The sequence below is a fragment of the Brachyhypopomus gauderio genome, chromosome 9 (assembly GCF_052324685.1).
Source record: "Brachyhypopomus gauderio isolate BG-103 chromosome 9, BGAUD_0.2, whole genome shotgun sequence".
NCBI classification, from domain to species: Eukaryota; Metazoa; Chordata; class Actinopteri; order Gymnotiformes; family Hypopomidae; genus Brachyhypopomus; species Brachyhypopomus gauderio.
Window position 1 is genome coordinate 14,791,193 of NC_135219.1, and position 144,179 is coordinate 14,935,371.

General features: G+C 41.9%; 8 protein-coding genes and 1 long non-coding RNA gene across 18 annotated transcripts in view; 2 read left to right on the plus strand and 7 right to left on the minus strand.

The window, feature by feature from the left end:
* The first annotated feature begins 16,029 nt into the window (after nucleotides 1-16,029).
* On the plus strand, nucleotides 16,030-33,956 carry adgrf3b (adhesion G protein-coupled receptor F3b). The gene is made up of 21 exons (XM_077017457.1): nucleotides 16,030-16,327; nucleotides 17,215-17,275; nucleotides 17,394-17,452; nucleotides 22,559-22,646; nucleotides 26,267-26,327; nucleotides 26,427-26,439; nucleotides 26,789-26,932; nucleotides 27,604-27,759; nucleotides 27,841-27,893; nucleotides 28,114-28,178; nucleotides 28,301-28,419; nucleotides 28,529-28,747; nucleotides 29,678-29,896; nucleotides 30,054-30,200; nucleotides 30,330-30,517; nucleotides 30,597-30,773; nucleotides 31,263-32,573; nucleotides 32,668-32,709; nucleotides 32,825-32,860; nucleotides 33,075-33,144; nucleotides 33,269-33,956. The coding sequence occupies exons 3-20, from the start codon at nucleotides 17,422-17,424 to the stop codon at nucleotides 33,129-33,131; spliced, it is 3,126 nt and encodes a 1,041-aa protein (XP_076873572.1). The 5' UTR covers nucleotides 16,030-16,327; nucleotides 17,215-17,275; nucleotides 17,394-17,421; the 3' UTR covers nucleotides 33,132-33,144; nucleotides 33,269-33,956.
* Nucleotide 33,957: 1 nt separating this feature from the next.
* Nucleotides 33,958-39,762, minus strand: mep1a.2 (meprin A, alpha (PABA peptide hydrolase), tandem duplicate 2). The gene is made up of 14 exons (XM_077017458.1): nucleotides 39,608-39,762; nucleotides 39,392-39,416; nucleotides 39,219-39,272; nucleotides 38,905-38,945; nucleotides 38,716-38,791; nucleotides 38,491-38,608; nucleotides 37,955-38,130; nucleotides 37,527-37,748; nucleotides 36,712-36,858; nucleotides 35,855-36,070; nucleotides 35,276-35,722; nucleotides 34,911-35,078; nucleotides 34,607-34,799; nucleotides 33,958-34,243 (listed from the first exon to the last, which is right to left on the minus strand). The coding sequence occupies exons 1-14, from the start codon at nucleotides 39,656-39,658 to the stop codon at nucleotides 34,093-34,095; spliced, it is 2,085 nt and encodes a 694-aa protein (XP_076873573.1). The 5' UTR covers nucleotides 39,659-39,762; the 3' UTR covers nucleotides 33,958-34,092.
* Nucleotides 39,763-40,039: 277 nt separating this feature from the next.
* mep1a.1 (meprin A, alpha (PABA peptide hydrolase), tandem duplicate 1) lies at nucleotides 40,040-49,010 on the minus strand. 2 transcript variants are annotated; one of them, XM_077017460.1, is made up of 15 exons: nucleotides 48,754-49,010; nucleotides 45,378-45,468; nucleotides 45,243-45,267; nucleotides 45,124-45,165; nucleotides 44,912-44,952; nucleotides 44,698-44,773; nucleotides 44,486-44,603; nucleotides 44,002-44,177; nucleotides 43,573-43,794; nucleotides 42,887-43,033; nucleotides 42,584-42,799; nucleotides 41,928-42,392; nucleotides 41,546-41,719; nucleotides 41,392-41,451; nucleotides 40,040-40,912 (listed from the first exon to the last, which is right to left on the minus strand). In XM_077017460.1, the coding sequence occupies exons 2-14, from the start codon at nucleotides 45,435-45,437 to the stop codon at nucleotides 41,402-41,404; spliced, it is 1,812 nt and encodes a 603-aa protein (XP_076873575.1). In that variant the 5' UTR covers nucleotides 45,438-45,468; nucleotides 48,754-49,010; the 3' UTR covers nucleotides 40,040-40,912; nucleotides 41,392-41,401. The 2 variants fall into 2 exon arrangements, with proteins under 2 accessions (XP_076873575.1, XP_076873574.1); XM_077017459.1 differs by lacking the exon at nucleotides 48,754-49,010 and adding an exon at nucleotides 48,442-48,559.
* On the plus strand, nucleotides 48,538-54,234 carry pla2g7 (phospholipase A2, group VII (platelet-activating factor acetylhydrolase, plasma)). Its single transcript, XM_077017461.1, has 11 exons — nucleotides 48,538-48,677; nucleotides 49,785-49,918; nucleotides 50,366-50,516; nucleotides 50,707-50,800; nucleotides 50,928-50,996; nucleotides 51,385-51,550; nucleotides 51,707-51,820; nucleotides 51,949-52,040; nucleotides 52,162-52,332; nucleotides 52,437-52,585; nucleotides 52,791-54,234. The coding sequence occupies exons 1-11, from the start codon at nucleotides 48,611-48,613 to the stop codon at nucleotides 52,889-52,891; spliced, it is 1,308 nt and encodes a 435-aa protein (XP_076873576.1). The 5' UTR covers nucleotides 48,538-48,610; the 3' UTR covers nucleotides 52,892-54,234.
* Nucleotides 54,235-54,376: 142 nt separating this feature from the next.
* tdrd6a (tudor domain containing 6a) lies at nucleotides 54,377-67,774 on the minus strand. Its single transcript, XM_077017463.1, has 19 exons — nucleotides 67,342-67,774; nucleotides 66,753-66,812; nucleotides 59,716-65,257; nucleotides 59,497-59,621; nucleotides 59,317-59,397; nucleotides 58,287-58,326; nucleotides 57,979-58,037; nucleotides 57,820-57,868; nucleotides 57,305-57,366; nucleotides 56,994-57,045; nucleotides 56,855-56,913; nucleotides 56,722-56,761; nucleotides 55,965-56,500; nucleotides 55,832-55,880; nucleotides 55,660-55,730; nucleotides 55,491-55,551; nucleotides 55,279-55,340; nucleotides 55,120-55,174; nucleotides 54,377-54,966 (listed from the first exon to the last, which is right to left on the minus strand). The coding sequence occupies exons 3-19, from the start codon at nucleotides 65,189-65,191 to the stop codon at nucleotides 54,851-54,853; spliced, it is 6,993 nt and encodes a 2,330-aa protein (XP_076873578.1). The 5' UTR covers nucleotides 65,192-65,257; nucleotides 66,753-66,812; nucleotides 67,342-67,774; the 3' UTR covers nucleotides 54,377-54,850.
* A 606-nt stretch (nucleotides 67,775-68,380) lies between these two features.
* sf3b6 (splicing factor 3b, subunit 6) lies at nucleotides 68,381-70,234 on the minus strand. Its single transcript, XM_077017462.1, has 4 exons — nucleotides 70,073-70,234; nucleotides 69,467-69,585; nucleotides 68,698-68,836; nucleotides 68,381-68,547 (listed from the first exon to the last, which is right to left on the minus strand). Exons 1-4 carry the CDS (start codon nucleotides 70,100-70,102, stop codon nucleotides 68,458-68,460), a joined length of 378 nt encoding a protein of 125 aa, XP_076873577.1. The 5' UTR covers nucleotides 70,103-70,234; the 3' UTR covers nucleotides 68,381-68,457.
* A 275-nt stretch (nucleotides 70,235-70,509) lies between these two features.
* Nucleotides 70,510-100,467, minus strand: vsnl1a (visinin-like 1a). 2 transcript variants are annotated; one of them, XM_077017466.1, is made up of 4 exons: nucleotides 99,848-100,467; nucleotides 90,544-90,712; nucleotides 76,499-76,714; nucleotides 70,510-72,487 (listed from the first exon to the last, which is right to left on the minus strand). In XM_077017466.1, exons 2-4 carry the CDS (start codon nucleotides 90,703-90,705, stop codon nucleotides 72,290-72,292), a joined length of 576 nt encoding a protein of 191 aa, XP_076873581.1. In that variant the 5' UTR covers nucleotides 90,706-90,712; nucleotides 99,848-100,467; the 3' UTR covers nucleotides 70,510-72,289. The 2 variants fall into 2 exon arrangements, with proteins under 2 accessions (XP_076873581.1, XP_076873580.1); XM_077017465.1 differs by having other exon boundaries at nucleotides 99,843-100,465.
* A 22,701-nt stretch (nucleotides 100,468-123,168) lies between these two features.
* Nucleotides 123,169-135,299, minus strand: LOC143522495 (uncharacterized). The gene is made up of 3 exons (XR_013133022.1): nucleotides 135,090-135,299; nucleotides 126,056-126,180; nucleotides 123,169-124,328 (listed from the first exon to the last, which is right to left on the minus strand). It is a non-coding gene; the product is annotated as an uncharacterized LOC143522495 (long non-coding RNA).
* Nucleotides 135,300-136,052: 753 nt separating this feature from the next.
* The window catches only part of fam49a (family with sequence similarity 49 member A), a 21,655-nt gene continuing 13,528 nt past the window's right edge, over nucleotides 136,053-144,179 (minus strand). For 3 of the 8 annotated variants that reach the window (XM_077017467.1, XM_077017468.1, XM_077017469.1), the window contains exons 3-12: nucleotides 142,158-142,237; nucleotides 140,868-140,989; nucleotides 140,556-140,661; nucleotides 140,328-140,464; nucleotides 140,131-140,208; nucleotides 137,781-137,897; nucleotides 137,578-137,657; nucleotides 137,226-137,352; nucleotides 136,966-137,036; nucleotides 136,053-136,737 (exon numbers count right to left, since the gene is read on the minus strand). In XM_077017467.1, the coding sequence (XP_076873582.1) occupies nucleotides 136,674-136,737; nucleotides 136,966-137,036; nucleotides 137,226-137,352; nucleotides 137,578-137,657; nucleotides 137,781-137,897; nucleotides 140,131-140,208; nucleotides 140,328-140,464; nucleotides 140,556-140,661; nucleotides 140,868-140,989; nucleotides 142,158-142,230 (975 nt within the window). In that variant the 5' untranslated portion in view covers nucleotides 142,231-142,237 and the 3' untranslated portion in view covers nucleotides 136,053-136,673. Of the gene's footprint in view, nucleotides 136,738-136,965; nucleotides 137,037-137,225; nucleotides 137,353-137,577; nucleotides 137,658-137,780; nucleotides 137,898-140,130; nucleotides 140,209-140,327; nucleotides 140,465-140,555; nucleotides 140,662-140,867; nucleotides 140,990-142,157; nucleotides 142,238-142,581; nucleotides 142,662-144,179 lie in introns of all 8 variants that reach the window. The other 5 variants (XM_077017470.1, XM_077017471.1, XM_077017472.1 and 2 more) reach the window with 2 other exon arrangements.

The window sequence follows — 144,179 nt, forward strand, 5'->3', positions numbered from 1 at the left end:
AATGTAACAAACTCAAAATTGAGTGCAAGCGCTAACAACCCTTGCCTTGGTAAGTCATTGCATGATATGCATACCATGTCCAGGTATACAGTATAATTCAGTTTAATGAACATACTAGTTCTCATAATAAAGGAAATATATGACTTTTCCAGACAAACAAACAACATCTCAACCACCTTTCATTTATCTCACAGATGTGGATGAATGTCTGTCTGTACCATCTGTATGTGGTACAAACTCCAACTGCACCAATACAAATGGAGGCTACAATTGCTCTTGCTGGAAGGGATTTAATGCATCAAACTCAAATTTGAGTGCAAGTGCTAACAACCCTTGCCTAGGTAAGTCATTACATGATGTGCATACCATGTCTAGGTATATAATTCAGTTTAATGAATGTTTTAGTTTTCATAATAAAGGAAATATATGACACTTCCAGACAAATAACACCTCAACCACCTTTCATTTATGTCACAGATGTGGATGAATGTCTGTCTGTACCATCTGTATGTGGTCCAAACTCCAACTGCTCCAATACAAATGGAGGCTACAGTTGCTCTTGCTGGAAGGGATTTAATGTATCAAACTCAAATTTGAGTGCAAGTGCAAACAACCCTTGCTTAGGTAAGTCATTGCATGATGCATGTACCATGTCTAGGTATATAATTCAGTTTAATGAATGTTCTAGTTTTCATAATAAAGGAAATAGATGACATTTCCAGACAAACAAAACATCTCAACCACCTTTCATTTATCTCACAGATGTGGATGAATGTCTGTCTGTACCATCTGTATGTGGTCCGAACTCCAACTGCACCAATACAAATGGAGGCTACAATTGCTCTTGCTGGAAGGGATTTAATGTAACAAACTCAAATTTGAGTGCAAGTGCTAACAACCCTTGCCTAGGTAAGTCATTACATGATGTGCATACCATGTCTAGGTATATAATTCAGTTTAATGAATGTTTTAGTTTTCATAATAATGGAAATATATGACACTTCCAGACAAATAACACCTCAACCACCTTTCATTTATGTCACAGATGTGGATGAATGTCTGTCTGTACCATCTGTATGTGGTCCAAACTCCAACTGTACAAACTCAAATGGAAGCTACAACTGCTCTTGCTGGAAGGGATTTAATGTAACAAACTCAAATATTAGTCCAAGTGCAAACAACCCTTGCTTAGGTAAGTCATTATATGATGTGCATACCATGTCCAGGTATATAATTCAGATTAATAAATGTTTGTTTTCATTATAAAGGAAATATATGACACTTCAGTTTACATTTACATTTATGGCATTTGGCATAATAAAGGAAATATATGACACTTCCAGACAAATAACACCTCAGCCTCCTTTCATTTATGTCATAGATGTGGTTGAATGTCTGTCTGTACCATCTGCATGTGGTCCGAACTCCAACTGCACCAATACAAATGGAGGCTACAATTGCTTTTGCTGGAAGGGATTTAATGCATCAAACTCAAATTTGAGTGCAAGTGCTAACAACCCTTGCCTTGGTAAGTCATTGCATGATATGCCTACCATGTCCAGGTATACAGTATAATTCAGTTTAATGAACGTACTAGTTTTCATAATAAAGGAAATGGATGACATTTCCAGACAAATAAGACCTCAACCACCTTTCATTTATCTCACAGATGTGGATGAATGTTTGTCTGAACCATCTGTATGTGGTCCAAACTCCAACTGCACCAATACAAATGGAGGCTACAATTGCTCTTGCTGGAAGGGATTTAATGTAACAAACTCAAAATTGAGTGCAAGCGCTAACAACCCTTGCCTTGGTAAGTCATTGCATGATATGCATACCATGTCCAGGTATACAGTATAATTCAGTTTAATGAACGTACTAGTTTTCATAATAAAGGAAATGGATGACATTTCCAAACAAACAACATCTCAACCACCTTTCATTTATCTCACAGATGTGGATGAATGTTTGTCTGAACCATCTGTATGTGGTCCAAACTCCAACTGCACCAATACAAATGGAGGCTACAATTGCTCTTGCTGGAAGGGATTTAATGTAACAAACTCAAAATTGAGTGCAAGCGCTAACAACCCTTGCCTTGGTAAGTCATTGCATGATATGCATACCATGTCCAGGTATACAGTATAATTCAGTTTAATGAACATACTAGTTCTCATAATAAAGGAAATATATGACTTTTCCAGACAAACAAACAACATCTCAACCACCTTTCATTTATCTCACAGATGTGGATGAATGTCTGTCTGTACCATCTGTATGTGGTACAAACTCCAACTGCACCAATACAAATGGAGGCTACAATTGCTCTTGCTGGAAGGGATTTAATGTAACAAACTCAAAATTGAGTGCAAGCGCTAACAACCCTTGCCTTGGTAAGTCATTGCATGATATGCCTACCATGTCCAGGTATACAGTATAATTCAGTTTAATGAACGTACTAGTTTTCATAATAAAGGAAATGGATGACATTTCCAGACAAACAAACATCTCAACCACCTTTCATTTATCTCACAGATGTGGATGAATGTTTGTCTGAACCATCTGTATGTGGTCCAAACTCCAACTGCACCAATACAAATGGAGGCTACAATTGCTCTTGCTGGAAGGGATTTAATGTAACAAACTCAAAATTGAGTGCAAGCGCTAACAACCCTTGCCTTGGTAAGTCATTGCATGATATGCATACCATGTCCAGGTATACAGTATAATTCAGTTTAATGAACATACTAGTTCTCATAATAAAGGAAATATATGACTTTTCCAGACAAACAAACAACATCTCAACCACCTTTCATTTATCTCACAGATGTGGATGAATGTCTGTCTGTACCATCTGTATGTGGTACAAACTCCAACTGCACCAATACAAATGGAGGCTACAATTGCTCTTGCTGGAAGGGATTTAATGCATCAAACTCAAATTTGAGTGCAAGTGCTAACAACCCTTGCCTAGGTAAGTCATTACATGATGTGCATACCATGTCTAGGTATATAATTCAGTTTAATGAATGTTTTAGTTTTCATAATAAAGGAAATATATGACACTTCCAGACAAATAACACCTCAACCACCTTTCATTTATGTCACAGATGTGGATGAATGTCTGTCTGTACCATCTGTATGTGGTCCAAACTCCAACTGCTCCAATACAAATGGAGGCTACAGTTGCTCTTGCTGGAAGGGATTTAATGTATCAAACTCAAATTTGAGTGCAAGTGCAAACAACCCTTGCTTAGGTAAGTCATTGCATGATGCACGTACCATGTCCAGGTACATAATTCAGTTTAATGAATGTTCTAGTTTTCATAATAAAGGAAATAGATGACATTTCCAGACAAACAAACAACATCTCAACCACCTTTCATTTATCTCACAGATGTGGATGAATGTCTGTCTGTACCATCTGTATGTGGTCCGAACTCCAACTGCACCAATACAAATGGAGGCTACAATTGCTCTTGCTGGAAGGGATTTAATGTAACAAACTCAAAATTGAGTGCAAGCGCTAACAACCCTTGCCTTGGTAAGTCATTGCATGATATGCATACCATGTCCAGGTATACAGTATAATTCAGTTTAATGAACATACTAGTTCTCATAATAAAGGAAATATATGACTTTTCCAGACAAACAAACAACATCTCAACCACCTTTCATTTATCTCACAGATGTGGATGAATGTCTGTCTGTACCATCTGTATGTGGTCCAAACTCCAACTGCACCAATACAAATGGAGGCTACAGTTGCTCTTGCTGGAAGGGATTTAATGTAACAAACTCAAAATTGAGTGCAAGCGCTAACAACCCTTGCCTTGGTAAGTCATTGCATGATATGCATACCATGTCCAGGTATACAGTATAATTCAGTTTAATGAATGTACTAGTTCTCATAATAAAGGAAATATATGAATTTTCCAGACAAACAAACAACATCTCAACCACCTTTCATTTATCTCACAGATGTGGATGAATGTCTGTCTGTACCATCTGTATGTGGTACAAACTCCAACTGCACCAATAGAAATGGAGGCTACAATTGCTCTTGCTGGAAGGGATTTAATGTATCAAACTCAAATTTGAGTGCAAGTGCTAACAACCCTTGCCTAGGTAAGTCATTACATGATGTGCATACCATGTCTAGGTATATAATTCAGTTTAATGAATGTTTTCGTTTTCATAATAATGGAAATATATGACACTTCCAGACAAATAACACCTCAACCACCTTTCATTTATGTCACAGATGTGGATGAATGTCTGTCTGTACCATCTGTATGTGGTCCAAACTCCAACTGTACAAACTCAAATGGAAGCTACAACTGCTCTTGCTGGAAGGGATTTAATGTAACAAACTCAAATTTTAGTCCAAGTGCAAACAACCCTTGCTTAGGTAAGTCATTATATGATGTGCATACCATGTCCAGGTATATAATTCAGATTAATAAATGTTTGTTTTCATTATAAAGGAAATATATGACACTTCAGTTTACATTTACATTTATGGCATTTGGCATAATAAAGGAAATATATGACACTTCCAGACAAATAACACCTCAGCCTCCTTTCATTTATGTCATAGATGTGGATGAATGTCTGTCTGTACCATCTGCATGTGGTCCAAACTCTAACTGTACCAACACAAATGGAAGCTACAGTTGCTCTTGCTGGAAGGGATTTCATTTATCAAACTCAAATTTGAGTGCAAAAGCTAACAACCCTTGCCTTGGTAAGTCATTGCATGATATGCATACCATGTCCACGTATATAATTCAGTTTAATGAACATACTAGTTCTCATAATAAAGGAAATATATTACTCTTCCAGACAAACAAACAACATCTCAACCACCTTTCATTTATCTCACAGATGTTTATGAATGTCTGTCTGTACCATCTGATTGTGGTCCAAACTCCAACTGCACCAATACAAATGGAGGCTACAATTGCTCTTGCTGGAAGGGATTTAATGTATCAAACTCAAATTTGAGTGCAAGTGCTAACAACCTTTGCCTAGGTAGGTCATTACATGATGTGCATACCATGTTTAGGTATATAATTCAGTTTAATGAATGTTATAGTTTCCATTATAAAGGAAATATATGACTCTTTTTTTTTATTTGAAATAATTTTCTACTTTAAACTTTGCTTTCGTCAAAGAATGCTCCCTTAGCAGCAATTACAGCATTGTAGACCTTTGGAATTCTAGCTGTTAATTTGCTGAGGTAATCTGGAGAAATTTCACCCCATGCTTCCAGAAGCCGCTCCCACAAGTTTGATTGGGTTAATGGGCACTTTTTTCGTACCATACGGCATGGGTTAAAGTTCTCCGTCACTACGACGGATTTCCGTCATTTGAATTTTTTGGGGAAAAAATCCGTCAAATCATAATAAACCACACAAGCTATCTGTTTTGTGTCCGAAATATGATCCTCTCACTGGATCGTCAGCGCTGGATGGATGACGGCGGTGTCATTTGATTGACTTGCGGGTCATCCCGCCTTCTGATTTTCGGACATTACGTAGAAAAGTTACCTTCCTCCTGCCTGGGTGATTATACTTTCGCGAGTGACCGTAGCGCGCGACTCCGCACACCTGCGCAAACGGCGGAGGCTACTTGGCGCGTCGCATTCTTTGCAGTGTTGTCCGAAACGATATGTGGTAGTATAAAGAAACAGCCCTTAAAAACAGGGGAGGGAACATTCACCTGACCAATTTTAATGTTGCTTTGTGTTTCAGGAAAAAAAGTGCTGGAATTTAGGCTAAATGAACATGCTTGAAATTGTATCTACTTCGTTTCACAACAAATAGCTATCTGACTGAACAATTCTCTTGTATTACGTTAACAAATACGAGCCTCTTGTAATTCCAGGACGAAACATGAGAGAAGACGTTAAGATCGGGCGTTTTGAAAATAAACAACCCCTAAATAATGTGAATAAAACGCGAATTATTTCGATTCGTTTCGAGTATATGTATAAATATTTAACTTTATTAAGTTTAACGTGCTGGGAAATATTGAAATGGACCTTGAAAGTGACGTACAAGTGTTTTAATTCCACCTTGTAAAGGTGTATGAACCCTGCAAACATGACTTTGTTCATTGCGCTGAAGCGCGGCACGGGCGAAGTGAAGTTACAAAATTCGAGAGGTGCACGACCTCGCGAATCGCCAGCGCGTGAGGCTCTCGCGCACGGGTGGAGCCACCGCGATTACGCCATAAAGGCTTTACTTTGCGTAGTGTGGGTGCTTGCTTTAACCAGGCTTTGTCGGAACAAAGGTACATACTGTACGCGAATAACGTACTGCACGCAGTTATATAAGAGTGTTTTTTTTGAGCCGGTACAGGTGGTCAGACCGTAAGGCGTAATACAAAATCACATAATTTATGTCCTAATAAACCAACACGAAATATTTATTAAATATTTTATATATTTAAACTAACTATAATCATAATAGTTGCAATACTTTTAAACTTTATTGACATAATTTCTTTGAGTTGTCTTGTATTAGATAATTTTAATAACAGTAATAAATAAATAAATAATGAATTAATCATGCCTACATGCCTGTTTTTTATCATATTGTGTCTTAATTGTGTTAACAGAATCTTTAGGTTACAGCGTTTTCTCAGAATATTAATAGAAATGTAGTTTTTTTTTATTTCACTATAATGATTACCTGACTTATTTATTAATTAATTTAAAGATTAATCATTAAATATTCATTTGTTCATTCATTTTGAATATTATACTGTCATGTCCATACTATAAAGTGACTACATTTCAAATTTTATTTGAATTTGTAGTGAAATATAGAAGTTATGGTTATTTATACTGAAGAATCTCTCGATCACAGACTTTTCTTCATTTAGCTTTAATAGTCGAAGAAAAAAGGCGCATTTCTTCCATTTGAAATGTCAACTTTTTTATTTCTAAGCCAGTTTAACATGGATGGTGTTGTTCTGTTTGTATTTAAAAGCTCCATCCAGTGGTGCGATTAAATTTGCCATTTTTGGACATTAAATTTTTTTGTAAGATAAACCAGGTAATCTTACTGCTTATGTTTTTGCGATAGTGAATCTGATAAAAACAAGAGAGCTTCATACCATTTTAAAACTCACCAGGATTCACTAAATTTGACTTGATCTTTAAACAATGTTCTGGAAGAGGACCCCCAGATAACTCCATTATAAAAACATTTATGTACATTTATAGCTCAGGTGTTGCATTTTGTCGCTTCATAGATTCTCTCTTCTCTCATTACACAGACTGTTTAGATAAATATACTTTATAAATGTGTTTATTGTGTAGAATTAGACAAAAGAGGCTACACCACATTTTCAGTAATTGCTGGCATTGTCTTGTGCCAGGAAAAATTTTCAGTCAAATGAAAATTTCTTGCTTTAACCCATGCCATACGGTCAAGCTGCTCCCACAACAGCTCAATGGGGTTGAGATCTGGTGACTGCGCTGGCCACTCCATTACCGATAAAACACCAGCTGCCTGCTTTTTCTCTAAATAGTTTGTGCATAATTGGAGGTGTGCTTTGGGACATTGTCCTGTTGCAGGATGAAATTGGCTCCAATCAAGCGCTGTCCACAAGGTATGGCATGGTGTTGCAAAATGGAGTGATAGCCTTCCTTATTCAAATTCCCTTTTACCTTGTACAAATCTCCCACTTTACCAGCACCAAAGCAACCCCAGACCAATTACATTACCTCCACCATGTTTGACAGATGGTGTCAGGCACTCATCCAGCATCTTTTCTTTAATGAAGCTGCTAGTTGAGGACCTGTGAAGTGCCGATTTCTCAAACTTGAGACTCTTAATGTACTTATCTTCTTGCTCAGTTGTGCAGCAGGGCCTTCCACTTCTCCTTCTACTCTGGTTAGAACCTGTCTGTGCTCTCCTCTAAAGGGAGTAGTACACACCATTGTAGGAAATCTTCAGTTTCTTGGCAATGTCTTGCATGGAATAGCCTTCATTTCTCAGAACAAGAATAGACTGTTGAGTTTCAATTGAAAGTTGTCTTTTTCTGGCCATTTTGTGAGTTTAATCGAACCAACAATTGTAATGCTCCAGATTCTCAACTAGCTCAAAGGAAGGTCAGCTTTATAGCTTCTCTAATCAGCAAAACTGTTTTCAGCTGTGCTAACCTACTTGCACAAGGGTTTTCTAAATATCCAATAGCCTCCTTACACAGTTAGCAAACACAATGTACCATTAGAACACTGGAGTGATGGTTGTTGGAAATGGGTCTCCATACATCTATGTAGATATTGCATTAAAAACCAGACGTTTACAGCTAGAATAGTCATTTACCACATTAATAATGTATAGAGTGTATTTTTGATGCATTTAATGTTAGCTAAATTGAAAAAAAAATGCTTTTCTTTCAAAAATAAGAACATTTCTAAGTGACCCCAAACTTTTGAACGGTAGTGTATATATATATATATAAAGCCCATGCTTTTACTTGGTGTGAAAAAACGGATGCTATCAAAACTCAAGGGTGTGCTTTGTGGCCTGTTCTGCTTGTTTAGATTGTTCAACCCTTTCTCTCAGCAGAAACACTTCCTGAAGGCACTTCCACCCCATCCCTGTCCTCTTCCACTACAGCAGGTGGGCGTACCAAGCAGATGTGTTTAGACTGAGCTCAGTAGTGGTGTGTTTGTGGACAGCAGGTGCTGTTCAGCTCATGTCTCATGACTACTCGTTGCATTGGTTGCTGGTTCCTTAGAGGCAATCAGTGGTTTGTCTACAGGACATGTCTGCAGAGGTTACACCTAGGCCTGTCACGATAACAAAATTTTCAGAACGATATATTGTCCCAGAAATTATTGCGATAAACGATAATATTGTCATTTTAAAGTGCCATTATAAAATTTTTTCTTGCTTCTGGGCTCCCCAAAGGAGCTTTAAGACAATGTGCCACAATAATAATATAGTAGCATAATAATACAATTACACCAGTTGGCAGTAATGTATTGTAAAGCTCATGTATGGGTTCATATTTGAGCTTGACCACATATCTGTAGTGGCAGAGTAAAATGAGATGTCTAATCTCCTTCAGAACACGTGACTTCATTATATAAGGTTGGAATGGCAGTTTGGGAGATAAAGGTTTTCTTTGGCAGTTCATACTGCATGTTAAATCTTTGCAGCATGTTTATAAATGTTTTCTGACTGTATTTAACGGCAGCATCTCTTTGGCTATATAGCGAGTTAAGTCTGGTTTAAGCCTGGTTTAAACTTGACGCATCGCGAGCCGAGCGAGGGTCTGCGCGGCGAAAATTACTTAATCGCGGTGGCCTCGCGCACTGTCGATTCGCGAGGTCGTGCACCTCTCGAATTTTGTAACTTTGCGCTCGCGCGCCGCAGCGCAATGAACAAACTCATGTTTGCGGAGTTCATATTCGGGCTATGCGGAGTTTAATTCATGGAATTAAAGCATTTGTACGTCACTTTAAAGGTCCATTTCAATATTTCCCAGCACGTTAAACTTAATTAAGTTAAATATTTATACATATACTCGAAATAATTCGCTTTTTATCACATCATTTAAGGGTTGTTTATTTTCAAAACGCCCAATCTTAGAACGTCTTCACGTTCTCTCATGTTTCATTCTGGAATTACAAGAGGCTCGTATTTGTTAACTGTTCAGTCAGTCAGATATTTATTGTGAAACGAAGTAGTTACAATTTCAAGTATTTTCAAGTACTTTAGCCTAAATTCCAGCACTTTTCAAACCTGAAACACAAAGCAACATTAAAATTCGTCAGGTAAATGTTCCTTCCACTGTTTTTGAGGGGATTTCCTTTATACTACCACATAGGCTATCGTTTCGAACAACAACGCTTTCACCGTTCGCGGAGGTGAGCGCGAGGTGAGCGGAGTCGCGCGCTACAGTCACTATAATAAACAACCATTAAATAATGTGATAAAAAGCGAATTATTTCGAGTCCTATTAGCCTCAAATACGTTCACGAGCTAACACATCTCCACCTGTGTGCGTGGAGGCACTGTTATTGACGTTATTGAAATCTAACGTAGTTGCGGTTTATTCTCATGTAAACAAATTTGAGCGGAAACCCAATGGTCAATTATCGACATCAGCAAAAATGATCGCGGTTAAAAAAATTATCGTACGATAAGTCGATAATGTAATTATCGCGACAGGCCTACACCACACACCACACTTTCAGCTGAAGATTAATTTATCAATAACCTCACTGTATTTCTGTCCTAGATGTTTCAGTAACTATGTCACTGACAATAGATGAGAAGTATGATCTCTCACTCACAAATCCATCCAGTCAGATGTACATCAACTACAAATCTGTACTTGAGGAAGTGGTAAGTATCTTATACATAAAATACAAAATAATACCATCCATGTGAATCAAAAAGCCAATTTATTGACTATTTGGACTAAGGTTAAATTCTATTTTACCTGGACATTAGACAAAGTAATTTTATGAGGCATAAACTAAGTATTCCAAGTCTACATGAAGCCTTTCCCATACCCAGCTTTAGGGAGAATATACTGATTGTCACACCCAGGAGGAAGCGGTGGGCAGTGACAGGATTATGTGTCTTTCCATTTTGTCCAGCCTGGAGCTTGGATACCTAATCCATCCCATGCAGTCATGACGAAAAGAAAGATGATCCTCCTTTTAATATATAGTCTTTTTTTCCCTAAAGGTCAACCAAGTTATAGAAACCAGGCAGGAAATTTCACGTCCTCCATATTTCTACAGTCACTAAGTGACTAATTAGCAGCCGGGTGTTACTAATCAAAGGCGTGTGACTTGTTAAGCTTCAGGATTTGTGATGACCTCTTAGAAAGCAGAAGCTCTGATAAGCTGCTGTCCAGCTCTCGGGTTTGTGCACATTATTAGAAGAGGAAAGACTCTAAAACCAGTGACCTCATAGGAACAGAATCCTGCTGCTCATCCGTCTGGGAGGAGGAGGTTTAATGACACAAGACCTGCTAGTTCTCTATAAACACATTCCATCTTCCTGTTCATGTTGGCACATGTAGAAATAAAGTTAAAAGTATAAAATGGTGGCTGGAAAATAAAAACAATTCTCTCCAAAAATCTCTGGACCTGAGCAAAATATAAAAGTTCTTTGATCCCAAGAAAAGATTTTTTTTTTTATAAAACCACAAGCTTGTTAATTGGAGCTCTAATAAAACAGAATGTAAGGGGATTGATATTTTTTCCCCATGACTATAACCAGTTCCAGTGTGGATCATATTTCCTGCAGCCACAAATCTCTCTCTTACAAAATTCAGCACAATCTTGTTTTTCAGATTAATGTTAATTACCAAATCATTGCTGGGTACAAAAATAACTCTGCAGTTGTCTTCAGATTCAGGTAAGCTCATTGTTTTCAAAAACACGAACAGGCTTAAATTAATGTTAAAGTATGATTTTATTCAGCTGTCCTGCGCTGTAATAGCTAATCCTCTCAATGTTGTGTTCACTGTGTATAATAGGCCTGGGAGTGTAATAGCAGACTACACAATTAAGACAACTACTGCATATGACCTTGATCTGGGCTCTGTGAATTCACAACTCTCTAGAATGCTGACTGCAAAAGGACACAAAGTAGATGGAAGTGCTTTTGCTCGAAGAGGTATGTGTCAGGCACATTTTTATTGTTTATAGTTTCAGCAGTTGGGTCTTCTAAAATAAATATAAATGAAACATTTAAAATATAGTCATATATACCCAGTACATATAAACCTAGAACAAAGTGTCGACTTTTTTGTAGGCTGGGCAGAAGTGCTAGTGACTGATGACAGTGACCGAATGAAAGTGATAATTTAAATACAATGTTACTTCAGACACATGAAACTCAGTGGCTTTTTAACTTCTTATTTCAGAGGAATATGGTTTGATCCAAAACCCAGGAAAAATATATCCTCTGCAAGAAATGCAGTTGAACTGTAATCCTCCAGATGGTGCCAAAGGAAACATAAACTGGAGGGTGCATGGGATTGAGCTGATGCCAAATGCTGATAAATATAACATCCTTAATAATAATCACACTCTGAAAGTAAAGACAGTGAGTGCCGATGACAACGGTAATTCACAGTATAGACATTTTTAATCAATGTCTATACCTCTAATTTAACAGCAGAAGGTGCTAAGATGGATTCATACGTTATGCTTGCCTGTGTAGGGTACGCAACCCCACTGTAGGTGTGGTCTTGAGGTGGGGGGGGCATCAACACTGGCTGTAGTGTAAAACATAAAGTAAACATTACGGTAATAATAAGGCATGTTTCCCAAAGCCTTACCTCCAAAGAAACCTTAACAGAAAAGATGAGATCTTCCACATCCCAAAAGGAACACATTTAACACCCACCCTCCTAAAATGACAATGGTTTACACATGGTTTAATATTCCTTTCTTTTCACAGGTATATATGAATGCATTATGCAATCGGATTCATTATCACTTATTCAGTGGCAAAGAATTCTCATTCAACCAGAGCCCAATATCCAAGTAGGCAGTGATAAACAGTACTTATGTGCAAATCAGACCATTCCTCTTCAGTGCTGTGCCCACAGCAGCTATACAATTGAGTGGCACCAAGAACCTCTCTCTGGCATACTCACACCTCCAGGTCATGCATACAGACAGCATGCATTACATCCATCACATCCTGTCAAGTGCATAGTAGTTACATTCCATCTGCATTATAATTACAATTTTTCTAGATTCATGAGATAAATGTTACAGTGCATTGACTGCTAAATGGTCAGATCTGTTACTTCAAATTCAAGGACCCTTTCAATGCATGACTCACAGGTCAAGGGTCAGGCTGCATCACGTATAACTACGCGCTGTGGCAGCCGGAGTGTGAGGATGGCGATAAGAACGTAACGTTCACATGTCAGGTTTCAAACACAAGCTTGAATACACTGCGTTACAGCCGGAGGAGCATCAACATAAACACAGTGAAGAACGGTGAGTCTGGTTTAAATACAGAACTACAACTGCATCATCACTAAATGTAAATGTCTTGTAATTACAGAACCTTTAAACTAGGCTAGCTAAATCAAAAATCAAGGGTAACAAAAAGCATATTTTCATTTATCTTCATTTGTTAAATATTCAGGAACTTGAAATGCTTAGATTATATTCACTGGAAAGTGTGTGTGAGTGGGAAAGGCAAATGGCTGCACAAACGAATGCATCCAGAATGCTGACGCATAACAGCGTAAACAGGTGCATGCAACAGCATCTTCATTACCCCACTGGCTTTGCATGTGAGTGGATTACTGACATGTAACGTGATCGAGCAGACTTTGAAAAAAGCTTGTGAAAGAAGGTGGGCTGGTTGAGTTTGGTCTGGGTCTTTTGAAGGTGAAAGTTTCAAAAGTGTGGAGTGAATGGACACAATACCCCCCCTCCCTCCCAAAAATTTCCCTTTGGTGGATAACTGTGCAAGTTTCATGTGGCTTGCCTGTTTTTTGTTCCGCCATAAGCAGGGAAGGTGTTAATAAACACAATAATGTCTTTCTGGTCTGATGAATACTGTTTTCTAAAGCTCCACCACTGTGATGGAATGGCGTGTGTGTGTGTGTGTACACACATGCTTGGATCCATCATTGTTGGTAATAGCTGCACAGGCTGGTGGGGCAGATTTAATGGTTTTCAAGATCGACCACAACCATGTGACACATCTTATCTGAGCCAAGGAGGTCCAGTGTACAATTTTATCAGCTAGTTATTTCATTATCTCACCTACCACTGTATTAAACACACCTCCTTTTGCTTAAAAAAAAATCATTAACATATTTCAGACAAAAGATGTTAGGCCAGTTTTGCCTACGAGAGGATGGGAGAAGCACTGTTTTACGTGTGTTATACCATGTCCAATTAGGGCTGATAATTTACAGCTTGAACATTAACAGCTTAAACATTTCTCCTCTTAGAGTTGTTCTGCTCAGATAACAAGTTTGGAGTTGGAGTTGTGAATCAGACAGCATTCAGTGTGTGTGAAGGGGACAACACTGGAATCCAGAGGGTGGTGTGTAGTTCAACGGGGGAGTGGAGACACACATCTAACACTTGCATCCTTCGTGTCATCCAAGATCTGGCAGAGAGAGCTGAAGTAATTTATTTTATGTGTAGAATTAATATTTATAAAGTTTCACATTGGCATGGCAACAAATGATATGCAGGTGTGTGTCACTTTTGGTCCTAGAGCTTGGAAGTGACTGATGTTCGACAGTTTGCTGCTAATCTCAGTCGTACTGCAGAGAAGTACTCAGAAAACATAACAAAGGTTTCTGTCACACTTCTAAAAGTTGTGGAATTACTCGGGACAATAGCATCTTTTTCACAACCATTCACAATTGATAAAGACCTGATGACGGTATGTATATGTTTTTTCCCTTTAACCTGTTCGGTGATGACTACTGAATGTATACATGCAGCATATGAAACACATGGGTCACATTCCTCATGATAAAATGTTAACTATGAACCTCCACATATTTCTGAATCTGTAGTGTCATGGACTTTTTATTTAGCATCTGATCTATATATTTTATGTCTGATTTGTATATTTAATTTCAAGGATTTCCTTAAAACGGTGGACGTCATTGCATCTGAGGAAGCTCGGGCAACCTGGAAGGTTCTGAATGCAGCCAGCACCAGCAGGAACGCTAGCTCAGCACTTCTGCAGCTAATCGAAAATACTGGAGGCAGTCTCTCAAATGAGCCCTTCTCAATAAAAACACCAAGAATCCAGCTCAACAGGACATTGTTAAACCGCTCATTTCAGGCATTTTCTACTGAAGTAGATATTCCACACACCAATGGATCAAACATGATCACCATAATAGTTCTTTCAGCTTTTCACAATGTCTTGCCTTTTAGAAATGCTTCCCACACCAATGGCAGTCAAACAGGTAGCAGAATCAATGGAAATGTCGTTGTAATCAAGGTGGACCCAAATATTCATAACATCTCCCTTTCCTTTAATATTATAAACAACAAACTGGGAAATCCTGAGTGTGTGTTTTGGAACTTTAGTCTTTTGGATGGGATTGGCGGATGGGACTCGACTGGATGTGAAGTAAAGGCATCAAGGAACCGAAGAAACACAGTGACGTGTGAATGCACCCACACCACGTCTTTTTCAATCCTGATGTCACCATTCTTTTCCAGCAGTTCTGTCCTAACTTACATGACTTGCATTGGAATTGCCATTTCCATAGGCAGCTTGGTTTTATGCCTCATTATTGAGACCATTGTTTGGAAGCCCCTCACAAGGAACAACACGTCCTACATGCGGCATGTCTCCATAGTCAACATCGCTCTGTCCCTCCTTATTGCGGACATATGCTTCATCATTGGAGCATCCATTGTGAATCCAGGAGAGGAGACACCATTTGGTCCCTGCAGTGCAGTGACGTTCTTCATCCACTTCTTTTATCTTGTCCTTTTCTTTTGGATGTTGCTGTCAGCACTCTTGCTCCTCTACCGCACCGTCATGGTCTTTTCTAGAATGTCCAGGACAAGAATGATGGCCATAGCGTTCACTGTGGGCTATGGGGCCCCGTTACTCATAGCTGTCATCACTGTGGCATCAACAGCTGGAAACAAAGGATATGTTGAAGAAATGAACGCATGTTGGCTGAACTGGTATCAAACAAAGGCCCTCCTGGCATTTGTGATTCCAGCTCTGACGATTGTATTTACAAATTTCTTGGTGCTCATCGTGGTCATACATAAGATGTTGAGGAGAGGAGTTACTGCCTCCAGACAGCCAGATGAGAAACATGCGTTAGTGGTCATTGCCAGATGTGTGGGGATTTTAACCCCTCTCTTTGGTCTGACCTGGGGATTCGGCATCGGGACCGTGGTATCCTCAGATTTTGCCATTCATGCTGTCTTTGCATTCCTCAATTCACTGCAGGTACTAATATTATTTTTTCATGTGTTTGTTGTATAGTGAAAGACACATGTCTAAACAGCAGTGTTCACTTTCTTTTCCTTAAAAGACTGACCTAGAAAGCAAATACTTTCCACTGATCAGTCAGGAGGTTTTGAGTTAAAGACGTGTAAATAACAACATTATAATTATTTAGCTATTTTAGATTTACACTGTAAAATATAAAAAAACAAACAAATGCTTAAATATGTAGTATTAATATAGAACACTGTATTAACTTTATCTCTAAAGAGCACAGTCTGAGGTAATACGTACAGATGCTTACCGTTATCTCTTTACAGGGCTTTTTTATTTTGGTATTCGGAATTCTACTGGATAATAAGGTGTGTGTTCCCATGTGCCTATGTCAATCCTTACCAATGATCACCGACACAGGTGAAAATGAGAACTTAATACTCTAAGACTCAAAAAGCTTAATGGTGTATAGGCACCTTAAGTAATCCTGTTCACATTATAGTCCAGACTACAAATAGCTATTCGGCTGGCCAAAAAGGGGTGCCCTCTTACATAAACACACAGACTACTTTTACATTTTTACTTTTAAAAAATGTCATTGAAAATCACAATGCTGTAGAGGTGGGTGAATGATGTGCTAGGAGTCTTGCCCAGGGGCCTCGTAATGGTACAGTGTGGTACACTTGTGTAGATGGGGGATTAAATTCCAGACCCACACAGGACACCAACTCAGCACTGTTACCACCACAATAAGCCACCCACACTGGGGCAGTGTAGTAATTCAGCAGGGAAACTCTAGAAACTGGGAAATCTTTGTGAATCAAAAATTTTAATGTTACCTAGAAGATTGAGATCATTATGATCATATCTATATATGGCATCTGATATATGACATTTGAGTGGTGTATCACAGAGAAAGCCCTGTCTGGGTCACCTTGTGTGGTTCAGATTTCAGGTTCCAGGACCTATTTTAGCCTACTTAGAGTAAAGTTTGTAACACAAATTTTAACATCAAAATAAATACTTGATATAACAGAGACTGGACCTTCAAGATTCTAATCTCTGTTGTGATACACGTATGTCTGTGATACACATATATCTGTGTTCATTATAATATCTAGATATACTCTATAAGGAGTTATGGGCTTTAGGGTCAGTGACCTCACAGTGATCATTGCTGCGGCTTAAGTGTAAAAATGGAGCGTGCGATATAATAAATTATCTTCTGAAGCTGTTTCCTGGTTTTGGCTCACAGATCCGGGAGGAACTCTCAAGAAAACTGAAATTAACAAATATTCTCTCAAACCTCAGTCAAGGTAAAATCCCCTGCAGTCTGGGCTCCTGTGCTTTTTCTGTGATTTTTTTTTGTCTTTTTAAGTTATGTAATTTATGTAATTTTAAGTTAATGGTTTATATGTTACCTTTCCGTTTTAGGCTACTCGTGGAGGCCCGTCACCTTTTAATGGTGGCGATTCACACATTCCCGAGGACAGGTAAGTGACGGCATATTGTAAATTACAATGCATACATACCTGCACATTTTCAAACCCACAATCTATATAAAGTTTAAAATCATTAAATTATTTTCAACATGAGGTATACAAATGCTTGAATTGTTTAACTGAATTTATATTGTGTTTATCAGTGTTTCATATATCTGCCTATATTTCTTGTTTTGTTTTTGGTTTTCATTTGTATGTCCGTACACCCTGTCCCCACGTCTACTGTAAAGCACTAATATCCTGACTTCATACTATTCCCAGACATCTACTACATATCAGAAGTTTCTTAGTCTTCGGCTGTTTCTTCAAGCAACTCACTCACATTTAAATTCACTGGCACATCAAGTTATCCGGTGCAATCTTGAGTCATCCACAGAATGTGCACATAAACTACACTGGCTGTCAATCACAGAACATCTCTGACTGTTAAAACAAAAGGTATTACAGAGCTTTGGATAAAAACCAGCTTACTTCCAAAGGCCAGTGCCTTGGCTTGGTTAATTTTGTAAACAATTATCTGCTTAGATAATTATTTCATAGTTAGGAATGTATGTAATATTTGCACTGAATGGTTGTATATAACTCCAACTTTGTCAACTTTCTGGTGATTTACATATACATTACATATTTTTACCTGTTGATTTACTTGCTGCTCTAATGATCTTTTCAGTAGCTCTCTTAAAAAATGTAAATGTGCCATATTTGTCAATTGTGATTCACTCAAAATGAAAATTGTCCTCCACATTTACCCATCTGTGCAGTGAAAACACACACACTAGAGATCACGAGGAGGCTGTGGTGCACACGTACCCAGAGCGGTGGGCAGCCACTAGCTTGATGCCCGGGGAGCAGGGGTTAAGTGCCTTGCACAAGGGCAATTCAGTCATGGCCTGGAGCTTGGGAACCAAACCCACAACCCATGCAGACACAAAACGAATGGAAACCTTTAATTATATCTCTCCACTAACTTGCGTAACGCATAATGTTTGACTCTTATTTTATATATTTCCTCTTATCAGTTCTTGTGGCTGTAGAGGCCATTCCACTGTGAAACTCAGCATATGACCTGGCATCTCTCAAAACACAGGTTAACCGGCCAGGTGTCCAGCACCATGAAATAAGGCCACTTTTGTGTTTTGCGTTATACTTCTGTTGCTGGGCATCCGTCAGTCATAAGTTGATCTTGTTTCATACAACATTCACTTCTAATAAATAAATTAACCATATATTAATAAAACAGTAATACACTATGTGCACATACTATTTGCCACACTAGGTTTCATTCTTGGGCTACAGGTACACAGACCAGTAATTCTTAAAAATAAATAGATGCATGCAGCATTTGTTATATTTTGGAGTATTAGGAATGTCAGCCAAATGTCAGCTAAAAAATAAAACTCGTTGTATAATCTCGATGGGCACAAGTAGGTCTTAAGTTAAGAGTGTTATCATTTAAAACAACATCAACCCACTAGGCAGTGTACGTGTAGGGCCTACAAAAAACCGCTAAGAATACAGTATAATCAGCATCGTAACAACAGTGCCCTCTGCTGGTTAATCCATGTTTCTTTCTTTACTACGAGAAGCAAGGACTGAAATACAGCACGTTTCACGAGCTTTCTACCATTATCCAACTCCTAAGCCTTGGAACATGGTAATGTTATTCTGGTTTAGAAATACAGTGGTGTTTACAAGAGTATCACAGTGCAACGGTTTTAGGTTTTTACTTAAACTTTACTCACAAAATGAGGCGTTTTTGCGAAAGGTGTTTTCCCTCCTTTTGAGAGTGGCTGTCGCTCCTCCTGCCTCGCGAGAGTTTACTCTTCGTCGCCTTTCCTTTAACTCAGCATATTAGCACCGCTTTCGTAACATGTCCCGCGGTTTGGTTTTGTTTGAATATTTTGAACAGTAAAGCCATTTGTAGCGGTGGAGGCCTTGGCCATTATATACTTAAGTACGCTTTCTCCGCACCAAAATAGGTTGACACATTTGGGTAGGTGAATGGACGGGTGGATGCCTACGTGAACTATGTCTTCTCATTAGGCGAAATGTACATGTCATTTAAGTAGTGTGTTGCATAAGGGATCCACAAACATTTACCAGTTTCATCTAGTTATTATCAAAGCACACAGGATTCTTCTACAACGTCCTAGAATATTATAGGATTTCTGCAGCATAAGGCCTGTCCAGTAGATAAACAAGCATTTCCACCAAATTATATGCCATAATCATCAGGTAGTTGGAGTTAAAATCACAGTTTTACGATGATTTTAAAAAGTTTTGAGATGGGTGTGGTTCAGCAAATGTGGGGGTGTTAAGCTCTGCATAAAATAAAGATTAAATGATTGTTTCTGGTTTTATGCAGAGGTGCACATTCCAGGTTCAGAAAGTAAAAGTCCTCACCAAGATTTTGCCAGGCTTCCTGGATTGTGTTGATTGCACTAATTTTACCTGCTTACACTAATTAGAAAATCCAGCAAGCCTGAATAAATTCCTGGGAAGGAGTTTTACTTTCTGAACCTGTAATGTCCACCTCTGATTTTATGACCGTCAGAGGTGTCAATTCCAGGTTCAGAAAGTAAAAGTCATTTATTTACTTTCTGAACCTGGAATTGACAACTCTGGTGACCGTACCTGGTACTTCATTGTACTGTTTACAGTCCAGACTTTAAACTCATCTGGGGTATTCGGTAGGTCATCTGGACTCCGTGTTACGACCGTGTACTACTTGTTGCAGTCTTTTTGTCGAGTATTTTTAGGTGGGTACGTGACAGATGCTTGCCAGCAGGGGGAGTAACCTATAAGGAGCACGATGATGAGCACCAGAAGTTGGATACTTCCTTCTGGCGTGATTTCTGTCCAGCAGCTCACTCTATTGTGTGAATATTGTGGCCTATTTGGTAAACAGTATTTGTTGACTTAGTGGTATGAACAGCATATAGCTCCTCTCGTACTGCTGAGGCATCTCGTGAAGTATATATTTTGAAGCCTGAACATGATGAACCAACATGTTTTTTTTTTCTTGAATATACACATAATTCGTAAGGAGGAAGGGTTTTCTTATTTACTTGGGTGTTTTGTTTTTTATACTTAGATTTTTCTGATTTGTGTTAGTTAAGGAGTTAGCTCACATCAGGCGTCACACACAGTAATAGGTCTTTGTCACCTAAATGATGTCTCCTCATTTTGAATGAGGACACAAAACACTGAGGGTTCCGTGGATGCCAATTTCACTAACAAATTCCAAGAAAACAAGGCTGACTCATTTGCAAATGACAGTCCAACTCCTTGACATACATAGCTTTTGGGAGATGATTTCAATGTGCAGGAGAGGATGAAAAAGTGTCCTTTTGCATAAATGTTTGTTTTAATGATAACTTTATTCTCATCCTACCACAAGGCCTAGCGCTGTAAGTCAGCGATGAGTAATGGCAATGCTTGATAACCATTAGTATTCTGGTCTGACCCATTCATTCAGTGATTTATTCATCTAGGTCTGTTTGACTGTTATATAGGAGTAAATAACTTTGCACACTCTGAATGGCTGCAAAGATGTTTTTCCTCTTATCCATTTTATCTCAATAAAGCTGATATGGTGGATTATTTGGAATCCATCTAAATATATTTATTATAAGGTGCAAGCCAACATAATGTAAAGCAGTTTGTCTTTTTTGTAGATGGTGTGTAGCTTTTCATTAACTTGTGTGGTAATTCTTCCCCTCAACATGCCCTTTGCTCATTTGCCAGGTTTCTGAGACTGGAATGGAATGAGATATATGACTGTAGTGCTCAATTTTCATAACTAGACGATCATATGCACATGTAGTCAAATATTTGGCATGGTGCTGCTAGGTGTAAAACCCTTATGTCAGGCACAGTAATAGATATGCAGGCCAAGACAGGCTAAGGCTAACGGACACGTGACCACAATGAGCCCGGGAAAAACAACCCCTCGGAATACCAGCGTATTATTTGTGGTATACTCTAGGACAACATGGCAAATCAACAAAATTTGTTTTGCTCTGGAAATATTTAATCCAATACAGAATTTTGGAAAGTATATTTACCGTTTCACCATTGAAACCCACACCTTAGCATTGCTGTGTCCAAAACTCAGATCACATACTACAGACTACAAATACACTTTATTGCCAGTTTATGGGAATATAAACTAACTGTCAAGGCGCAAACATTTAGGCACATTTAAGATGCGCTGACCAATGAATATGTCACACATTACATGAAACATTTGTACAAGGCTGCACAAATGTTTTTTGCATAGCACACAAGTGTTTGAATGAAAATGTATGCTTCCTCACATCTTGGGACTGTGACTGGAATTTGGTATTGTGTCAGGAAAACAGGGCCCCTTGATTTAACCTCACAAGCTGAATTACAAACAAGTTTCACTTAACACTATATATGTTCACATTCAAAAACTGGCAAGAAATGTAATTTCCAGTTGAATTGGGGAGGACAGCTGAAACCGTTTCTATTTGGATGTTCAGGTTCCCTTTCATAAACCTTTCATGGCCTCAGACCTGAACTCAGATATATTAAAGTACTATGGTGTGATCTGAAGCTAGCCATTCAAACAAGACTAAAATATACATGAACTTAAACCACTTTTAGACAGACATAAGTTCAAATATTGTACCACTATGTATTTATGTTTTTCCCTTCAAAACGTTTGACTAGCCGGACCATATAATCATGAAGAAATTTAGATAATTCTAAAGGATTCACATGTTTTTTTTTTTCACAGCTGAACATGTTTAGAGTTGTTCCACAAAATCTAAATTATAGCCAATAAGAAAGAACAATCTGCAGAATCATTGCCAGGGACCCTTAATTACAAAGTGCAAGTTACGGCGACCTCTATAAACAAGTTGTAAAGCTCTTGGAAGTCCAACAAGAACACAGCTAGATTTGTTAGCCAAATGTCAATGGAAAACGTGAACCCATAAAATTATTTGTTGACTTGGCCAGATGGCACAAGAAACTACAGCATGCAAAAATGCAAATGGAGATGGGGCGTTTGTAAATGGCCTTGACTTGTTCGTTCCACCTCGGGTTAGGTAATCTTCTTCATTACAGACTCCCTCTCACAGCCGTGGTGCTGGCACTGTGATGTTATGACAAAGCGCCCCAAGCCTCACGCCACCTTTATAATGCAGATCTTAAGGTCAGTATCATCTTTCTGTATACTTGTTTACATTTATCCCTTATTAGTGATATTAAGATAAAGTAGCACATTTAATTAGTAGCACATTAGCACATTAGTAGCTAATAGTAGCACATTAGCAAATTTCCTTTTAAAATATCAATTGTAATGACTTAATAAATAAAGAATATTAATTTTTTACCAACATGTAAAAAGTAAAATGTTGACAATTCATATAGTGAATTTGTGTGCTCGTGATCTTGACACATATATTCCCTCCTTACATAGTACAGATTATCTGGCTAAAACTGTAATTAGTAAAAAAATAATAATAATAATTAAATAAATAAATGTAAAGAATCACAGCAGTAGAATTGTATTTCTGTTACCACTGCAGTTCAGCTTGTGTTACCACTGCAGTGAGTCTGATCATGTCACTGGGAGAGCTGAGGGAAAACTGCTGATTGGTCACACAGAAAAGCTTGATGGGATTATTTTGCCTCTTTTCTTTGCCTTTCTGTAAAGTTTTGCAAATTTTGCAAATGCTGCTATTAAAAATCAAACGCACAACAAGCTTTTTGGAAATGAGAGAAGCATTCAGAGATACAGAGAGTTTCAAAGTTTCAGAGCACAAAGATAATTATCTTCACCTAAAATGCAAAACAGCATCGTCTGCTATCACGCATGATAGCAGTGAGGAGCACGTCATACCTGAACGAGCTAAGAATGCAGAATTTGCTGAAATTATATTTTGTTTTATTCAGTGACAAGAAAAGTTCAAATGCATCGTGTGAACTACAGAGGACAATATTTGAAATGTAAATGAGATGACGTCTTATATACATGGTTATGCATGGTTCAATTACAGCTGCACTCATGCATGAGGAGAGCTCTGAATACCTGATATACACTATATTGCCAAAAGTACTCTCCTTCCTAGACTCACATATGAGCTTAAGTGGCATCACATTCCTAATCCATAGGGTTCAATATAAAGCTGGTCCACCCTTTGTAGCTAGAGCAGCTTCCACTCTTCTAGGAAGGCTGTCCACAATGTTTAGGCGTGTGTTTATGGGAATTGTTGACCATTCTTCCAGAAGCACATTTGTGAGGTGACATACTGATGTTGGACAACCATGCCTGGCTCTCAGTCTCTGCTCTAATTCATCCCAAAGGTGTTCTATTGGGTTGAGGTCAGGACTCTGTGCAGGCCAGTCAAGTTCATCCACACCAGACTCTGCCATCCATGTCTTTATGGACCTTGCTTTGTGCACTGGTGCACAGTCATGTTGGAAAAGGAAGGGGCCAGCTCCAAACTGTTCCCACAAAGTTGGGAGCATAGAAATGTCCAAAATGTCTTGGTATGCTGAAGCATTCAGCGTTCCTTTCACTGGAACTAAAGGGCTAAGCCCAGCTCCTGAAAAACAACCCCACACCACAATCCCCCCTCCACCAAACTTTACACTTGGCACAATGCAGTCAGACAAGTACAGTTCTCCTAGCAACTGCCAAACCCAGACATGTCCATCAGATTGCCAGATGAAGAAGTGTGATTTGTCACTCCAGAGAACGCGCCTCCACTGCTCTAGAGTCCAGTGGTGGCGTACTTTACACCACTGCATCCGACACTAGGCATTGCACTTGGTGATGTATGGCTTGGGTGCAGCTGCTCGACCATGGAACCCATTCCATGAAGCTCTCTGCACACTGTTCTTGAGCTAATCTGAAGGCCACATGAAGTTTGGATGTCTGTAGTGATTGACTCTGCAGAAAGTTAGCGGCTTATTCGCACTATGCACTTCAGCATCCACTGACCCCACTCCGTCAGTTTACGTGGCCTACCACTTTGTGACTGAGTTGCTGTCATTCCCAAACACTTCCATTTTCTTATAATACAGCTGACTGTTGACTGTAGAATATTTAGGAGCGAGGAAATTTCATCTGGATTTGTTGCAGTGGTGGCATCCTATCACAGTTCCACGCTGGAATTCACTGAGCTCCTGAGAGTGACCCATTCTTTCATAAATTCTTGTAATAGTCTACATGCCTAGGTGCTTAATTTTATTCACCTGTGGCCATGAAAGTGATTGGAACACCTGATTCCGATAATTTGGATGGATGAGCGAACACTTTTGGCAATATAGTGTATCTGTGAGTGTGGTTATCAAACAGGCCTGCATACAAACAAAAGATGTTTTTAGCACTATACCAAAACAAATGTGGAAAGATGCTATTTATTTCAAGGATGGAGGTACAGTGAGAATGGGTTAGGTTATCCAGGTACAGGGAGAGTGGGTTAGATTATGCAGATACAGTGAGAGTGGTTTAGATTATGCAGGTACAGGGAGATTAGATTAGATTATGCACATACAGTGAGAGTGGTTTAGATTATGCAGGTACATGGAGATTGGATTAGATTATGTAGATACAGTGAGAGTGGGTTAGATTATGTAGGTACAGGGAGATTGGATTAGATTATGCAGATACAGTGAAAGTGGGTTAGATTATGCAGGTACAGGGAGATTGGATTAGATTATCCAGGTGCCCACATGCAAAGTAACTAAAGCAGAGAAGATCCTGCTCTAGTTCTGACCTGTGCAGCTCCAAAGTCATTTTAATTATTACTCATCCATGATAAACAATTTCTTGCCTACTAGCTCCAAAGTCAGTATCCAACTGCTTAAAATATTTTAACCAATAATATAAAGTATATACACCACTCAGTGCATCTACATTCCTTATAGGTGTTAGGGAAAGAAAATTGTATAAATAATCAAAAGCTCACTGCACTAAAACATTAAGTGCCATTAGAATTAAACCGCAACACAACAGTATTAAGCAAAATGGGAAAAAAAACTTCACAAAAAGCTGAAGTTGGCCACTAGAGGTCGACATTTTCAATGTGAATTTGTGAAGACTGAATCATGGACTCATCAGAAAACTATTTACTCTTCATTAGTTTTCCTTCTTGCTGTAAATGTCCAAAAAAATGAATACCTTTCTTTAAGACTCACACTGTTTTAATGTGGGGTGCTAAAATCCTTCTGTCCACTCTGTTTTAGTTCTTCTTCTTTATATATATATATATATATATATATATATATATATATATATATATATATATATATATATATATATATATAAAAGCTCAACTTGTGAAGTGCCCCTAGTGGCCAGGAGTATTTTCATTGTGAGTGTACTTTGGCTTTCCAGGACATTGTAATGAACTACTATGGGTAGTAATTTCTGTTCTGTCAGTTGATAGGCCTGGAGCTTTTTATGTCCTTCCAATTAAAGGACGTGTACAGCCAAATTTAACATCCTGCTTTAGTGACCAGCACTTAGCATCATTATCTAAGCAAATAATGTTTTAGATTGTTGTTAAACTGCAATTGTGCATTCTTACTGTAAAAACTAAGAGATAAAGAACATCCAGCCAATGAGCATGCTCTTGGTAAACATGATTCACATGTGTTTGGTCGGCTGTCCCAAAGAGTTGATGGACCAAAGGTTTCATACATACAGTACTGATACCATCATAGATGTAACATACTATATGCTTCAAATCTATTCCAATATGTTTACTGTTACTGCCATTGGTGCTTCTGTTTTGAACATGTTGTATGTTGTGTCTCTCTTAGGGTCAATAAAATAAAAGTCCCCAGCATGCCTCTATGTGGATTTCTACTGTTTTGCTTCCAGGTAAAGCTCAGAGTTTTGTGTACTGTACAGTTTAACTGTGGTTAAGAGACACTGGCTACACACTTAGAGAATCACTTCCTTTTATTTCTCGTCCAACAGATCTCACATATGGGTGAGTATATTGTATCAACAATAACTGGGTTTCTAGTGGTTTTAATATGGACACAACCAAAGTTCTTTCAACTCTAAAATAAAGTATTTTTATGCAGTATTGTATTGTTTGTATGCAGCACTGACCAGCACCTTAATCTGATTTTTGTATTTAAATATATTCTGTGTTTAATACCTCACATGTTGTGGCATCTCATGATCAGAGAACATGTGTTCTTCAGTATCAGCATTGTGCAACATAAGCCCCAGTTACAGAGACTACTGAATCCATTCAGTGGTCCAGAGCTGCGTGGAGAGGTTGCTTCCCTTCATACATGATTCCTAATCGGTGTAAATGTGTTCTGTTCAAGTTTCCTCGGGGGACACTTCCAACATATACATGGCAGAGGTGCTGATAGAGGGAAATTCATCCCTAGATGTGGCAAACTTTCTGTCTGGACTTGATCAGCTCATCATAGACTCTGCAACCATTGTGGAAGCTACAATGACTGGACGTAGGCCTCAGTATATCCTTACAAAAGCGAAACTTTAATAATAATAAAGTACTTTTGTAGTCATTTTTGTGTAATATATGTATGCCATTGTCTCAGATATTCTTACAAATATGCAAATAACAATTGCAAAATTTAACTCAACTTAAATTCCTCTTAATTTATACTAGTAGTAGAATATCCCTGGGCATAATGATTAATCATATACATCAATCAATGTGCAGTTCTTAATATCTTAATAGTTCAAAATGTATAATTCCACAGTCTACCCAGACTGCCCATTTGTACGACCAACACCTGTGTTGGCCCATTGGTTGAGGGTTGAGAGTTAATACTTCCCAGCATATATTGATTCATAATTCCAAATTATTAACCTGTACTTGCATTATTATTGATGAGTACACAAAGTTTAATGATAATTTTAAAGTACTTTTCTGTTTATTTGCTTTTTACTTTCAAAGTTTTCTGGCAACCATAATCCTAGTGAGTGTAGCAGTTAATGCAAACATACTAAAGTGAAGATTATAACACACACAAGGCTTAAATGGTGTTCAATACATCACAAGACAGCAGCGATACCAACAAATTGTACTTGTCAGTCTGGATGGAAATTGTGTACATTATAATTATTGCTGATTTAATCCTGTTGATTGGGTTCCTGTGTGCTGCCTTAGAATGCGAGATCATTGGCAAAGACACAACCTGCTGGTGTGAAGAGGGCTACATTTGGAGCGACACTGTGTGCGACAAAGTGAGCACCTGTTGCAACAACTACCTGTGCATGGCAGATATATCGGATTCCATCCCACTGTGTGTACCGCAAACAAACGGTGAGGGAACACTACAGCGGTAACCACAATAACACCTTGTGGCTGTTTACACACTCTAAAATGTTTTTTTTTTTTACACAGTTTCCATCATTGGAACTATTACCATGACAACAGCAACGGATTATGAACCTGCAGTATGCTTGAACCTCTTCTTTCTCAAGTATAACCTCTCCAGTGTACTGAATCTGTGACCCACAACCCAGAAGTTTAACTAAAAGTAGCAGTGCAGTCACAAATGTATATGCTACTGAGAGTCATAACTTGTTCACACCAGATTATTATGCAGTATGAATTCTTATCCTCAAGATTAGGAATCAAACATCTGAATGCTTACAATATTTCTCCTCCCATCAGCTCTTATCATCATTCAAACTCTTGAATGGGTTCGACTCCATTACCACCACAACACCACAAAGCGGGTATTTAAAACCTCAACCCCTTTGTCCTAAAGTGCTACCCTTACATCCATTTGACTTTCAGATGATTATTATGTTCTTTTTACTAACATAATTTTCTTCTGTTCTAACTTTGGACACATCAGTATTCAGGATTTTATAGTGACTCTCAATGCCACATTTAAGACTGAAAAACTGCAAAAATTAATTACCACACTGCAGGCGAATTATAGTAACATAATAACTGTTAATGCTACATCCCAAGGTGAATATGACACCTTCATCTTCACTTTCACATCACATCTTAAAAGAGCTATAGTTTTGAACAACATTGTAAATTGTCTATATGTATATTTGATTTTTAAACCTCACAGGACTGGTCATTATTGAAGTTCCTCCACAAAAGGTGTGCTATAACTCACAATACACCCTAAACTGCAGCATGGAGGAAAAAATGGATACATGCATGTGGCAGGTTACCCGTCCGGGCCAAGACCCACAGATCATTGGTGCTGGGTCAGAGGTCATCCTATCAGCATCTTGTACAGACAGGACAACCATCAGCCTCACCAACATAACATGGTTTTGGGCAGGTAAGTGCCACAACCCTATAGAATATTTTCATTACTTTATTGTAGTGAAAATGACATTGCAATTTTTTTATTTCCTAAAACATTGTTGATGTCAGGAGTAGCCATACTGAAAGCTTTTCATAAGAACACCAATAAGATTCCACCTCTATTTCATAAGGACACCAATTAAGATTCCACCTCTTATTAGACTTAGACTTTGACAGACTTTATCATTCAAATTTATACCTCACTGTGTGCATTTCAAAAGAAATTACGTTGCATTGGCTCAGATTAGATCTGAATAAACATCAGCAGTAGTACAAATGTTGCAAAGTAGATTAAAAGATTATGATGTTGGTACACCACAAAAATAAATGAATAAATAATAAATAGGAATGTTACACAAAAGGTGTACTGCACTGGAACTCCCAGGTGTGGAACAATCAAAAGACCTGGAGTAGCAGGTGGGAGCAAACTGTTTTAACCTGGCAGATCTGCTATGAAGACTGCGGAACTTTTTGCCCTTTCTGAAAAGGTCAAAAGAGATCTTGTATCAAATTATAGGCATTTTTAGCTTTTTAAAAGCTCCAGATGTCATCAAATGCATCACTCAGGTCACCTGGGTGTTTCTTTCATTTAATTCTTTCATTACCAGCCGTCAGTAGAATATGGGTGTCTGCACAGTGAATGTTCAAAATTGGGCATTTACTTGCAAAAACAATTATCCTGCATAATCGATACGAATGATGCAAGATCCTGAGGAAACTTAACAGCATGTTTATTTAACAGAACTGAAATTCTTCCAGTTATGCTGCTCTTCTATGTGCCATACAAGCAAATCCACAACACTAACTGGCACAAAACAAGCAAACAAACAGGCAGGCAGACAGACATGTTGATTCTTTTCTTCTTGTGCCATGCAATTTCTTCGTAATGTTGACTACATTTCAGGAATTTACACCTGCATGCTAACCCAAGGCTCAGTGTCTCATATGGCTTCAGCAGAACTTAAAGTTGCACTCCTACCAGAAATAGTTAACGTCACGAGCACACCAACAAACCTGGACTGCACCGCCGCACTCGACGTTTCATTCAATGTGAAGTGTTCCATTAAGACCAGTGTGGAGAATTACACAGTTACACTCAATGACGTAACACCACAACAGTCAGGTATTCATCACACCACCGAGCTCATGAATATTATACATAATCTATTTCCAAAGGATAAAAAGATCATTTACTTATATTTTAATAAATGTTCAATTAACAATGATAGTATTCTAAGAAACACCAGCAGAAATTTTATATCACTGGTTTTGTTTTTCAGTTTACAACAATATAATCGTCTATAACAAAACGTTTACGATCCACTGCAACAAAAAGAGTGTGCCATCACCAGAAATAATTGGCTGTAAAATCACAAACAGTGTGGACCAGACTCGAACTGTCAATCTTAGCATACCGATCATATACCGTGAGTACAGTAAGAGTAATAATTATGGCTGCAGTTATGCTGTGGAGCAACTGGAATGCAGTGGCCCTTTAAATCATTTTTATGGAAAACCAAATTTGCAACCTCTAAGTGACCAAAATGTTTATCTAGCTGGCGATGAATTCTGTGAAGTAGACGGTATCTGGCCAAAGTCAAAGAATGGGACGACAGCAACAATCCTCTGTACTGAGCTCGGCAGGCTCGGTACGATTATACGAACGTGCAACGGTGGAGTCTGGGGAGATCCTGTCAGTTTCTGTGTCAAACAGGAAATAAATGTATTGACTTCCACAGCAGGGGTAAGCGCTACTTTATTATTTAACTTATTCATTTCCTGCAGATGTTCACTGATTTCTTCATTCATGAACCTCATTTCAGGATTTCGAGAAAGGAGTAGGGGCTACTCAGGACCAAGCACATTCCATCTTCGATAATCTGAGGAACACCACTGGAAACGGAAACATCACTTATGGCGACGTTTCGTCTACAGTCAGCGTTTTCGACACCATGAGCCGTGCATCAGTCAGATTCACTCTAAATGAAAGCCTGCTGCCTGTGAGTGACCCCCCCCCCCCCCCCCCCAGCACCCAGTTTCATGTGGCCACTGCTCAACTGTTAGCTTGTATGTGACCTTTAACCCCCACTTTCCCCAAATCAAAACTTTAGGAGGGTGTACTTTCATTCTCTGAAAGCTGCTATGCTGCTATACTGCAACAATGACTTGTCCTTTGATGTGGTTTATGAGGATTTGTTGGCAATCTAGGGTTAGGTTTAAACTTTCAGACAGTCTTTGGTTGTTATTTGTGCAGTAACTTGTATGACTGGTAAAGATAATAAAACTGGACACTGTTTCTAATTAAATAACAAACAGCTTTAGACATGAAAAGAACATAAAATTGCACAACTGGTTATGCACAGAATGTTCAAACATAAGCTGCTTAAAGTGTTGAGTGCACAAATGAACTCTGACATATTTTGAAAATGGCAGAGAAAATTACTTATTTTGTCAAAAACTATTCCAAAAAGTAAAACTGTATGTTTCAGAATTTCATTGACTCAGCAAGCAATATGTTGAACAACAGCTGGGTGTCTGGAGATGACACACGTGATGGTGCCCTGGCTTCAAGTTACTTGTCCTCCGTGGAAACTCTGGTTCATAACATCAAACTAAACACCAATGATGGATATAACACTTCAAACATCCAACTTCAGGTCTGTCGGCAAAGCAGTGTTTGCAACAGAACAGTGTTTAATGTGGATCTTGAGCTGAACTCCTCCGCTTCTGTGGTGAAAACTGTAGGACTCCAAAGCCTGGCGGATCGACTTCCCAAAGGGGATTTTAAGGACTCAATTTTTCCAAGCTTGGTTGTTAGTGTCACCACAGAGAACAGAACCTCCCCTGTTAATATCAGAATGGGCTTTTCAGTGGGTGATTCTAGCAACGCGGACCTGTACTGCGTGTTTTGGAACACCACAGAACAACAGTGGTCAGAAGAAGGCTGCAACCTGACTCAAGGCTCTGGTGACTTCAGGTACTGTGAGTGTGATCATCTGACCTCCTTCTCTATGCTGATGTCCAGGACTCCAGTCTCCCTGCCTCTACTAGACGAAATCACTTACGTTGGTCTGGGAATCTCCATTTGCTCCCTGGTGGTCTTCATCATCATCGAGTTCTTGGTCTGGAATGCCGTGGTTAAAAGCAACCTCTCCCATTTCCGTCACACCTCCCTCCTCAACATTTCCTTTTGTTTGCTCATAGCCGACTGTAGCTTCGTAGCCTCTAGTGTTGAAAGCATCCTCACGGACACTCTCTGCCTCGTTCTGGTGCTGGTGAAGCACTTCTTCTACCTGGCTATGTTCTTCTGGATGCTTTGCTTGAGTGTCATGCTTCTCCATCAGCTCATTTTTGTCTTCAGTACACTGAGGAAAAAGGTGTACATGATTCTCTCCTACACTATTGGCTACGTTTGCCCAGTGCTAACAGTGGGAAGTACGTATATATACTATAACAAGAGGACTGATGTAAGCTATTACAGCCGATCCACCTGTTGGCTGACGTACGCCGGGACGCTGAAGGGATCGCTGTTTGCTTTTCTTCTCCCTGTCGGCATCATCGTGTTCATTAATATATTTTGCATGGCTATGGTGATGGCGACTCTACTGAAACCCGGAGCAGCGGAGAGCAACAAGAAAGACAACAAGGAGGCAGCCAGGAGCATCATCAAAGTCATCGTCTTCCTCACTCCTGTGTTCGGAGGGACTTGGATCTTGGGCCTGTTTGTGTTTCTGCTGGACCCCAAGTCGTTTAGCAGCGTCTTGATGCAATATGCCTTCACCATTGTTAACTCCTTACAGGTACATTTAATAGTATTTCTCCACAAAAGCACTGATGGTACATTTGATACATGACAAATGCGTTGGCTACATTTGTTTCTCCTCTATATTATAGGGCTTCTTAATTTTGCTGACAGGTTGTTTTGCAGAAAAAAGAGTAAGTTTTTATTTTTTTCCCTTTATCAATAGCTGTTTGTTGGAAATGTATGGAGTCTTACAGGCAAAAAATGTTCACGTTTGATCTTCTTGTTTGATCATCTGTTTCCCACTAGGTCCGAGATGAAATTGTGAAACTTGTACTTTCTAATGTAAGTTAACTATTCTTTATGTGTTGTTGAAAAACATTTTTTAATATTTTCTTTTGCAAGTTTTTCTTGCTGTATTTCCTGTTTTGTTTTTATATCCTTGTTTTACTTTTGAAGTTTTACTAGTGCAGGCCACTAAAGTCATGTAATGTCATTTCATTACATTAAACACTCACACCAAATTATTTTTAAACTTCAACATGTCTGTCCCCTTTAGAATAAAAATAGCAAACGTGAAGGGAAGACCAAACTGACATCCGTTGCAAAACAATGAAGAATCTTTACAGGTAGGTGGAAGCAGACACATTATGAGGGCTATGCTTGTGTAAACGGGTACTACAGTAGATTATGCATTTTGTAGACTAAACAGAATATTGTGCAAGTCATGACATCTTCCACCTTATTTTGCAGTGGATTAAATTGTGCACAATACAGGATGAAGATGCCCCATTAACTCTGCAGCAGGACAGTGAGACACAGGAGACACAAAAGAGACACACAGGAGAGATTCAAAATTGCTCTGTGCTGACAGCTTGACAGGAGCTAAACATGCATCCCTTGCTAAACCAGTTTATATGCCCAACACCCACAATTATGAACCAAGAGAGAAGCCAAAAGTGTAGCTAGAGTGTAAAACCTGTCATACAGTTCAGCTCATGCTCGCCTTCATGTGAGTCGTTGGACAGGATTCTAATGCCTCCAGCAAGAATGCAGGGTTAATGTAGATTATATCTCAAAAGACATCTAATGTCAGAAACTGAAAATGTGTGTTATATACACACACACGTATTATAAGTATATTATATTATACTTCCCTGTTTGATTTCATCATATCCAATTTAGCTGTAATCTAGTTTATCATTTTTCTTTTGGAAATACTGTACAAAGCTATTTTTATTTAATAGACACAACATATGCTCTAATACAACTAATAAAGAATGGCCAGTTTTCAATATCTCAATATTTTATGGCATATTATTTCAGGCAGTACTTTATCAATGTGTGGAAATATGTATTACTGAAAGAAACAAAAAATACACTTATGGAATTTTTTATTTAAAAAACAGAAAGAAGAAATATTTGACACATAATATTGCAATCAATCAATAAACATTTGTTCGTTCACTGTACATTAATTTGTGGAGTGAGAAGTGAAATTTGTTGCTAAGACACTTAAAATACCTAGTTTTATTGATTCTGGTTTTTAAAGGTGCTTAAAATATTCGTTGGGAATCTCAGTGTTGTCTGCGGATGGTTATAAAGAAGGCAGCAGTGAGAACCACTGTGCCAGCGGCTCCACCAATCAGAAGCCCTAGAATTCCCCCACGAATGTGCCGGTTCTCACATGCTTCTCCTGAAAATGCGATTACTTGGCCAGGTAGACACCTGTGGGGAACGGTCACAGGTGACTATTCATAAACTGTTCAAACACATCCAGTGTTTATGGAGCATATGGGATTACACCAGTGTTTTTCATCACTACAACATCAGCTAGGCGATATTTGCCTATACAAGTGGGCCTTTTCATTGGGTCAAGTAAATGTATAGCAACTAATATTCATCCAATATGCATTCAATTTTGAAATTAATTTTTTCTTCAAAACACACACACACATAAATGAAGCACACAGACCTTGTGTGTTGTTATAAAGGAACTCTGGGTTTGAGGAAACACTGTCAAGCATGATGTGACCTCACTGAGTGGTGCTGGATGGATGTGGAAGGGTTTGTCTTGTGATTGGCTCTCACCTGCAGGAAGCCCGGCCCCGGTTGAGGACACACACTCCTCCGTGATGGCAGGGGTTAGGAACGCATGGGTCACTGATGGCACGAGAGTCCCGGGCTCTCGCTACCAAGTGGGCAGAACTCTCTTCTACAGCCAGAGGTTCCCCAGAGAAATGAGTTTGGACCGGAACCTCTGATTTCAAAAGATGTGTCAAATCTGGGAATGATGAGGTATAATAATAATAAACTAGTTTACTAAAATAAACATTCATAAATAAATGTAACAAAGATCTAGAATTTATTTGTATCTGAAGGAAATAATAATCACCATCAAAGTTAACAGTAATAATGAGGTCATTGTTCTTGAGGAAATTTCTCCTCTTGAGTTGCTGATGAGACATAAAGTTGGACCATCCGAAGTCAAGGTTCCTGAAACACATGCAGCTGTCGTCCCACTCTCCATTTATGGACGGCTTATTCCACAAAGGGGATCCATCTGAAAGAGGAACATGTCATCACTGGTCATTTTCAAAATGGAGACATTCATGGACCATTCCAATACACATGAATCTAACCTGTTCTCTATAATGTGATATAATCTCATCTGCTGAGGCACTGGATGTTACGTATCTCAGTAGAAGCACTCATGGGTGAGCTAAAAATGAATAATCGGGTTACTCCTTTTTAACGGACCGGTGGTGAAACTCCTGCTGTTGGACATCTGGAGTGTGGCATCAGGGTGCTGATCCAGGACAGTGATGGTGACCTGTCTGTTAGCAGCAGGCCATTCTAACACTGCATCATTTTCACCACTGCAGAGGTGAAAGGTCACTGCTAGACACTCCGCTGATGCATTGCTCTTGCCGTTTGGGTACACGTCGATGCTGTAACAATATCCCTCTGAGCTGTAGAAACGAGAACTGCGAATGTAGCTGTTTTGTGGGGTGCTTGTGAGCAGTTTGGTGAAGTTATGGATCCTCCAAACAGCATTGGGACACGCTGTCTCAGATAGGGTGACGTCATCAATGAAGATCCCCCCAGACGTCTTAATTGAACCCACTACGCCCTGGAAGACGTATCGAAACTTTTTTTTTATGTTGAGAGTTACAAAGTCGACCTTCCATGAACCGTCCTCATCGCCTTAAGTATTAAGAATCAGACAGACAAAGGTGTTAGAACAACACATGCCTAACGGCTCTAAGTAAAAACAAATGAAACATGCTGGAAATTTCTGTATGATGAGACAGTACTGGGCTGTGCTGATGTCCTGACCTTTAATGGTCTGCACTTTGCTGAGTTTGCGAACATGGCCAGTGCCATCGTCTGTCCTGACCCACACCACCAGCAGGTCTCCTGCGCCTCCCGTCATCCTGTAGAAGAACTGCAGACACTGTTCGCCCTTCCTGGGGTAGATGAGACGAGACTCCAGCAAAGCGCTGTGCCCCTCTTCGTGGTTGGCAGTGTCAAATTTCATGTAGTAGCCTGCGTCTTCACGAGAAACGAGAAAAGAGAGAAGGTTTGACTGTAATAATCCCAGGAACACTTTGGAGGAAGCATGTATATTCACAAAAACACTCAAAGGGGATATTGAATCTAAGTGCATCTGCGTTTGCACTGTGATTCTGTACAGTTACATATCATTTTTAAAGAAAAAGTAAGGTTTGCGGGATTTGGGGTACGGTGCAATTTCTTATATATGTTATTTCTTACAGTTTTATGACTGTTAAACTAGCACTTGTTCATTTTTTCTTTCATTTTGGGGCATGGTCATGTACTCTCTGCTTTCCCAAACCTCACACTGTGTTTGTAAAAATGCTTACATTTTATCTTCAGATAATGAGAAAATTCACATGAGCCTATGTGCACATTCAGAGAAGTGGCTTTGTAATAGTTAGGTTTGTAATAGTTAGGTTTGGCATGTAAGTCTGAACATCTCTGTCATCATATGCACTGCTGTAGAGATAAAAATGGCGATTTTGACATTGTAGATGAAATATTTACATTCCATTGTAAGTGGAGAAGAAGGAAACGTACTTCACAATAAACAGTAGTTTCACTTTATCCAATGTTGTAAATGTTGTTTTTTAAAAGTATGATTTTAAAAACAGTGACATTCAGACTGTCTTTACCTTGACACTGTCCTCCTAGGGTGTGGTCTTGCAGGTCTGCGGAGCTCACAGTTTGCACCCAGTCTGCACTGTCTTCCTCATTCTGGATCATTCCGCATATATTGATCTTCTCAAAGGCACACTGGTCCAGAAGTGTACGTGTTTCAGCTAGAATCACAGCATTAATTAAAACATGTCACTCAAGAGAAGATTTTTCTAGTGTCTGCTTTTGCAATATCCACAACAGGAATTCTCTTTCTTACAGGAACATAGCCTGCAATGAATGCTGAAGGTGAAGGCAAGTGGAATAGTAAGAGTGAAAATCACAGCCAAACCCAGTCAAATCCAGCCAAACCCAATCAAACCCAGTCAAACCCAAATAAACACACAGTCAAACCCCCAGTCAAACCCACAGCCAAACCCAATCAAACCCACAGCCAAACTCAGTCAAACCCTCAGTCAAACCCCCAGGCAAACCCAGTCAAACCCAATCAAACCCACAGCCAAACCCACACTCAAACCCACAGCCAAACCCAGTCAAACCCACAGCCAAACCCAGCCAAACCTAATCAAACCCACAGCAAACCCATTCAAACTCAGTCAAACCCAGTAAAACCCAGTAAAACCCAGTCAAAGCCACAGTCAAACCCACAGTCAAACCCAGTCAAACTCAGTCAAACCCACAGTCAAACTCAGCCAAACCCACAGTCAAACTCAGTCAAACCCACAGTCAAACCCATAGTTAAACCCAGTCAAACCCACAGTCAAATACAGCCAAACCTAGTCAAACCCAGTCAAACTCATTATTTTTTGTGCGCAGATAATTCAGTGCTTACTGCAGTTGTACATGCGGTTGAGTCTCTCCAGGTCAATGGCACTGAAATCCATACGCTGCCCGATGACTTCGTTGAAAGCGGGAATGGCTGTGGTGATGGTGGGGATGTTGGGGTCTTTGTTGAAGGAGAGAGGTCTGTAGTGCATGATAGATTCATAATCGTATGGGGTATTTAGATCAGTGATGAGGTCATCACTGTATTTGTTGAAATTGTTTGCCTTCCCTACAAATGGCATAAGCAGAAGAATAAGATGCACTGTTCTTGCAAATAACCAACACCTAATAATAAAACAAGTGTTCTTGCAGTAAACAGTTCTTTCATATATTGTGACCATGTAGTGTTACACTGTCATGTGAAATTGCAAACTGAGCTCGAGAAGCGTCTATTGCACGTGGTCCCTGCTGACAGATGCCAGGAAAAGAACTGACCTGGGATGATCTGGTCCCACCAGATCCTGACATAGTCATCTCTGTCGGAGCGTGACTGCTCATGGTAGAAGCCCAGGGCATGAAGGACTTCGTGCTCTACAATGGCCTTTGTGTCACACCTCTCCCCAATGGAGATATTCTGCCCCGTCTGCAAATCTCCAACTTCCGACCAGCATCTGTTGTTGGAGGAGAAAGAGCAACAATCAGCCGGGGTGTAAACCCTCTCAAGACATTACCAAACAAACCTCAGTAGATCAAACAGGGTGTAAACCCTCTCAAGACATTACCAAACGAACCACAGTAGATCAAACAGGGTGTAAACCCTCTCAAGACATTACCAAACGAACCACAGTAGATCAGACAGGGTGTAAACCCTCTCAAGGCAATATCAAACAAACCACAGTAGATCAAACAGGGTGTAAACCCTCTCAAGGCATTACCAAATGAAGACCAGTTGACAGGGTGTAAAAGGGGGTCATGAAGAATAGAGCAAATGAGGCTTGTTGAGTTTTATTTCAGCAGGAACTAAAGCATACCCATCCAATTTGGTGAAAGAGAGGTAGGTACTCTCTCCTTCATAGGGCTTGAAGTCCACACAGGACTTCAGTCGATACATATCAAATGCCTGAAGGATTACGCCTTTTGCATTTAGATCTAAAGAAACAAACACATTAAAAAAATAAATAATATGAATTAAAAAAAGAATCAACCAATTAAGCTTATATTTTCCAGTAAGCAGTTGATAAATGAACAGTTCCTACCTAAACTATCAGTCAGTATGTAAGGAATGGGAATCTTCCATCTTTTAGTTTCATCCAAAATTGCATTCTTTCTTGGCTAGAAAATAGATATTTGTCATGTATGCAGTGTACATAAACTACATGTTTATACATTTTTATACGACATTGAAATTCATTAATAACTACACTGTGTATAAAATATATACTTACATCTCTAGCAATATCTCCCTCAAACAAATCTCGCTGGGATTCTGGGAAATGTAATTAAAATATTCAGAAAAAGGTTAAAATGGTGAGTAACAGTATGCAAACACAGGACAAATCATTTACATATGCTAAGTTGTATTTCCTTAAAAACATATTTACAAATCTGGGCAAAAAAGAGAGGGACATGTGTGCCAGGAAAAAACCACAACAGCTCCAGGGACAGCTTTACATACGTTAAGCAACTTTACTGCGGCAGTACCTAAATGTAGAGCATCCAAGGCTGAGTGGGCTTTCATTTTAAAATAAGAATCCCTTACTTAGGTTTATTTCAGGAATATCCTCCCGCAGCTCTCCAGCGTCAGCATCTCCACCTAACGTGAATTACAAAATACAAGTCCCAGAATGAAAATGACGTGACGTGAATGACGTCTTGGTGACAATGTCAACTATGAATTTCATCTACATACACTGAGATAAAGTAAAAATTTACCATATTCTGATGAAAGAGACTGTACCTAAAAGTGAAATAGGTGTATTTTTATTAAGATAAAACTTTGTTTATTATTTTTATCTTCCAAACAGTCTTCTTTACCAATTTTCTACAATGTTTTAATGGTTAAATACTTCTTTTGTTCATTCGGTTAAACTGTATTTGAGAATGCACATTAATTTACCTACATTTAAATTGGAAGAAGTGTTTAAATACCTTTAAGCTGAGAAAAAGAGTGACGGTCATTAATGTCCATGAGAAGCCCATGGCTGCTGACGGAGTTGAATGTGTCTCCACAGCAGGCTAAACAGACCAATAAAAGCTGAACCTGAGGAGGACTTTGGTCTGAAAGTCTCGGACACCTGCTACCTGCTCTCTACACGCGGGAAGAGCAGCTACTTCAGGCCACGTGCTTTATCAAGCTGATGCATAATCACTGTCAGCACCACTACACTCTTTATCTCTCAAGGATTTGCAAACTGTTTATTACAGCAATTTCATTTATGGTCTGGGATGCAATGTGCAGAAAACAACTGCAGTCTATAAAACCTCTGAGCAAACATGGCAGAAAGAAATTGAAGTTTTTATTAAAGGTTTTATAAGAGCTGAATGAATAAATGTCTACAATAGGAGACACAGAATAAGCTAAAAATCCTCTTATGCAATGCAAGCTTATATCACCAGTTATTAATTGCTGCTAATTCTTCATGCGTCAATGAAAAAAATAATATAATATAAAGTCTTATCAAGATGTAGAGAACCCTGGCAAGTTCAAAGTGTCCACCACTTTCACAGAAAGAAAACATCACAGCACACTTTACTTTCCATGTGATCAGGACAGGTCCTGCTTGGCAGTGATATATTCAAATGTAATGCAAATGTAATGTGTTTTTTAAATATTTCTAGAAATAATGCAATGTTCTATTACAAATGTTGGTGTTATATTAAATCTTATTTTTATGACAAAGATATGCAAGCATGCCAATGGTAAAACCCACAGTAAGAAAAGTAGTAAGTAGTAAGAAAATAGTAAGATCACACTGCCTGTTTTGACTGTATAACATCCGGTGGGGTCGTAACGTTGGAAAGTAATAAAATAATTCAGTTCAAATAATAATGAACTGCATTATCCTGAGGGTACATCCATTAGAGCTTGTGTGTTCAAAGAAACATGAAACAGGTGGAGAAGGGTGATCTGAGGTCACTCACCAGCTAAACACAGAAGAAATCCTGAGCAAATTAGAGGCAATAAGATCTCTTTAATGTAAAAGCTTAGTGTAGAAAGGAAAGTGGATATTACTGTTTAATACATGTGTTTGAGAAAATTTGAATGTTTATTTAAAAAATATATAGAGATATATAGGATATCGTAGAGATTATGGAGATATCATAGAGATATTAAAAATTGTAGTGAAGTTCACAAAGTTTCCAGAGAAACAGGACGTTTCGTACAGACGTCCCTCATCAGCTGTGCCAATGGTGGCAGTGCCACGGAGCTCAAGGAAACGGCTGGTGGAGGAGCTGCCGACAGAGACAGACATGTAGAGCGTCAGAGTCACTGCACACATGAGAGATGCTGCAGGACTGACCTGCGCTCTGTGCATCCAGACTACACTGACATCAGTGCGAGGTCAGCTGCTGTCTGATTTCAGGAGCTTTTCATCTCTGAACTGAAGAGTGTGTGATTACAGAAGATTACAGGACATCACACACTTATTACAGATAACAGAACATCACACACTGATTATTACAGATCACAGGACATCAGATACACTCATTATTATATATCACAGGACATCAGATACACTCATTTTTACAGATCACAGGACATCAGACACACTGATTATTACAGTTCACAGGACATCAGACACACTCATTATTACACATCACAGGACATCACACACACTGATTATTACACATCACAGGACATCACACACACTGATTATTACAAATCACAGGACATCAGACATACTGATCACATTTTTCTGCAGCAAGCTCACCTATTCAAGCTCAAATGTCTGTGGCAACAGGCACTTCACTATTTTTCAAAGGTGTTAAGTCTTCAAAACAGAGAACATAGCACAAAGAGTAGATTACAAATTAAAATCAAGTTGAACTGCTTTATAGACAAACTAAACAACACTTCACGCTTACCCTCAAAGTCAACAAGAATGATGAGGTCATCATTTTTCAGGTAATTCCTTCGGCGGAGGTCAAAATGTTTAATGAAGTTTTTCCAGCCCTTTGATTCACCTCTGTAGCAATTGCAATTAGGGTCAAGGGTCCCGACCTTTGTTGGATTGTCCCAATACAATTTCCCTTGAGGAGCTGAACAAATAAACAAATAAAGTGAACACGTTGTATTTCTATGAGCAATTTCTATACATTGTTAGTATTTGGCCCATGTTCTTATACAGAGACACATACAATTATCAGGAGACAGCATGAAAGTTACAGACAGAAGAAAGTTAAAAACAAAACAAAAAAAAAACAAGCCTCATTAAGCAGAGCCTAACGTACTTTCTAATGAACCTACTTGTGGCGAGGTCTGTGGTGAGGCTTCGGGCAGAAGACATTCGCAGTCTGATGTCTGCATCCTGGTCCATTACTACGATGGTGGCCTGGCGGTCCACGGCAGGCCAGTGGAAGGCTGCATCATTCTCTCCACTGAACAGATGGAAGTAGAGTCCCGTATAGTTGCCTGTGTAGTCATAGTGGGAGGAGAGAGGTTGCACGCGCACCCCGAAGGCGTAGCCCTCGGGACTGTAGAACCGAGGGCTGTCTAGCACCGTACTGGGGTCTGCAGTCTGCAGGACGTGCGAGAAATTCTGAATGCGCCACACGGCGGCAGGGCAGCGGGTCTCCACCAGGCTGATGTCATCCACGAACACGCCCCCTGCGGACGTAGCAGGGTCTCCGCTGACCGCCTGAAACATGTAGCGGAATTTCACTCCGACTTGCATGGGAACATGAGCGACCTTCCAGCTCTGATCCGCATCGGCTACAAAACACACACAAGTGAGACAAGTCATTCTTGGATGATGGCATATGTGTAGTAACAGGGATTTGCTATAAGAAAATAAACATGCCACTGTGCACTCAGGCCATTCTGAGTCCTTTAGACTGGTATTGAAAACCAAAAGTGTATTCCTGGAGATACAAAAGTGCCAGGGAGCTGAGTGAAGCCTCTACCCCAAACTGTGTGCAGTTTCTTCAGCTTGCGCACTGTCCCTGTCCCATCATCCATTTTGACCCAGATGACCAGCCTGTCATTTGAGCTGCCGTTCATTTTGTAAAAGAACTGAAGACACTGCAACTTTCTTCTAGGGTACAGGAGGCGAGACTCGATTAAGCCGGAATCTCCCTCCTTTCCAACCGCTGTGTCAAAGTACATAGCATATCCTAAATCTGCAAACCAAAATGTGACAGTTAGGATTATTAACAAAATGGAAAAGGACTAGGCTTAGGCAAAAGGATGGAGAGACAAACACTGACCCCTAGACTGGCCAATGAGAGTGGGAACTTCAGGGCCGGAGGTGCTCTTGGTGTGAGCCCAGTCTCCATCATCGGTAGAACTCTGAATCATACCACATATACTGATGTGTTCAAATGTGCACTGGTCCAGCAAGGTCAGACTGGAAGCTGAATAACAAACGTCCTCATTTTTACTTGTTTTCCTTACGTCAACACATGAATAATAGAGGATAACTGATAATAAACCTGGATCTAAACATTATTGTACACCTGGATGTACAATTCTTACAATGAACATTATCATTTAAATCAGCTAATGAATATTATCAGTTAAATCAGCTGATGAACATCATTGAAATCAGCTGATGACAACCATTTAAATCAGCTGATGACAACCATTTAAGTCAGCTGATGAACATCATTTAAATCAGCTGATGACAACCATTTAAATCAGCTGATGAACATCATCATTTAAATCAACTGATGAACACCATTAAAATCAGCTGATGAACATCATTTAAATCCGCTGATGAACATCATTTAAATCAGCTGATGAACATCATTTAAATCAGATGATGAACATAATTTAAATCAGCTAAGGAACATTATGATTTAAATCAGCTGATGAACATCATTTAAATCAGCTGATAAACATAATTTAAATCAGCTGATGAACATCATTTAGCATCACGCTGACAGACACTTACTGCAGTTATACATTCGATTCAGTCTCACAATGTCTTGCTCACTGAAGTCAAGATACTGCCCTATGATGTTGTAGAACTCTGGGATGTTGGTGGTGATGGTGGGGATGTTGGGGTCTTTATTGAAGGAGAAAGGTCTGTAGTGCATGACTGACTCATAGTCGTATGGCGTATTTAGATCAGTCACAAAGCTGTCATCATATTTGTTGAAGTTGTGCTGAAGGCCTGATAAAACAGACACAGTAAGCCAGTAAATGCAGTTACCTCATTGTATCTGACTCATTTGGTTATGGCCTTCAATCATATATTCATGATGCAGACATTATTTAGTTGTTTAAAGTTTTAGGTTTCTTCCATAAACATTTCTACTGACAATGTCAACTTAACTCTAAACAGTACACGGGCATGTAAAAGCACTTCTGATCAGCTAACCATCGCTGACTTGGTCTAGCCAGATCTTCACGTAGTCGTCCCGGTCCTGACGGGACTGCATGTGGTAAAAGCCCAGAGCATGGAGCAGCTCATGTTCCACAATAGCCTTATGGTCACAGCCAGGCCCCAGCGAGAGCACCTGTCCTTGGGGCTGCTCCCCCACACTCGAGAAGCACCTGAACACAGTCATGAAGCCACGCCCTTTCAGCACAACACGCCGACTCACATTCAAGAAAGAGCTTGTGTTGTACTAGATGCCCAGAGGAATTACACTTCATGGTGTCCTAAACCACACAATGATAATCAGAGATGTGTCTCTATTGCAAACAACAGGTCTTATTATTTTAGGATGTGTGTAATATCTTATGTGTCAGTTATTAAATGTGAATCAGATGTGATTGTGTGATCTTGAAGAACAAAATAAGTGTAACAATTTCAATTAAATCATTTTTAGCATACATATGGAAAGATGTTAGAAACACACCCATCTAGCTTCTCGAACTTGATGTAGGTCTTTTCTCCTTCATAAGGCTTAAAATCAACACAGGACTTCAATCGATACATCTCAAAGGCTTGAAAGACAGCTCCTTTAGCATTCAGGTCTGATGAAATCAGAGATTAATAATTCAACCACGTTATTACAGTTGGCCAACATTACATCAGAGAACTAAAATATTTTATATTGTTCCAAAATACCTAGGCTGTCAGACAGAATGTAAGGAATAGGGAACTTCCATCTGTAAGCAGTGTTGATAAGAGCATTTCGCCCAGGCTTTTAGGAAAGAAATGCACAATATCTAATGCAGGTTTACAAGACAATGGCAGGAAAAATAAATAAATGGTAGTCTGGTATGACGTAGTGATGTAAGCATGATGTAACAGCTATATTAAAAATATTACATTTACTCACAGGAAGAAAAATGTCCCCTTCAATTAGGGGGGTTTTTGCCCCTGTTAATAAAATTATATTATTATTTGAACAGCTGCTAAATCCATATTGATAAGAAATCCTCAAATATTTGTTGTACCTCTTTGTGAGAAGAAATAAACAAAATAAACAAAATATTGATGCAAAATAGGAAAAGCATTATACAGCATTCATGGGAAGTTGTATCAGCTTACCCAGGTTAATGAATGGGTTGTCATTTGGTGTATCTTCAATCTCTGTGAATAGAAAATACCTGAATATAGCTTGAACTCTTCGTTAATTTACATGTGCAACTGAAAACGATTTAACTTACCATGCACTTGAGGTGATACTGGAATCTTGATAAAAAAAACAGAGAGTATTTTTTTAAATAGAGAGGTTACATTGATATCATTTTAAAATGTGCAAAAGCCAAAAACATCAAATGTAAATAGAATTTAATACTCACTGCAAGAGACACTGACACAGCAGCCAGTGCAGCAAGACAAAAAAGCCTTGGGAAAGACATCCTGACTGCACACGCAGAGATGGTGCTTTGGCTTAAATGGGAGAGAACTTTGACCATTTTGATACAGCCCTAAGAAATCTGAAAGGTCATGAAGTGACTGTGCGCAGGCTTGTGTATAGTTTATGACCGAGGTATAGGTTACACTTGCTTCCTGTAGCACTATGATTCTCCTTATCACTCACATGCTGTACGGAAAGCTACTTCTTTCATACTTATTCATACTCCCACAACATGAGTAGACTAATCCAGTATAATAAGGTAAAGTGGCCAAAGTTATTTTTATATCATCTCATAAAAAATGACTGTGGATAGGTACTTGAATGAATTTGTTACAGCTCATGATAAAATAAGTAGCTGGATCATTCATTTGGAGGAAGACATTGGTGTACATACATACATACATACATACATACATACATACATACATACATACATACATACATACATACATACATACATACATACATACATACATACATACATACATACATACATACATACATACATACATACATACATACATACATACATACATACATACATACATACATACATACATACATACATACATACATACATACATACATACATACATACATACATACATACATACATACATACATACATACATACATACATACATACATACATACATACATACATACATACATACATACATACATACATACATACATACATACATACATACATACATACATACATACATACATACATACATACATACATACATACATACATACATACATACATACATACATACATACATACATACATACATACATACATACATACATACATACATACATACATACATACATACATACATACATACATACATACATACATACATACATACATACATACATACATACATACATACATACATACATACATACATACATACATACATACATACATACATACATACATACATACATACATACATACATACATACATACATACATACATACATACATACATACATACATACATACATACATACATACATACATACATACATACATACATACATACATACATACATACATACATACATACATACATACATACATACATACATACATACATACATACATACATACATACATACATACATACATACATACATACATACATACATACATACATACATACATACATACATACATACATACATACATACATACATACATACATACATACATACATACATACATACATACATACATACATACATACATACATACATACATACATACATACATACATACATACATACATACATACATACATACATACATACATACATACATACATACATACATACATACATACATACATACATACATACATACATACATACATACATACATACATACATACATACATACATACATACATACATACATACATACATACATACATACATACATACATACATACATACATACATACATACATACATACATACATACATACATACATACATACATACATACATACATACATACATACATACATACATACATACATACATACATACATACATACATACATACATACATACATACATACATACATACATACATACATACATACATACATACATACATACATACATACATACATACATACATACATACATACATACATACATACATACATACATACATACATACATACATACATACATACATACATACATACATACATACATACATACATACATACATACATACATACATACATACATACATACATACATACATACATACATACATACATACATACATACATACATACATACATACATACATACATACATACATACATACATACATACATACATACATACATACATACATACATACATACATACATACATACATACATACATACATACATACATACATACATACATACATACATACATACATACATACATACATACATACATACATACATACATACATACATACATACATACATACATACATACATACATACATACATACATACATACATACATACATACATACATACATACATACATACATACATACATACATACATACATACATACATACATACATACATACATACATACATACATACATACATACATACATACATACATACATACATACATACATACATACATACATACATACATACATACATACATACATACATACATACATACATACATACATACATACATACATACATACATACATACATACATACATACATACATACATACATACATACATACATACATACATACATACATACATACATACATACATACATACATACATACATACATACATACATACATACATACATACATACATACATACATACATACATACATACATACATACATACATACATACATACATACATACATACATACATACATACATACATACATACATACATACATACATACATACATACATACATACATACATACATACATACATACATACATACATACATACATACATACATACATACATACATACATACATACATACATACATACATACATACATACATACATACATACATACATACATACATACATACATACATACATACATACATACATACATACATACATACATACATACATACATACATACATACATACATACATACATACATACATACATACATACATACATACATACATACATACATTATTGATCCCAGAGGGAAATTCCTGAACTGCTCATGAACTGGACTGTATCGTTCTTACACCTGTTACCTTACAATTTTGCTTGTTTCTGTAGACTGTATTTACTTTATGCTGAGATCTAAAAAGAAAAAAGCTAAAAGCTATTAAAAATATATAGATTGTTATACAGTGTAAAGGTTTTGATATCGTCTTCAGACATAGATAATAGCCACCAGGTTTCATAAATAGCATTATAAATGTATTCAGCCAACTGTGTGTTATTTCCTTTGCCTTACCAGGTTATGTTTTGACTATTTTGCGAGGGACTTTCGGGGCCACCGTACAGAAACCGACCCGGAAGTAGAGCAGAATGGCAACAACAGCACGGCGGAGAATTACAGCTCGCTAGATGTCGGTCGTGTAGGAAGAACAAGAGTTTGGATTTGGGCGTAGAACCTAAAGTCTATGTTGACTTCAAGTAAATCTGTACTACTAATCCGGAAGATATATAAGCGGACAATCGCAAAATCAGGTAGTGAAATGCCTTCGCTTAGCTATTTGTCCTGACACCATAGACTGTACGCGCACTGTTTCGCCACGTTTCTTACCTTCAATTACAGCATGTCTCACAAACTATTAGGACCTTAATGTATAGCTGCATTTAACCAACTAGATAGCCTGCACGGCGCTCCCGATAGTAAACACTGTTAAATTTAGGCAGAATGCTAGCTATAGAGCACCGTACTAAACAGTCTAAACTGCCGTGTCTCTTCTAAACTGGTTGGAGAGTGGTGCTTCCTCTCAGTCCTGTGTGATATTATCCACAGTTCCCCGTGATTATCGGTTAGGATTACATTAAGCCGCCTAGCAAGTTAATTTAAGTCGCCACTTCAAAATAAGCACAACGTGAGCCGTGGGTCAGGTGTTGGGTTATTTAATCGGGTGTGTGAACACCTGGTTAATCGCGGTTGTGTTAAAATTCCTTTAACTACAGGCGTCAGTCCTCTGGTTAACCCATTTAACATAGACGAATATAAGCGTGGGTTTCCTCTTTTGCGGGTGGGTAATCCACTCCAGAATATGACCTGCACAGCACTACTACACCACACTTTTTGGCCACCTCATCAGTGTTCAAAACGCCAGTTAGTCCAACGAAGTAGAGTAAAAAAGTAATTATCACAAGTGAATAAATCGATGTTACAGTTGGAGTGGAACTTATGACAAATAAACCATTATGAAGATCGTTATGAATTTACCTATGATCAAGTTTTTTAGAAAACTTGACAATTTACAATAGATCAAATATTATATATAATAATTATATAGTGCAGTATGTATGCCTCTTGTTGACTTAAACCAATAGGAACATTAGCCTAATTGAAAATGTGGTGTCGCAATTACCGTGTTTTCTACACAGACGCTACTTAAAATACGTAAGAATGCATCGAAATAACAATGATAACGTGACAGGAAACACTATGTATGTACACAAACAGTCGTGTTTTTCCAGTGGATTTCGACGCCACGTCCTGGAAAAGCGGAAATACGTATTTCAAGTTCTTTCTCGTGGAAACACTCTAATCACCGGTGACACGCATGCGTCAAAACTCTTGTATCTCATGAAATGTGCGCCTGACAGGTCTGCGGTACCAGTGGAACTACCGGGCTTCTGTTGCGATGGGGAATTCAAGCCGTCATAATTTGGGGATACCCTCTGGAAAAGGACCACACGAAGTGGGTTGCACTGATTTAATGGCTGGCCACACAATACAGGTAAAAGAGCAGCGTCTGCTGTTTAATGGATGCCTTAAGGCCTGTCCTGCCAAGAGCCATAGTTCTGAACAAATGAGTTGCCTCAAATCTGTGTTGGCAGTACAATATTGTACCAAACCAGTAGTAATGTGCTGATATGATCTATTTTATTATTTTATGATCTATAATTGTGAAACTGATGTCGTTAAAGTTATTTGAACAAGAATTGGAGACAAAGAGATAAACATGAAAGAACTTTTGTATTTGTGGCCATTTCTAAAAACACATTGTGAGCTACTATGAACTTTGACCTTTGACTTAGCGTTGCCTGGGACGTTGGTGTTCAGCCCCATTGTTTGACTCAATTGGCCTTTGTGATATACCCCCCTCTTTGGACTGTGCATCATAGAGAGCTTCTTAAAATCTAATTTCATCCATTTGTCTAACCAGTAGTCTATTGATTCACAGGGCACTTTTTTACGACTGTACTATCCATGCCAAATGTCGACGGATTCTGTCAGGCCAGCCTGGGTTCCATGCAGAGAATACTTCAATGGCCTTGCAGACTTCATGAAAATGAACCGAGTGCTGAGTGAAGGAACTTTTAACTACCTCTTTGGTAAGTTCAGTGACTGGTTATTTGTGTAGCATTAGTTGCCTTGTACATGGAGTATTTTAAATGTTTAAAGTAGAAATGTATACATAAATGTATTTTAAAATAGTTTAAACTGTATTTATAAATGGCACACATTAGGCATTTAAGTATGATAGTTGTGTAAAAGTTTGCTTTTATTTCCCCCTCTGGAAAGGTTCATTTAAAATCCCGGCTACATGGAACGCACCTTTCAAAGCAGATGGCAAATATCCCTTAATTATCTTTTCCCATGGTCTGGGAGCTTTCAGGTAATGTTCATTCAAAAGCTTTTAACGGGATAATTTTAACACAATTATTATTACAATATTATCGTGATTTAAGTCATAAATCAATGTCCTGCATTCTGCCCGTGGTCGTGTGTGCTGTGTTTTGCAGGACGTTGTATTCAGCCATATGCGTTGAGCTGGCCTCACAGGGCTTCATTGTTGCTGCCGTGGAACACAGGTTCGCCCTTTGAACCAGAATTTGAACACACAGTCTCTGTAACTGTGTGTGCGTAGCTTGGGCTAGAGGCAACAGTATACTGTTAATAGATCTGACAACACAAAAGGACACCTGCAAAACAACCTGTTGTGTGGCACTGTCACATCTGGCTAATCTATGGGACTGACAGACATACATTATACATCAATCATAGAAATATATTTCACCGATATAAAAAAAGGTTGATTTGTAACAGTACCAAGTTACAGTTACTCATGAACAGAGATTTTGTTACAGCTACACAAACAAACAAAGCATATTTGCTCCTGTTTTTATCCTATAGTGAGTCCTTGACCAGTTAAAAGCGTAATAAATGTATTAAAATGTGTTTTTCCTTCTCTTTCCTCAGGGACGAGTCAGCATGTGCCACATACTACTTCAAAGAGAAGACAGGAAAAAATACTCCTCCATCACACCAAACTTTTCAGCCTGTCTCCGATAATCTGGAGGAGCAGTGGATGTATTACAGACCACTGAAACCTGGAGAGAGCGAATTCCCTCTGAGAAACAAGCAAGTGAGATCCACCATCCTTCCGTTCTTGCAGAACAACTAAACCACACAATATTCCCCAACTTGCAGTGTCTGTCATCAGAAACTACAAAGGAGTGTTGATATTCCTAAACTCCGCTTATTACAACTGTGTGAACTGTGTTTGTGTAATGTGTTTTAGGTTAAACAAAGAGCGGATGAGTGCATCAGAGCTTTGGAGCTTCTTATTGAGATCAACTCAGGAAAGTCTGTGGAAAACGTCTTAGTTTCTCAGTTTGACTGGTCAGCATTGAAGGTGAATATAACAGTAAAAGGAATCCGCTGCAATTGAAGTCCAGTTGTAAAGACAATTATCTACAATTATCAGAAGCCCCCCACCAATTGGTACAAACTACAACTTACACCCTTCCTGTTCCTTGCCAGAATTGCATGGACTTGTGTAGAATAGCAGCTATAGGACATTCCTTTGGTGGGGCAACAGTGATTGAGTGCTTGTACAAGGAAGTCAAGTTCAGGTACGTGTTGTAAGCTTATAGTGCCATTCAGGCATTCAGTTTCAGATCAGTTTTATTTAACAGTTTGACATTTATTTCAAAAACTGGTTTGAGGAGCTTGTAATTGTAATTTTCTCCTCAGTTGTGGTGTTGCATTGGATACCTGGATGTTCCCTCTCAGTGATGAGATTTTTCCAAGTGTGAAACAGCCTCTTTTTTTTATAAACTCTGACAAGTTCCAGTGGGCAGGGAATGTCGCTCGAATGAAAAAGTTAGACTCCGAAATTATTCCAAGGAAAATGATAACCATCAGGTCAGTTATGTTTTCCCTAATACTTTGCATGAAACCGGCATGTAGAATAGTCCAAGTGTACAATGAGAATTTTAAAAAGGGCTTTAAACAATTTCTCTTGGTAGGGGAAGCGTCCATCAGAGCTTTCCTGATTTCACATTCATGACCGGTAACTGGGTTGGGAAAATTTTGAAGCTTAAAGGAGAAATAGATCCTCATGTAGCAATGGATCTGTGCAACAGAGCTTCGTTAGCATTCCTTCAACGACACTTGCGTAAGTTAAACCATTTTTAGGTTTTTGTTTTAAACCTATGCATATTTGGCTTTAAACTGAAGTTCATGTACTGATGGTTTGCAAATTTGTATCATTGACTCGCCTCTTATGCATTTCATTAATTCATACTTATCGATTTCAGAATTTTATGGAGTTACTAAGCAGCGACCTTAGCAATAAACTAATGAGACATCTTGTTTGACAGATTTAGACAGAGGCTTCAATCAATGGGATCATTTAATTGATGGAAAAGACGACAACCTGATTCAAGGCAGCAATATCACTACACTTCAGGCATCAATCTAAAATGTTATTACTAAAGTCAACAGCAGCTCAATTTGAGATTTTATATTTGTTTATATCTGGAATCATAATGCTGGCCCTACATTGAACCTGATCAGGTGTCCAGCTCTGCTCCTACAGACCGTGAGCAGTTTTCATTTCTCATACCTGGCTCCACTGTTCACTGTGACTGGAGGCTTTGATTAACTGGATCCAGATGTTACGTTAGGATTGGAACTAAACCTCGCAGGACAGTGGATCATCTGGACTTGAACAACCCTGCAGTTTGAGGTTCAAGGACTGGAATCAAACCTTGGATATAATAGATGAACTTTGCAGTACACACACACACAGCCTGGATATTAGTGTCATACATTCCAGTCATTCCCACAAGTCACGTCACTTGTACGTTACGAGATGAGGTACTTCACATGCCTACAGTGCATGTGATGTGGAAAGAGCCTTCTAGCAGTCCAAACTGCAGCGGTTTCCAGACACTACAGCAGGGGTGCTCATTACATCGATCGTGTGACATTAAAAAGTAGTAGATGAATCGCCCATCTACACTGACGGTTATATTTTGATTGACATTCATGGTAGCCACGTAATTTGTTTGCAAGCTACTTATCATATATATATATATATATATATATATATAGCGCCACCATCTTGTCTAATTAGCTCAATGATTTAATTATAAAAGGATCTTGTTACAATAAGTCTGTGCAATATGTTTTAAAGTTTAACATTTTTATTGGAAGCATGCAATACACACCATGTAGATGCAAGTTTAGCCTATTTGCCAATGTGCTAACCATATCTAAACTCCACCAATGGCCAGTACCTGATCCCAGGAATCACTTACTGCTGTTATACCTTTGCTGAAACTGGCATCTACACAATATCCAGTCTGCAGTTGTCAAACAGTGGTGTTGACTGCTCTCCAATACACCTTTAGGCCAGATGTGCCTAATAAAGTGGCCAATAAACTTAGAATTAAAAGGTAGGTGTTTAATGAAGTGGGTGGAGTGTATTTTATTGCATCACCGTGACATGCCTTGTTGCTGTAGCACTGCCTTTTTATATAAAGAAACAAGTGTTATTTCCATTTAATATCACACTATGGTGCACTCACGGTACCGCAATGGTTAGCGTAGAACTATTTTGCGGTCTTCTGTACCTCCAACAGTTAATCGTGGGTTGGGTTCCTTCCATAAGCCTGATTTTCAGTTGTACACAAGATTTATTTACTAATTTACTTTTCATTTGTGATGCCATTAGTGAAACTAAAGTGATGGGTTTTACAGTTTTTTCAGAGGCTGAAATGTTGATGTATATTCTGTTATTAAAAGAGATTCAAATTTTAATGCTCAAAAATGCCATTTTTTTCTTTAACGCTTGCTACTTTTTCATGGGAGTTCTGGCTGACAGCAATTCACTAGACACAATAGTGAAACACTGACTATTTGTTCATTTTGATAATATAATGCAACCGGCTAAAAAAAAAATTAGGAAAAGGTTTGTTTATTTTACACAAACAAAAATCCCATTGTTTTCTTTTCAGAACATGTAATACTAGGAGACAACTTTAAACTCGACCTATGTGAAACAATGAAATAACATCTCTGGTGTAAATTAAGGTTGTTTTGGTAAATACACCGAAATACTCAGAACAAGAAGGAACCATGACAGAAAAACAAAGAGCAAGAAAACATTCAGTCTAGTTTTCATTTGCAATTCTGAAATGATAAAACAGCTACAACTGTTAAGTGAGATGCTAAATTTTAAGCTTCAAAACAAAGGATGTGAGAACAGACGTCACTGAAAAATGCTCAAGAATTCAATACAAGAAAAAAAAACAAATTGGCAGCTGAACTTCAGAGGCCCGTTTTCAAACGTACAGCCATGCGTCATGAACAGCTGTAGCTACTTCTCAGCACCTGGGTGGGTCACTTGCCTGTGTCGATGACCCCTGCCACACTTTTACAAAATCACATCTTCATCAGATCTGTCCTCCACTTTCAGGGTCAGATGAGTTACTGGGAAATCTAGCTCACTCGAGTCATGGTGTTCAAATGTTGATGGCTTGACAGGTGAGCCTTCACAGGTGAGACATTTAATGGCATAATGCACATCTGGCACTCAACACTCCATGTCATTAGTGATGCTCAACATCGCATATTAAAATAGCCTCAAGGTACTACCCACCATTTTCTGTTAATTTTATGATTCACCACAATGTGATTACTCACCACAAGCTTCCTCCACAGCAGGAAGAGGGTTGGCCTCCACAGTATCTCCTTGAAGCTAAGATAATAGTGAACACAGCATGCAAATATTCCAAGTATATCATAGTATTGTGTTTTAAATTTAGTATGAAATTTCCAAGAGTAGCAACACAAGTTAAATACCGTATCATCAGACGCAGTATCTGACTCCAGTTCAGAATCGCTTGCAAGATTGACCAGATCTTCTGTATATCAGGAAGACATGAAGGTCACATTGACTGGATGCAGAACGTTTTACAGTTCGCACAGCATACTGGACAGATCCACCACACCCTGGACACCATAAATTGTTGCAGAACGGCACAAACTAATATAGGTTCATCTAAATAACTTGCCATTAACTTTATCAGTCAAGTCTCCCTGATAAGGATCACCCTCAGCTTCCACATCCTGGACCTATAAACACATTGAAGATGAGGCTTCAGCATTGACTAAGCGTGCGCCCTCTTATGTGTCTCTATTGAAGTATTATGATTGAGGAATTAAGATTATGAATAAATAAACCTGATCCAGAGGCGTCACGGCAAGAGACTTCAACAGCTCGTGTGTCCCCTCACTTGTCTTACTGCTTTGATCTAATGTAACCCAACAACATTTAGCAATGTAAAAGATCAGGCCTTATGTAAGAAAAAACAAACAGCGAGATATCAATATAAAAATAAAATAAAATAACCACCTGTTTGCTTCTCTTGTGGTGGACTCTCCTCAGCATCCTCATTAATGATCTAATGATAGATACACACACCAATTTGGCTAAAAACAGACCGCAAGTGCAATTCCCAAAATACAGACTAGGCATTTTGATTTACCAGGACATTCAAAGCAAAATTGAAGCACTGTTCTGGGTCCGTTCCGGGCTCCGCGGCCAAGGCAGGATCTGTTCTGGGCTCCGCGGCCAAGGTGGGATCCGCTCCGGGCTCTGCGGCCAAAGTGGGCTCAGCGGCCAAGGCGGGATCCGCTCCAGGCTCTGCGGCCAAGGCGGGATCCGCTCCGGGCTCCGCGGCCAAGGCGGGATCCGCTCCGGGCTCCGCGGCCAAGGCGGGATCCGCTCCGGGCTCCGCGGCCAAGGCGGGATCCGCTCCGGGCTCCGCGGCCAAGGCGGGATCCGCTCCGGGCTCCGCGGCCAAGGCGGGATCCGCTCCGGGCTCCGCGGCCAAGGCGGGATCCGCTCCGGGCTCCGCGGCCAAGGCGGGATCCGCTCCGGGCTCCGCGGCCAAGGCGGGATCCACTCCGGGCTCCGCGGCCAAGGCGGGATCCACTCCGGGCTCCGCGGCCAAGGCGGGATCCACTCCGGGCTCCGCGGCCAAGGCGGGATCCACTCCGGGCTCCGCGGCCAAGGCAGGATCTGCACAGGAAGATGAGAAGAAGCCAGTTACATTTTGGGGATGGGAGAGGGTAACAGCACATTATTGCTACCTCAGAATTGTAATGCTTAACTCCGCAGTTCAATTAATAAATCTAACTGGGTGCTGAAGTCCTGACTGATTCATGAAAAAATACCACCATGCTCTGGTTTAATACAAACTAAGAAAATATTTAAAATATAATTCTAAGTGCTTTACTCACCTTCTTGCTCCACTGATATAACCTCATTAAACATTTCACTCTGCAGAAGAAATATTGTCATTAGACATTGTTGTAATTGGTCTTTCAGAAAATGTACACGTTATTTGAATCCAGGGAGGATAGTTAGGCTTGCCGTTTCAAGAGCACGTGTTCTGGAATTTGAGGGTCCGTTCATATCTTCATGTAAAGGTACTGTTGAATAAGACAGAACAGACTTGCATGGGTATCATCATTTCACTATTGAAGCAGGATAATCAACCAAGATCACTCACGCTCAGACTCTGCTTCTAGATCACCAGAACAGGAGTTCTCATGGTCTTCAGGCTGCAGTGGTGTGGAGAAGAAACATTCCAATCATTCATGATGCTCAACTGGACTGCATGCTCTGGCCCTCATTTACATCCCATTTAAAGCATTTAGTAGTTCACTCGTTTACAGCAATGTGCACAAGTGTTCTGCTGTCTTCTTTGAACTTATCCCTGTGCTAGTATAATTAGGCATGAATCTAAGGACAGATCAAGCAAACAACAAAGTAAGAGCAAAGTAAATAAATGTATTAATTAAAACCTCAAAACCAATTTACCTGTTCCTCAACGGAAATGTCCAGATCTGACGACGACTCTGTAACCACCTCTCCACCATTATCTATTTAAAATGGATTTTAATACATCTGTAAGAATGAATTCAACTAAAAACTGGTTCCTCCATCTAGAACTTCAGGAGCACTTTGCTTGCACAGCTGATGAAAGACCCCTGTCCAAAACACCTTGTCTGTCTGTGTAAACCTTGGGCACTTCACTATAATTTTTCATCACTCTACATCTTTTACTACAGTACTGAAGGTACTCACCTGGAAACTCCTTCACATTTATATGCAAGTATGCAGCAGCTGGGCCACAGTTATTAGTCAAACTGGTCATTTGTCTCCTGACCATCAGAATCATCAAGTTTAAGGATGTCTCCGGTGGCAAGGCATTTTAAATGCCAATACTGCATCAATGCCATTTCTTTGAATCTACCTTCTAGAACCCCAGATGAGTTTGACTGCACAGCTGATGCAAACCTGATGAGACCTTTGAAATTAAGATGGTCTCTTACCAGAAGATTCTGAAGAGGAAAATCTGACCCCAGCCTCAGTTTCATCAGCCTAATATGAAGTGTCATGAAATTGATCATCATTAAAATCATTACTCTGGCATCAGTCTGGCATTTAATTTGTTTTCATGTCATTCTCCTGCCATTAGACAGTACATTTACCTTTGGAAGAGTATTCACAGGGCCAACGGCAGGGGTTCTTCCATCAAACATCATGTCTTCTACAAGATAACCATCCATTCCAGTCATGAATGTTCTTACATGAGTGCTCTTAACATGTTTGACTTCATGACTTTGTGAAATAATTTATTTATACAGTTTAATCTGAAGAGTCAGTTTATTTTATTTAACTTTTTTAAAATATTTTTTTTAACAGCAGCAACAATAATAATTTTTTATAGCGGTCCTCATATTGTCATGGCATTAAAACCTTTACAAGAACCATTAACTTGATTCAATAGAGAACGTACCTTCTGACCTTTTAGAATCTGCACCACATGAGACCTGCAATTACAATCACGGTAAATGAATAAACTTGTAATCAACTCTACAACCCCACCCAAATTCACCCACACCCAAACGCAGTTTTATTCTAAATTAAAACTAGGTGAGATTCACATATTTGATGATTCACATATCAATCTTGCACTTTGACCTTCAGAAAAAAAAAAAAAGATGTAAAACTTCTGTCCAAATTCTAAGTGACTTTCTAAAAGATTGTGTCATCAAATGGGAAATTTTATCTACAGGCATTTAAAACAGAACTAATAAATGAATACTACCCAGACCTGGTAAACACATCATCAAGCCCAAGCAGCTCTCAGAGATAGTAATCATCATTTAGATTTGGGTGTAGTAAAAGGTTTTGGTGTCTGCCTCACAAATCTCACTCTTTACTCACATCTGCTTTCATCATTTTACCTCACCACTTAATCATGTAAAACTGTGAGATGAACACAAGAACATTATGTTTATTGGAGCATTGCATAATGTCACTGTATTCAAACTGTTTATGGTACCATAAGTGTTGAAACACATTGGCAGAAATTGCTATACTAAAATTCTAAAACAAACATGAGATTGGTAGTGTTTGAGGATTTTTTTTGCAGTATTAAATAACTGAAGTGTAAATTGTCTTGCAAAACATACTTGAGTAAATTAAAATTTAGTTTTTATAATAGTGATGATTAAAAAGCCTAACCTTTTAAAAAGACTAAATATACTAAATCCTGAAGTAATAATACATTTACCATAAATACAAAGTTTCCAAGTAGACTCAGTGTAAGCATGTATGTTCAGGAAAAAAAGCTAGTCAAACACCCAACATTTTTCTACAGTGGAGTCAATTGGGACTCCACTAAAATCCAACACTCTACCATTGTTTAAAACACAAACCGTCTTCCGTCAATTTTGGAACAAGTTACAGCGTTCGCAGATCACGGACACTAATGTGACTGATGTACTCCGACTTTAAAGACAGCATCAAGTGATGCTTCCTACCTCTACTGTTTTCTCTGGTACAATTTCAAAGATATTAACTGGATCAACCAGCATCTCAGAATCATGCTCCAAAAGCAGCACCTGTGAGCATAGAGGACAAACATTATAGAGTTAAATTTAACTAACAACTGCACAGGACCGTCACTTACATGAATGAATTCAAAACAGAGATGTACTTACTAAGGTAGAATCGTCATAAAGCTTTAAAATTTGTGCACGACACCAATTTGCATGTGCATAGGACCGGACCACACATTCGGATCCAACAGGACTCCTTTGTGCGGGCCTCCTTAGTTGTCCCAAGTCTTAAGAAAAGAGCATTTGTTTTTGCATGTACATGAATAATGTTATGCATTTACAAATTTTAGAATCAGAATTCCCTTTGTGTTTGTGACATACCTGATTTAATGGTCTCATGAAGGTCTTTTTCAAGTTCTGAAATAGGTGAATCCATCTGTGTGCACGTGTATACATTTTCATCAAATTCACAAGGCTGCTCCTCTTGTGGCAAAGTAGCCATTGCATCCTTGTCAATGTCACTCAAAGGTTTGCTGATCTCCTTTCTTTCATTATTCTGGGGTAGATCTGCTTGTGGATACTGAGAGGCTTCTCCTGAGCCATCCAATAAACATTCTCTTACCACATCTGCTGGTTGATTGGCACAAATGTCTGAGCCAACATCTACATTTGAATCTTTCACCTCTGTGTTTTTATCATCATGTTCATGGTTTTCACTGGCTTTTAACTCCAACTCATCTACAATCGATACTTTTATGTTTTCTAATTCAACATCATCTTGAGAAGATACCATGCCAATGTCAAAATTGGATTCATCCAGCATTTCAGCTTGCCCAGCCACTGTGCCTTCCACTTTAGGAGGCAGTAACTCAGGTGTCAAAATAAAAGGATCACTGGACAGACACTTTGTATCTGACTGAAATAGGTCATTTGGTCCAAGAGATTCAGATCCATGTTCACAGGACTCAATTTCAGTAACTACTGAAAAATCATCAGCCATCTCAACTAGTGCATTTGTCAGCTCAAGAGATGTCTTCTCACCGCACTGATGCCAAAAACTCTTAATTGCATCATTGATTACAAGTTTATCACATTCCAGCTTAACAAAATGTGGAGATTCCACATCATGGGAACTGCCCAATTTCAAAATTGTGACTTCCAAGAGGCGGTCAATGATTAGCTCAAAGAAATGATCGTTTGCCCCGTCATTCCAAAAGCCCTCTGAAACATCAAAACCATCAAGCTGACAAGCAAATGCCTGAGGAGGAAAATCAGAAACCTCAGATGGCAATGGTCTAACCTCACTCACTTTAACTTTTGATTCATTTCCATAGTCCACAAACAGAACGGACAGAGTATCGTGTTCTCTGGAAGTCACCTTTGCACGATACCACAACTCGTCCTCAGCAAAAAGAGAAATACAGCCACTTCCAACTGACAGCAATTCTTCACTCAAAGCTTTAGTCTCCATAGCATTCCCAGCCTTTTGGATTATATCAGAAATTTCTTGCAGATTTTCTGTTTCTGCATACTGACACCAGAAGAGATGTGGCCCACTAATGAACGTGGCATATGCAGCAATCATTTGCCCACTTGAAATGTCAGGACTCTTGTATGTACAGGGGTTGATGGGAGATGGCTCCTGCTCAGTGACTGGGCTCTTAGGAGCATCTGCAACTGCAGTGTCTCTAGAGCACGAAGATCCGAGTAACAGACCATGAGCCTCGAGACTGACCTCCCACACAGAGCCTGACAGTTTGATAAATGTACATACAAGCCCATCAGCATTTTCTTCCATTTCTTTTTTGAAGCTAGAGGTCATTTCACTATCATCAACATAAAGCACTCCAGTCAGGGAGCAGTGAATGCTATATCTTGGATGTAAAAAGAATGATCTGTCCAGACGTCCTATTTTTGAGACTGAAACTTCTGCAGAGTTTCCAAAGTCAATGAATTCTACACCAACTATATCATTACAGGGTGCTTTTCTTATAACTGCGCGATACCAACAGTTGTCATCAGGGAACACTGCACTAACCAAGTCACCTTCATGAATGTCACTGAAGGTAACGGGCACAAACTCTGCTTGGTCATTATTCAGCTTTTCCACCATAGAGTAAATTTCAGTTTCATCCGATACTAACTGGACAAAGAAACTCAAAGGACTGTTGCAATGAGAGATGAACACTTCCGTTTTCTGTCCAGGTTTCACAACTTTCAAAGGAAGGTTTGCTGGTTGGAGGCCATTTTGTTCAGTAGATTCACCATGGGATTCTTCTTGATGATTTGATTCCATTTGTTGCACCTTTCCTCTCGTGTCTCCATCATGGGATTTCTTTGGGGTTGCTACTAGTCCGTCACTGTTCTGAGTTTTCCAGGGTCCACAAGTCCACTGTGGTTCTTTCTCTCTTTTAAATCTTTGAACACCGTCTTCACCAATTTCAGTCTTTTTCTTTCCAGGTGCCTTGTCATCACTGCCGTTTTCAATTCTATAGTGAGGCTTACTGCAGGCATCCATATCCTTGGCAAGAAATCTCTTTTTGGTTATTTCTTTTCTCTCACTTTCAACATGAAATTTTTCTTTGATCGCTGCATTCACCTGAATTGTTCCATCATAGAGCTCAACAATTAGTTTACTGTCTTGTTCTTTGGCTACTACTAATGCTTTGAGGCTGCGATCAATCACAAAATTCTCAAACCAGTTATTGACTTCATCTGGGACATTGTCAGGCATGCCAGATAGCCCACATTCAATTGCCTGTACTGGAACCGACATGATTTCACTAGCCTCAAATGGAACTGGCAGTAGGTCTGCTTTCTGAACTTCTTGAGTGTCACCATAATCTACAAAGTAGACTACAATAGAAGACTTTGTGGACTTAATCTGTCCTCTATACCACAATCCATCTGTGTATTTTGCAAAGCAAACCTTTCCAAAAGTTTTTGGACACTCAATGTTCTCAAGCTGGCGGCATATGTTATTCACTTTAGTCGCAAGTTCTTCAACTTGCACAGAATTTCTTCTCAGATGGCAAAAGAAGTGATTGACATTTGTCACACTGATGATGCTTACGTCTTCCTCAGATCCAGTTTTGATGCCATGTGTGGAGAAATAGTACGAGTCCAAGTGAAAAGGATGAAGGACTGCCTTTTTAGATGGTGCACAGTCAGCCAAACCCCTCTGGATAAGAAGACTGCAAACACTTTGGAATGGAGTCTCTAGATCAACCACGTTGAACACCACTTTCTGAGCATTGTACATAACTGCATACACAGTGCACTTCAAGTCGATGTTCATGGATGTGGCAGTGTCCACAAACTCTCGAAACTGCATGGTGGCATCCGGACTCCAGGCTGATGTGAAACAGGAGGCAGGATGGTTCAGGTTATATAAGCTGCACCGGAACGCTTGTCCTTTTAGCTTCACAAATGCTGGATCAATGTGACGAAGGTCATGCAGCGCAACCTTCTTGGTCTGCCCGTAATCGACAAATAGCACGGTCATATGTGGTGTTTGGTGCTTTTGGATGACCAAGCCTCGATACCACATCCCATTGTCAGGATTACGAGCAACACAGGCTGCTTCCAAAGGGGGATGAAATTCAGAGTTTGCATAGTATTCCTGGAGGTCTTGCATTAGCAATTTCAGGCTTTCTTTGTTGTTAGCTTTTTGACACCAAAAGTCATTTGGGCTCTCAATGTAAGACACAGTAACCTCAACCAAGCTCCCAATTGGAAATAAGTACTCCTTGAAAGCAGATCTGGGTCTTGCAAGTGAACTGGATGACTGAGAGACAGCACTTGTCTGGATAATGTCAGAAGTCTGCATCACACTGGAGCAAGGTTTGACAATAGGGTTACTCAGGGTTTTTCCAAGAGTTGCTCTGTCAGCCAAACCAGCATTGCATAGCAACTTGGTTAAATCCTGTTCTCCGTCTGACAAAGGGTCCATCACCTGAACAACATGAGTGTCTTGGGACTTTGCAAGTACATGTACATTAAGAACTTTATCTTGAACAGCTTTTGAAAAGAATGATGTTGTCTTTTGATCCCAATGTTCACAATTTGGTTTAATTCCATAAAGAGCACATTTTATTGCCAAGGCTGGTAGCTTTTGATACTCAAGAGGCAACTCACGAAGACTTAGACAATCAACAAGTTCTGTGTTTCCATAGTCAAGGAAGAAAACCTCAACTTGTTTATTAACCACTTTGGAAATAGCAGCTCTATAGAACACGTCATCTTGAGATTTAGCCACACAGACTAGGCCAACCACTGGCTTTCTAATCAATCCCTCAGCACTGGTTGGATCAGTGTACAGCTCTCCCAGGGCCACCATCAGGTGGTCAAACTCATCACCATATTCCTGTGTCTGAATCCAAAACTTAGAGGGACTGTCAACATGTTGCACAACAGCCACATGGGAAGTGTTAGGTGACAGACATGCTGTAAAAAAAACAGGTTTATTCCCTTTCGAATCACCCAGGTTGGTTGGATCTGTGGATTCTTTATGGGCTTTAACTGAAATCTGGCATTTTTCAGTTGGACTCTTCTGAACCGTATAATCTCCATGAGACTTGGGGTCTACTGTGCATTTCTCTCTTGATCCAAATAAACTGTTTATGTTGGTGTTTTCATCCCCATAGAGTGTAACATAGTGTACGCCTTCTGAAAGGCTTTGATACTCAAATCTGGCAATGACGGTCCTGTTGAGCAGTAAGGACTTTAGGTAATCAATCTGTGGAGCTGTCCAGCCAACTCCCCTGTCAACGACTCCATGGAGAGAACACACGTAAGTTACAACAGGCATTCTGAAAAATTCAGGAGGAAGTGGTCGGACATGCTCCACTTGAACAAACTGTTTCTTTCCATAATCCACATGGAGCACCTCTGCGACATTGTTGGAGGACATGACCTGCTGCAAGACAGAGCGGTACCATTTCCCATCATTTCCTCTTGATGCACAAGGAGTCCCCAAGTTCTCTACCCTGGCAAAATGAGTTCCAACTCTTCCTTCAAAATGCTGAGTTAACTGATCCGTCAACTTCTTGAGCTCCTGTGAGAAAACCTTCAGCTGACAAAAGACACGAAGGGGATTTGTTACCTCTGTAACAACCACAGTCTCAACAGTTTCAGTCTGCAGCTCTGGGTACATGTACCACTGCTGTTTCTCAGTTTGCTCAATGACTTCAACTCGTTCATTTCTCAGGGCTGTTGTCTTCTGGGGCTCTACAGATCCACTACAATCTTGTAAAGACTTTGTGACAAAGTCTTTGAACCTTTCATTTGACAATTTCTTCACGAATCCCATCTCATACATTTGCTTAGACAGGCATGGAATATCAAGCAGAAATGTACGCTGAGGTACTATAACATCCTGAACAGAGGCCATGACCGTTCTCCCACAGAAGGTTTTCAGGAATTCCAAGGCCATTGGTGACCATCTATTTTCAGGGGACAATGGTAGGACATTGGCCAGAACACAAAATTCAACTTCAGGAGGCAGATAGAAAAAGTCTGTTTGGCCCCAAGCCAAAGTGCTGGTAGAAGCCCGAAGTGTTCTGCCTTCATCAATGAGAAAGACACTGTAGTCACTAGCATTTCTCGACACTATACGGGCTCTGTACCATGTTTCATAGATACGTACAAGACATAAGTCACCAGGATTCCCTTCAGTCTCATTAAATACCACTTTGGGGTACTGAATCTCTTTTTTCATTCGCTGATATGAAAGTCTGCGGTCTTGGTCAAAATTTCCCCAAAATTCTACCAGAACACAGAGAGGATTCAGGTTTACTCTGGTAATGAGCACGGACACACGTGAACCAGGTAACGGGAGACCGGGAATTGAACACATTATGTTGTTTTTCAGGATTCAAGCTTCCACATTCATGAGATTGTCTGTGATGAAAGGTGTGGGTATCTGCAAAGAAAACAAAGGATTAGCCAACATATAGAAAATGTACAGGATTTGGGTCTGGAGTGACTCTCATTGATGTTTAATTGTTCAGGCCATCTTGGAAAAGGACTCTACATGAAATTCAACAGAAATAATGGACTTGGACTATTCATTAAATCTGCACAGAAGGACACAAACCCAATATCTGATGCAAACTACTCTACATGTAATTAGAAAAGCCACCATGAACTACTGATTTATCCGTTTCAGCCATGGTTACTAAATAACACTAAAGAAATGACCAGTTTTAGTTCAGCATGATAATGCATACCCAATACAAGGCAACTCAAGACATATGCTATTTGTTAGTGGACACAGCACAATATAAAACTGGGTTGATATCAGGTCCATAATGATACAGCAAGGAAACAATTAAGGCGTGTCATTAGAGACAATTGTTGGTCTGTTTTGGAAAAAAATTGTCCATGGAGCATCAAAATGTGTAAACCACATGACATCTAATCTCTATTAAAGTACTAAAAAAATGTATACTGAATACCATAGCATAAGTAAGGAACTTGTTAGCGAGCAACACAGCTGTTTCGTGTCTACATGAAGGTGAACATTTAACAGTCCTCTATAAAAACAAAACAATCCTACTTGGATATATTCATAATATCTATTCATCTTTTTTCTCCATAAATCGAACATTCATTCATCTTAGGTGCACATGTTGTGCATCATATTGAACCTAACTCTTGGGGCCACATTCATAGAATCCATATCTCCATATAGAGATTATGTACAGGTTGGAGTTTATTAAAAATAACCTAACTTCCAAGCAAGGAGCCTAAACTACAACTGAAATCATTGCATGTACCATCAGCATTACTGTACATCCGAGTCATTATTCAAAGAAGGGATGAGCTGTTATTTGATTTCTCTCCGCAAGCCTTGCTTAAACTCATACTCCAATCAGCAAACTGGAAGCTAAACAGCACCACAAGTTGGAATGTACTTCACATGTGAAAACCAGCTTGACACAGTTGTAACTGCTCACTGCTTTCTCTCCTAGGAGTTGCAAAATATCTACAAATGGCAGGGTCTGACTACAGTCTTCTTAACTAATTAATTCACCATATCAATGAATGCCAAGCACACCAGAAAAGAAACAGAACCACAAAATGCTGTTAGCCACCAAAAGGGTAAATGTGTGCTGCTTTGTTTAAGGAGGGAAGAATACAACCTTCACCTCACACTTGGTAAACACTGTTTGACAAGGCTAATTAAAATACAGCTGTCCCTCTGTACCCAATGAACTCTATTCAATGGCAAAATACATTTTTTTCCACACATGCCTCACCCGACAGGCCAGAAATGTTCCTTGTACTTCTCAGATTACAAATTTACTCCCCCAGGTAAAGCATTCTATAAACACCAAAGATCACTAGAGCAGGTGAACCCAATACCTAGTATATTCACGGATAGCTACATCATGTACAAGTCTTCAAATACTCACATATCCACTTCTCTGTCCTGCCCTTGAACCTGGCGCCAGATTCGATGACATGTCATATATCTGGAGAGAGAGAGGGGGGAGGGGGGACTTTACAAACTTTTTACTTCAGAGTTGTGATCTTTTTATTAAGACGCAGTAGTAATACCAGGCAAAACACTTGATCACACTACCAAACACAAATGTATAATCCTACAATTGTCACCCATTTCCAGTCCAAACACGAACTAACTTGTCGAGATGGTCGGACCTGCACATGGCTCCCGCTAGCACGGCTCACCTTAGCTAAATGGAGACGGTTTGGAAAGTGGCGATACTGGCAGCTTCAGCTAACACATTAAACACCTATTAAAACTGGTATACACAAAATTAATTGATAACTAGGAAAAGGACACGGTGGAGTTGTGAAGACATTCGTCGAATTCAATTTTTATTAGCTAGTCAGTTGTTAGCTAATATTAGCTAGTCAGTGCGCACATTGGTTAGTTACAGATCAACGTTGTCCGGTTTAACACAAATTGTACATATAAAAAATATATATATATCGTGTGCAAGCGCAGAATGCAACACTTACATTGCGAAAATTACTTACCTTAAAGTCCCAGTCTACAAATACGCGCTGGTGAACCCAGCTACGTGCAACACTTCAATTAGTTACAGCCCCAATTTACGCCACAACGCAACCGCCTCAAATTAAGACGTGGACGCCGTTGCGCCACGATCCTAGTGGACCAGGGATTTATGTCAACATGTATGTGCAAATAAACTAACGTTGTCCAGGGAACATCTGCTAAATCTAAAACTGCGAGTCCAACTTCAGCTTCAGCGCCAGTCACTTGCAGCCCTGAGGCAGAAAGGTCCTGCATGAGGCCCGTGAGAGGCGCTAGGTGCCATCTGGGTGTTATTATCGTTGATTGTGAGGTGCTTTGGAAACCAGCCACCTAAAAGTAGTTCTTGACCGGTTATTCATTCGGAGTTTTATTTTTGAGTAAAATAATGAGATCTGTAATTAAGGTTTCAAATGATTAGTGTTATTGTTGGAAATAAGTACTGGTGGTAATAATAGCATGATCTGAGACACCTCGTTTATATGTAACCTTTGTAGATTATAGTCTTCTCCAAAGGCAGAGATGCGGTTGTAAAAACATTAAATCACTAGCACAAATTTTAGGTTTGAAGTCAGCCAGTACATTTTAGGGCATTTGGCAGACACCCTTACCCAGAGCGACTTACATTTTTATCTAATTTTTATACAAGTGAGCAATTGAGGGTTAAGGGCCTTGCTTAGGGGCACCTCAGTCATGGCCTCAGGTCTGGGAATCGAACCCACAACACTCTGGTCAAAAGACCAGTTCCCTAACCGCCAGGCCATGACTGCCCCTAGCTACTACCTATAAAGTAGAAATGTAGTTCTATTTCTAAAAATACGGTGCAACATTACAATGAACAGATGATGCTCAGTGGAAAACCAGACACATTCAATTAACAACAAATTTGTTTACTATAAAACAGCCATTTAATAATGAAACATTTAGGTTAAATATGCCCAATAATCATGTAAATATGATATGTCATTACTCAAGATTAACAGCAGGCAAGGAACACTTCACCAGCACAATGGTTAACGCACACGATGGATAGTGAACTGTACAAAACAAGGGGTTTATTTTCATCTTTTTTTATTGCTAAAAAAATAAGCTAAAGCCAACTACTTGGGAGGGTCTGTATTTATGCCATATTTCTCTTTCAATAATTTCAGCTGCTCTTCCTTTTTCTTTGTGTCCATTTTCTGGAATGCCTGAAAAGGAGAAAAACAAAACAGGGACCATCAAAATGAGCCAATTCACATGAATCTAGAAATGAAAAATACCCAGCAGACACACACTAGAACTTTAGTACCTCAAACAGCAGGAATGAAAACATGGTAACAGAGGAACCTTAAACTTACTCTGTTTGCATTGTAGTACAAAACCACCAAGTATCTGTTGCAAACGTTGAATCCAGAGAGGTGGTCACAGGCATTTTTGGCATCAAAGATGTCCTCATACACTACATAGGCTGTCCCTCTGGTCTCTGGTGTGTTCCCACTGCAAGCGCAAACCAAATTCATAAAAACACAACTACATAAATACAAACACACACAAAAGGTATGCACTACAGACACATTTGTTAAGAAATTAAGTGCCAAGTTGAAAATGAGCATAGGAAAAAAAATTTATTGCATGTGGGCTTTAGGTTGATATTTCATATTCGTACTGTATATAATACTGTGCAATATAATAAGTGCAAAGTTCATTTAAGATCAGAGATGTCATTTATATATATTAAATTGTTGTACAACATGAGGGAAAAAACACCCATATCGCTCGACCAACAAAATGCTCTTAGCTTGTGGTCTATCCTGATTACACATCTTACAGATCGGTCAGCATGAACAGTGGAACAAACAACCAAGGAGTTCGTTCCATGATTTTTGGACCCACTGTACCAGGACATTCATCAACCATGAATATACCAAGAAAACCGACCAGGTGTTCCAGAAACGTGTTCTGATTAATTTGCACTTGTGAATTATGGGAATATATAAGCATAACTAAGCAACAAATAGTAAACAATAACATCACATAAGAGACACATCTTTCAAAACTATATTGAAAAGAGAAAGTATCTGGTCATCAAAGCCATTGCTTGAGTTCAGATCATGATGTGGAACTTACACTCTGATTTGACGAATAGGCCCATATTTCCCAAAGATATCATACATTTCTTCTGCTGTGATCTTGTATGGAAGGTTACGTATGTATAATATTCTGTTCACCTCCGGAGGCAAGCGAATCTGCAGGAGAGAGAAAACACAATTTGCTTGTAAAATAAGACTAGATTGACATACCAAACGGAGTTGTACCTACACGTCAGGACTACATCTCCCCATCCAAAACTTTCTTGTGATGGGTTTTAGGAAACCTTAAGAAAAATGTTTTAAAATACCACACAAATGGTAAACTAAGAGGGTTGTAGCTTCGTTGTTTGTATCAGACGGTTCTACCGATTCAAGCTAACGTAGATAGCCAGCAAGCTAGCAAATGGACATCATATGATACATCAAAAACTAACACTCCTTTGTAATCTGGAAATAGTCCGCTGTACCTTATTGTCCAAGTGGCGCTACAGATAGATAGCTAACCTGGCCAAACGTCCACTGTATCGACGTATCCTCAGCTGAGCTAACGCTAGCTAGCCTGTTAACTACCTTTCTACGGCTAGCAAAACATCACGAAGTTAGATCGCAGAACCAGACATTTCGCAAACAAAACAGGACTTACATTCGCGCGCTTCGCTGCTTGCATAGCCATGATTGGGACTTTTTAGTTAGCCGGATGATCTAAATAAAACACCGTACACTTCAAAGAAACCTCTGAAATTTTGCTAACCGTGTTCAACAATGTTACTTGTAGCTACGCAATGTGTAATGTCTCGTGGCGCATAATAATGACGTTCTTCCGGAAACGTTATAACGTCGTTATTGCAGCAATATTAATTGAGGCGTACTGCCATCTAGTGGCGGTATAGAGAACTACGACTCTATCACTGCGTTGAGTCACTCTGTGGGGGAGCCTCAGTATTGCAGTATGTGTGCTCATAGGGAATCTAACCCATGCTGTTGATGTTGAGCACTGATTGCTCAACTCCACCGGGTAAATATAAAAGAAATAATGTACAAAAACATTTTCTTCATCAAACTCACACACTTGAGAAAAAAGCCCATATATTTTTTTATTAGTTTAAATCACAACACAAGGAATAGTGCAGCCATGACATTAGGGGCACAATACATGCGACATGTACAAAATAATCTTCGAAATTTAAAGCGTTGCCATTGCATGAATTTGGTGACAGGCAAGTAGGTAAACATTACATGTGTGTAAACCTATGTGTGTAAAGCTTGTATTTGACAGAGACAGAGGGCACTAAAATTGAGACATGTATTTGGTGAGCAAGTGAATATAAATTATATAGCTGACGCACAGAATACAGTATTTCGATTCATTGTGTAACATTAGGCTAGACAGCGATCCAGAGTTCGAGTAAGCACATTTAACTGTAGACACGACAAAGGACTGCGGACAGTTTATATACGTCCTCTCCCAAAACAGCTTCTTTCGAAACTAAACTGACCATTATATTTTGTATATCTGACTTAGGTAAGACTACGAAAAAAGCCTTAAACAATATTCCCAGCTGGATCTTTTTGAGGGAAACTTTATCGCAAGATCTTCTACCTTCCAGGGAGCCCACCGTATTTCCTAATAGTTTCTGATTTCGCACAGCAATATGTTCAAACCAGTGATATGCGGATCTCTATGTTCTTATTGAGGAACGGGCATATTGGAATTATTGAAAAAATAAAGTGCTGTTAAGACGAACAGCGGAGCATCTTCTGTGAACTGTGTGAATCTGTGACTGTTTCCCTTTGGAAACTCTGGTCCAGGATGCAGCTACAACCTGCTCGGTGTGCACATGCTTGGTAGTTCTCCTTTATATTTAACTTCACTCTTTGATCTTTTCCTGGTTGCCTTACCAACAGTGTTTGTTGTTCTGTTCTCCTGCTCCACAGTGCGCGCACAATACTGGATGTGCTGCTGTTCACTTGATGAGAAACTCATTTTCCTGCAGATGACCAAACCAAACTCAAATGACTAAATCAATCGCAATGAAACATATCCCTTGTACCATCACAGCATTTTGCATATCCTAGTGAAAAAAGGTCCTATTACTCGTATTATAAAGACCAACATTTTCACTTCTGTTGTCAGTAAGGCGTTCCTGTCTTTCTTTAGTATGAGACATTTTTTTAAGGCAGACCTAATGGCATGCAAACAAACTACTTTTATATTCACCGACAGTACAAGCACGTTTGAATGTGAAGGCTGGAATAGAGTACACGTGCTCAAACGACATGTGAATGGGTAAATTGGAACACTTGCCATGACCACAGGAACAGATTTGGTTGGCGTTATGCAGTATTATGATAAACATCGCTAGCGTTAGTATAGTCGCTTAATTCAACAGAGCACATCAGTGATGCGCAAGCTCCAGTTGGATGAGACTGTATGGGAAGTACTGTTCACCATTCACATTTTGGCAGTTTATTTGAATTATATATATATATATATATATATATATATATATATATATATAATTTTATAATTTTTATTTATTTATTATTTCTTTCTATAGCTATTTGATTTGTGCATGGTATGTTCTGTATGTGTTTACGAGCCTGTACTGTATGCATGAGGGTGTGTCTGTGTGTTTTGTGTGTGTGTGTGTATTTGTGTGTGAAGAAGTGGGTGCTTGTGTGCGTGCATGTGTAAAATATGTTAGCAAAGAACATTCTCATGCACACGAGTGTTTCAAACACAGGAAGCGGATCCATTGAAAGGTAGTCCAAGCGATTTTTTTTCAGTGGAAATAGCTGCAAACTGAATGGAACATGAACTCTTCTGTGCAGTCCTGTTGCACGTCCACCCCCCCCTCCCTCATTTCTGCAGGTCGCACTGCAGCAGTAATACAATGGACGGGTCACTCTTTGCTGCCTCTTTGAACTCCTCCAGCGAGATCTGGTCATCGTTGTTCTTGTCCATCTTGCTGAAGATTTTGTCGACGCGCTGCACAGGCGTTAGGCCATCCTCGTTCATCTTCATCATGATTACGGTGCCCACCATCTTGTAGATCGCCTAGAGAGGGAGAGATGAGAGTGGGTCTTCACTGGCCCTTTATGAAAGATGGTTTACAGTTCCTCAATGCAAATTCATTTTCACACTGGATTGAGATCTTAATGTATTGGTTCAGCAAAAGGAAATGTTTTTTTTTGTTTTTGTATCATGCTTTTACATGTAATTATAAAGCAGATTTACAGTAATCGGCTTTACAGAGAATACAGGCCCAGTCTACTAACGGGCAGAGTTGACAAAAAACTTCCTGACAGGAAGAGCAAGAAACCTGGAGAGAAACAGAGCTAAAGGGGGAACATCTCCTCCAGTCCACAGCGCCCAGAAAAGAGTCAACACAGAATTAATAAAGCTTTCCTTTTTTCTTCTAATAAACCTTTGAAAGCACTGACTTAGACAGAACTAATTGAATCATTCAGCCACTTCTGCCAGACGTGTTTGTTCAGCCATGATGTTCCACACGTCTCATGTTACCTTCATTAGTTCTGCAGTGGAGCTGAAAAAATATTATCTAGCAAAATATTGGAAACCAAAATAATTTCTTGGAAATATTGCCCAAATCTATACACACTTGCCTTAAACCAAATTAGCCTTGTAAAAATGAAGACTCTGAAGAATGGATCTCTGAAGAATGCAAACTTGCCTGTGTGGTTCAGGGAACAGGATCATTTACAGTAATCGATAAAAATGATCAATGAACATTAAGGGTCAGCCAGCTTGGACAACAAGATTTACTTTCTTCCTTTTAAGGGGAAACTGTACCAGTGATCTGGCTGTTAGGAAGATAATAAATTTCCACAGAACACAAATGCTATCCTTTACAAAGGAAGTGTGTGTTTGCCAAATTGCATTTTTTATGTATAAATGAGATTTCCTAATGCCATGTGAAGCAGTTGAAGTTGGAGCAGTTGGACAGGCACTTACAGAAAGGCTTTTAGTGCAATACTAGCTTGCTACATTAGCTTCATAGCTTGCTACATTAGCTTCATAGCTCCACAATAATAAGAATACTCCAGAAACCAAATATAACTTGACAGATTAAAATTGAATGTTTGATATCCTGTTCCAAAACCATGGGCACTAAGAGAACTTGTCCTCCATCCTAGACAGCTACTCCACTGCCTCCACTCTCTACACCACTCTCTCTACACTCTACACCACTCTCTACACTCTCTCCACCACTCTCTCTACACTCTACACCACTCTCTACACTCTCTACACCACTCTCTCTACACTCTACACCACTCTCTACACTCTCTACATCACTCTCTACACCACTCTCTCTACACTCTCTACACCACTCTCTCTACTCTCTACACCACTCTCTCTACACTCTACACCACTCTCTACACTCTCTACACCATTCTCTACACTCTCTACACCACTCTCTCTACACTCTACACCACTCTCTACACTCTCTACACCACTCTCTACACCACTCTCTCTACACTCTACACCACTCTCTACACTCTCTACACCACTCTCTCTACACTCTACACCACTCTCTACTCTCTACACCACTCTCTCTACACTCTACACCACTCTCTACACCACTCTCTCTACACTCTACACCACTCTCTACACCACTCTCTCTACACTCTCTACACTCTCTACACCACTCTCTCTACACTCTACACGACTCTCTACACTCTCTACACCACTCTCTCTACTCTCTACACCACTCTCTCTACACTCTACACCACTCTCTACACTCTCTACACCACTCTCTCTACACTCTACACCACTCTCTACACTCTCTACACCACTCTCTACACTCTCTACATCACTCTCTACACCACTCTCTCTACACTCTACACCACTCTCTACACTCTACACCACTCTCTACACTCTCTACACCACTCTCTCTACTCTCTACACCACTCTCTCTACACTCTACACCACTCTCTACACTCAAGTTCAAGTTGCTTTATTGACATGACAAATTCACATTTGTATTGTCAAAGCATTCATATATAAAAATGATAAATAAATTAGTAAATAAAATAAAAAAATAAAAAAATTAAAAAAAATTGTACATCAATGTAAACATAAAGTATCAATATGCATGTATATCCATAACATAGAACAATGAAAAGATACATACAGAACTGTTAATTAATAAATGTAATAATTGAACTGCTAATAAATAACACTCTCTACACCACTCTCTCTACACTGTACACCACTCTCTACACTCTCTACACCACTCTCTCTACACTCTACACCACTCTCTACACTCTCTACACCACTCTCTCTACACTCTACACCACTCTCTACACCACTCTATCTACACTCTACACCACTCTCTACACCACTCTCTCTACACTCTACACCACTCTCTACACTCTCTACACCACTCTCTCTACACTCTACACCACTCTCTACACTCTCTACACCACTCTCGCTACACTCTACACCACTCTCTACACTCTCTACACCACTCTCTCCACTCTCTACACCACTCTCTCTACACTCTACACCACTCTCTCCACTCTCTACACCACTCTCTCTACACTCTACACCACTCTCTCCACTCTCTACACAACTCTCTCTACACTCTACACCACTCTCTCTACACTCTACACAACTCTCTCTACACTCTACACCACTCTCTACACCACTCTCTCTACTCTCTCTACACTCTACACCACTCTCCCTACTCTCTACACCACTCTCTCTACTCTCTACACCACTCTCTACACTCTACACCACTCTCTCTACTCTCTACACCACTCTCTCCACACTCTACACCACTCTCTCTACACTCTACACCACTCTCTCCACTCTCTACACCATTGTCTCTACACTCTACACCACTCTCTCCACAATCTACACAACTCTCTACACCACTCTGTACACTCTACACCACTCTCTCTACACCACTCTCCACACCACTCTCTCTACTCTCTACACTCTACACCACTCTCTACACTCTACACCACTCTCTCTACTCTCTACACCACTCTGCACACTCTACACCACTCTCTCCACTCTCTACATCACTCTCTCTATACTCTACATCACTCTCTATACTCTACACCACTGTCTCTACACTCTACATCACTCTCTTCACTCTCTACACCACTCTCTCTACACCACTCTCTCTACACCACTCTCTTCAGTCTCTACACCAGTCCAGCTCAGGTTTGGCATTTCAGGCTGTGGTGCAGCTGTCCTGGTTCATGAATCTATGGATGCAGCTATGTGGTTGATATATACAGGAGCTTCGCAACTGTATGAATGGTGCCACAGAGTGCACTCCATGGCTCAGATCTTGTTCCTTTCCATTTTAAAACAATAGAGCTTAAAAGTCCCAGATGGAGCCGATCTAGCAGCTCAGACTGTCCACATTGTGGGTGACATCCCATAATAGCTCCACAGTCACTGAGCTCCTCAGCCCCAGTCAGTGGTTGTTAACGGAGACAACATAGCTATGTGCTTGGTTTTAAACTCCTGATAGCAATGACTGTGGCTGAAACACATGACTTCAATAATTAGGATGAGGGTCCACATACTTTTCACTGTCCACATACTTTTGACCATGAAGTGTAGCACTGTCAAACTCAGTTAGTTAATTCATCACTACTGCTCCTAAACTCCAGAACCAGAGGAAGGAATTCTCAACAGCCAGTTAAAACTAGTTTAGTTATTAGTTTTGTTATACAGGAAACCTGCCTTTCTGAACTTCTGCAGGACCTGTGAGTATCGTAGAGCTGCATCAGGAGCAGAGACCATGGGCTTGGGCCTGTCTCGGGCTTGGACCTGTCCCGGGCTTGGGCCTGTCTCGGGCTTAGACCTGTCCCGGGCTTGGGCCTGTCCTGGGCTTGGGTCTGTCTCGGGCTTGGACCTGTCCCGGGCTTGGACCTGTCTCTGGCTTGGGCCTGTCCCGGGCTTGGGTCTGTCTTGGGCTTGGGTCTGTCTCGGGCTTGGGTCTGTCCTGAGCTTGGGCTCAGACCTGTGTGGCTAACGCATCTCTGCATTAGTTAGGCTCCTGTTGGCTGCAGCTAACAAACGTACCTCAATGATTTCCAGCATTTCCACTCTCGTGATCTTGCCATCCCCATCCAAGTCATACATGTTGAAGGCCCAGTTGAGTTTCTGTTCAAAGCTCCCCCGCGATGTGATGGACAGGGCACAGATGAACTCCCGGAAGTCGATGGTGCCATCTCCGTTTTTGTCGAAGGTGCGGAATGCATGCTGGGCAAACTTGGACGCATCGCCGTAAGGGAAAAACTGCAAGAGAGACGGAAAGATGCCATGAATGCCGGACGGAAGCAAGTGCTCCCACCTTTTGATTGGTTTTGTTCCAAGGTCCAGCACTTTGAATTCGAACAATGTTGTGTTGATCACACCACCGTCGTAGAGCATTACAGTACAGGCTGCTAGCTTTAGTTTCAAACACCAAACAGCAATATCAATGCAATATCAAATGAATTCTAACATACAAGAAAATAACTATATCATTACTGTATGGTATACGGAGGGAGAAGTTTCCTTCCTGGGCATTTTCTGTGTCTGTGTGTGTTTGGCAAGTGTGTGTGTGTGTGTGTGTGTGTGTGTGTGTGTGTGTGTGTGTGTGTGTGTGTGTATTTGTATTGACAGGTTGGCTGCATTGCGTAAAATGCATGGTAGCTGCACCCATACACCACCCCAGTAACCAGTACACCACCCCAGCAACCAGTGCACTAAAGCCCCACTGTGTGTCTACGGCAGCACAACCAAACCAGTGCAGGAGGAAATGGAGAATCTGAGCTTCTCTCGAGCAGTCGGTTCTGTTAGAGGACCGTGACGAGGGCCGCAGGACACCACCCTACACACGACTCAAGCCCACGTCTCACACGAGGCGCTGACCACCAGACCAAAGAAGCAGCTCTCTAGCGCAGGAGCCAGAGGGCCCCGTTTAACCTTCGTTGGTGACTTTTCCTCTTCATCACACAGGCATTTATCTGAGGTTAAAAACATGCTTTTATCTGAGGTTAAGAATCAGACCATCAGAGGCATCTTGGCTGTTTATCTTTAAACAGAAAGAATCTATAATAGGCATAAGCAGACTGACCCAGAATCAGATAAGTGCCACCTTTATGGTGGGCTTAGTGACAGAAATGAAAAACAGATAAAAACGGCTTTAATTTTATTTGACTTAAAAGCAATTCTTGCCTTAGTGTCGCCTGTGAGCTTTAAACGAATACATGAATACTGTTTTCTCTAATTACACCCTGATGAATCAGTGCCATTTGGGTGGATCCTGCTCAAAGGGTGAGTTCTGAGTCCCAGCGAATCTCTAATAAACCTGTCACTGAAAAGACAGAGTGTGAGGGAGGAGAATGTTTTTCTGTGTGTGCACGTGTATGTGTGTTGCTGTTTAAATCAAAATGACCCAGTTTCTGTTAATTATTTGATAGAATTGCCATGGACCTCAGCTAACATTCCCTCAGGTCAAATTACTGCAGCGGTACCTGTGAACACTGGAGGATTGTGGGAGTTTTCCAAATACTGAGTAAAGAACTCATCATTACAGTCTCTCTATTCATGACCTTCTGTATGGGCGGAGGGCAACGTGTTATTATACAGTCTTACACAGTTGATGGTGGAATGTGGTCATATTTGGCATGAAGGATACGATTGGCACTTTAAAAATAAATCAATAAAACAAAATAAAAACCGTTTGTCTCAGGCAGCAGAACTGTTCTCGATGCACTTACAGCTTAGTTTAATCTTGATCTACTGTTGCTGAATACAAATACTTCTCACTCAGGACTCTTCGTCTTGGTTGTTGATGAAGGAGTGTCTCCTAGGTGATAGGTGCTTCATCAGCCTAAAGCAAACGAGCACCGAGGCGATAAGCACATGGGACCCCATCGTGGGGTCTGGGAGGTTTATGCAGCACCTAATGTAATAAAACTAGACAAACTGCTATTAGCTCATATTCGATGTGCCTGATTCAAGCAGTCATTTTTTAAAGACATTTTTATGTCCAATAAATCTTTAATAATAATAAAAAAGTTCAGATGATTTCACAACATTAAGCAGTGCCGCTGTGTTGAAGGCCCATTACCCTCAGCTGTGCAGATGAAAGTGCCACGATAGAGGATGATCAAATCACACTCTTCATCCTCTCCTGCAGGCCAAGTCAGACTGGACACCATGTCCCCGTGAGGGGTTAACCCTGTGAGCACACACACTGTCCTCAGGGTCAGTCAAGAAGCCCAAACACCTCCAACTGCTCCATTCCTCCAACCCCCACCACCGACGACCCAGAGGGCCTTGGGGCGGATGGGAGGAGCATCAGGAAGCAGCCCGCTCGGCGACAGGTCCAGAGCAAATGCAAAGTGACTCTCTCACGGGGCCCGCCTTCTGCTCCATCTGGCCCTCCTCCACGCTAACGTGGGGCGCTGGGTGGAGAAAAGGAATAAATAACCCCACAAAAGCACGGGGGGTGGAGGAACACAGCGAGAGCCCCTCTCCTCGCCCTTCCGCACAAATCTGGCAGGTTATGAAACGTTTTGTTATGTAAACCGCAGGGGTGGGGGTGGGGATGAGGGGTGGGGGGGTAAACTCATAATGTAGGCCAGGGCTGAGAGACAGGGGAAGCCTTTGTTTTCTCTCACACACACATATTCTTCCATGTTCTTTCAGGTGACTGGACACACACAGGTACAGTCCTCTTGTTCAGGACTCTGTCACATGACTTGGGCACGTGGAACACACAGAACTGACCCAGAACTGACCAGTCTCTTCAGCTCCTGATTGGACTGCTCTGCACACACGTCTAAAACTGTTATGTAACTCTGTCTGCTATAGACACGTCTAAAACTAGGTCTGCAGGACATATTGTGATGTGTTGATTGTTACCATACAGTATTAGCCATAACAGTGCTGATGTCATAGAAGACTGCAATAAGCAAGCGCATGCTTGAATACATCACATTTATTGTGTGCAGTATTTATATGAATAAATCATACATATTGCAGTGTGCAATGAGTATTTAGATTAATAAAACACATATATTGTGTGCAGTGAGAATTTACAGGAATAAATCACATGTATTATTGTGTGCAGTGAGAATTTACATCAGCATTCAACAGTAATTGTGAGTGTTCTTTGGGTGTTTTCTTCAATTATGACCATGGAATGATCCAATAAATATAAATATTTCTGGTGTATCCATTAAATGTCCGCCTTTTACTTCAGCCTTATTATCAGAGGTTGGTTCTGTAATGTATAAAAGCAATATAACTGCAAAAAATTCATTTTGCAGGACTATAGACAATACCTGAAAAGAAAAGAATTTCACTATATTGTGCACAGTATGTGTATTAAATGGAAGTCTGTGGATATTTTATATATCAAACATCCACAGACCTCATATATGTGTGTTCAGGACTGTAGCGAGGTGCATAAAGTGCTTCTGAATTAGTAGGAGGACTAAACGTTAAACGTTGTTTTACTAACACCACACACAGCATCATCCCAGTTTACAAGTTTATCAATTACAAAAGCCAACAAAATGTAACAAAGGAGCTGATTCATGTGTCAACTCTGCCCTTGCTAAGTCCAACTGCAGAGAGGGCTCCCTCTGAAAAGATCCTTTTCTTTTCAGAAAGGGAGTGACTCGAAAGGGAATGAAAGGGAATGACAACGAATATGACAGGTCTTAGGCTGCCTGTACTCATCGTCTGACACTCGTGCCTATTTTAAGGTGGAACAGGTCACGTAATTGACCAAGTAATTTTAACACACATTACCTGTATAGAAGAAGAAAACTATGTCAGAATGATTAGACCTTTTCACTGAACTGTCTCCTCTCACAACACACAGTTAGGACAGTTAGGACACTGAACAGGCAGAAAAAGCCAAACCGTGAAGCCACTGTCTGCTTTACTGGCAGTTTGTGCCTCATGAGTCAAAACACCTCTGTGGTCAAAATAGGTATGGTTAGAATGCACGAACCTGTGTGTGTGACTGAAACACAACCTGATGTGAGACTGTGTGTGATTGGACCACGGTCTGACGTGAGGCTGTGTGATTGGACCACAGTCTGATGTGAGGCTGTGTGATTGGACCATGGTCTGAAAGCAGGGTTATGTGAAGGGATCTGGGCTGCCTCCGTGTTTCCGTAGAGCCGCACAACAAACACGTGCTTACCGAGTGCAGCTCATCACTCATCACTGGCTAATTAGGCTTGGAACGACTGCAGTAGCTTTGTAGTGTTGCAATGAGCAGGTCTTGCTGTGCTGACCAGCTGCAGTGTCTACAGGGGAGATGTTGCAAGTGCTGAACCTCTACAGAGCCACATTTAGGCTGGCGGAGTGTAATCTGGTGGTTACATTTCACAGCAGACAATTCAGAATAGAGGGTAGTCCTTAACTGAGCACACAGCAAAACAACCTTCTGCTACTAAATTTCCATTTTTGTTTATTTAAAAATGATGCTTGTGATGAAGTTGTGTTGAAGATGACGTTGTGTTTCCTGAAAGTGATTTTTATGCCCCCTTTCTCTCTCTGTCTCTCTTTTACATTAATTATTAGGTGGAAGAATCAAACATGGGTTCTTGGAATCATTTAGACCAACCACTAGAGGGAGCCTTTGGCAGAGGAGAAACTGGTTAATCCTTGTTCTCTGGACACTGACTCAGCCTTCACTCTCACTGTGAGGAATTCCTGATCACGTCCTGTGAGACAATCGCCTTTCAAGCTGCTTAGACTGAAGCTCTCTCACAGACGTAATTTCACAGAGGAGCCACGACCTTCACCCTGACGTTTAACTCAACGGAGTGTTGTTTTTGAAACGTCGATCCCTCCTACACACAGACTGCCTGAAAATGAAGCCAGCTTTTGGTAGACTGCTCCTTCTGAACATCCCCACAGCATCCCCCACCATTATCGAGACTAATGGTCACTAGCATCCTTTAGAATCAATGCAGACAGTAAACATTATCACCATTATCTAAGAGGCAGCTTCTTTATGGTCCACTTTGCTTTACACAAGGTCTTCAGATAATGCGTCGTCTCCAGTGCTGGTGAAAGCAGGATGGTGTTTCCTACACAACCTCAGAGTGCTCATGTAGGAAGGATGGAGTCTTTATGATGAAATGCATTTGAACTGATTTTGAGAACACCATGAAAAGAGCATTCTCTTCCTTTCTCTCCCTCTTCCTCACTCCCCCTTCCTTCTCTCCCCCTCCCACTTCCTCTCCCCCCTCCCTCTCCCCCATGTCTCTCTCTCTCTCTCTCTCTCTCTCTCTCTCTCTCTCTCTCTCTCTCTCTCTCTCTCTCTCTCTCTCTCTCTCTCCTATGGTTACACATGCGCATTCTTCTCCCTCTTTGACTTGGCTAGGTCACATGCCTGCAAGGGTAATTAGGCTTGGCTGACCACCCTCTGCTGCACAGGTCTCAGATACCATTACGTAACCCACCCCACCTCCACCCACCTCTCCTAACCCTCCCCACCCAGATCCACCTCTCCTAACCCTCCCCACCTCCACCCACCTCTCCTAACCCTCTCCACCTCCACCCACCTCTCCTAACCCTCCCCACCTCCACCCACCTCTCCTAACCCTCCCCACCTCCACCCACCTCTCCTAACCCTCTCCACCTCCACCCACCTCTCCTAACCCTCCCCACCTCCACCCACCTCTCCTAACCCTCCCCACCTCCACCCACCTCTCCTAACCCTCTCCACCTCCACCCACCTCTCCTAACCCTCCCCACCCAGATCCACCTCTCCTAACCCTCCCCACCTCCACCCACCTCTCCTAACCCTCTCCACCTCCACCCACCTCTCCTAACCCTCCCCACCCAGATCCACCTCTCCTAACCCTCTCCACCTCCACCCACCTCTCCTAACCCTCCCCACCCAGATCCACCTCTCCTAACCCTCTCCACCTCCACCCACCTCTCCTAACCCTCCCCACCCAGATCCACCTCTCCTAACCCTCCCCACCTCCACCCACCTCTCCTAACCCTCTCCACCTCCACCCACCTCTCCTAACCCTCCCCACCTCCACCCACCTCTCCTAACCCTCCCCACCCAGATCCACCTCTCCTAACCCTCTCCACCTCCACCCACCTCTCCTAACCCTCCCCACCTCTCCTAACCCTCCCCATCTTCCCTAACCCTCTCCACCTCCACCCACCTCTCCTAACCCTCCCCACCTCTCCTAACCCTCCCCATCTTCCCTAACCCTCTCCACCTCCACCCACCTCTCCTAACCCTCTCCACCTCCACCCACCTCTCCTAACCCTCCCCACCTCCACCCACCTCTCCTAACCCTCCCCATCTTCCCTAACCCTCTCCACCTCCACCAACCTCTCCTAACCCTCCCCACCTCCACCCACCTCTCCTAGCCCTCCCCATTCATACCCATAAATTCAGTTTCTTTCATTTGTGACAAACGCAACACAAATGAAATTTTCTAAAATCATTGTATCTGAATCATTTTATGAGCTCACCCAGCTGAGTTGTTTAAAAAGACCACAATGTGAGTCTATTCATTTAATATTGCAAGGCAAGGCAACTTTATTTATACAGCACCTTTCATACAGACTGGCAATTCAATGTGCTTTAGTGCTGTGGTGATTGCTGTAGTAATTCTGTCTTCAATATTCTAAACAACGACAGGCTGTAAATGTTGTCAAGCAATTCCATTCTCCAGTATTCCTCAGAAACACCTGAGCTTACATATTAGTATATATGTTAGTATAAATCTTAGTATACCGGTAGATGTTAGTGTACATGTTAAAAAGGCTAAGAGTAAACAGGCAGAGTCTAAAGCCACAGGTCAGTATTAAAGGCGTTGATAAATATTAGTCAGCTATCCAAGATGCCTGGACCATGATCTGTATTAAATGATGTCTGACTAAGTTAATCTTATCTCGCCCTTAAAATGTGACCAGTGACAAAGAGAACCAGCTGAAACCTGAACAGAAGAGTTAACCTGTACAGGACCTCGGACACACCAGGTCTGAGGTGTCTGTCCACTCAATACATTAACATGTCAGAAAGCACGCCAACCATTTGTACACTAATGTAAGTCTGGCACCAGGTCACCAAGCAAAGGGAACACCTGCCTTCTCTGCTGAAACGGCCGTGATCCTTCCAGGTCTGGACAAAGACTGTAATTCCAACCTGCTGTCAAACACAGGCTGTGTTTGAGTGTGCGTTGGTTGAAGAGTTTGTGTGTTTGAGTGTGCGTTGGTTGAAGAGTTTGTGTGTCTGAGTGTGCGTTTGTTGAAGAGCTTGTGTGTTTGACTGTGTGTTTGTTGAAGAGTTTGTGTGTTTGAATGTCTGTTTGTTGAAGAGTTTGTGTGTTTGAGTGTCTGTTTGCAGGTGTTTGGTTCAGCTGTGCAGCTGAGCTGTGGTCTGTGGTAAACCGTCTTCTGTTTTGATCCCCATTTGTGAGTCTTCCCCAAGATTTACTGCTGTTGCTATAAATTGTTAATAACTTGAGCATTTTTCTGTGCAGGACTTCTGTTATCGGACTCATAAACCACACAGCCATGTTAGCGATGGTGGTTGCTTATCCAGTATATGGAAAGCTGTCCCCTGGGAGATGCCACCGGCCTGTGGGTCAGTCGCAGACAGACGACAGGCCAGAGTGGAAGGAGGCCTTGGGGAGACAATGAACATGCAGGCATCAGCCTGAACACGCTGGGTCCTGACTACTGTGCAACAGTGGCATGTTTCACGTTAAGCACCTTACACAATCCTGGTGGTATGTTGTTTGATCTTATGCGATTATTATATGAATGCTCATATGAAGGGAACAAAAGGACACAGAAAATGTGACAATTTGCCACAACGTTTTACTTGGAGTCAGAGGGGATTCACTCCAGCAACCTCTTAAGCTTCTGATTGGCTCCCACCAGTTCTAGTTTCCTCCTTGGCAAGCTCAACCCATCATTCCCACATTCGCTCCCAGGTAATTGACTTGTTAGTAGAGCTCAGTGGGATGGTTGGCTTGCATGGTTGTTTTACTACAGTGCTCAGCTTCCAGCAGCTCTGTTGCTTTGGTCTGACCTTGTTAGCTCGCTCTTGGATTTATGACTACGAGATCATGTTTTTAGTCCGTCTGCTGGCGCCATGACCTTGTTTGCCAGTTACAGCGGCACGTTACGGTAAAGCCCTGTTAAAGTGGCACACCCCACAGACGACCCGTGCTGTGACACACCCCACAGACGACCCGCGCTGTGACACACCCCACAGACGACCCGCGCTGTGACACACCCCACAGACGACCCACGCTGTGGCACACCCCACAGACGACCCGCGCTGTGGAACACCCCACAGACGACACGTGATGTGACACACCCCACAGACGACCCATGCTGTGACACACCCCACAGACGACCCGCGCTGTGGCACACCCCACAGACGACCCGGGCTGTGACACACCCCACAGATGACCCGCACTGTGGCACACCCCACAGACGACCCGCGCTGTGACACACCCCACAGACGACCCCGCACTGTGGAACACCCCACAGACAACCTGCGCTGTGGCACACCCCACAGACAATCTGGCTCACCACTATGCTTACAATCCTGTGAAATACAATGCAAGATGTTCCACAGTGACACATTATTAGTGGTGAGGAACACTTCAGAAAATCAAAAATCATAAATCCGTAAACAGGGGTCATGCCTGAGTGTGCAGGAGGTCATTTTAAAAGCACTACAGCCAATCATATCTTTTACCTCCCAGGAAAGTCTTTGTGCAAAGAACACTATCGAAAAATAATAGTGAAACCAATCTCAGCACTCCACACAAGGGCCATACAAGGGCCTTTACTGTGCTCAGTAAAGGTCGCCTACCAGACACACAAGGGTGCTGTGCTCAGGTCAGCTAACAGATGCAGAACGTGTGGCAGCTCTTGTAGAGGGGCCTCCTATTGATTCTCAGGGAGAAATTTATTTCCCTTTTGAAGGGACAACCTTGTGTGACCTTGAGTTCTTCCAGATCCACCAATACAGAAGCGTATCACATAACTAAATGGATGGTACGATTGTCCCAGAGCAATGCCAGCCATTAAAATGTCCATTTGGCTGGGGGAAGCTGGGAGAGGTGTGGGGGGAGGGGTCCTCCATCTGGCCGTGGACGAGCAGTATCAAACGCTTCTGCCTACAGGTCTACAGGCCTATAGGTCGACCCCCCTGCTGAAGGAACATGCAGATGGATTTGTTTGATGAGAGTCCGCCGCAGTGAGCAATGCTAAGCAGAGCAACACTGCAGTGCTCTCAGGACACCAGTGTGTGACTGCAGGACCAGGACACTGCAGTGCTCTCAGGACACCAGTGTGTGACTGCAGGACCAGGACACTGCAGTGCTCTCAGGACACCAGTGTGTGACTGCAGGACCAGGACACAGAGACTAGCCATCTTATTCATTAGCGCATAAATAAAACAACTGCAGGGACAGTGCATCTGAAATCTGCATTAACAACAGTCTGCATTAACAGTCTGCATACACAACAGTCTGCTTTAACAACCGTCTGCATTAAAAGTCTGCATTAACAACAGTCTGCTTTAACAACAGTCTGCATTAAAAGTCTGCTTTAACAACCACCTGCTTTAACAACAGTCTGCATTAATAACAGTCTGCATTAACAACAGTCTGCTTTAACAACAGTCTGCTTTAACAACTGTGCTTTAACAACACTCTGCATTAACAACAGTCTGCTTTAACAAAAATCTGTTTTAACAACAGTCTGCATTAACAGTCTGCATTAACAACTGTCTCCTTTAACAACTGTCTGCTTTAACAGCTTCTTATACTCCATATTTTACTCTTTTCATATTAAAAGGTCATTGTGTTCTTTCTGAAAATGCACAGACACTCTTTCACACAAATTAAGTGATACCAGTACAGTGTTATCAGTACAGTGATACCATTACAGCGTTACAGGACAGTGTTATCAGTACAGTGATACCAGTACAGTGAAACCAGTACAGTGTTATCAGAACAGTGTTATCAGTCCAGTGATACGTATACAGTGTTACCATGCTGTGATGGTGCCCTGTTGAACTGGTTGTTGCCAGTTAGAGTTCACTACAAAATGTTGGTAATATGTTTCATGCTGTTTCATATTCATCTGCCCATAATCACTTGCAATAAATGAGCAGCCCAGTGGGGCAGTGAGGGGTGTGATTCCTCCAGCTGTCTGGAGAGTGTGCGGTGTCAGGGAGACACAGTCTGGAGAGTGGAGGTGCACTGTGTCAGGGAGACACAGTCTGGAGAGTGGAGGTGCACTGTGTCAGGGAGACACAGTCTGGAGAGTGGAGGTGCACTGTGTCAGGGAGACACAGTCTGGAGAGTGGAGGTGCACTGTGTCAGGGAGACACAGTCTGGAGAGTGGAGGTGCACTGTGTCAGGGAGACACAGTCTGGAGAGTGGAGGTGCACTGTGTCAGGGAGACACAGTCTGGAGAGTGGAGGTGCACTGTGTCAGGGAGACACAGTCTGGAGAGTGGAGGTGCACTGTGTCAGGGAGACACAGTCTGGAGAGTGGAGGTGCACTGTGTCAGGGAGACACAGTCTTTAGAGTGGAGGTGTGCAGTGGGAAGACACAGCCCACTATTTTTAGACGACCTGCCAGTTGTGGGAGATGTAATGTAAAGAACTGAGTCTGGCTGTTTGGGGAAGGGACATTTAAACTGGGCCAGGCAAAGGCCTACAAGGCAAAGACCTACAAAGGAAAGGCCTACAAAGTAAAAGCCTACAAGGCAAAGATATATAAGAAACATGAAACACGACCACCACTGAATGGTACCACTCAGGGCACTGAATGTTAATGAACAAAACGATGACATGAATGTGTGTAGCTCACCTCAACATCTCACCTCAACATCTCACCTGAACAGCTCCTCTGAACAGGTTTGCACCAGATATGCACAAGAGCTCTACAGTCCTACCACTTTTCTGCCATGACTCCTTGAAATATTCCTCAGAGATTTATATATAGAAACAGGAGGCACTTCACCCTACGCAGCCATTTCAGCTGTTCCCTTATTCAACGCAGCAGCTACCCAGAAGCCCCTGTTTCAGGTCGGTACACTGCATGGTCAGAACCGTGCCACATGTTCGATCCACAAAGAGGTCTCGAGCTGGGTCCTAATTCAACACAGAGGACTACTTCACCAGCCCCAGCTCAAGCCACAGACAACCCTGAACCCACATATAGCCACGGTCCAGATCCCACTAGGGTTTAAAATCCAAACTTATTGCGATGGTACTGAATCTGCTGGATCATGGCTGCTAGTTTGAACAGTGTGTTCACTGCATGTGTAAGCTGAGGGAACAAACAGAACCATTCATACTCATATAAGTCAGACCTGACAGGCTGTTGAGAAGCAACGACTGTAACTTTGGTTAATGGTCCTCACGCAGTGTATGACAGACTGAATAAACCCACACCTTTTCAAAACGGAGCTGGTGCATCTCTGGTACTGACACCCTTGACATGCTGGTTGTTGTTTTATATGAACCTGTGACCAAGTCCTGTTCTGCTGGCGTAGAGCTACCTCGTTCCAGCAGGAACACGCCGAGCGCTGTTGTTTATCTCTTTGTTTGTTTGTTTGTTTGTTTTTGCAAATCATCGACATGGTAACGAGGTGCTGTGTACTGAGCAGCAGGTGTGGTCCCTTCACTGTCCCTGCTTGTTCCTCTCACCCTGGTTGCTATGTTGCTGGCACACACAGCAACAAGAGCGTTCGTGGTGTTTGGCTGAGAGGTACCGCACGGCTCCCAGAGCATCATGTGAGACGATCGTGCCCTCAGGCGCTCAGGCCAGCAAGAAGAGTGTCACTACAGTATCACCACAGTCTCATCCTCTCTCCTCACCAGGATCTGTTGTCAAAGGCGAGTCGAAAGGTTCATATAGTAAAAGATGTAAAATAGATCGTAATGTATTGATTCAACCGACTGCACATAAAAAATATTTGAGAAAATTTACATTTACGGCATTTGGCAGACGCCCTTATCCAGAGCGACTTACATTTTTATACAAGTGAGCAATTGAGGGTTAGGGCCTTGCTCAGGGGCACCTCAGTCATGTCCTCAGGTCTGGGAATCGAACCTGCCACCCTCCGGTCACAAGACTAGTTTCCTAACCGCCAGGCCATGACTGCCCTATGACTGCCTGACTGCCATGATTGCCCAAAAATATGTATTCCAGAAAGTTCCAACGAGTAAAACTAAATGTATATTGTCTTTGTTTATGATATTTTATACATGTGTTTGAAATATTTTGTGTTTTATTCTATGTATTCTATGTATTTCACATATATGTCATGAAAGCAAAAATGCTGTCAGAAAGGTAATGTTGCTGATGTGTGCTGTGTAGCCAGACACACCACAGACTGAACATGTACAGATGTTCTTTTGTCATTATTCTCTAAGCAACACAGTACAGTGACTATTTACATTGCATTTATTAAATATTATAAATAATCTAGAGATTATTTGAAGTACACAGGAGGATGTTATGCAAACTACTACTCCATTTTATGTAAGAGACTTGAGCATCCACAGATTTTAACATGCAGAAGCTCATCTTGGACCGAGTCCGTCACAGATACATATTTTTTTTAGCTGCGGTGGGGAATTCGACTGCTTTAGCAAAACGTCAGCAGAAACTCTTGCCAGATTTTCTCCTCAGCAGTCCAAACACTGCAAAATTACAAACCCTCTCTTACGAACAGCCCCCCCACCCCAAAATGATTACAAATGCAAACCGTGTCTACTGTCTAGTCCAGCAGGAGGCACGTGTATCCACAGAACCAATCTAATCCTCGCTTCAGTCTGGCAGACTCTTATTGAACATCACTAAGACATACGCTTGCTCTGAGACAAAAGAGCCTGAAAATGATCAGCGACCAATATGGCACGTACCAGAACAGAAACAGAAACAGTCCAGACTTCCTCTGCCATCATTTTGGACGTGGAAAGAAAAATGGGAATTCAAGTCTGAATTTTCAGTCAGCAGTAGCAAGCAAAAAAGAAATTCAGGAGAAAGCAGAGGATTATTATTTAGAACCTTATTATTATTATTATTATTATTATTATTATTACTAATTATAGAATAATTATTTTATTAAGAACCTTACTTAAATAACGAGGGAGTGAATGCATTGGTGTGTAGATGCATTCATCACACTATACATGTAACAAACAAACAAACCTCTTCAATGTCTGGGCTGTGTGTACATAACACTAACACACACACACACACACACATGCATGCACATACACGAACATGCACACACAAACACACTGTCTCACCACTGTTCAAGGCGTCCATTGCTCTACTAATGTAGGGCCATCCATTTTCTCACTATCTTGGCTTCTAAATTTTAATAAAACCACCCCTCTGATACCCTGTTGCCAGGAGACACCACACACTCACTAAAAGGTTTAGCGTCCAGTGGGCTGACCCTTTCTGTGTGCGAAGCTTACCCAGCAAGCAGTGTGCCCTTGAAACGGCGTGCATGATTTCACTGGTAATTTACTTTGTTTGTTTATGCTTTTGTGTGGGATATTCGCATAACTTTTGCGCTGCTTGGTCTCACCCCAACCCACTCCCCCCCACCAAAAACAATCACGCCATGCCTACATCCTCACATCCCCACTCCCATGCTTATTAACAAAGAGTCTGGGATGATTTTCTGGGCATATAATAAACTTGATCCTTGACCAAAAAAAAAAAGGTTTTCAGTGTTAGAGCTCAACCATCTGTGTAATTTAGTCACTCTGTGGACAGCAAGCTTGGCCACAACTTGCCCTGTGAGGTTAATTTTAAACGGTGCTGCAGATACTTTGTGGTCTCTACACAGTAACAAATAGGGACTGATCTGATCATCACCTCCGTCAATCTCTGGAGCAATAAGACAATGAACAAGGGACTATGTAAAGTGTACGGTTAAACAAATTTACAGTCAAGTGCACAGTTGGCATCAGGACACCCTCCGCAGACCGTTACACTGTCTGGATTACCCCCCACCCCCCCGAGTAGAGCGGGGAAGAGCCCCGGCCTGTAGGGCATCACGCAAGAGGAGAGGTGACTCACCTTCACGTAGAGCTGCTGGAACTCCTCCAGGTTCAGGCGGCCGCTGGGGCAGTCCTTCAGGAAGCCTTTGTACCACTGCTTGAGCTCGTGCTCGTTAAACTCCGTGTTCTTCACCAGGTCCTCCATCACCTCAGGGGTCAGCTTGCTGTTCTGTTTCCCCATGGCGTGTCTGCAGGAGACAGGCAGGTGAAAGACACTCCTGATTAGGCTCTGGGGCATGAACCTACACCTGATACCTACAGGTTATACCCAGGGGCGCCTGCGTTAGGTCTGTAGCCTTATAGAATTCATGTCAAGTGCTCATTGAGGGAATTGATGCACATGTGCACCTCATGCATGAAGCATTGGGGATAGGAGAACAGACATTTGATGTACTAATATATATTTGGCAAAGGTGTTTCAGTGTGAAGCCTGCTTCTATGTGCAGATGCACACCCCAGAACATCAGCTGAAACAATCTGATAAAGCTCAAAAAGACATAAAACTCTCTGAACGGAGTCAAATTAAAGGGCGACTGTTGAGTGAAACACAGGAGAGCATCTGACTATTTGTTGATTAATATAAAGGCTGTTGAAATCAGAGCTGCGATCCAGGAATAAAATGGGACGAACAAAGGTAGTGGTGTGGGATTATCTCATATAAAAAGCTAAGAACAGATGAATGAAATGTAGTTTTGCTGTAATCAAGATGAGAAAAGAGCCTTAACAAAAATAGAATGAGCAATCAGAGGTGGTGTGCAAATTTAAATGGCTAATGTGCGTAGAGGGAACAACGCCAGTGAGTTCGACGCTGACAAACACACGTAGACGTGGAGAACCGCTCACATGGCTCACACACAGGACAAGAGAAAGCATTCCAGAAAGCCCCGTGCAAGATTGGTAGAATAATAGCAACACAGTTTTGTGGGAAATCACACAAGAAAAAGGAGCCAAAGTCGCTCAAATCCTCAAACGTAGCCCCGTGCCATCACTCTGGGTCTGTGGTTCATTTCAACCGACTTGATTTCGCTTATCTGTACGGCCTGCAGCTGTTTTGTGCCTGCTCTCCAAACAGCCCTAACAAACACAGTACACACACACACACACACACATGCACAGCACACATGCACACACAGTGCACATACACCCCCACATGTACACGCATGCATAACCCCCCCCCCACACACACACACACAAGTACACACACCCACCCACACACACATATGTGTGTGCACATACACCCCCACATGCACACGCAGGTCTACACATACACAAACACACACACACACACACACATGCGCACACACACATGCGCACACACACACACACACACACACACACACACACACACACACACGCACACACACACACACACGCACACACACACATTATTAGTTGTGTTCCTCCTGGAATCCTTTTGCCTTCTCATCACCATCCTGTTCTACACGATGCCAGTACTGTGCAGAATGAGCTGACTCCATCTATTACAGCCAGAACCTTCCAGTTTCTGGTTTTATTTCACATTTTTGGTGAAGACTTTATCTGGTCTTAATATCTTGTCTTCTGCCCACCTGCTGAGCTCCTGCAGTGTTGTATCTGGCCATAAAGCAGTCTGTGGGACAGAGTGTTCTGGGGGATCTTGTGACATGGCCCAGCCAGTTGTTGTTGGGTAATCATGGCCTCGGTGCTTCTGCAGTTGGACCTCTGAGAGATCTCGGTGTGAGACACTCGATACCTCCAGGTGGAGCACAGGAGACTCAAGCAACATGGTGTAGTGGAGAAAAGACCCAGCAGAACAGCTGAACATGAGGGTAGGAATGTCCAAGGGAACTTTGGTGTGAAGGTGGAAATGTTTGTTCTCAAAAACCTTCAGCAGAGTCTTCAGAAGGCCAGATTGTGTTTGGTTAATCTTTTTTTGTATTTCTTGACTAATACTACAGTTCCAGGGTAGAACACTGTTCAGGTATTTAAAAGACAGAACTATTGCATGTAATTTATGGCCGATGATGTAAACAGGTAGCATGTGCAGTGTTAAAGTCCTCTAGTGGCAGTCGGCCTCTGTTTTGGAGGTGTTTACAGACAGCCCCACCATACTGTGTGCACAAACTACCACAGAATAATGCTCTGAAGGTCCTATGGATAGTGAGCTACAAGAGCAAAATCATCATCTTACTGTAGTTGTAGGACTCACTGCAAGTCCTGCAAATACAGTTCACTGCAGACACTGTAAACTCTTTGGACACCTTGGTGTCTCCATACATGTAGAATCTCTTCATGATGAACAGATTCCCATCCAGCCTGGAGTCCACTGCAACACCAGTGATATCCTGCAGCTCCTCGTGGATGAGATGGGTGGCACATAGATAGATGTGTAGCTCTGCCTTACCCCAGGGAAAGGGTCAGATTGATGTACTCCAAAGGTCACAGAGGCTATAATCCCATCAGGAAACAGCTGAATGACGTTAATCAATTAATCAGTTAATCAGTTAATCAGACAAACTTAAGCAGCACACTGCAGAGCGGCTACACAGTGTCAAAGGCTTTGGAGAGGTCAATGAAGGTCAATGAAGGTCAATGAAGACTATGACAAGGCCCTGGTATTGTTTGTAACACTTGTTCTGAAGTTGTCTTGCTGTAGGGATCAATTGTTCTACTCCTGTTCTTACTGTTCCTGTTCTACTCCTGTTCTTACTGCTCCTGTTCTTACTACTCCTGTTCTACTCCTGTTCTTACTACTCCTGTTCTTACTGATCCTGTTCTTACTACTCCTGTTCTACTCCTGTTCTTACTGATCCTGTTCTACTCCTGTTCTTACTGTTCCTGTTCTACTCCTGTTCTTACTGATCCTGTTCTACTCCTGTTCTTACTGTTCCTGTTCTTACTACTCCTGTTCTACTCCTGTTCTTACTGATCCTGTTCTTACTACTCCTATTCTACTCCTGTTCTACTCCTGTTCTTACTGTTCCTGTTCTTACTACTCCTGTTCTACTCCTGTTCTTACTGTTCCTGTTCTTACTACTCCTGTTCTACTCCTGTTCTTACTGTTCCTGTTCTTACTACTCCTGTTCTACTCCTGTTCTTACTGTTCCTGTTCTTACTACTCCTGTTCTACTCCTGTTCTTACTGTTCCTGTTCTTACTACTCCTGTTCTACTCCTGTTCTTACTGTTCCTGTTCTACTCCTGTTCTTACTGATCCTGTTCTACTCCTGTTCTTACTACTCCTGTTCTACTCCTGTTCTTACTACTCCTGTTCTTACTACTCCTGTTCTTACTGATCCTGTTCTACTCCTGTTCTTACTGTTCCTGTTCTTACTACTCCTGTTCTACTCCTGTTCTTACTGATCCTGTTCTACTCCTGTTCTTACTGATCCTGTTCTTACTACTCCTGTTCTTACTGATCCTGTTCTACTCCTGTTCTTACTGTTCCTGTTCTTACTACTCCTGTTCTACTCCTGTTCTTACTGATCCTGTTCTACTCCTGTTCTTACTGTTCCTGTTCTTACTACTCCTGTTCTTACTGATCCTGTTCTACTCCTGTTCTTACTGATCCTGTTCTTACTACTCCTGTTCTACTCCTGTTCTTACTACTCCTGTTCTACTCCTGTTCTTACTACTCCTGTTCTTACTGCTCCTGTTCTTACTGCTCCTGTTCTTAGTACTCCCATTCTTACTGCTCCTGTTCCTTCTAAATCTACCCTGTTATGCTTTGTTTCAGTTCAACTGTTGATAGATTTCAGATTGATGATGATATTTGCATCTCTCCCCTGTTGGGGCATGTTCTCGTCCTCCCAGACCTTGGTGATGTATTGGTGGAGTGTTGTTGTGCAGAGGGACCCTCCTGCTTCTGCAGCTCAGCAGATAGACTGTCAGCACCAGGGGATTTATTGTTCTTGAGAGAACAAACAGCTGTCAGAACCTCGAGGAAAGTTGGAGGCTGTCTGAGAACAGGGATAGGTGGGCGTTTAGACAATTCATCTAAGTTGGAATGATTTACAAAAGTGTGTTGGTGTAGATGGGCTTTGAAGAGTTCTGTCCATCTCACAAGTATTTTATGCTGTTCTTTAAAAAAATGTCAGACCATCTGCTGATTTCTGTGTGGTGAGAGGATGATTCTATATATAGTTTTAACCGAGTTATAGAAACGATGAAAGTCATTTCTATCCACATAAGTTTGGATTTCCTGTGCCTTGTTTCTCCACACTTTGCAGAATCTGTGCAACTTTCTGTATACCTCTGTGAGTTGGGGGTTGTTCAAGGATGCCCCATGTACACTGTGCATGCTGTTTAGCTAAATGTTCTCTGACAGAATCGATCTAGTGCTGGTGTGTTTTGTATGTGCAATTAAAGATACCAAGCAACAGGATTTTACCATTCTTGGGGATCTGTGCCTCATCCAGTGTCTGATAGAAGCAATTTGTAACCTCATTCTCAGAAGGCAGAGTTGGTGCCCAGGCATTAAGAACAGCAGCACGCCACTTCTTAGTCCGAGAGATGTGCCGATATGTTGGTCATGCCTACTCAATCTTTCCTTGGGAGAAGTGTGTTTCTGATCACAAACCCCACACAGCGGAGATGCTGTCCACCAACAGGGTTTCTTTCCCAGAAGATGTAACCCATTCCTTCCTCCTTTCTGGGAACCTTCATCCAAGCACCAGGTCTCACAGTGTTGATGCTACAGCATTTCAGACCAACTCTTCCCCCATGTGGCTCCCATAGGAGTCCAGGAAGGTTCTCACATTCCAGGCTGCCTGGATTCATTGTTCTCTTATTTCATCTGCAGAGCAGAATGTTCCAACAGGCATGGTAACGTTTCCAAGAGTGAACTGTATGGACAACGTTTGGATGACCATTTCTGGCCCCACAAGATGGTGAGCAAGGTGGACAAACAAGTCAAGTTTATTTGAATTGTGCTTTTTACACACAGCCGTTCTTCTCAGTAGAACATCAGGAAGAAACCTTGAGAGGAACCAAGACTCAAGGGGGGGGGGGGGGGGGGGCATCCTCCTCTGGCCTGCAATGGGCACAGCAATTGCAAGAACGTAAATGTTAATCTGCACAGGGTTCTGCTGGGAGCTGCTGTCCCTGTGCCACAGCTACTAGTGACCATACAGCCTGTGCCTCTGACATGCAGGGGTCTGACTAAGGACTTCTGACACCCCATCGCCACCATACTTTGGATGTTTGACACCAGGCATTTGCCACAAGAATGGAAGAGGAAACCTGTCTAAGTCCGACTTCTGAGTACCACAGGAAGTGCACAATCCCCAGTAGACAATCCTCGCTGTGAGAGGATGGTTTCTAGAAGCACACCCAAGACAGGATTCTCCCCAAGCTGCAGACAGTGCCCACACAGCTTTACTCTTAAGGTGTACTCCCTTAGCTTTTATCCTATCAGATCATCCCACAAGGCAGTGGGGCAATGAATGGCGAACATCCACTGGCAAAGTGAAACAACACTGCATGGAACCTCGGGGGACCACTGTCATCCCCTGCCAGGTTAACCTGGGACAGCAGGGAACCCAGTGACCCTCAGCAGAGTCCTGGTGCTGGAGAGGCTGTGAACTGGATCAGGGAGACTTCTGCACCAGGTTTCCCTGCAGCAGTAGGCTGCAGCTAAGAGGCTGTAAGCAGATGTTGATCCACACTTTCCCTCCAGCCATCGTAGTGCAGCACTAGACGCATCATAGCATCCTGCGGACAGGTCTACACACACACACACACACACACACACACACATGCACACGTGGACAGACACTGCACTGCTGGCAGAATGTTGGGTAAATTAGCATAATTAGAAAGAAAGACCATCACATCTGAATTCACAAGGACCAGTGTTACCAAAATAAAATGATGATGTTTTCTTAGCTGTCATCATCTCTGTGAGGTATGTAGAGGGTGCTCATAGAAACACTGTGGCTACCTTATTATAATTATACATGTAGCTGCTTTGAACTGGCAACGTACCGCAAATGAGCAAAAGAAACAAGCAAGTGAAGACATTGTGGAGCAGAGCCTCTGATTCACTTACTCACGTGGGCAGCATTTAGTTTGTAAAAGCAATACATGGATAAACAGCTTTCTGTTGTTGTTTCATGTCTTGTCTCTCGTTCCGTGTGCTGACAGATAGTGGCATTGCTTTTTCATTTCACCCCCCCACGTCACGTACCATGCTGCAACACCCTGGCTATGACTAGTGTCCCAGGCATACAAGCCATGAACCGAACACCAACCCCCACCACCACCAGGTCACGGCCGGAGAGCACGTCAGCGACGCAGAAGCCCCCGCTGGGGCCATTCTGACAAAACACATCCAGATCAAATAAGGTGGCTGAAAAGAGCCACCATGGTCAGTCCCAGAGTGGCCCTTAAGAATGACCTCCACCAAGACGCCCACCCCCCAACACTCTCAGGTAACACACACACACACACACACACACACACACACACACACACACACACACACAACATGACAGCGCCCTCAAGGCAATCGGGGAAAAGGCAACACACATCAATCTTGCTCTGCTCTAGCAAGTGTAATTATGGACAGATACCAGAGTAATCACACAAACTGGGTCATCCCTAAAATAAACCCCCACCCAGCTCATTCCTCCAATTTCCAAGACTCAGTTACTGCCAGAGCATTTTAATCAGTGTGTATCAGGCCGATTTGTGCTTTTGAAGTCCTCCATGAAGTAAGTATTATTCTTCATCATAGTGGTGTCACGGAGGACAATTTCAGTCATTTCAAAGACTGCAGGTAAACTGATGTGACCAGTTAGCAGGACTCTGCACTGTAGCAACGCTGTGAGGTTCTGCTTTGCTTTGTCATGGCCAGGGACATGCGTGTCAGAGACATGGGGGTAGCAGAAGGGTAAGATATTATGGGACACGGGGGTAGCAGAAGGGTAAGATATTATGGGGCACGGGGGTGGCAGAAGGGTAAGATATTATGGGGCACGGGGGTAGCAGAAGGGTAAGATATTATGGGGCACGGGGGTAGCAGAAGGGTAAGATATTATGGGGCACGGGGGTAGCAGAAGGGTAAGATATTATGGGGCACGGGGGTAGCAGAAGGGTAAGATATTATGGGGCACGGGGGTAGCAGAAGGGTAAGATATTATGGGGCACGGGGGTAGCAGAAGGGTAAGATATTATGGGACACGGGGGTAGCAGAAGGGTAAGATATTATGGGACACGGGGGTAGCAGAAGGGTAAGATATTATGGGACACGGGGGTAGCAGAAGGGTAAGATATTATGGGGCACGGGGGTAGCAGAAGGGTAAGATATTATGGGACACGGGGGTAGCAGAAGGGTAAGATATTATGGGACACGGGGGTAGCAGAAGGGTAAGATATTATGGGGCACGGGGGTAGCAGAAGGGTAAGATATTATGGGACACGGGGGTAGCAGAAGGGTAAGATATTATGGGGCACGGGGGTAGCAGAAGGGTAAGATATTATGGGGCACGGGGGTAGCAGAAGGGTAAGATATTATGGGGCACGGGGGTAGCAGAAGGGTAAGATATTATGGGACACGGGGGTAGCAGAAGGGTAAGACAGCTTAGGCCACACATATAAGCAGTAACCGCCAAGGCTTAAACTGCCTTTAATTAAATCTTCTGGCTCTATAGGTTTCAGTGTAGGGGCATACTGGCACCCGTGAGAGGCTAGTGGGCACGGAAGCGAGTCTGGCGTTGGCGTTCTTTTGCTTTTTCGAGCGCAGGGTTCTGCTGTGAAACCTTCCTGTCCTGCCTTGGCTTCTTCTACGTTTGCACAGATGCAGCTGTTGACCGTTGCATCATTTTCAGACTGAGATAGACCGAAGCGAGTGTGCGGATCAAATCAAGATATCCGGAAAAATAAACACACATGCTGCACAGACCAACAGCCCTGCAGAACCTCACTGTCAACAGCGCTCGTGTAAACGATGTAACTGTCTCTTCTTCTGTATTTTCCGTTTAGTCTACATCACTGCTATTTCTGCTGTAACAGGAGAACCGTAAGACGCTCCTTTGGGACAGCAGCCAAGGTTGAATCAATCTGCAATACACGGGTTTAATGCAGCTACATTAAATTGATCCAATCACGTAGAGAGAATAACACCCTGCTACTGAGGGCAGTGGTGACATAGCAGAACACATTCAGCCCATGTCACACCCACCTCCGTGACTACATTATGATGAATAATTCTTATTCAACAGTACATTTAGCGCCTCGTTACCACATCAGAAACAATTATCATAATGACTGACACTTGCAGAGCTAATGTTATGTTTAGGACTAAGTTTATTAGACATCACGACGCTGACTGAATGCGTTATAATGACATGAGCTAGGTTCAGAGACCAGGTTAGCATCAAAACTCACTTAACCAGGACTGTACCGTCTATATCCACGAAAATTATATTACATATACATTTCTCTTGGCGAATGGTTTCACACAATCTGGTTGGTAAAACCACACATTATATAAGGCACATTTTATTTCATTTTTTTTTTTCCTGCGATGACCTTGAAAGTATAGTGTTCGCTGCGACAGTGATAATTGCTGCACAGACATGACAACAGAACTGACACACAGACGTCGGTAACTTCTTCTCCACTGCCGTCCAAGTTCTAAGCGCTGTGGTCCGGCGCAGCACAGGAAGTTTCATCTGCATTCTCAGTAGCGATGAACACTGAGGTGGCCACTATAGGATATTCATTAACAGCCAAACCGCAAAATCACCTCAACACCGCAACACGTTTTTTGCTTTTGTTTTATTTCAACGAACAGATCAAGCGGTTGCGATACGAATGTAACGGCCAGTGTGGGTGTCCGTGTGCGCATACCGACAGAGAATAAACACCAGAAACATCAGCTACGCATCTGCTGCAAAATGTCCATCTAGGTATTCCTTATCAACGGGTTCTTTGCTTGACATGGAAAACAAGTATATCGGAAAATCCTCTCTACACTTTGGAGTTAAAATAATTGGCAGCTTTTTGGTGCATTCATTCGAAATGACAACATAAAAATGCTTAGGAAAAGGGCCGTTTGGATAAGAAAATTGGTTCTAGTTTGGCAGTTACTGACTCGAAACGGCGCGTACATCTGGGGGGAAAACACTAGAGAAGTTAATCAGTGCTTGAAGCTCTACAGAGTCTGACATTAACGATAAATACATATTTTTAAATTAATACGGTTCATGCAATGCGGTACTCTGGTGGATCAACAGACGCACGCGCTGCGCCTCCACGAGCGATTTGCACATGCAGTAATGAGTTTTAAATCTATTCCGTCTAAACAGCAAACACATATTGTGGAAAAAACGTCTTACCTTACCAAGAAGGAGAAGGAAGAAGGTGTCTGGTTCTTTCAACAGTACAAGGTAAGTACTGTGTAACTGCTCGCTGTTCAGCGGACCGATGCAGCGAGTTTTCCTTGAGATGAGAGGAGAATAGTGAGAGAAAGTGCACCGATCACGGCAGGAGGAAGAGGAGCCCGACCAGGCGCAACGCTGCAGGTGAAGTGACGTTCAGAGACACAAAGAGGGGAGCCTGCGTGCTAGGACAGCTCTGTCTCCCAGCGGTTGTCCTTTCACAGAGGTTTGCGAGCTTGGTATGGCGCTCTTTGAGTGTGCGCAAAGAATACCTTCTGTCTTTTATCTGACAGATCAGGGACACGAATATAAAATAACGCAGCGGTCGGATCAGGTAGGAACTAACTACACTTATTGGAATATCGTGCGCATTTTACGTAGGCTGTCAGAGGCCTGACGTGCAGGACGCCCATAAAGTCGCTCAGCTCGGGTTTGTACTTCTTCACGCACTTTGTTAGAAAAAACCTACCTTATACCTACGCTCACTTGCCAGTTTATCAGAAACACCTATCGGTGGATTTTTACTGTTCGAATAAATGGCATGCACAATACCAGGCACAGCGGTGTTTCTGTGTTTAGACATGCACCAGAGACTCTTCTGGAGTGAGAGTAGTTCACCCTGCAGCCCATAGAAGTCCTCTGGTCAGAAGCTGAGGAAGGGTTAACTGTACACAGTAACAGATGGGCCATGGTCTAACTATAGTCTATAGACTACTAAATGTTTTAAAAACTAGCTGTTGAAAATATACTGCAGGTACAATTCCTGCCTATCACTTGTGATATAGGAAAAATATACACATATAAATGAATATTAAGGCAGGAATACCTTTATGGGTCTAGTATGTCCAGAGTCATTGTTACAGCAGTACAGGAGATTCTGCAGAACATCTTTCTGAAGTCCTCACTTTTGCTCAACTTTACTAGCACATTCACTCAGCAAGCTGTGCTGTTTCGTCATCTCTTGACATTGTTATGTCAACTTGTCATCAAAGTGAACAAACAAAGCTTTTATGACAGCCGATGCTTTCGGAATAAGCATTTATGTTTATGTATCATTTGACATGAAAGCCTTATGTAGGTCTCATGTACATGTAGACTTCTATACAGTTCCCTTCAGTGAAGTGTCACCAGATTATGTAGTATGCTGTTGTGCAGTGAAAAATGTACCTGCTATTAGAAAATCACCATTTGTTTAGCAAAATAATACTGTCTACAAAATGTAAATACAATATCCATGTGTACAGGGGCATTGTATCAGACCTGAAAATAGACACTCTACTCTCTGGTTGAACACTTACCCTAACCAATATCACATCTTACCTTTTCATATTTCTACTACATCCAAATTCTGTATATGAGAAAGCAGATTACATCATGTCATGTCAACAAGATTTACAATCTGATTTTCCACCCCTTATGATTTTGGGGGCCTGTTGGAAATCGTTATGTATATTTACCACAGATGTATATTTATGTATTTTACACTACTGTGACTTATTTAAATATGTTCTTGAGTGTGATAAAAGTCTATAAAAACTAAATCCAAGTAGGAAACAAAAAAAAAAGGTACTAAAATACAAATAAAAAACAGAAAAAACAGCATGTCAGCATGTATGTCACACATGGCCCCTCCCCCATCTGTCACTCACCCCTTTGTTTTCATATGACATGTGCTTATTTGTTTTGGTTTTAGTTTCTATGCCCCCTCATTTAATTTTCCACCCTACATTATTAGTTTCACCTGTTTCTAGTTTAGTTCTTTGTCAGTCCTTGCTATCTTGTGTGTATATAACTTTGTGTTTATCCTAGCCTTGGTTTTTGTTTCGTTTAGCCCTTGTTGTTTGCACCTTTACCGATATCATTTGTAGCCTCTTTTTCATTTTATTGTTCTGTGTATCATGTTTTCTGGTGTTCTGTGTAATGGAAAACTGACCTTGGACCATTTAAACAACCAAACATACTGGATTTGTCCTTAATAAATCTTGCTCTTCTCAGGGAATGTGTCTGCCTCTCTTGCTTTGTGATACAATATGTGGAATTATGATCTTTTAGTTTTAAATAAATACACACACATTAATGAGGGGAAAAGGAGAGACAGGTGAAACAGAAGGCAGGTGAACAAGGGGGAGGGGCAACAGCAACAATAAACAACAACAGCAAACGCACACAACAAACACTCACACAAGGTTGACCTGTACACCAGCGTCAGGACCCTGTTAGCAGCTGCAGAGGGCACCAGTCTTCACGTCATTCAGGTTCATTCTAGATAAGCAATGAAATCTGTATTGCTGTAAATAAAATCATCCTGGCTCTGTTACATTGGCAGGTGACAGGGATGACCCATCATTTAATGCCTTATGCTCTGTTAGTATGGTGCTTTGTCCTCTGAACACTCAGATGGTTGTGTTGCCCTGCTAATACCTGACCAGAACACTCGTTCGACCAGAACACCCTGCTAATACCTGACCAGAACACTGATTCACAGCACAATATAAACACAGCCAAGTAGCAGAGAACAAACCAGATGGTAGATGCATTGCAATGGTGTCCCAAAATATCCGAGCAATATTCTGCTACACCTGAACTGTCAGAAAGGCTGTGTGCTGTCATGGCACTAGGATTAGGCATCAGTGCCTGATCAATGTCCACATCACCAGGAATCAACAGGTGGAGGAAATGTCATTAACAAGAGATAACTTCTCCTTGATCCACGACACCACTAACTGACGTACCCAGTGCCTTTTGGTCGTTGTAATCACTGTGTCCCAGATGGCTAATGGTTCTTTCTCTTTGCCTCGTGGGTTGGCAGTTACAGCAAGGACCACCACAGCCACAGTCAGCAGCTAAGCTTGTTGTGACGGCAGTAGAGAGCTACTAAGGATTAATCAGAATCGGCACTAGTGACTAAGAGGCCAAGGAGTTATCCAACCCTCTGATCACATCATTCTAATGCCTCATCTCCCCCTTGCATGCAAACCCTCTGAGAACTTATAACGAGAGATTGAGAAAGACAGAGAGAGAGATTTTTTAAAGGAGTATGCCAAAAGACTACTAGGTTGTTATTAAAGTGTGTAGTGTATAAAACTACTGGTGGAGAAGGAGAATGTGTGAACACTGCAGCAGGTTGTGTTAATACGTTGAATGCTAAATTGAGCAGGTGTTTGGAAAGAACTGAGGTTAATGTTAATTTGACAGCACTGCATGTACAGCTCTTAGCAGGCTGATACTACAGGGCCGTGCGGGTGCGAGTTGAGCACGCTCACAGCGACCCGTATGGCAGCCATTAGTAACCAGAGGAGGATGACAGTGTGTCATCTTTGATTAAATCAGACTCCTGCCAAAAACATTGCCTCTTGTGCAAGTCCTGGACCATTGTTAGGTGAGTAGACACAGGTCTTTTGACAATGGGTATAAGAATAAGTCTCCGAATGAGGTAATAAATTCAAAAGGGCTGGCAGGGCATGCCTGAATCCACAGGTTCAGAAGGCAATGTCAACAGGGTCCACCCATGAAACACAGAGCTGAGATCTCTGAGCTTCAGAAAGAAATGCAACACACTGACGATCGCAAGGGTCTGATTGTTAGCCCACAGTGGCAGCTGCTGGGGGGATACTGGGAGAACACTGGGTCAACACTGAGAAAATAGGGATAACATGAGAACATTGGTAGAACATGTTCTTCCACTGTTCTCCTAGTGTTCTCCCAGTGTTCTCCATGTTCTCCTAGTGTTCTCCCAGTGTTCTCACAGTGTTCTTCCACTGTTCTTCCAAGAACAGTGGAAGAACATGAAGAACACTGGGGGAACTCAGGGAGCCAGGAAAATACTCTTGGAGTATCAACCATTCCGGAGAGGTTAAGACTAATCCAGACTCTGAGGGTAACCAGGAGGGCAGGGCCCTGGAGGGTAAGTCAGTCACCACACTGAGGCATCAGGGTCAATACCCAATCCAAATTAGAATAAATAGGGACCATGTTACCATAGCTGTTTACCAATTCCACAGGAATGTCTGAGAACTTGCTAACTGTTGCTGCAATGCAACACTGAAAGTGACTTTAGCTATGATGCAATATTTTGGCATGTTGGTGGGGAAAGCTCATGCTTGTCACATATGTGAAATGATGTGTGAAGAATAGGTGTTTGAGCCGCCCATGCTTTAGTATTGAAGAGGAAGGAATCAGCAGCCATGTTGGCTCTACTCAGGCTCCCGCAATAATGCCGTTCCAAAGCGGAGCGGAGATTGGACTGACATGCATTACTGCTCTCTGTCTTTGCACTGCGTCATGCTAATCACATCGAATTGACCACTGCTTCACGTCTGTATTTTTAAAAGCATTACCCCCACACAGATTCCTCTCCATTGTTCACACAGGCACTCAGTCAAACATCACTCGGACAGAAGAAAGCGACGGCATTTTAAACAGCTTTGCTCTTGCCAGGTTGGATGCCAATTTCTGTTGACATTACAACAATTTGTTTCAATGTTGTGAGCCTGCTGACAGCCTTACTTGGCAGATTCCCAGCTCTAGTATTTTCCACAAAATTAGTGCACAGCTTATTTAAGAGAATGCATTCAGAATAATAGATATTAAAGGGGACGGTGTGGTACCAGTCGATGCTCTTTACTGTGGCTTTAAACACAAGGCTTTAAAGACAAATCTTGTGAACATTTGCCCACCAGTGGCTTTAAAGGAAAATAACAGTAATGGAAGCAACATGGTCACCACACTGTCATGTGCTTCACTCCCCAACCCACTGACAAACCTACTGTTCCTTTCTTTACAGACCTTCTTAGGTCAAGAATGTTATAGAGGATGGTTTAGAGATCCTCCAAAATACTCAACCGAAAGATCAAGACACAACAAAGATGACTTGAGCACGTGACTCTGGAGCTTTTGACAATAGTAATGAGACTGATCACAACCAGCACAGAAGACCACAAAAGTGCTGCCTAGCCAATCCCACAAGAGTGGATACATGCACACAGCATTGCAGAGACAAGTAAACAGATCACTGGGTGAGTTAGCAAAAGCTGAACCTAAAACCACATCTGAACAGCTTCACGTCTGCCAGTGTAGACCCTGGGGACACTACATGTATTCATATATTCATTCGTGTATTACAACAGTTGTTATTAAATTGCTACAGTGTCAACACATTCTGTTTGAGGCTAGAACCAGCAAATATCACACTAGCATTTAATACAATACATAGATTTGCATTAAATGGGTACAATATTTAAATTCTAATGGGTTTTTGCGTTTTGATAAATTAGTTCCTTGCAGTGCGATCCAAAAGAGGCTTACATCCATATCTGAATACAGTCAATTCTCTAAATATAGAATAATAATTGTATGGTTTATGATAGAACAAAGCCTTACATCTTAAGGAAATAGCACAGGGAGACATTTTGTTGCATGTAGCCTGTTATTAGGTGTTTCCATGCTGTATAATAATGACTCTTTTGAGTTGCCCATAACCACATGCTATAATTACCAGACCTTTATAGACGCTTTTATTTTATGGTTCTATATTTATATATTTCTGTCAAGATCACTGTGCAATTTTTATATACATTATTTTCAAAATATCAAAGTTCAAGGGTCACCCTGAACATTACAGTAAAATTCTCAAATCAGAGTTTATAACTGTCAACCCTCTGAGAGCTCTGATCCTTCTCCACGGCATGCTAAGAGCTGAAACCTCACATACAGAAACAACCATCTGGTTTTGTATGACAACCAGAATTGGAGGTTTGATCTAGCAGGTTCTTATGTGCAATTTGATGGAAATGTTCTGTAAAGAACACAATACTGTAGTGACTATTAATGTTTGGATATAATAAATTCTGGCCAAATGCAAGATGGCAGACAATATTTTAGAATCACTAATGCTTTGTGGCTTGATAGTCTCATCAGAGCTGAAACATGTCCTCTTGCATAATTTCATTCAGCAAATTGAGGTCATTTGCATTTGGGTTAGAGTACTTCATACTCTCTTCAAAGCTGTTCTTTTAGCAGTACCTTTCGAAACCTCTCATTCATGCAAATAAATGCTTCACTCACTCAAATGCAGGAGGGGCACGTCTGAGAAGTGCAGACCACAATGTTTTTTAATGTGATAAAAGAGTGATATATCCATTCCCTTGATTTCGAATTCTCACTCTACATTCATCACTAAAGGCTCATTCGAGCACATGGTCCTCACTGATATAAAGCCTTCTGTTTTCTAGAGGATTTAGTTAATGTTAATGTAGTGCTGATTTCATGGCAAGCTCGGTTCATCTAAAGCCAATCAGCTGTGTCTGTAAGATGAAAGCCATGATATGCCATTGATGGGACAGAGCTACATCAAAGTTTTCCTGAGGAAAAGCCAGAAGGTGTCCCCGTCCTTTTGAAGTTCTTAAGACATTAGGAGAGGCTTCTTTCCCAGACGCTCCATTGGGTAATTCATTTATGGCAAATAATGAGATCCAATCGTTCTCGAACGTGACCCAAGAGTCTCCAGAGCATATCATAAAGAATATCACAGAGCAACGACACAATTTTCAGAACAGACGAAAGCTAGGTTTCTCTTAACACATACACTAGAAGTAATGGAAGTAATGGGAGCAATGGGAGTAATGGTTTAAACTGCTTTGCTGCTCATATGGAGAAGGCCACGTCCAACCACTGATTCCTGATGAGTGATGACACCTTGACCTGATGTTGTTGGTTCACAGCATGTCACAGCCATTAGTGACGTAACATCCTTCATCGTTCAAACCGCCTATTCCAAGTCATGTCAGAGAGGAAGAAAGTGTTTCAGGTTTCAATGCAAATAAATGCAAAAACACTTTGTTATGAAATAGGGCTTAAGTGCTACATGCTGTCTTCTCATGCTGCAGGTGGGAGTCAGAAGGCTTCGGTCAGAGCCTTCCAAGCTCCGTATTTATTGCAAACACACACACACACACACACACACACACACACACACACACACACACACACACACACCTACTGTAAACCTCTCCCTTCTCAGCCTCGATGACACAGACCTTCAAAGTACACTCTGAATTGAATGTCAGGCACAACACAAAGCAATAGTTAGGTAAAATGTTCATTATGGCGCTGAGAGGTGAACTACATGTGTGACGTTGAGCTGTGGTTTTAATCCTGACACCTGAATCAGATGTATTAGATCTGAACCTCACCACCACCTGTGCCGGTATGCATGCAGCCTTCTCTGCGCAAATGTACAGTTTATGCCAGACGTGTCCATGTCACGGCACCTCTCATGAAAACCTGCAGTTACGGCTGCGTGGGCCACAGCCTACAGCATACAGCAGCCGTCACCGGAAAACCTGCTGTCTCTAAAATATCAGCTTAATGGGAGAACTGAAAACACCACACTGCAGCCCCCTCAGGACCAGCTGACACACAACACAATGTATTTATGGTTAATTTTGTAGACCTGAGGGTTATAAAATTGATAACCCCTGGGGCTATAAAATGACTCATTTACACAAAAGAGACAAAAATACATTAGTAAAAATGCGGGAAATATTAACTTTATGTAAATGTCCATATATATATATATATATATATATATATATATATATATATATATATATATATATATATATATTCAAAACACTTTATGTGTTACAGATTGTAACAATGTGTACATGTGTAATCTGTACATGTGTAAAAGAAAATGACAATTTGGACCTTCTAGTTTATACACTGAGGAGAACCAAAGCTGAATCAAACAGCATTTGTATGATAAATACAAGTTTTGATTCTTTGTTCTGCATATTTATATCACTTTATCTAATAAATTACTTCACTCTATCTGGTTCCTAATTAGATTTAAAAGTAGACAAGTCCCAGCCTGCATTTCAGTGAATGAACTGCTGAGGTCTTTCCATTTTGTTGACCAGCACAGATTCATTGTTCCTCTCACAATTCATCTCTCTCTCTCTCTCTCTCTCTCTCTCTCTCTCTCTCTCTCTCTCTCTCTCTCTCTCTCTCTCTCTCTCTCTTTCAGCCTGCTAGGTCTCATCTTTGTCATCCAGTCAGACAGCAAAGAGAATAGCTCTAACTGGGTGAAAGAACTGACAACAGACTCTCACTTGCCTCTGGGGACCAGCTGGAGAATCAGGTAGTTCCAGTGGTGATTGTGAGCAATAAGCAGACTAAACAATCATGTTACACTAAATTGGCAGGTGTAAACAGACAAAGGCAAATGCCCCATACTAGGCTAGAAGGTTAAGACATTAGGTATATAGCTACATTAGTGATTTGGGGCAATTAGACAATTAACATGTTACAGAAGATGTTAAATTAGATATGTCTGGTAACATGTCTAATTAAAAATATTACCTGATTTATGCATTAATACAAATAAACAGAATGATGTTAGAAGTTGCACAAATAAAGATGTCACGGCACCTGCACCTGCAGTGCAATATGTCAGGTCTATGATCCACAGTGCAGGAGGTCAGGTCTATGACAAACACAATATAGGAGGTCAAGTCTATGATACATACAGTGCGGGAGGTCAGGTCTATGATCCACAGTGCAGTAGGTCAGGTCTATGACAACCACAGTTCAGTAGATCAGGTCTATGATACCCGCAATGCAGTAGATCAGGTCTATGGCACCCACAATGTTACAGACAGAAGAAGCAACCGAAGGCAAGCAGCCAGTGTCCAGTATGTTCATACATGGTGACACCCTGAACAAAGACAGAGCCTGAATATAGTCCTATGAACACATCTGAATGCAGCAGCACGACTGGTCTTCAATCTCCCCAAGTTCTCACATGTCATTCCACTGATGGCTTCCAGTAGCAGCACGCATCAAATATAAAATCTTGATGCTCGTCTACAAAGACAAAAATGGACTAGCCCCTCTCTACATGATGTCCACGGTCAAAGCTCAATCCATACTACAAGCACGCCGAATCTCAAGTATGGCTCGACTCAAAACACCATGCTTAAAGTCTCACAGAAGACAAATCTCAAGACTATTCTGTGTCCTGGTTCTGATATGATGGAACGATCTCCCACTAGCTGCTCAGACTACAGAGTATTTTGTCATCTTCAAACTAAGACTGAAGACTCACCTGTTTGCTAAGTATTTAAATGACCACTAACACTGCAGATAGCACTTGTCCTTGTTCTTTAAATTGTATGTTTATCTGTCTATGGTTGTCTGTGCTTCTAAGTATAAGTTTTAATTCCAGTTTACGTTTGACCCTATCTTTATTTGGAATACTAGGTAATAGCATTGATTCCTGTAGTTTAGTAGTAGTTTGGTTCAAGTGTATCTTAAATTTTGACCTATCTATGCTACTATCTAGGATGCATTCTGTAAGCAGATGCAAAGTGCTTTGTAAGTCTAGATAAGAGCTTCTGCTAAATGCCCTAAATGTAAAATGTAAATGGACGTGTTTAACCCATTATCCTGTAGATGTGGCTGTAGCTGGTTCATCATGGTGAAGGGCTTTGTTCTATCTTACAGGACCAAAGCTCTTCAAACTTTCTCATAAAATTAACTCTTTGACTGTAATCTGTAAACACACAGCCTTTAGCAACCGTAATCTTGACTAAGGCCGTTTGCTATATTAATAGAGATAATATAATTACTTAACAGCTTCAATACAATGCTACTATGTAACAGCAACAATTCATTCATAGTATAATAAACTAAGATGGATGGTTTTGTTTTGATTTCCAGTTCCAAACCACCGTCTGCACTGATACAGGACTCACCTGAAGACACTGCTGCTGCTTCTCCAGCACCCAGGAGAAGACCTGTGGCCTCGCACAACCTCACTGATCTCTGACATTCTAACAAACAAACAAACAAACAAAAAAATTGTGGCAAACATTTCTCAGCAGACATTCTCCCACAAGGTTAAGCCCAAATAACTGAATGTCAGGCACAGGGCAATACTGTGTGTGAAGAGCAAACAATGTGAGCATGAAACACAGGACAATATTTTCAAAGATGTGCAAAGACAAAATATGATATTTTTATGATGGTGATAGGGACATTTGTGTGCCAAACATGTGCAGTAATGGCAACTATGTCATAATATGCTGTACAAACTGCTGCTACATTAAAGGATTGTGATTACTAAGAGCTGTACAACTTCCATGCATTATCTGGTTGTATATAATGAGGGCATGTAAGAGGTACAAACTTAAACTCTGATGCTCTAGGTCGTTTCCAGAGGTGATCTATGGTACAGGGAGGTATGAACCTCATCTCTGATGCTCTAGGACGTGTCCAGAGCTGCTCTATGGTACAGGGAGGTATGAATCTCATCTCTGATGCTCCAGGATGTGCCCAAAGATGCTCTATGGTACAGTGAGGTATGAACCTCATCTTTGATGCTCTAGGATGTGTCCAGAGCTGCTCTATGGTATGGGGAGGTATGAACCTAATCTCTGATGCTCTAGGATGTGTCCAGAGCTGCTCTATGGTACGGTAAGGTATGAACCTCATCTCTGATGCTCTAGGATGTGTCCAGAGCAGTTCTATGGTACTGGGAGGTATGAACCTCATCTCTGATGCTCTAGGATGTGTCCAGAGCTGCTCTATAGTACATGGAGGTATGAATCTCAGCTCTGATGCTCCAGGATGTGCCCAAAGATGCTCTATGGTACAGGGAGGTATGAACCTCATCTTTGATGTAACGACTGTCAAGCGGCCGAGGGGGCACCATGTAGCGATTGTTGTAAAATAAATGGGTCTTATTTTTTACATTGAGGGGGCGACGCCCCCAATCGCTCCCCCGTGGCGCCGGCCCTGGGTACGGGGAGGTATGAATCTCATCTTTGATGCTCTAGGATGTGTCCAGAGCTGCTCAATGATATGGGGAGGTATGAACCTAATCTCTGATGCTCTAGGATGTGTCCAGAGCTGCTCTATGGTACAGGGAGGCATGAACCTCATCTTTGATGCTCTAGGATGTGTCCAGAGCTGCTCTATGGTACAGGGAGGTATGAACCTCATCTTTGATGCTCTAGGATGTGTCCAGAGCTGCTCAATGGTGCGGGGAGGTATGAACCTCATCTCTGATGCTCTAGGATGTGTCCAGAGCTGCTCAATGGTACGGGGAGGTATGAACTTCATCTCTGATGCTCTAGGATGTGTCCAGAGCTGCTCTATGGTACGGGGAGGTATGAACTTCATCTCTGATGCTCTAGGATGTGTCCAGAGCTGCTCTATGGTACGGGGAGGTATGAACTTCATCTCTGGTGCTCTAGGATGTGTCCAGTGCTGCTCTATGGTACGGGTGTCCTGCTCTGCTTTTCTTTTTTTTTATCTGAATCACACACATTTCTGACTACTCACTTCTGTTCAACAGTCTCCACCCAATCTGCTGTTTAACAGACTTAAAGGAATAAAACTGTGTTTTGATGAAAACAACAAACTATCTTTTGGACACACTTCTGACATTGGACGTTTTTAAGATGAGGACAGGACCAACAGTATCACAACACCTCACATAAGAAAATTAAGGACGCGCAAACAGGCATGATGTGTAGATACTGTATATGATCACTTCATGATGTGTAGATATATGATGACAACATGATGTTTAGATATATGTTGACTTCATGCAACATTATGTTTTAGATATATGTTGACTTCATGCCATGATTTCTTAAAATCCTTTAAAATAGATTAGCTTCAGATTTCACTTCTGGTCTGTCTGGCCTCTCTGTTGAGTTTTAACAGGTGGTACTGTTGACAAAATTGTGCATTGATGTATCAAGTGATTCACTCTCTCAACAAATCCTGGTCACCGGTGTACAGATGAAGAGGAGCAGTTAAATGTTTTAACCATTTTTGTATTCCATTGATGTGCAATCCTAAGTTCAAATAACCAAGTGGAAGTTTACACCTTGGCATGTCCCTGCATTATTTTAATCTGATTGCATTTGCCTGTCAGCACTGAATAATAAGTACGAAAGCAAAAAAAATAAAAAATCCAATAATTGAACAGTATGGCAATAATAGCAACTTACTATGAATAAAACATTAATATTTAGAATGATAAGCCTGTGATTAAAACAACTGTAATTTGCTGTTTATCTCACAGTAATGTGCATGATTCTCAATATGGCTTCACTAACTCATTTGGATTGCTTTAGATTACAGCAATGTGATTATATTCTACAGTTACAACTACAACTCTTCTGCATGTGAATTTCTGTAATATTTGCAGTTATGTTTTACAGGATTGTGACAGACGCCTCAAGTCTTTATTTTCGTATTCATCCTTCATCCTGTTAGTCTGTCTCATCTCATGACTCAGTGTCCTTAGAGGTGTATTCCATCGAGGCAGAAATATTCCGTATTAAATTATTCCTTGGGGAGACCTAATCAATACCCAGAGGTCTGAACCTATCACTATCCTCCAGATTTACATTCGTCCCATCAGGCCCGCTGACATCCACTTGCCACTGGCATGTATATACAATGAGACCTGCTGTGCTATGACAAGTAGTGTCTTGTCAACCTCTGTGCCAAACACTCACTTGGAACTATATATACAGAACTGGCAATAACAGACAGACGCTCTGTCCAAGTTCTAACATACCATACTGTAAGGAACTCAGAATGGAAGAGAGGTGGGTTAAATATAGTTGGTGTCCCAGCGGGTGGGAGATAGAGAAAGCACTTAAAGTAACTAGACTAGGGTTTACATGGAGAACTTGGAATCGTGATGAAGTTATGTAAGCACTGCTGCTACAGACCCACACTGAGAAACAGAGACGGCAGAGACAGAGACAGAAGAGAGAAAGATGAAGAAAGATGGGAGAGATGGGACAGATAGATGGAGAGAGAGAGATTGAGAAAGATGAAAACAGAGATGGGAGAGAGAGAGAGAGAGAGAGAGAGAGAGAGAGAGAGAGAGAGAGAGAGAGAGAGAGAGAGAGAGAGTGGCTGTGTTTGTGCCCCAAAGCTACCATGTTTAAAGGGAGTATCAGGCAATGGGAGAATGCTCCGCCCCCACCCTATGTCACAGGTCTCCCGTTCACGAGGACTGCAATGCAGCAAAACAAATGAAGAGAATCAGTTAAGGAGAGCTGATTTCACTCGGCGGGTGAAAAGCAAAACGGGACTCAATTCAAAGTCGACCAAAAACGTGTATAAGAAAGTGAACATCAAACCATGGATCAATCTGTGCATTTCTGAAGAGTTTTGGGGTAAATCAAGTCAATTCCTAAGTTGTTGCAGTGGTTGCTCTTGTAACCTGGTTTCCAGGATCAGATCAAACGCACACTTGTATTGGGAACCAGTTATGTCAAAGTGGCACATGTTTAAGTAATTTAGTGTGCGCTCCAGAGACTTATGAGCAAAGTAATCACGCAAATCACACTGTGCGTGCAGAGCGTTACAAGGGGCAAATGCAAACGGTAGTACTGAACACGCTGACGTGATCAAGTTGCGTGACCGGCTATTATCAGTATTCATTGAACAACAGCAACATTACCTATTTAAATTAAAGCATTATTTAGAGCTGAATGCATATTGTAAAAATTGCAAATTGCAAATGCCCTTGACACTTCCTTTTAATCCCGTGTCAGATCGGGCTTGACCGAATCACCTCGTACACGGATTTACGGGCACGGGGATGTATTTGCATATGTTTATTAAATCCACAGTCCCTTTTGTCCGCTGCTCTTTTTCTCGCGCTCTGTGCGAACTAAACGTTGCGCGCATCAGAATCAGAAGGCGCGAGAGAACCTTCATGACCTCAGTGGGCTGGGGTCAGCGTGACTGCGCGCGCCGCATAGACAATAGCTCGCGTTTTATTTATTCTCTGATTTTCTGGAGATGCTGAGGCCAATTTTGGCCATGATCGCATTGAATTGATAATCATTGGATTATTACTGTACCTTGACATATAAAATAACATGTGGACTGTGAAAATTAATTAATTTCTCTAAACCAGCAGCGTATATAATCTCAACTGAGCTCTGTGAGCGGGTTTCTTGAAGTGAATTTGGAATTTGCGTAGTTTTATACAAATAAAGGCGCCAAATCTCATGGAAACCAAATAGTGTGGCTCACAATGAAAGTCTCACCATACGTTCTCCTCAGAAACCTCATACATGTAGGCTATTCAGAGCAACGATGATGAAACAAAACAATTTCATTTGGTTTATAAGCCGCGAACCATCTACTATTACTACGATATCACCGCCACAGGTGTTTGGATCCCAAACACTGGAGAATTGAGAATAATTGGTAAACATAAGCTCATTGAACGACCTATCCAGTAAGAGTACAATATTTCACACACACACACACACACACACACACACAAAGAGAAGGACAAACACGGGAAAAATTGTATCAAATTATCTAGCGTGGGCTGTCTGGAGACCTATTGCTATGGTAACAAGGCATGCAGCACTTTCCTGAATGCCATTTGCTTACTTCTCGGCAGTGTCACACCGGTACTCTCGGGGAGTGGGGGTGCCTCATGAATATGCATGAGTCACCACCTGTCCACGTTGACGTTAAGCACCAACACAGCAATATCCCGTTGAGCTCGCGGGTAATTAGAATCATCTTTCTCCTCTTCACAGACAGTGACTGACAGTGAAAAGAAAGGGGCAGACCACGACCTTAACACGGCCTGATATAGAATCACGTTAACCATATCTGTTTTTGAATCTTTAAATAAGTTTTCAAGTTAGAGTTTTGTGGAAGGGGCCTGTAAGAGGAACCAAAGCATTGTAAATTTGAATACTGGGTTTTGAAGTGACGGCCACAAGCTGAGTTCAACATGACTACTGGTTCTTCAACTGCGAAGTGGAAAGAGCACAAAGATTCACTGGTTAACAGGTTACAGGTAGGCTAAGCAAAGGATAGTAACAATACTAAGTAACCTAAAAAAGAAAATATAGCACAGTGGGTTACATTTACTTTTTATGTAGCTTGTAGTGGAGGTTTTAGACCAGGGGTGCTCATTACGTCGATCGCGATCCGTCGATCGCGAAGGAAGTGTCGGTCGATCGCGAAGGAATGTGCATAGATCGCGTCACATAAAATAGTAGTAGATGAATCGCACATCTGCACTGACGGTTGTATTTTGATTGACATTCACGGTAGCCAATCTGCAATCCACTCAACAAATTACGTTCGCCAGCCCCCCCCCCCCCCCCCCCGCTCAACAAATTACGATCGCCGCCACCCCGGTAGATCTTTCTGACTGGGTCATCTTATAAGTAGCTCGCAAGCTGAAAACTGTGGGCACCCCTGTTTTAGACCATCTGAACTGAGGGTGAGACTAGGAGGTGGGGTGACTGAAAGTCGCTAACTGACGTAACCCCATAAAAGGAGTAGCTAGAGTGGTCTGAATACTCACTAAATATTGTGAGTATTATTAATATATTGCTAATACTGCTGCCACTTTATCGGCTTTCACAAAATTGTGTCTCACACCATGCCTCATAAGGGGGACCTGGGGGGCCAAAGATGTTGTGACAGGGGCACTAAATATATACCCTAAATATATACCCTAAATATATACCCCCTCCAAATTGTTTCACTGTCCCCCTGTTGCAATGACAAGCCGCAAATTCTGAGCTGTGTGAGTTGCATTTGCAGTTTCATTGGACAAAGGGCTGATGCTAAAAGCCCATGGAAATAACACAAAGAACCACCCCTCTACGAACCTACCACCTACCCACCCACACACACACACTTCAGTGCCAGCACTGGGGGAGGTGCTTCATAGTGCAGTGCACAACTTCATTAAAGTTTCAGATTTTCGACTCCCCTCAGAGCCAGGAAGTGATGGGTCTCTCCTCATCCATGGAGCCCTAGCTCTGACACGCCACAATTTCATCCGCCATCTCATGCAGGACGCTGTGCACACTGAAACTCCCACTTAAAGGAGTTTTAGGCGTCCAAAACTCTAATACACTAGGCACTGCCAGGAAATGGCACAATAATTGCACAACTGTGATTAAACTCTGACCTTTCGGGCACAACATTTTAGCCATAGTGTCTGCCAGATGCCGGTTTTGTCCAATATCGTTAAGAATCGTTACAAACCAGAGTGCTTTGGCAGTAGGAGACACAATTTCTGTCTGTCTAGTCAGCCTACATGAGCAAAACAAAGCTGGAAGCATGCAGGTTCTTAGGGAATCAAATGTGTTTGAGTAATGCTTCCTTAGTATAGTGAGTCAGACCTGCTTGAGTATTGCTTCTTTAGTTAAGTGCATCAGACCTGCTTGAGTAATGATTCCTTAGTTCTGAGTGAACTCACATTTGTACAAGCAGGTACACTCTGTAGCATTAATCATAGGATCGATAGAAGCATGAATGACTCCAACTGAAATCAGTTGCCCTCACTGTGTGGGAACAGAACCCACAGAGGAACAGAAGCAGCTCCACAGTTTCAGAGAAAGAATGATTGCCACACTCGACACATGTTCGGTATTCTCTGAACGAGGCATATGGTGTGAAGAGTCAGAACCAGAAATCTTCACTTTGACTCCTTCTGCCTCATTATTTAACAATGTCAGCCTGGCCAAACACTGCCGGCGGTCAGAAAAGCCCGATTCTTCCCAGGAAGCAGATGCGATCTGAAGCGAACACATCAGGCCACACTCAAAGACGCTTTTAAGTTTGATCAGAAAATCAATTGCGTTTGGAAAGCTGATGTTGCCTTTTTGTCTGGCGCTGTAACCTATAAACCTATATAATTCTCTTTCTGAATGTTTTGTGAAGACTTTGGCTACTAGAATAGAAGTGCTGTACAGACAGTGTGTATAATAAGAGGTTACAGACATTTGGATGTTTGAATTCTGAGTTTGGTAGTGAGGGAACATGAAAAAAATTATAGACTTACTGGCGAAAATACTTTAATAACTCTGCTGCTAGAACACATAGCCCAATGTACTATCCCCAGGAAGGTTGTGGGTTTGATTCCTAGACACCACCCATACTGTCATACTAATAAATATACAATCTGCTCTAGATAAGAGTGGCTGGGTAATACTACTGAGATGATAATGAACAATACAACAACAGTGGGAGTACAGCTTCTGAAACAACATCAAGCAGCATCACTTCCCATTAGCCCATGGAGTCATGTTCTAGAGCTGGGTGAGCACTGGCAGCAAAGTGCTGATGCCTGGAACTCTAGGAATAAAACGTTTACACTTAACTGTCCTGGAATTTTCCTTTGGTCAAAGTTACATTGCTTTTTTAAAAAAATCTATTTAACTTCATCACTCATGTGTTAAAATGTATATCCATGACGTGATTTCAGCTCCAGAGCGCTGCGGTTGTAACATTAAATCAATACAATTACTGCAGGACTGTCCATCTTTTATGGTGTTTTGATACAAGTTAAAGCCCGTAATATATTTCAGAATTTTAAAAATCACCCTTCAGGGTGAGTTGTCACATTAACCTGCTGTCTGCATGTTAATAGTTCAGGGGATGTTTATGAGAAGAGCATCTGTCTGAGGTGAGCTACACATCAGGGCAGTGATACTGTACCCCACCTGCCACAAACAGTTACGCGTTAGAGCATTAAACTGTGATGCATGTGGAGATCTCAGCAAGGACAAATGGGGGTAATTCCTCATATGGTCTACTGTAGCCATGGCAACTAAGCACCCACTTCTTACGTATAGTTGCTTGAAGAGGCAGGAGAAGCTGTCAAATAGCTTTCACGCAAATGTCCAGCTAAGGTGCTGGTAATACCTTCGGCCAGATCTTCACACCTTCGCCCAGATCTTCACACCATCAGCCCCGTCCTCGCTCACAGAAGACATCGTTACGCTAGTGTCAATCCAGAGGTTGATGTATTCAGTGGTAGGACATCGATGGACATCGGTGACATAACCTATCATGCTTAGGATCAACTCTAACCATACACATCACATGTAAAAATCTGCTGCAATAACGCACACCCTGTTTGAAGGAACCTCACAGCTCCCTGATCAGACAGCTGTTCCCAGAACAGTGAGGATGGGCGGTGAACCTTTGGACTAAGTTCTACTGTTGCTCCTATAAGGGTTAAAGGAAGTGTGTGTGTGTGTGTGTGTGTGTGTGTGTGGTGGTTGGGGTGTGGTTTAAAGTGTCCATTAGGTAAAACAATCTGAATATAATATTGAGGTAATGCTGGAGAATGTGGTGTAGCATGGTGCCTAATGGCTGGTTTTCAGGATGGATATTATTTTGTCCAAGAGCCTTGGAGGCAGAAGGCACCCTGCAAACCTAAATCACTGACACAGAGGAAGCAGGACACAGCTGTCCAGAGGAACATGTAGTAGCATCACTCCTTACATACACAGTGAATTGGGTTTACCTTTGTATACAAGACACAGTAATGGAATTTACCTGATACTTCTTATAAGATTGTATGCAATTAAATTTAATGTATTCAGTTACAATAAAATATAAAAAAAACAAAACATTAAGTAGATGCTGTCACAAATCTGAATGAATGATTAATATGCTAAAACAACATTAAAAGGGGAATTTTTAAGAAAAGGATCAAACATCTGATGATTCTGCACCATCCCTCATATGAACTGTGATAGGCTCTGGAGTTCCAGCACTCCTCCACATCAGCTGTGTGATTGCTGAAGTCTCCTTCCTGCAGTCCAGCTCTGCCATTCTGAAGGACAAAGTGCTCAGATGCAGAAGTGATGTTTCCCGTGAGATGGTGATACCGTCCACTTAAGTGCAGTTTCACAGCTGCATGTTTTTACGATTGAACATCCACAAACACTTTTCACAGCCATGGTAGACTTCCATTTGTCAATGCTAACATTAGCTCAATTAAACACTAGGTTCAAAGTATTAAATGACTATTATATTTCAGACTATTATTAGATTTCATATGTATTGTGTTCAGTATTGCTACATACACTACATGTAAGCATGCAGATAAGTGTAATAACACGGTTTCAGTTCTGAACTCTGAAATCAGCCTAGAAAAGAGAAGATGTATCCGAGAGCCTAATGAGGTCCAGTGATATTTACTGAAGTGGGTCATCGTAGGCCATGTGGAATTAGACACACAGAGTCTTCAAGACATGTGACTGTCTAGAGTGACAGGCCAAAAAGATCTTTTAACATGTTTTAATTGGCTTCCCAAATCTCTCAATCTTCTGTGCAGTTAGCATTCCTCAGACTCTTTGCGATGAGTCTGAAAAACACTGGCTTGTAATTGAGCAGGATTTAGCATGATCTTCTAAATAGGAATACTGCCAAAGCTTAGAGGCCCGTTCCAAGGTCTGGTAGCTGACTGCATGTGATGAGGCAGTGAAAGATGGTAATACAGCCTTTGCCATCATGAGACTTTTATTTTAGCGGGACTCTTTATCTAATGAGGCTGGATCTGACGTGATGCTGACTGCAATGTTTCATCTGGTTCTTCTAATCAACACCAGGTTTCAGGTGTCCACGCGTTTCTAACAACTCAGCGGATGCAAGCAAACACTATTTATACCCGCTACATCATACCTGCAGAACGGGGTGTGCACGTTTTGCAGTTGCACACAGTGAAGCTTCACTTCTGCTGGGGGGTTTTGTTACCCTACGGGCTATCTTCTCATCTGGCTGCATTGTAATGTCTTTCCAGGAGATACGACCTTTCATGTGGATGTTGTGTGACTTACAGCTCCGCTCCAGATCAGAACACCCGCACCCAGACATCAGTGCAAGCTACACAGTAAATCAGTCTACAGGAAAAAATATAAACCCCTGTGAACACTGCATCTCCCCCTGGTCATCTGTACTCCGGCCTGAGTCACCACCTGACACTCCCCTCATGAAATAAAGGAGATCACACACAGTGATGATCAATGGCTCTGAGCCTCATTCTGTTCCTCATCTTTCACGCTCCTTTTTGCTAAACGCTCTGTGTATATATCATATTTTCTGCTTCTGTTGAACTCTCATATGTTTGCAGTTTGTGCTCTTGTGTATTGTGCTGCTGTGCTGTTATTGTTGCGTTGCACCACAGACCAGATGAAATTACATCTCGCTCCAACACCACCATAGACTGAAACTTGGATTGTACAAATCCTGGCGTCATGGCAGCTGTAAATATAGAGACAGGAATGAATACGTATTAGCTCCAGGGAGGTGTTTTCTGGAGGTTTCTCTAGGCATATAGTGGCCTATGGTGACTGCACTAGCAAGTCAAGAAAAACATGAACCTGAATAACAACGCCATGGAAATACACACAGACAAAAAACGTCTTCTTAATAATTCACTACAAATCAGATGTTTTAATTGTGTGAAAAAAGTGCTGAACACGCACACAACACTCGAGATGAAAAAATTGTAAACATAAATAACTGGCTATAAAATGTACAACTAATGTTTGTTTGTTTTGTTTTTTTTTATTCATCAGAGACAATGCACAACAAATACATTAACCTAAAAATCCGGAGAAATGTAGTGTGCCAGGTTGTAGCAATATGCTAATTTCCACCTGTAGTCTCTGGACAGGTTGATGTTTAGACAGAATAACAGAAAAATACTGTTTAGTGGATGACAGAAACCGTTAAACATAAATACGGGCATACAACATATAAAATTCATCTGTCAATTACACCATTCATAAAACTTACAAAACATCCTCCAGTTATCACAAAACACTAATTTGTTCACATACACACACCTGTACATCATGAAACTTTCCCAGACAAACCTCTCACTCACACGTCGTAACTAATGGGTGCTTTTTGTTTTGATGTTTTGTAGGATCTAATTATTGAAAGAAAGTCCATCTAATCCATATCTCAGAGAGTGCACACTGCTATCTTTCGCTTGAGAACTCTACTGAGACATTTGTAATTGTATTTTGACAGGATACAGGTTAATATTTGATACAGTCCTGAGACCTCATTGAGAGGGTTGTCATCACGCCCAATGAAGTGAAGGAAATGAGAGAACAGAGACAGACCTAACCCCTAACCACCTAACCCCTAAATCTGTGCATCCACAATACAGACAGACCACCTAACCCCTACACCTGTCTGTCCTCAACACAGACAGACCACCTAACCACCACACCTGTCTGTCCACAACAATACAGACAGACCACCTAACTACACCTGTCCGTCCACAACACAGACAGACCATCTAACCCCTAAACCTGTCAGTCTACAACACAGACAGACCACCTAACCCCTCAACCTGTCCACAACAACACAGACAGACCACCTAACCCCTAAATCTGTCCATCCACAACAACACACAGACCACCTAACCCCTAAACCTGTCCACAACAACACAGACCACTTAACCTCTAAACCTGTCCATTCACAACAACACAGACAGACCTCCTAACCCCTACACCTGTCCGTCCACAACACAGACAGACCACCTAACCCCTAAACCTGTCTGTCCACAATAACACAGACAGACCACCTAACCCCTACACCTGTCTGTCCACAACACAGACAGACCACCTAACCCAGACCTGGGCACATCTGGCCCTATGTGCATCCCTGTCCAGCCCGCGAGAGGCCAATCATAAATTACGACATAAATTAAACAAATATCTATGTCGTGTGTACAATACAACTGTGCCACTTTTATTTTGAAAGTGCTACGTTTGTGTTACTTGAATGTGGACGTATGTGCGTGTATGCATGAGCTGTGCGTGAAGTAGGACCACTGTAGGTGAACAGCGAAGAGTGATGCTTGCCAGATTACCCCAAGATGTCGGCTCACACTAAAAAAAATTTATGTTGACAAGTTGAAAAGTTGACAAGTCTTAACAGAAATAAAAGGTAATGCTGTGTGCTTAATTTGTGGTACACAGGTCGCTGTGTTGAAAGATTATTTGAATCGTCACTACACCACCAAGCATGAGGAGAAATTCTTATGTGTTTTCTTATTTGACCTCTACACCACAATTTCACATAGCCTAATTATACATATTTACAGAATAGCTTTACCACTACCAGCTATTCAAAATATATAATTTGGTGAATTTTACAATGGAAGAAAGTAGAATTAAGTTCAAGTTATCGTTGGTTTGGCCCTCTGACCCAATCCAGGTTTCCCATGTGGCCCCTTGTAAAAATTAATTGCCCACCCCTGACCTAACCCCTAAACCTGTCCGTCCACAACAACACAGACAGGCCACCTAACCCCTAAACCTCTCTGTCCAAAACACAGACCGACCACCTAACCCCTACACCTGTCTGTCCACAACAACATAGGCAGACCTAACCCCAACACCCGTAGTTATGTTGTAAACACTGCCAAAGGGCACGTTGTGATAGAGTAATATAATAAATATTTTTGTCATTCTCTTGTATGCAATGCAAAAACGTAACAAAGGGCTTAGCCAATTAAACTATTAAAAGGTCTTTACCAGAGAATCACAAAGCAAAATAACCTAGGGTACACTTCACTATCTATCTTCTCAGCATGGTGTAGCCCTTTAAACACTTGCTTCTGCAAATGTCTTTTTTCCATGCATCTGCACTAAAGGATATTTTGGGACAATGATGAGATATTGATTGGTGGTGTGGTTGGAGCTGATTGGCTCCTAAGGCTGGCACTCATCGATCTATGGGCATTGATTGGGTGCTTGAGTTATGCTTCAGGGTGGGTCCTGTGGCTCTGTGGGGAAAACACACACGAAGGGACTATCACAGAGATCAGATCAAGTCACACAGCTTGAGTGAAAAGAGTGACACCAAGAACTGCTCACATGACTTTGTCTTCTTTGACTGGTACCAGCAGGCTTAGACAGCACTGCTAAACAAGTAGCACATAAACGTGGCATAAAAGCGATCAAATGACGAATTAGCCCGACCTCATCCTTTTTTAAACAGCAATCACACACACACACACACACACACACACACACACACACACACACACACACACACACACACACACACACACACACACACAAAGTTGTGCTGCAAAAATAAAATGCAGCCTATTTGAATGACAAATCACTTCAGTGACATTTTAAAAGGAATTGCTGATTGGAGCGAGGACAGTCCGGTCTACGGCCGTCGTGATTCTTAATGTCACACGGGCAGAGAAATGCAGCAGGCCTGGCAACAAGCAGCGTCCATCAGGCCCAGCAGCAGAAGCTCATCAGTCTAGCTGCAAAGGTCACCTCAGCTTCTGTTTGCATCCAAAGCCAAACCTCCAGGCTCCGCCCCCTCTCCAGTAGGTTTGGCTTTGGCTCCGCCCCCTCCAGACGCTGCGTCCACAGCGAAGGGTCCTTCACCGCTCACTATATTCTTATTCATAACTTTAAGGTCCTGTGTTTTTTTTTGCTAAGCAGCAATGTCAGTTGAAGTTACCCCCTAAAAGGCTTTGTTTTTAATTCCAGCCCAGGCCCGGGGAATTTAGTGGTGACACCTCTGGTGCAGTTAAGTGTCATTCAGTGAAGCATGAGTCACACCTACAGCCCGTTTGCCTCCGGTGGTGGCCGGACTCAGCTCTTCATGTACACTCGCGCTGTTCTGGACAGGTGGACGGGATCTGTGGACACGCAGTGGGCAAGTGGACCGGCTCGCTGCCGTGTGTTCTGCCTGCATACCGAACTAAATGAACGTAAATGTGCAGGCGTGAGGCATCTGAGGGTGCTGTGCTCATGCTGGGATGCCCCATGTCTCTCCGTGGTGAAGCAGTTATCCTGAAATGTGCTTCACTTCTTCTCGTAGGTGAACCCTGTGCCGCTGATGGAAGGTGGTTGTAATTCACAATAATGTATCTGGAGAAAGACTTAGGGGTCATCGATAAGGTTTTAAAGAATCTATTTCAAGTATTTCAGAATTGGGCTTCTGGTCCTGAGGGAAGATTAGCAAAACATTCATGAAGTGAGGGAATATACCAAAAAGCCATTTTGATTGGCTGGCACAGTTAATAACATTTTAGAATGCGGGCTGACACCTCTCCAGAGGGCACAGTGACACAGTGATAATAACCCACACAAATCTAGTCTAGATTCAACTGTGCAAAGGTCTGGTGCCAATGTTATTTCCAAGGGAATACAGGTTGAGTATGAGCAGTGTGTCTCATAAAACCCAGGAAAAACTATGAGTCACAGACCATGTCACTGTGCCTCCGTGGCTATGGAAATGGCTCAAAAGGAAATCACTGACCTCATCCTCCCCATAAAAGCAGGAACACGCTGCTCCGCTACCTCCGTAATATCACACAGAAACCCAGTCGCACTGGAACCAGTCACGTGACCCGCGTTGTCCACGACCAGGTTCTCTCACCATAGAGAAGGAGGCTTCATTATGCTATACATGCTGCAGTGGGCTTGAGCAGTGTTGGACTGGAGTCTGCTGAATGTTGGGTGGCTCCATCTCCCTGCGCGACGCCTTTCCGATGACAGTCTTCTGAAGGAGCCATCATGTATACAGACCGCTGCGTCTACTGGGTGTCAGGACCGCATCTATTATGATCAGCTGTGTGCAGTCAGTGAAGAGGAAAACTTTGTGATGTCTCACACTGTCTTTTTAAATTCCTGTCAAAGAAACACTCCCATTATCTTTCCTGCGATGATTCCCCCTTTCCCAGTCACCACTACACGACTAATGCAAAGAAACAAGCCCCTTATCTACAACCCAGAACTCTCTCATTAAATGTTTGGGTTTGTTGTCTAGCCTATTTGATTATTGCATGACCGCTTTTGATCTTAAAGAGAAGGTAAAGGTTCTTTGCAGTAGATTTAGTAACTGTTTTCTCACACATAATGGTGTCCCTTCAGTTATCTGTTTTTTCCAGAGGACAACCACTCCGATACAATATACAAGCTTCCTCAGAGCTGCAGGCAAAAAATTTGCCCTTGGCATTTTTCATCAGCCGTTAAAAACCACAAAAAGCTATTTTCATAAATATAATGCAGAGCAATGTAAAGAACAATTAAGCTCACTTATGATGGTTTTTTATGTTTTCGTGTGAAGTCTCTGTTCATATAGAATAGACAGACACGTGCAGGAACCCCCACCAGACAGTTCCTTCCACATGTCCCCACTGTATCTGTGTTCTGGTACTGTACAAGTCATTTGGGTTCTCCGTGTCCCAGTGAAGATAGCTAAACCAAACTAAACCATGCCTGCATCTCTCACCATAATGTTAATCTCAGTAACAAAAAAGAATATCGTTTGGTTCTTTTCATACTCCCACATGCAGGCACAGACACAGATTTGTGTATTTACATGTAATATTTACATATTTACATTGTTTTGTATGTCACTACACTGTTTTATACATTTTTATACAATTATTTCTATTTTTCTTGCAGGTAATGGGATGGATCTGCCTCACCATGGCACTCCACTAAACTCAAAAGCCCCAGCAGACAGACTGGGCAGAAGGGACCTCATGACAGGGATTGACCCGAGACGTAATCAGCTGTGTTCTGATGTGCTGCGTCTGGAGAAGCCTTCTGAAAGGAGATCCGGGAGATACCGTGATCCCGTGGTTGCCGAGTAACGCTCAAGATGACATTAAAGCACAGCTCAGAGCCAAGAGGACAGGGTCAGAGCGCTCGCATGATGTTTATGTGACATTCTTTATGTCAGCCCAGAGTAGGAGGCCAAGGTTCATTCACTCTGTCCAAGTCAGGGAACACACCGGGGCAACAGCGCAGCCTGCTGGAGGGGAGACATCGACGCCCTTATACAGAGCTGAAGACCCAGGACAGAGTGAGTGTAAGGCCAACTGGCCAGGGACACGTTATATGCATCGCACAGCCACACCTTACACCACAGTTTACAGCAGAGCTGCAGGCTGTTTGCTGGTTTGTCTTTTCACACCCACTGAAGTTTGCAGAGGCAGTTTAGATAAAAATACAATGAAGATGCACAGCAAGAGAGGTGCAGTCACGATCTAAAGGATTTGAAAGTGTATGGATGTAAACCCACCAATTTAAACTACGCCTACAGTACAGCGCTAGTCCTAGTCCTAAACCACTTAGATTTAGAACACATTAAGAAATGTGAACATGTTGTGTCAGACTGAATGACCCAAAAATAACCTGTTTCTAAAAGGTACTGATTGGGCTTTAAGCCCTGTCTCACAGGGATTTTCCCATAGGACTTTGCAACCTGTCCAATTTAATCATTAGGAACATAATGTTTTTACAAGTGTAAAAGCACATAATTGAGTTTACAATGACACACATACCTACCTCTAAAAGGTTTACATGTATTTTCTCCCATGACTGATTTCAGAATCATCTTGGGTGATGTGACTGAGATTCCAGGAGCAAGCGTCCAGCGTCCTTCACCCGTGAGCCAGAAACGTCCATCTCTGCTGGAGAACAAAAATCAGCTGTGATCCAGGACTCTGAAGCGGGCCATGACGTGAAGTGGGTTTCACCAGCCTGGGGCTTAGAATGCCTCGTGCTACACGCGTCTCGGGAAAGGTAGTATGGAGATAATCAGGTCTGCAGCGTGAACTCCTGCATTTACTGCTATCCACTGACCACAACATCTCACCACCTGATGGCTGTTCACCGCCGATAAACAGCTTCCACCTCTGCTTCTGGCAGTAGAAAGAAGGAAAGTGTCTGAAACATGGCAGAGAGACGTAACATGGCCGAGAGACGTAACATGGCCACAGAGGAGTGAGCCCTGCACACATCCATCACATAGAGCTGTATAGTATATAAACTAGCCTAGCAGGTAGGACTATTATTCAGTAGGGTGTGGGTTTGAATCCCAGCTTTGCCACCATTGGCCTTAAACCTTTTGACTCTGTTGTTATACGGTGGCTGATCCTGTGTTCTGACCCCCACTCACAAAGAAGGAACAGTACGTTTCATTGTATTGTACATGCGACCAAACGAAGGCGTTCCATCCTGTCTAGGTGTTAATTCCTTGGCTCAATGCACAACAGACTTGTAAAACCTTCAGGACTCAAATACACTCTGTCCAAGGGCTGTAGGGAAGTCTTAGAAGTGGGAGAAACTACATCTGGAGTTCCGGGGCTTGTGAGGGGGGGCGTGAGGGGCTCCGGGGCTTGTGGGGGGGGGCGTGAGGGGCTCCGGAGCTTGGGGGGGGGGGGGGGGGGGGGGCTCCGGGGCTTGTGAGGGGGGCGTGAGGAGCTCCGGGGCTTGTGAGGGGGGCGTGAGGGGCTCCGGGGCTTGTGAGGGGGGGCGTGAGGAGCTCCGGGGCTTGTGAGGGGGGCGTGAGGGGCTCCGGGGCTTGTGAGGGGGGCGTGAGGGGCTCCGGGGCTTGTGAGGGGGGCGTGAGGAGCTCCGGGGCTTGTGAGGGGGGGGCGTGAGGGGCTCCGGGGCTTGTGAGGGGGGCGTGAGGGGGAGTCTGCAGCTCCCAGATCATGGCGCCCTAACTCTGTTCCACTACTCAGGGCATTAAAGCCCTGGCAACTTGGCAGTGCCCCTTCTCCCATCAGGACCCAAAGCACAAAGCACCAGGCCCACGCTGAGCTAAACAAAACACAAACACACGCATACAGTATGTCTGCATGCTCACTCTCTCTCACACACATACACACACCCCTATGAGAAAATGCCACTGCCATCTGCTTGTGCAGAGAATCTGAGCTTTCCCTCAGCACAAACACCCCTCCTGCAGAAACCACCAGGCCTGAGAGGCACTGTGCGAGTTTTATGCGATCACTGTGTAAGATGTCTGAGTACAAACTATAGATTGACATGGAAATAAAGGACACCAGAGTGTATAGTGTGTATAGAGTGTAGAGTTTATATAGAGTGTAACTAGAATGTACAGCGTGGTGTGTATAGAATGTAGAGTGTATAGAGTTTAGAGTGAGTATAGAGTGTGTACAGGGTGTGTACAGAGCCCTGTGTTATGGAAGTCTTTTTCTATGGAAAGGGAAAAAGTAACCTCAGAAGTAACTACCTTGGTGTAATGGAGCATCAGTAATTAATAAGTACGTTGGTGTAATGCACAGTCAGTAACTCCCTTTCCGTAAGACAGACAGCTGAGAGCTAAGAGGAGCTTGGTGGAATAAGATCCAGTGCTCAGCTGCTGACGGTCAGAGAACAGGCAGAACAAGGCAGGAAAGACTTGCAATCAAACTGAAAAGGCCTTTTGTACATGCCAACACCGTACACAGTTAAGCACATCACGCAGGCTGCATCAGATCACTGCAAGCATGCGCAGACAAACTGGCCCCAGTATCGCTCATGCGCTGTACACTGGTCATTATTGGCTGCCAACACAGCCAGAGAGAGTGCTGGACTATTAACACAAACTTATCAAAATGGGTGTTCAGAACCGAAGCCGCACACATGCAGGACGCCATCTTTACGGCATCTGTGCCACAGTGCGAAAGCGACTCACGGCGCGAATCACCATTTTCCGTTGCCAAATGAATCGCTCACAGGTGGCTGTACAATTCATTTAGCAGCAGGCTCGCAGGGCCGGCCTGATGTGACAGCACGGCTGTGGCGGGCTCAGAGAACACCGCCAATCTGAACAGGCGTTTCAGCCACTTTCAGCCAATGTTACAATTATAGCCAAGGAAGATTTCAGGCAAGGCCTTTGATTGTGGCCATTTTATTTGAACTCCATAACATTCTGCTGTTTAAGCAATGCTGATGGTGAGGTCCTGTTAGGGGAAATGAGGCTTCCTAATGGAGGGATCACACTCCAGTAAACACACACACTCATCTTCAGAGTGCAACATCTCACCACGCTGCATCCATTTGGCTCCACGGCGGAGCAGCGGTTAGTCACAGCAAACCGTTACTTGAATGATTCCATGCATGTGTGTTTCTACCCATGTTTAAATGAAACAACCAGCCAGGTTGGTACACAGCATCCAGGAATACTGCTGACCCTGGCAGGGGGCACAGTCAGGACACGCCCCTTAGTAGGGCAGGGGCAGACTTACTGTCTTTATCTCTCATTATGGGCCTGGATATCCTGTGACCGCAGGTGGCCGAAGAAACACTGGGGGAGGGAGGGAGGAGAGAGAGAGAGAGAGAGAGAGAGAGAGAGAGAGAGAGAGAGAGCAAAAGCACTTACACAAGCAAATCAAATAAGAAAAGACAGGAGGAAGGGGGAGAACTGGAGAGTTAAGAGGCTGGAAATAGGAGGTGAGAGCAGAAATGCAGAGAAGAGACTAAAGAGAGAGGTGGGTGGGGAAGGGTGGAGGAATGAAAGAGAGGTGGGTGGGGAAGGGTGGAGGAATGAAAGAGAGGTGGGGTGGGGAAGGGTGGAGGAATGAAAGAGAGGTGGGTGGGGAAGGGTGGAGGAATGAAAGAGAGGTGGGGTGGGGAAGGGTGGAGGAATGAAAGAGAGGTGGGGTGGGGAAGGGTGGAGGAATGAAAGAGAGGTGGGTGGGGAAGGGTGGAGGAACGAAAGAGAGGTGGGTGGGGAAGGGTGGAGGAACGAAAGAGAGGTGGGGTGGGGAAGGGTGGAGGAATGAAAGAGAGGTGGGTGGGGAAGGGTGGAGGAATGAAAGAGGTGGGGTGGGGAAGGGTGGAGGAATGAAAGAGAGGTGGGGTGGGGAAGGGTGGAGGAATGAAAGAGAGGTGGGGTGGGGAAGGGTGGAGGAACGAAAGAGAGGTGGGGTGGGGAAGGGTGGAGGAATGAAAGAGAGGTGGGTGGGGAAGGGTGGAGGAATGAAAGAGAGGTGGGGTGGGGAAGGGTGGAGGAATGAAAGAGGTGGGGTGGGGAAGGGTGGAGGAACGAAAGAGAGGTGGGGTGGGGAAGGGTGGAGGAACGAAAGAGAGGTGGGGTGGGGAAGGGTGGAGGAACGAAAGAGAGGTGGGGTGGGGAAGGGTGGAGGAACGAAAGAGAGGTGGGGTGGGGAAGAGTGGAGGAACGAAAGAGAGGTGGGGTGGGGAAGGGTGGAGGAACGAAAGAGAGGTGGGTGGGGAAGGGTGGAGGAATGAAAGAGAGGTGGAGTGGGGAAGGGTGGAGGAACGAAAGAGAGGTGGGGTGGGGAAGGGTGGAGGAACGAAAGAGAGGTGGGGTGGGGAAGGGTGGAGGAACGAAAGAGAGGTGGGTGGGGAAGGGTGGAGGAACGAAAGAGAGGTGGGTGGGGAAGGGTGGAGGAATGAAAGAGAGGTGGGTGGGGAAGGGTGGAGGAACGAAAGAGGTGGGGTGGGGAAGGGTGGAGGAACGAAAGAGAGGTGGGTAGGGAGGGGGAGAGGAGAGAAATGCAAGCTGAAGCAAGAAATGAGAAGCACAAGATGGAGAGAGAGAGAGAGAGAGAGAGAGAGAGAGAGAGAGAGAGAGAGAGAGAGAGAGAGAGAGAGAGAGAGAGGAGTGAATGATGCATTTCAAAAGAACCAAGTATAGGATGAGGGAAGAGAAAGCAGGCGGACATGATGGAACGCCGATCAGGCTGGAATGAAAATTGAAGCAGCAAGAATTTATTGCCATAAGATTAATTGGGTTCAACCCGAACTCCAAAAAAATCCATTGAAATCTGCCCTGTAAGTCTGCAAGCTAACCGCTGGTTCACACCCACTCAGTTCAGTGTGCTCTGTAGGCAGGAGGCACTGCTTTCTCCTGACAAATATTCCTCTCCAAGAACAATACTAGCATTCAATTACTCTCACATATGAACAGCAGTGTCACTATGCTGAAATTCTGCAGTTTTCCATTGCTGAAACAGGAATTGCCTTTAGGTCATACAGTGCATATCACACACACACACACACACACACACACACACACACACACACACACACACACGGTAATGTATTAATAATGATCATCAATTGTTCTGCTTTCTACCACTGAGCTGCTCCTCCACAGTGATTCAGCATGTGAAAAGGCTTTCACTCCGACTCTAAGGTGCACTATTCTGGTTACACCAGTCAGGGAATCCTAGTGCAGTTCATGCATGTGTGTGTGTGTGCGCACTGAGTGGTATTCCCCCCTCCCCTCCAACACACACACACACACACACACACACACACACACACACACAGAGCCCCCCTCCTTCTCCACTGCGGTATGTCTTCTCCCTCGCCTCTCTCTCTCTCTCTCTCTCTCACACACACACACACACACACACACACACACACGGCTCCTCTTTCTCCACTGCAGGATGTCTTCTCCTCTGACATGCACGAGCGTTCGGAGAGCCACACTGCAAGGCCGTCTGCTCACGCATACCAATCAGAGAGGACTGTGGATAAGGGGGGTGGGGTGGGGGGGGTACTGCAGAGGGCTGAGTGAGGCAGTCCCCAGTGTGCAACCCCCCAGGGTCTCCCATACCCACCACAGCCACGTCCCCACCCACCAGGCAGGCAGCATCGGGGATCTATGTTGCCTGTCGCAGTGTAATCAGTGTAAGTGAATGTGGATTAATCCCAGCCTAATTCCTAATCCACCTGTGTACAGAAGACTGGATTCATAGGTCTGCACACGCTGCAGGTCCTGCTGTTGACGCCTTTGATCTGTAGTGGAGAGGACAGCAGGTGTGAACATACACACCAACTACATTTCTGTCCATCTGATGCAAAACGTCACCTTCCCAGTAACACGGGGTGTCTGCTGTCTACACTATGTTAGAAACACCTCATAGGAATGCATGTATCAATATTTGCATCAGAATTCATTAAGTATGACATGCTGTCACTTCATCTAGGGAGACCTGTCAAGGTAAAAGTCCACTTTTATTTTCAGTCAAAATGTGTGTTGTTGGATGTCTTAGATACACCAGTATAAGACAATTCAAGTGATCAGATATAGAAATGCCATATAAACTGATGTAACAGAAGCAATCACTGTAATGTAAAACATTAAGAGGTCCATTTGGCTATTTATGTAAGAATTTATGAACTCGTTGTGTAGTATTTATGTAAGAGGCTGCGCGTGTTATGCATTCACCATCCACATGGTGGTTACCACATTTCCAATATCAGCGTGGGGAAAAAAAAGGAAAAATAAGCAGCCGAATCCGGGCTGGAGCTCACGGACAGGCACACAGTAAAAAGGTGACGGGGTGATGGAGAAAGCCAGACCAACGGCGAGACGAATCCAGACGACAGAGGGCGAACAGAAACCGACGTAAGCCGTCATTAGTAGCAGAACTGCCACACAATTTCATGACGCACGTTATTTTATTACTTCACGACGAAGGCTACTGCTCGCATCAAAGCGCGAGATCCCGTTAAACGCTCCTCTCTTCTTCACCCCACTGAGGCGCGCGCACCGAGGCGGTTCCCCTCGCGCCGTTATTTCCACACAAACACTGTCCGCCATCTAATTGAGTGATTACACGGCCGGTACCGCTCGAGAAAAAAAAACAAAAGGCAAATGAACGAGGTCTTTGCCAAGCACGCGGGGATAGCGGGGGCGTAAGGGAGGAGCGGTAATTACAGGGCGTTATGTAACGCTTAACGGCACTGAGGGGGCACGACAGAAAAGACTCTCAAAGGGTTGATTGGGAGGGGGAGGTAGTCGTGTGTTTTAATCAAACCCAATGTCGGGGGTTCTGAAGGTCCTCACGTGCCGCGTTACGGTTACACAACGATTCAGGACCAAACCGGGAAGGCTCTATTCACCAGGCCGTAACGTTACGTAACGCCACACGTTTCAGCCTTGACACGTGGTGAAGGCTTTTATGTTTATTTTATTTTTTTAAAATGAAATCCGTTATGGAGGAGAAGCAGGCGCTGTGTTTGGGTACCTAGCTCCTTTTGGAGACCTCCAGGTTCAACTGAGGGGAAAGTAGACCAAGAAACATGACGTGAAATTCGTCTTAAGATTCACTCTTTAAATTGGTCGCCATTGTACAGATCAGTGTTCTCCAGCTATTCTTTACGGAGTCTACTGTTGCTGTTGTAATGTAAATATAGATTATATGCAATAGTGGTGTAAAAGGGGTTGTAGGCTCAAAATTGTGTTTAAAAATTGATTTTTAAAATTCTATTTCAGTTGTCCCAGTCTTTAAATCTCGAAAACCACCATCAAACATGTGAATGTCAGTACCTTTAACCTAACAGAACTTTTGTATCAGACCCATACATGCATATTCTCAGCTATGCACATCTTAGCATATTTAAGCCCATTATTAAGTTAGAGGGATACCCTAAAGCCTAGCAACCTTCAAAAGATCACTGAAGAAAAATATTCATTAGGCAAGTTAGAGAGCCCTGAGATCAAAGTGCTTAGTGATGTGCTCCACAGACCACGGGGGCATTGATCAGCTTTTCTCCTTTTACATATATTCCACTGGCTGACTCGCAGCGCGTGATCCGCATTTCTAAAAACACTGCGTCACCACATTAAAAGCCTCCTAAAATATCATCTCATCCAAATTCAGCATATTTGCACATGCATCAGCAAACTATAGGCAGTGCCTGTGTGTATTTGTAGTATATGTGCCTGGATTCCTTGTGCCTGCAGGTGGGGTTACAAACAAACAAACAAAACAAACACACGATACACAGAAACAGTAGGGATAATAGATGTGGCAATCCAAGTAATGCAAGCATCCAATGAAGGAATATTAAAAAGTGGAAACATACCAGAATTGAAAAGAGAAACAGAGAGAACACGGAGCATAAACACCAGGGTTGTCCCAGTGGTGACTGGGGTGTGTGGGCCAGAGACCTCCAAGATGGAGGAGGGACACTTATAGATCACAGGAATGACATCAGTATCAGTTCAGAAGCGCACAATCACAGGAACAGCAGAACTCTGTCCCGCACACACAGAATACTGTCCTGCACACAGACTCCCAGACCTCTGTAGCAGACTTAATGTGAGGGGAGGGAAAAAAGAAAAATATATGACCACCCACTAGAAAGGTGAGACAGGAAATAGAATAATAATAATCATCAATATATTAGTTATATAAAACCAGCAAATACGTGAAAAAATTCTAAGTCACGTGAAAACTCCACTTATCCAAACAGATTTCAGTCTGACAAGAAGCAGATGACACTCACACAGTTCTTACAAAAGTGGGTTAGTTGCCGACTCTGTGAATGGGGAATCTGAGCCCACGACACACATCGCGTTCTACTGCAAACATCTCAGTCCTGACAGATTTCAGTGTTTGAAGTGGATATCATCAATTCATTAAAATATGATTGCCGTCCTGTCTAGCTATTAGAACACGACTAAAAAGGACATCCAGTCTGAGTCCAGGGGGCCAGACTATTTATAAAATAACCGAAATGTGAATTTAAAGCAAAGAAAGCACTGCTGTTCTGAATGGAAGCACACAGAAGTAGCGTCATGAAAGCGGAATACACCTGCAGGCGCCTGGGACGGTCTGAGCCAAGAAGTTAAATTCGTTCTAAACACAATGCAACAAAAAATTCTATTTATACTGAATCACAGCGAAGGGAGCAGAGCCAGGTGCAGTGCACACGCGCGTGCACGGGCCACGTTCCTGCATCAAGGCTGCGTGACCAGAGCGACGCCCTCGGAAAGAAAGCTCCGCCACTTGGTAGGCATGTTTCTTTCTACAGGCTGAAATGAGTCTGTAGAATGAGATTGCATAACAGTCTGGGGTCGGAGGTCACTTCATAAGACCGGCGGACCATAAACATGACGGCGCACTGCAGGAAATTCCAGCCAATCCGAGGCAGGGCGACCAACCACGCCGCGAAGCGACATCTTTGCATCTTCTCGTTCCGTTAGACACCGTGTGTTCACACACGATGCTTTAAAAACAGATCTAAGTAGAAGTACAGCGGAGGCAGGAACTGGCACGTCCATTCCTGGCGGAATGCGGCCTGGGGAACGTGCATATGTCGCACCTTCTGGTGGCTAATTAATTCTCTGCATTTTGAAATCATGCACAACGAAAGTTTGGACACACAGTGGCTAGGGAAAGTCTGAAAAGCACAGCTCCAAGCGCAGCGTTTGAAAGACGGCACAGGGCTCTGCTGTTCTCATCTCTACTGGAGCACAACGACAATAATTATGCCTCACCCTGCCGATTGATTGGGACACAAAAGAAGATTACGTTGCTATCACTATCGTGGCTAAGCATCCCTTCAGCGAGAAGCCTGGAACATTTCTAAAGCCAATACTGTTCTTTATGCACTGCTTCCCTTTTCTGTGGCAGTCTCAAAGTAATGATACACTCGATCACAATGCCAACGCTAACCATACGGTTTCTGCATCATCATGCGTGCTTAATGCTCCGTGTAAGAAATGGTACAGAAGAGGTCTTCGTACATCTCACCAAGATAAAACCAGGCACAAAAGAGAGAATGTCTTTTTGTAAGGTTAAAGGTTAAACCGAAGACTCACTTGGTTCAGTGTTGTTTATATGGTGACGGTACTGGAGTATTTGGAGAAGCATACACTAACGCACAAGCACCAGACACACTTTCAAAATGACGTTGTGCTTCACAAGCGCGCCCCAGTCCATCCAGACGGAGCACTGCGGTGCAGGCGGGTCTGCAGACCCTGCTGGAGCAGCAGGGAGAACCACTGGCTGGGAGTGTTCAGGTGGAAATGGGTCCCAACATGCAGAGAAAAAGCCCCCGAAGCCAAACACTGGGTCAGGTGAGCCCGTTTTAAATATCCTGGACATTAATGAGAGAGAAGGGGTGGGGGTACAGCTTTACGTTGTAAAAACAAAAAAAATGTTTTTATTCAATCGTTTCACCTGATGTCAGTACGGGAGACTAAACATCTTGATGAACGTAGAGCACTGCTTCCCTTACTACACAACAGATGTAGACGCTACCAGTGAAATAAAAGTTTGTCATCATTCTTTTAAGTCCTGAAAGACTCCACCCATCATTAAAACCCAGGAGGTCATCACAGCTATCAGTTAGTGACGTAAAGTATCAGTATTTTGCATTTTCTTGGGCCGGCAGTGGAACTTTTGCATAAAAGGCTGAACATGGCAAAATGCTGCCCTCGTGTGTTAGAAAAGAGAAATAGCACACTGGTTGCTGAGTCACATTTTTCATCTACACAAAGTAAAAAATAAATAAATAAAAATAGGTTAAGCCTTCGTGTTAATACTGGACACAGCAAGTGCATTTAGTCGTCACAGTACGTCAGGTAATGACACTGGTATATTCTCATATGGGCCAACCTGAGTTACGAGACATGCTACTTATTTGAATAACCATGCTGTTCATTTAAATATGTAAAACATCTCTTCTGTGTGCCAACAAAATTAGACAGGAGTTTAAACAGCATGTGTGTAAACCAGCACACGCACGCACACACACGAAACATGTCCAAGTCAGGTGTCAATTTAAAATATACTCAAAATGTCATTTTATTTTCAATTTTAAAGCTGTGGTGATAAGTACTGAATTGTTAGAGGCGCACGCGCACACACAGACACAGACAGAAAAGGCACACATCATAAAAATAAAAAAAACACAACAGCAAAAATATTCAAACCGTTTGCCAAATCACAATATGTATAAAAAAAATTCCCAATTTTGGTTACATTACTGCTTACAATGGCATTGAAGAATGGCCTTCTCACCATTCAGTGAATGATTGGAGCACGGCCACTGAAGCAGGGGTCAGGCACAGAGATCACTTCACTGCAGTCCTCTTCCTCTGAACCCACACCCCCAGTACGGCACCAGCCCATTTTGGTTAACATGTTCACCGTCTTCATTTCAAAAGCAACATCATGAGTACGTTTAAGGCCAAGTGGTTTCATTAAGTGGTGCTTCTGACAGACAGTATGGGCGATTTGTTCTGTTTAGAATAAAAGTTCAGTTTGTTTCCACTGCAGTAACTGAGGGAATGACTATGTAAATACACACAAGTATTAACACCAAGTCCTTAAATAAATGTAAACATATACATCTTTTGAGGTCTGTACATTGATCCTCTTCATTTTTTTTTTTAACAAGCTTACTGGAGCATACTTCTGATCTGTTTTGGGGTCGACTCGTCGTTCAGGTGTTTTGTGGTGAATCTGGAATAAATGGAGTAGAAGAAAAAGCATAAATGAATCTTCCCAAGACAAGTGGCCCACAGCCCCTGGAGGCCCCACAGGTTCCCCTTTACTTAGAAGATTTATTGTTGAAATTCAGGGTATAAATTCATTTGCTGCCACGGTCAACAAGCTCAGCAGGAGCAGCGGTGATTGGCTGACCCGATTGGCTGGTTTGCCACTGTGTACAAACACAAGTTCAGAACTCACTTAAGAGCGTTGAGGAGACCTTCAACATTGTCAGCAGGCTGATCCTTCAGGACTTTTATACATCCTTTCATCTATAGAGAACAATGGGTAAGAAGACAAGTGAGACAGTGATAAAGGCATGACAACTAGCTTTAATAAAACATTCATTTACAAACTTGAAAAATTCAATTCAAATACATACTCCGTGTGCCAAATTTTGCAAACAGACAGGAATCAATGGCTCAAAGTGAATACGAGGATATGGTGGAAAAACAGCTCACGTCAATTTTGGAGCTCCTGGTGAAGGCTCCGTTGGGGTGCACGTGGTCGTACAGGATGATGACCCCCACCATCACCCGCATACAGAAGAGGAGCGTGTCTTCACTGTTGAACCGGCTGGTGTACTCTCTACCAAACAAACAGCACCACCATGAGCTCCACCACCAGACACAACCACCCGTTTCACCAGCCCCCCCGTCCCATACTCAAATATTAAATCACAGGACCTTCAGAACAGCACAGAAAGAGAAAGGAGCGCTACTACTCCGCATCAGCAGTTCTGCTGTGGGAAGAAAGGGGGCGCTCCTGAGCCCAGGCGTTCGTAAGGAGAGGTGGCGGCGTGCGGGCACTCACGGGGTCTCCAGCATGACCTTGCACACGCTGGCCATTGTGCTTAGGCAGTCAGTGGTGTTCTCCAAGGGCAGGGTCTTATTCTGGGGGGGTGGGGAGAAGCATACGCGCCTTGTGTGAAGCATGCAGCAGTAGGAAGATGACAACTGTAAAACGTCATAATAAAAGTTCATGTCAATCAGACTTAATGGAGAGAAGTGCCTTACCTCTGTGACAAAGTTTGTAGTTGCTGTGCTCAGAGTCTTCAGCATAGGAGTGGCCTCGGCGTAGAAGAGAGACATTCTGTTGGCCATCTCGTTGTTGACTTCATTTTCAATGTCCAACTACACAAAAACAAAGGCCTTAAGCACAGCTGATTGTCGACCACCCATAAAGCTGCTTATACTTGATGCGTCGCAATTGGCGCGAGCATCCGCACAGCAAAAATGACACAATCGCGGTGGCTGCCCGAGGTCGTGCACATCTCGATTTTTGTAACTTCCGCTCTTCAGCGCTGCGTTTTGCGCTGTTATGTTTGCAGGGTTCATGCACCTTTACAAGGTGGAATTCAAGCACTTGTACGGCACTTTCCAGGTCCATTGTCAACATTTTCCAGCACCTTCAGCTTAATTAAGTTACATATTTATACTAGGGGTGGGACATGATTAAAAAAATTAATCGAATTAATCAGAAGCTTTGTAATTAATCGAAATTAATCGCATTTTAATCGCATTTCAGTATTTAACATGAGAAATATAAATTTAAGTTTGAATGATGAATGAATCAATGAACAATCAAACTTTAACATCTTGTTTATTTTTCCACCAGTCTACTACACAAACCAATAGATGAGTGCAGAAAACAGCAAACAGTTTTCAGACCACTGGAAATTCTGAACAAAAATGTTTAATTTTGGGAGTTTTGCTCAGGATATTGGAAGAATAAGAAGAATTGAAGTAAATCAGAAGATGTTTTTTAATACCATTTTAGATGGTATACTTTTTCTTTAATTTCCCAGGCCTCTGCCACAGGCATCTCCATAGTGCCTAGAAGTGGTCTTCTGCATGTTCAAAGCAAATGATTGGATCCTTCATTCATTATCTATAATATGAGCTGTCACACCAAGATAATTATTGTTGCTAACAGAGGTCCAGTGATCCCCAGTCAGAGCCACATTTGTGGCGCCCTTCACAATAACCCGTTTTACTTCCCTTTCCTCATCATACAGCTGCTGGAATTTATTCGACATTGTCTTTCTGGACGACAGTTTGTAACTTGCATCAGTTGACATAATTTGCAGAGCTACTTGTAAGCCTTTATTTCCGACCACAGAGGACGAACACCACAAATAATGTGATGCGTCAAGTTTAAACGCCTCCGCCGCTCACGCGAGGTGTGCGGAGTCGCACGCTACGGTCACTCGCGAAAGTTTAATCCAGTCTTAATGGTCCAGTGAAGGTAATTTAAAAACCAGGACATTTCCTCACTTAAAAAAAACCCGGGACAGGATGTGAAATACGGACATGTCCCGGGAAATACGGACAATTGTTCACCCTATCGTACTAGGAATACATTTAGCAGCCAAGTTATCATTACTGACCTGCGCGTTAGCCCCAACATGTTTTGCGTTGAGGTGGTAACGAAGGGTGGAAGTGCTCCTGTGATAAGCGAACTCCTTCCTACATAAAGTGCAAATAACACTATTTTTGTTTGTACTTCCATCTGGAAGTTTCTTATATTTAAATCTCCCATCCACCCATATTGTGTGTCCATATAAGCTGCATGTCTGGAACTCGTGCACTGAGAAACATTCCACGGTGCTATAGTGTCTCATGCGTTAAAATGCGTTAATTTTTTTAGTTCGTTAAATTTTCCTGTAATTAATTAATCAAAATTAAGGCGTTAAAGTCCCACCACTAATTTATACAAATACATATATGGTCGAAATGATTAAAAATAATTAGCGTTTTATCATATTGAAAGAGATGGTACCGTCTCCCCAGTATTCGACCACTGTTATTTATTTGTTTAAATATGTTATTTAATTAAAGTTCTTCTAGCTGAAATCATTCTGGGAAATCGTATTTGGGACTTTTCAGTACAATACATACATTGACAAACAGCCCTGTCTACTTTATGTCTAAATACCTTATTTGTTATTAACAAACTGGTGTGCAATTTATAATATTACGTATAGCTGGTTCACCACACAAGTTATATATAAACTTGCAGTTTTTATGCTGCATTTTTACTGCAACCGTCATGTTATATGATTCATGACTTTAGTGCTACCATTTGAAAACTTCTTGTGGGGCTATGCAAATCTGAATTACATGTAATACTTAGGTGGATACATTTTCCTAACAGTGGAATAGGGTACTCAACCACTCTACTGCAGTAATTATTTTCGTAATCAATGCAGTTAACATCATGCATTTGGGGGGGGGACTGTCAAATACCGTGAAACCGATATAGTTTCGAAAAATACAGTGATATAGAATTTCGGTCATACCGCCCAGCACTAGCTGATTGTAAGCAAGAGGGAGGTGATACCAACTCAAACCGCATTGTACTTACATTCATGTTGTTTATTCTGTTTCGACTGATTGTTCTTCTGTAGTAGCTGAAATCATTCTGGATGGCAGGAATTCTCATCTGAGCAAACAACATTGCAGTCAAGACATGCGATTTTCAAAAACGTGTGATGCAAATCCTGCTACGCTTTACTGTACTTGTGGAGCCAGACGGCTGGAGGTTCATGAGGGCGTTCGTACCTTCAGCTCGTCAAAGCGAAGGGTAAAGTGCAGGATCTCGGCAAACTGCTTGGCGAGGGCCTGCTCCTTCTCCAGGTGCTGGGTAGGCGTGCACGGCGGACAGGTCAGAGACTCCAGAAGACTCTGCAGGGCTTTTTCTGTGAACATGAGAGCAGGCATCACGTCTGCACGGCACACGGCTCAAACCTTCCCGCCCCGCAGGAACAAACTGGTGAAAGGTGGGCGTACCCAGCTTCAGGGAGAAGCCGTAAAACGTCTTGAGTCGCATGACAAGGGGACATACTGAGTTCCACGCCCTCTCTTGAAGCAGCAGGTCACTTGGATTTTTGATGGCCTGGGAAGAACCGAAGAAAAGCGTTAGTCGGACACACGGCCAGTCTGACCTTCCTGCTCACAAACCAAGCGCTAAAAGCAGCAGCACAAGAACACATCCACAGGAATCCACCTATTGCTAATTAAACTGGCGAGAACGAATGACATTTGCAACAGGATTCTGCTAGATGGTGCACACATTTCAAGGTGAGAATGAGACACACGTACATCTCGTATCTCTTTGCCTGCTCCCCTGTAGGCCTGCAAGCCAGACAAGATGCTCTCAGATTCCTGGAGGACGGCATTCACCTGGTTCCACACGTCTCGCTCACTATCTGTTGGCTGTGCATCTGACACACACACACACAAAAACACACAAAACCACACTTGCTTAACTGGCATTTATGGGCATTAATTGCAAAGATACAAACTGCAAAGTTAACAGGAGGACATGTGCAATAAATGTGTTCTAGGTGTAAAAAAAAATATTATTCATGTTGTCTATGAATGGTTAATCTCAAGACAAGTAATAACAGTATATTAAATCAATTATTCCCTTCCTGTTCATATTACGCCCATGTCAAGAAGCAGAGAGGTGTGAGCGAGTGTTTAGTCTATTCCACCTGTGTACAGAGTGGTAGAGGAAATTTGAATTCAAAAACTGTCACAGCAGAAAGTGAGAGGCCACCACATGTAGGTGTGTGCAGCCCCTGTGGCAGTCAGGACAACATCCGATAGGTGGGATTTACAGCAGAACAGGGGGTTTAAAGTCATGCAAATGAAGGTAAAGCAGGATTGTTTAGGAGGATTCAGCCTCTGCCACCCAAAATATACATTACAGGTTAAAAATGGATGTTACAAAAGGGATTTTAACTGGTTAGCAGCCAAACTGCTGCAGCCACAATAGACATTGGCAAACACTTTTGCGTGTGTTTTCTGTGTTTAGCGATTTAGTATTGCAATAAGTATTTACATGTGCAAAATACATGCAAAAGAGCAAAAAACAGAACACATGGCATTCTGCAGTCTACATTTACACAAAACATATTTGCACATGCAAACGTTCCTTGGAGAACCAAGAACTTCAGTAGAGTTTACATGGTCCTCATGGAGGTCTAAATGAAGGTATGTCGATAAACACTCTTGTGGCTACATCATTAGAAGCAGATTTACAAACATTCAGAAGACACGTGCACGGTGTTGGTAGTGAGGGAGGACGAGACGTGCACGGTGTTGGTAGTGAGGGAGGACGAGACGTGCACGGTGTTGGTAGTGAGGGAGGACGAGACGTGCACGGTGTTGGTAGTGAGGGAGGACGAGACGTGCACGGTGTTGGTAGTGAGGGAGGACGAGACGTGCACGGTGTTGGTAGTGAGGGAGGACGAGACGTGCACGGTGTTGGTAGTGAGGGAGGACGAGACGTGCACGGTGTTGGTAGTGAGGGAGGACGAGACGTGCACGGTGTTGGTAGTGAGGGAGAATAATGCAGACATCAGGCCAAGCAAAAGCTATGCTCACTTTCAAAGTCAAGGAAAAAGTTTGGCCCCTGATCGAGCTCTGTGCAAGTGAGCACTTTTAAAAGATTCCCCATTAGGTTTCTGGAAGAGAAGAGCAAACAAGGGAGAGAGGGAGGGAGAGAGAGAGAGAGAGAGAGGTGCGTCATGTCATGGAGAGTAACATCACTAGCCCTCGTGTTGTACTCGCTGTCACAGGTCCCTCATGCTCCCAAAGTTGTTTTAGCTAAACTGAGCTGAGAAGTGAGGGAGTAAAGTAATCTGGAGCGTGGAGGTCCTAGCGTGTGTAGCGAGGGCCCACATCCCTGCGTAAAGCGGGAGAAGCAGAGAGGCAGCGTGCACGTGGAGTGCCCAGACGGCACTCTGGAGGAGAGAGAGGAGTGCAGTCACACGGCGTACAGCAGTTCACCTCCTCCTCTCAAACTTACTTTCAAAGTCCAGGAAAAAATGTGGATAGTTCTCTATTTCCCTGGTAAGGACTTTTAGAAGATTACCCATTCCAGCAAACCTAATCAAGATATAAACCATAAAACATGAATGAAACAAATGCAGAAAGAAAAACAATCCAATAGCATGTGAACTGACGAGGCATGAGCACCAAGACACAATACATTTAACTACTGTGTGTTGACAATAAACACTAATGACAATAACCAAGCAGATCCGACGTCACGAGAAGGTGGAAGGTGATCAAGTGATGTAGTTATCCAACTGCCTCGCCTGTGTTTCTAACAATGGCGCATGGGTTGTTCTACTGTAGACACCCCACAATTTGGCAAACCTTCTTATCCAGAGCAACATGCACAATCTTACTCGATTAAATCTTTGAGGACTGGTTTGCAGAGGCAGAATTAAACAAGAGTAATACATTAGCACTTCTAAATGTAATTGAATAAGAAGCCATGTTTTTGATGGTTGGGGCAGAAACACAGTAGGTTTTTTATGGGCTTGTGAGTCAACTGCCCAGGCAACACTGAATTACATAAAAGAAAACATGTGCGTGTGTGTGCGCGAGTGATATGATGCATGGTATATAAATAAAAATTAAAACCCTGTAGTAGCATAATCAAACCACTAGATGGCATAACTAACAGTACATGCACTACTGAAGCGACTAGCAAGGGCAGAACTCACTTTGCATTCGCCACGGTTTCACATATCAATTCCTTTATCATATTACAACATCACAAGTAATGCAAAGTGAAAATACAGATTCTAGATGCATGTAGTTCATCAAATACAGGACGGCATTGTTTATGCTTTAATAACAGACACCATCAAGTGGTATAATTCATCAGGAAAACATGAATATATCAGTTGGAGCCACCCCTCAACTCCTGTGTGTATGAGAAGTGGAACAGCTGAACTGTTCAAGTGGGTTTTTTTAACTCCACTGCAGCAAATTAAAGTGCTGAAGCACAGCGGCGGCGGCCATTATCACCGTGGAAACAGAACTGCACACGCGCGCCGCAAGCAGCCGGGCTTTTATTTTTTTCTGCAGAACAGGATGTGAAGTTAAATTGTCTTTGTTGCATGTGGTTAACCAGTTTACAATGACTACTGCATGTTTTACAAAGCCTGCCGGGACTTTGCTGCTAGACAAACCGCTCCTCAAAACAGGACGCGTGTGCTCATCGTTGTACTGTACTGCTCATCTGCGAGTGTTGTACCCACACGTCCGGTTCCTTATACCAACAGGAGTCATGAAGGTGAACGGGCTTAAAAGCTAAAGGTGCACATGCATGTACTGGGACAGAACCAGCCCCCCATGTTCATAGTCAAAGCATGCCTGTGTGAGAACACACCTCTTAAAAGCTTGACCTGTGTCATTAATATCATGACCTCGTGGACTGGAAGTGTGTATAGGACCTTCACAGCCCGTCTGTGGAGAACGATAACCCAGCAACACACTTCCAGAGCCCTCACACTCCCTTTACACGCTCGGTAGAGTCAGAAAACCACTAAACTTGCATGAAATTAGAGTAGGGGTGGAATCACTGAAAACTGCATGTGTCATGACATTAAA

Coding starts and splice junctions, on each gene's coding strand:
- tdrd6a (XM_077017463.1), bottom strand. CDS start 65,191: ATGTGTTCAATTCCCGGTCTCCCGTTACCTGGTTCACGTGTGTCCGTG. Junction 56,501..56,721: donor TATATCAGTGGAGCAAGAAG/GTGAGTAAAGCA, acceptor CTTCCTGTGCAG/ATCCTGCCTTGGCCGCGGAG. Junction 55,175..55,278: donor ATACTGCGTCTGATGATACG/GTATTTAACTTG, acceptor CTATTATCTTAG/CTTCAAGGAGATACTGTGGA.
- adgrf3b (XM_077017457.1), top strand. CDS start 17,422: ATGGTGGCGATTCACACATTCCCGAGGACAG. Junction 29,897..30,053: donor CGTAACACCACAACAGTCAG/GTATTCATCACA, acceptor TTTGTTTTTCAG/TTTACAACAATATAATCGTC. Junction 30,774..31,262: donor TAAATGAAAGCCTGCTGCCT/GTGAGTGACCCC, acceptor TGTATGTTTCAG/AATTTCATTGACTCAGCAAG.
- mep1a.1 (XM_077017460.1), bottom strand. CDS start 45,437: ATGTCTTTCCCAAGGCTTTTTTGTCTTGCTGCACTGGCTGCTGTGTCA. Junction 45,166..45,242: donor AGTATCACCTCAAGTGCATG/GTAAGTTAAATC, acceptor TTCTATTCACAG/AGATTGAAGATACACCAAAT. Junction 42,800..42,886: donor TCTCATTGGCCAGTCTAGGG/GTCAGTGTTTGT, acceptor TTTGGTTTGCAG/ATTTAGGATATGCTATGTAC.
- pla2g7 (XM_077017461.1), top strand. CDS start 48,611: ATGTTGACTTCAAGTAAATCTGTACTACTAATCCGGAAGATATATAAG. Junction 50,997..51,384: donor GTTGCTGCCGTGGAACACAG/GTTCGCCCTTTG, acceptor CTCTTTCCTCAG/GGACGAGTCAGCATGTGCCA. Junction 51,551..51,706: donor TCCCTCTGAGAAACAAGCAA/GTGAGATCCACC, acceptor AATGTGTTTTAG/GTTAAACAAAGAGCGGATGA.
- sf3b6 (XM_077017462.1), bottom strand. CDS start 70,102: ATGGCTATGCAAGCAGCGAAGCGCGCGAAT. Junction 68,837..69,466: donor CCTATTCGTCAAATCAGAGT/GTAAGTTCCACA, acceptor TTGCGCTTGCAG/TGGGAACACACCAGAGACCA. Junction 68,548..68,697: donor TGTACTACAATGCAAACAGA/GTAAGTTTAAGG, acceptor TCTCCTTTTCAG/GCATTCCAGAAAATGGACAC.
- mep1a.2 (XM_077017458.1), bottom strand. CDS start 39,658: ATGGGCTTCTCATGGACATTAATGACCGTCACTCTTTTTCTCAGCTTA. Junction 38,131..38,490: donor TCTTTCACCAAATTGGATGG/GTATGCTTTAGT, acceptor CTCCAACAACAG/ATGCTGGTCGGAAGTTGGAG. Junction 36,859..37,526: donor CAACCGCATGTACAACTGCA/GTAAGCACTGAA, acceptor CTGTGATTCTAG/CTGAAACACGTACACTTCTG.
- vsnl1a (XM_077017466.1), bottom strand. CDS start 90,705: ATGGGGAAACAGAACAGCAAGCTGACCCCTGAGGTGATGGAGGACCTG. Junction 76,715..90,543: donor TCCAGCAGCTCTACGTGAAG/GTGAGTCACCTC, acceptor TCTCTCTTGCAG/TTTTTCCCTTACGGCGATGC. Junction 72,488..76,498: donor AAATGCTGGAAATCATTGAG/GTACGTTTGTTA, acceptor CTCCCTCTCTAG/GCGATCTACAAGATGGTGGG.